The sequence below is a fragment of the Accipiter gentilis genome, chromosome 5 (genome assembly GCF_929443795.1).
Source record: "Accipiter gentilis chromosome 5, bAccGen1.1, whole genome shotgun sequence".
Taxonomy (NCBI): Eukaryota; Metazoa; Chordata; class Aves; order Accipitriformes; family Accipitridae; genus Astur; species Astur gentilis.
The window spans coordinates 46,090,263-46,232,076 of record NC_064884.1 but is presented as its reverse complement, the minus strand read 5'-3'; the positions used below and the strand labels follow the sequence as shown (position 1 = coordinate 46,232,076).

At 40.2% G+C, this 141,814-nt stretch overlaps 9 protein-coding genes across 14 annotated transcripts; all 9 read left to right on the top strand.

Annotated features, from left to right (window-relative positions):
* The first annotated feature begins 977 nt into the window (after positions 1-977).
* On the top strand, positions 978-4,643 carry LOC126038579 (keratin, type I cytoskeletal 13-like). Its single transcript, XM_049800466.1, has 8 exons — positions 978-1,516; positions 2,295-2,377; positions 2,568-2,724; positions 2,910-3,071; positions 3,437-3,562; positions 3,658-3,884; positions 4,040-4,128; positions 4,538-4,643. Exons 1-8 carry the CDS (start codon positions 1,022-1,024, stop codon positions 4,555-4,557), a joined length of 1,359 nt encoding a protein of 452 aa, XP_049656423.1. The 5' UTR covers positions 978-1,021; the 3' UTR covers positions 4,558-4,643.
* A 5,450-nt stretch (positions 4,644-10,093) lies between these two features.
* On the top strand, positions 10,094-14,215 carry LOC126038577 (keratin, type I cytoskeletal 16-like). The gene is made up of 8 exons (XM_049800464.1): positions 10,094-10,624; positions 11,403-11,485; positions 11,639-11,795; positions 11,981-12,142; positions 12,508-12,633; positions 12,729-12,955; positions 13,519-13,610; positions 13,932-14,215. Exons 1-8 carry the CDS (start codon positions 10,130-10,132, stop codon positions 13,949-13,951), a joined length of 1,362 nt encoding a protein of 453 aa, XP_049656421.1. The 5' UTR covers positions 10,094-10,129; the 3' UTR covers positions 13,952-14,215.
* A 9,270-nt stretch (positions 14,216-23,485) lies between these two features.
* LOC126038583 (keratin, type I cytoskeletal 19) lies at positions 23,486-29,122 on the top strand. The gene is made up of 8 exons (XM_049800471.1): positions 23,486-24,040; positions 25,767-25,849; positions 26,193-26,349; positions 26,609-26,770; positions 26,924-27,049; positions 27,186-27,406; positions 28,268-28,296; positions 28,827-29,122. The coding sequence occupies exons 1-8, from the start codon at positions 23,591-23,593 to the stop codon at positions 28,856-28,858; spliced, it is 1,260 nt and encodes a 419-aa protein (XP_049656428.1). The 5' UTR covers positions 23,486-23,590; the 3' UTR covers positions 28,859-29,122.
* Positions 29,123-34,806: 5,684 nt separating this feature from the next.
* On the top strand, positions 34,807-54,511 carry LOC126038580 (keratin, type I cytoskeletal 15-like). 3 transcript variants are annotated; one of them, XM_049800468.1, is made up of 9 exons: positions 34,807-35,346; positions 36,048-36,130; positions 37,081-37,237; positions 37,730-37,891; positions 38,037-38,162; positions 38,306-38,526; positions 44,032-44,070; positions 44,306-44,335; positions 54,068-54,511. In XM_049800468.1, the coding sequence occupies exons 1-9, from the start codon at positions 34,807-34,809 to the stop codon at positions 54,150-54,152; spliced, it is 1,443 nt and encodes a 480-aa protein (XP_049656425.1). In that variant the 3' UTR covers positions 54,153-54,511. The 3 variants fall into 3 exon arrangements, with proteins under 3 accessions (XP_049656425.1, XP_049656424.1, XP_049656426.1); XM_049800467.1 differs by lacking the exons at positions 44,032-44,070; positions 44,306-44,335; positions 54,068-54,511 and adding exons at positions 39,363-39,388; positions 39,890-39,994; XM_049800469.1 differs by lacking the exons at positions 34,807-35,346; positions 36,048-36,130; positions 37,081-37,237; ... (1 more) ...; positions 38,037-38,162; positions 38,306-38,526 and adding exons at positions 47,842-47,924; positions 49,333-49,489; positions 51,092-51,253; ... (1 more) ...; positions 52,221-52,441; positions 53,379-53,410 and having other exon boundaries at positions 43,925-44,356; positions 54,049-54,511.
* Positions 54,512-65,315: 10,804 nt separating this feature from the next.
* On the top strand, positions 65,316-70,588 carry KRT20 (keratin 20). 2 transcript variants are annotated; one of them, XM_049800472.1, is made up of 8 exons: positions 65,316-65,738; positions 66,499-66,581; positions 66,791-66,947; positions 68,075-68,236; positions 68,319-68,444; positions 68,600-68,820; positions 69,789-69,829; positions 70,491-70,588. In XM_049800472.1, exons 1-8 carry the CDS (start codon positions 65,316-65,318, stop codon positions 70,586-70,588), a joined length of 1,311 nt encoding a protein of 436 aa, XP_049656429.1. The 2 variants fall into 2 exon arrangements, with proteins under 2 accessions (XP_049656429.1, XP_049656430.1); XM_049800473.1 differs by lacking the exon at positions 69,789-69,829 and having other exon boundaries at positions 68,600-68,816; positions 70,488-70,588.
* Positions 70,589-73,093: 2,505 nt separating this feature from the next.
* Positions 73,094-76,681, top strand: LOC126038574 (keratin, type I cytoskeletal 12-like). Of its 2 annotated transcripts, none has more exons than XM_049800455.1 (8): positions 73,094-73,750; positions 74,294-74,376; positions 74,605-74,761; positions 75,040-75,201; positions 75,300-75,425; positions 75,799-76,010; positions 76,294-76,376; positions 76,584-76,681. In XM_049800455.1, exons 1-8 carry the CDS (start codon positions 73,094-73,096, stop codon positions 76,679-76,681), a joined length of 1,578 nt encoding a protein of 525 aa, XP_049656412.1. The 2 variants fall into 2 exon arrangements, with proteins under 2 accessions (XP_049656412.1, XP_049656411.1); XM_049800454.1 differs by having other exon boundaries at positions 75,799-76,016.
* A 4,167-nt stretch (positions 76,682-80,848) lies between these two features.
* Positions 80,849-87,539, top strand: KRT222 (keratin 222). Its single transcript, XM_049800179.1, has 6 exons — positions 80,849-80,964; positions 83,061-83,189; positions 83,962-84,182; positions 85,249-85,325; positions 85,506-85,611; positions 86,985-87,539. The coding sequence occupies exons 1-6, from the start codon at positions 80,869-80,871 to the stop codon at positions 87,196-87,198; spliced, it is 843 nt and encodes a 280-aa protein (XP_049656136.1). The 5' UTR covers positions 80,849-80,868; the 3' UTR covers positions 87,199-87,539.
* Positions 87,540-92,774: 5,235 nt separating this feature from the next.
* SMARCE1 (SWI/SNF related, matrix associated, actin dependent regulator of chromatin, subfamily e, member 1) lies at positions 92,775-110,429 on the top strand. Of its 2 annotated transcripts, XM_049800334.1 has the most exons (11): positions 92,775-92,873; positions 93,980-94,030; positions 94,556-94,599; positions 97,707-97,811; positions 100,151-100,231; positions 101,368-101,499; positions 103,079-103,250; positions 105,833-106,005; positions 107,020-107,121; positions 107,676-107,886; positions 108,727-110,429. In XM_049800334.1, exons 2-11 carry the CDS (start codon positions 94,024-94,026, stop codon positions 108,936-108,938), a joined length of 1,239 nt encoding a protein of 412 aa, XP_049656291.1. In that variant the 5' UTR covers positions 92,775-92,873; positions 93,980-94,023; the 3' UTR covers positions 108,939-110,429. The 2 variants fall into 2 exon arrangements, with proteins under 2 accessions (XP_049656291.1, XP_049656292.1); XM_049800335.1 differs by lacking the exon at positions 97,707-97,811.
* Positions 110,430-123,113: 12,684 nt separating this feature from the next.
* On the top strand, positions 123,114-135,465 carry CCR7 (C-C motif chemokine receptor 7). The gene is made up of 3 exons (XM_049801101.1): positions 123,114-123,181; positions 129,652-129,701; positions 131,450-135,465. The coding sequence occupies exons 1-3, from the start codon at positions 123,172-123,174 to the stop codon at positions 132,512-132,514; spliced, it is 1,125 nt and encodes a 374-aa protein (XP_049657058.1). The 5' UTR covers positions 123,114-123,171; the 3' UTR covers positions 132,515-135,465.
* The last annotated feature ends 6,349 nt before the right edge of the window (positions 135,466-141,814 follow it).

Below are 141,814 nucleotides of genomic sequence, written 5' to 3'. Positions count from 1 at the left end.
ACAATTCACGGTAACAACTTCAGATGATGACTGTATTTTTTCAGGTCTAATCTTTGGCACTGTAACTTTTCATCAAACTTATTTTTTACAGCATTATATAATTCAAGGACATGTTCTGAGAAATGGCTATTTTTAATATGATTATCAAAATATGAAATATCAAACATTTCTCCCCTCAATTTCCTCTGAGTCCATTTCAAACAGCTAAAATAAAATTAATAGCTGTTTGATAGGACAAGACTGAATATGTTTTCCTTTGCAAAATACTACATTTGTGGCTGTCACCCAGTTTTCTTCAACAAGAAAAAAGACTGCAATCACCATCCTGCACTTTCAGAAAAAGTTAAATACCAGAAGGACCTTCCTCCATATAAGTAGTGACAAGAGAGTAAAAAATTCATTGTAAAGTTCTCTGTATAACAGACATGGGAATGCAGTTTTAAAAGATAATAATTTATGTCAGTAAATTAAAGTAGATTTCTAAATAGCTAATATAAATTTTGAATAAATTAATGAATGAAGAGTCACTTGGAGGCTGCTGGTCTTACGAATCATTGTCTGTGATCACAGGAGGAAGATGAAAGCTGAAATACTGAATTTCGCCACACAGAAGACTGAAGGAGACAGACAACCAAGGCGGAGCCTTCATTAACTCCTATTACTAGTGATATATTGCCAGATTAATAGAAGCTATGAGATACTGTATTATCCAACAAAATATCCAACAAAGAGCCACCCACATAAAATTATAGTGCATGCTTTGGGTGAATCAACACAGACATACTTGAACAGAATGGTAATGTGATTTACTTACCTCAGACAAAATTTCCTTAGCACATCACTTTTGGCATGAGCACTAAGGCTGGCAAACTTCATGGGAAGCTGGACTGCCTTACAGGTGACACCCACCCAACAAGGTATAAATAGCCATCACTGAGGACAGAAGACTGCAGTCTGATTTTCCGCATCAAGCTGTGCACCAAGCTTTGCATTTGGGGCTGGATATCTGATTACTTCCACCATGAGCTGCAGCATCAAGAGAACATCTAGTACCTCTTACAGGAGCGGTGGAGGTGGAGGCGTCTGCGGCGGCGGTAGTGGCAGGAGTTCCTCTGTCTCCTGCAGGCGATATGCCTCCTCTGTGATAGGCGGTGGAAGCTATGGTGGGGGAGCATGCAGCATTGGCTATGGAGGGGGCATGAGCGCTGGCAGCCTTGCTGGTGGCTTTGGTGGAGGCTTGGGAGGAGGCTTTGGTGGTGGCCTGGGGGGAGGCTTTGGTGGTGGTTTTGCAGGAGGCTTTGGTGCTGGGGGAGACATCCTTCTGAGCGGCAATGAGAAGGTCACCATGCAGAACCTCAATGACCGCCTGGCTGCTTACCTGGACAAAGTACGAAGGCTGGAGGAAGAAAATGCTGAGCTTGAGCACCACATCCGGGAGTGGTACAGGAAACAAGCTCCCAGTGTTTCAAAGGACTACTCCTCCTACTACCAGACCATCGAACAGCTCCAAAATCAGGTAGGATAGCCCCGACTAACATGGCTCCATCTCCTGCCTGCTCTTCTCCTTTGTAAGGACTTCCTCCTTCCCTCTGGCACTGGCTCTAAAGGGGTGGGAGGGAGCTACTGGATGGCTCTGCTGGTGGTACCGCAGGCAGAAAACTGCTGAGCTGCGCTTCCCATCTCTTGGGGAAGCAAACCCCCACACCACCCCACAAGTGAAAGGGCTGTGCTGTGGGGGCACAGCCTGAGGCGTCAAGGAGTGCTCCACCAGGCCCAAACATGCTGGCGCAAGTAACTGAAATCCCACATTGTACAGGTGGCTCCAAACCAGGCATGTGTGGTTTCCAGTCCTTCCCTCTCCTCCCACCCAGTCCAGCTGGATGGAGTGCAAAGCCAAAGCACCTGGACTGCAAGATCTGAACTCCCTTTGTCTCTGCACACTTCTACATATAACAGCTGGAAGGACCAAGGCCTTCCCTTACAATTGGCTTTTCTTATAATGAGACGAATTACAGCATCAGGGACAAAGACTACACTTCCTTACACACCCAGAGTGCAGAAACCCATAGGTGTTGGTGATCTCCCAGCATAAATGTTCTTCTGTTCTTTCCCTCATCAATACTTTCTTTCATCAGAATGTCTGGGGAAGCCAGAATCTTGCACACACCAGTTCTTGTGGCATGGCATTTCAACAACTTCTGTAACAATGCCCTACCAAAGCTTTAGGTCTTCTTTCTTCTTGTCCTGGATGTCTAGAACACAGAAAGACTCCTCTCCAACTTCCCCTTTTGCAGATCATTTCTGCCACTGTGGACAATAACAAGCTGCTTCTCGACATTGATAACAGCAAGATGACTGCTGATGACTTCCGAATGAAGTGAGTACCTCTCTGTAAACCTTACATGTCTTTCAAATCCAGCTCATAGTCTCAGGAGACAAGGCAGCTCTGCCCTGAGTGGTGTTACTGAGTCTTCTTGTTTTATTGGGATACTGACCGTGGAAAGATGTGTGCTATTGACTGCCATCATCTCATTTCCTCATTTTTGTGTCTCTTGTCTGTGTTAAAGGTATGAGAATGAGCTGGTCATCCGTCAGACTGTGGAGGCTGATATTAATGGCTTGAGAAATCTCCTGGATGACCTGACTCTGGTTAGATCTTCACTGGAATCCGAGCTAGAGTCCTTGAAGGATGAGCTGATTGCTCTTAAGAGAAACCATGAGGAGGTACGATCCAATGATATATAGTGTGTCCAAGACATAGTCCTTCGTCTCTTCATGGTTCCCAAAGTTACATATCAAGTCAATTCAGCCTTATGTCATGTGATTTTCATTCCTTTGTACCTTGATACTGCTTTGTCCACTGTCCCCAACACAAGAAATGACCTGTGCTCTTTTGTTTCTCTCTGCAGGAAATGAGACAGCTGCAGTCTCAGACCGGTGGTGACGTGAGCGTGGAGGTCAATGCTGCCCCTGGTGAAGACTTGACAAAGATACTGAATGACCTGAGAAACGAATACGAGCAGATCATCGAGAGGAACCGCAGAGAGGTTGAGCAGTGGTATGAAGTCAAGGTACGTAGCAAAGCACAAAGTGGAGTCTCCTTCTGTGGCAAAACCCAGACACCCTGGTACTGGCCATGCAATGCCTTTGGCTAAAAGGAGGTGGCTGCTCACCTGCATCTCACTTGCACAGCTGGAGGAATGGGAAGGAAAAAGCGGTTGGGGAAAGACTGCAGTGGCAGAGAGGGAGCAGGCCAGGGTGATGTGCAAAGGGGGGTCAAACGTCAGGGTGTACGGAGCAATGACTAGGCTGTCCTCGATGAGGACAGGATGAAAGGCAGAGGCTCCCTGGCTATCTTAGTTCTCAGGCAGCAAATCTGCTCCCTGAGGGGATTTTTTCTCACTCAGAAAGTGTGTTTGGGGTTTGACTCCTGCAGATTGAAGAAGTCAACCGGCAGGTCACTTCTAGCAGCCAGGACATCCAGACAAGCAGCCACCAGCTCACTGAATTGAGACGCGAAATGCAGAACCTGGAGATCGAACTGCAGGCGCAGCTCAGCACGGTACGTGGGGCAGGATCGCTGAGGGCCCTTCCCTCCTCAGAATGGGCAGGGAGGGGTAGAGCTCTGGTCCTAAACTCCTGCATTTCCCCTTTCAGAAAAACTCTCTGGAAAACTCCTTGGCAGAAACTGAATCTCGCTATGGCTGCCTGCTGCAACAAATCCAAGGGCAGATTAACTCTGTAGAGGAGGAGCTGGCCAACATCCGCTGTGAGATGGAGAGTCAGAACCAGGAGTACAAGATGCTCCTGGGCATCAAGACCCGCCTGGAGCAGGAGATTGCTCAGTACCGGGCACTGCTGCAGGAAGGACAGCAAGACATTGTGTACGTATTCCATACTATAGCAAGGAAATAAAAAGAAATCCTGTGTACTTTATTGCTACTAGATACTTCTTGTCCATGGAGCTATAACATCTTTTTTTGACCAAATATCCAGTGGTTAGATGTCTTTTGGTGAATTAATTACTCTCCTTTTACAGTGCCTCCCAAGGAGCTTTCCAAGGGGGTGGTAAATCCTCCCATTCATATTCTACTTCCTACTCTCATTCTCAGTGTGGTGACATGACAGGTAAGACAACACTTTGTAAGAATATGTTTATTAGTGGGTTACACCTGCCCCAAAGACTACAGTGTATTTTGTCAGAAAAAAGTTTTGTATTTTTGGCTGGGCAAGATTCCTAGGTGCAGTAGTGAGAGAACCTCACTGACTCTGCCACAGAGGAATGAGGTTAAAATACAGTCTCGCCCTTCCCTCTACCTAAATATAAAATACAGATTATAGACTTTACAGAATGAGATATGCTTTTTTGCTTATTGGAATGAAAAAAAATACAGTTCTGAGAAAGCGCCTAGGGTATTGCTGGGCTTGGAGCCTCTGAGCTTCTCTTGCTAACGCAGCATGTTAGGTGAAAGAATTCAGTTCAGCAGGAAAGATTAGATTTCCCCTTAAGGCAATGATTTGCTCTGTCTTTACACAGGACAGTCAAGAGTGTGCTAGAGTAATAGCAGCGATGCTGGCAACCTCCAGCTGAGAGGCATTGAACCTGGACCAAGAGAGACTGAAGCACTTCTGCAGTACAGCTGATGCAACTGGAACAATTGGGAAGGAGTGCCTGGTCACCCGCCTCATCACCCCTTCTTTCATTCTGCAATGCTTGTCTTGCTCAACTTGTCTTTGTCAATTGGTTCTTTGTTTAAGGGCTTAAATTCTGCTGATAATACTGCCTCTAATAAAACTTTACTTCTGCAATGCAAATAAAAACAGCGTGTCTGAGAAATTTAATTTAACAAACTTTGAACAGGTATTTATCAAGCTAACCAATCAAATACAGGTTGCCCTATCATACTTTGTAACATAGTCTCAGGAAAATCTGGTTTGTACTAAGAAAATGGACACCATGCCGAGATAATATCACTGAGTAAAAGGAAATTCACTAATTCTGAGCATGGCTGTATGAAGGCTGTATGAAGTGTGATGTCTTCCCAGCTCTGCCTATGGGAACTGTCAGTCAGGTGAGACTGTCAGAACTCTCTGCTCAAAAACAAGGGGTATTAGGTTGAAAACAGAAATCCATTCTTGACACAATTTTTCTCCTTCCTGTGAAATTACAAACCATTTACCATTTTGTTTTCTAATGGCCACTAACAGATTACTTTCTGGCCCCTTGCCTTGCTGCTTTTTACTGAAGACACTCTGAATGATGTGAGTGAAAGGAGAAGGAAAATACCAATGATGGGTAATGCTCTGAAGATTATTTAATTAACTGTTAATGTACTAAACTGTGTTCAGCCACTACTATGACTCATCTGAGTCCATTCAGCTTTGGCTTTACTCAGCTTATCATAGCTAGAGTTCCTGTGAGAAGGTGTGACTCAGTATAGGTTGTTCCAGTACATATGGGTTTCCTGACATCAAGTATTTCTACACCTTTGACTACGCAGAGAATTACATATTGCTAACTTCTGTTAGGAAATACAGCCAACAAGGCAATGTCCCTGTTTCCTTCAGTGTCATGCACCAAAAACATTCCCATGTTTTATGATAGAAATTTCAATTCAAACACAAATATAATACCAAGAACCCAATTTTTGTCGGTACACTCAATTGGCTGATACTATGCCTTAAGAGGAATGAGAGAGAGACATATTTCATCCACTGAAAGTATTTTCTATACTTTATTTTTCTGCTTAAGAAGACAAAATATGCAATAAAATTGGAGATGAGAGGGCAATACTATATTAGAACAGCTATTTTATAATATTTTGCTTTCTGAAGATGACAGTGAAGCCCCTTTTCAATCTCTGTGTGCATCAGATGCACAAAATCAGCCAGGTTTCATTCAAATGTAAGTGCCTGTTGTTCCCTTCTCCACCTATCAAATCTGGTCTCTAGTATTTGCTGTTTCATTTAAGAGTGAGGGTATTCTGTTAGGGTAATTGAATGAAAGGTTTTGTCATCATAAACAACTTACAAGAGTATTATTTAGGTTAGGTCTTCCTTCACTAATCATGTGGCTTGGCTCTGCTATCACACTATTGTAATTGCAGTCTGCAGTTAAGTATCCACAAGGAAGAGATACTTTCTATTCATGTCAAAAAAACAGGTTTCCAAACTGACGTTTTTCAGGCCAGCATCAGGAATTTGTATGAACAAAAGCACTCCTCCAAAGAAAAAAAAGGGTCATTTCAGGTTTTAACAGTATAGAAAGTGACATAAAGCAAATGCAGACAGGACTTTCATCTCCAAAGGCTGCCAGAATTCACATCTCAGCTGTACTTAACATAGCCAAAACAGCTTAAGAAGACATCTTTTTTGAGGCAGTATTATGGAAACTTGAACTACAGTTAGTGTATATAAATAAATACTGAAAGGTTATTTTGCTTTCTTCTAATCTTCCAGAAGTACAGAGAAGCATTAGAATGATCAAAAATACAGTCTTGCACATCCAGAGAACTCAAGGGAACACCAGAGCTGCAGTATGTTTTTCCCCATTTCTGAACTAATTTGTAAGAATGCAATGTCTTTGTGAAATAGGCAGCACTATGAAGAGTCTTAAGTTAAATCTGCAAAACGAAAGCTATGCAAAATCTTCAGACTGAAAGGAGTGGATGCACTGCAAGATTACCAGTCACTGCAGCAGGATTAGGTCACTGGTGGAGTCCTCCTGCTGCTGACAGTACAACACCTTTTGCATATCACCACTGATTCATGAGGCACTAACCTCCATCTAAGAATGAGGCAAGGGCTGTCCTGGGGAAAATGCATGGAACATGCCAGAGCTGTGCCAAAAGCACAGCATGTCTCACTGCCTCCATCTAAGGCTGGCAGATGCTCCAGTCACCTTGTATATGTTCAGTCAGGTATCTCGATATCACTGTCTGCTCCTGGCACTCACTTCACTTCATCCATGGTTCTCAGAAAAAGCGATACGGTTGCTTAACATTCTGAAAAGACCTACAGGAAAGACAAAAAAGGGCTTTGACAGGGAGGAATTTAGAATTCAATTGGTTAACATCATTGATAATAACAGCATATTCTAGCAGGTAGAGAGAAAGAGAATAGGAAAGGATTGCTACACTGGAAGAACTTAATTTCTCTTGGGAATTACTTTTAAACTTTTCCTTTTTCAGTGGTAGAAAGGGCTACTGAACTAATAATTTAGATAGACTGTAGAATTAAAATAGCTCCCATTTAATAGGATTTTCTTTAGGTCTCCATGTGTGCAAGATATAAGGGTCCAACCCAGGGAGTCACATAAGAGAAAAGTAAGAAAAGTATCTGGGGCTATGGAAATCATTCATCTCTGAACAAACTGAAGAAATGCACAGGTAAGTGATGCTGAAAGTTGATGGGTGATGGATGAGGAATGCACAATGGAGTTCCTGATGAGACTCACGGGCGTAGCACTTGTCTTACCAAGACCACAGTTGACTCATTTGTTGTAGAACAATTAATTACCAGTAATTGTTTCTGAGGCTGTCCTCTCCTTCTTGTGTGACTAAAGACATATACCCAGTAATAGCATCATAGCTTCTGTGAAAACCACTGACTAGTTTGGGTTTTTTTGCCCATTCGGAGTATCTGTTTGTGGCTCTGCATCCAGTTTCACCAGTGAGCAAACAGCACTTGGAAAGGCTTCATAACACTGTTACTTCAAACAAACTTTTCTGATTTACAGCGGTTCATGGGGTGCATTATGAGCAAGAAGTCTTCCAGGGCAAGATACGATTTCAAAGCTCTAACAGTCTCTTCAAACGGCTGAGGAGCCTTTATACCCTCTACAACAGAAAATGTCTGACCTTTTTCTGTCATCGCAGGGATTACAACTGTTAATGGACCTTAAGAGACCTGGCTCTTTTAGCTTGTGAAGTAAATTGGTATGTCCACATTGACTCACAACAGCCATCTCAGGCCAGAGAGCTGTGTCCACAGGATGGTGGACCAAAAATGCATAGGAGACATGGAAATACCCGTGAGTTATGGAATAGAAAGTCTAAAGTTTAAGTATTTGTGACACAGTTAGAGCAGGAAGAGTAGTTAGATCAGCTATTCAAAAAAAAAAAAAAAAAAAGAAAGAAAAGAGGGACAGAGAGACAGAGAAAAGGCATCTGTTGATGGTATGAAATTACAGCATTGGGAAATGTTTGAAATTGTTGGGTCAGATGTTATGATGCAACAATGCCGAGAAGGAGATATAAAATCAACACCTCTGGCATTAATGCCAATCAGCAATAAACATCTCATAGGGAAGAATAAAGGTGCATTTCAACAATCTAATGAGGAAAATATGACTAAGGAATCACACCCTGTGAGAAAATAATTTTTATTTTTTAATAATGATGACTCAGTCTCAATAACATATGCAAAGCAACTGGTTCTGACGTGCAGATAATTAGAGACCTACCAATAAAAGAACAATCATAATTATGAAGATCAAAGTATTACATTATCTTCAGCATATCTATGAAAATCTGTGTAGGGGTATCAAGAAAGAGGGTAAATGGCTTTCTATGATTCTTCAGTCAGCCATAACACGCATTAGTAACTTTTATGGGTCTCATAATTGTTACGGCTAAGAGAGAAAATGTTGCTCCAGCCACAACTGCAAGCTGTGTATAAGTAAGATCGTAAATGAAGAAACCAACAATGAAATGAAATGAACTAGTAATTTTTAACTTCCAAACAGAGATGAATTCCCATCAATGTTTAACTCCTACATAAAGAGGCCCCTTGTCTTTCAGGCTTAAAATGTATGTTTTCCAGAAGTTATTTAAAGGCAAAATTTCATTTCCAAAGGAGGGTTCATCATATCCTGTTCTCTTACAGAAATGCTGCGATTGTGCAGCAGTGTTAGAGACCTCTGCAGTGTTAGAGAGACAAAAGATAGAAGGCAAGGGGAACTAAAGGGTCATCATAGCTGTCTCTAATATATGAGGATAAAACCCCTACCATCAACTGGTCAAGGTCAATCTCAAAACTGTTTCTCTTTTCCATCCAAAGCTCCCTCAACAGAAGCACCTTCCAGACCCCTATGCCTCCCATAGATAAAAAGCTCCCCTTAGTTTCCAGCCCAAATACACTCAAACCCAGATTATGCCCTTTCTTATGTGGACAACAGGATTGTCCTTTATTTTAAATAGCCATGGTATCTCCTTTCTCGAGAGCAAGCTGATAATCATCTTAGCCTCCATTTTGCTGAGTTGAAAAGCTGAATCCTTTTGCTCTCCTCTCCCAAGACAGAGTCAGTGATACCTTATAGATACTACACATCTATTTCAGTTTAAAATAATCTTTGCGTGACTGGAAATTTGCACAAAATATAAAAAAATAATAACTTTAAAATTACATCTCTGCATGTCCATTGCTCTGTGCAAGACATAAGATTATTTCCTGGAAGTGATACTACAAGAGTTTGGTGAAAACAGAAATATCACTGCTTCTTTAAAGGATATTCTATTGAGAATCACCACTAAACATTCTGAAAGACAGTACCCATGATGAGCTTTCTTTGTAGGGAAGGACCTAAATTCTTAGAGATTCAGTTTCCAGAAGTGTCAGTTACTGGCAGTTCTGCAGGCAAATTGAAAAAAGAATCACACACAGTGTGCCTGACTTTCTATTTCTCCAACTCTGAAATCACAGCAGTGTAACTAGATGGTGCTTTCACCACCTGTTTTCAGGACAAAAAAATTACTACAAAGAACAAAGAAGAACTATTAAAATGAGTCTCACTCACTAAGTAGCCAGCAGCATACTATCTGAAACAAAATCTAACACACAGCCACCCACCTGAAATTATAGTGCATGCTTTGGGTGAATCAGCATGCAAACACAATACCAATGGGGAGGGCTGTCCCAAGCCCCAAAAGAAATTCCCCTTAGCACATCACTTTTGGCATGAGCACTAAGGCTGGCAAACTTCATGGGAAGCTGGACTGCCTTACAGGTGACACCCACCCAACAAGGTATAAATAGCCATCACTGAGGACAGAAGACTGCAGTCTGATTTTCCGCATCAAGCTGTGCACCAAGCTTTGCATTTGGGGCTGGATATCTGATTACTTCCACCATGAGCTGCAGCATCAAGAGAACATCTAGTACCTCTTACAGGAGCGGTGGAGGTGGAGGCGTCTGCGGCGGCGGTAGTGGCAGGAGTTCCTCTGTCTCCTGCAGGCGATATGCCTCCTCTGTGATAGGCGGTGGAAGCTATGGTGGGGGAGCATGCAGCATTGGCTATGGAGGGGGCATGAGCGCTGGCAGCCTTGCTGGTGGCTTTGGTGGAGGCTTGGGAGGAGGCTTTGGTGGTGGCCTGGGGGGAGGCTTTGGTGGTGGTTTTGCAGGAGGCTTTGGTGCTGGGGGAGACATCCTTCTGAGCGGCAATGAGAAGGTCACCATGCAGAACCTCAATGACCGCCTGGCTGCTTACCTGGACAAAGTACGAAGGCTGGAGGAAGAAAATGCTGAGCTTGAGCACCACATCCGGGAGTGGTACAGGAAACAAGCTCCCAGTGTTTCAAAGGACTACTCCTCCTACTACCAGACCATCGAACAGCTCCAAAATCAGGTAGGATAGCCCCGACTAACATGGCTCCATCTCCTGCCTGCTCTTCTCCTTTGTAAGGACTTCCTCCTTCCCTCTGGCACTGGCTCTAAAGGGGTGGGAGGGAGCTACTGGATGGCTCTGCTGGTGGTACCGCAGGCAGAAAACTGCTGAGCTGCGCTTCCCATCTCTTGGGGAAGCAAACCCCCACACCACCCCACAAGTGAAAGGGCTGTGCTGTGGGGGCACAGCCTGAGGCGTCAAGGAGTGCTCCACCAGGCCCAAACATGCTGGCGCAAGTAACTGAAATCCCACATTGTACAGGTGGCTCCAAACCAGGCATGTGTGGTTTCCAGTCCTTCCCTCTCCTCCCACCCAGTCCAGCTGGATGGAGTGCAAAGCCAAAGCACCTGGACTGCAAGATCTGAACTCCCTTTGTCTCTGCACACTTCTACATATAACAGCTGGAAGGACCAAGGCCTTCCCTTACAATTGGCTTTTCTTATAATGAGACGAATTACAGCATCAGGGACAAAGACTACACTTCCTTACACACCCAGAGTGCAGAAACCCATAGGTGTTGGTGATCTCCCAGCATAAATGTTCTTCTGTTCTTTCCCTCATCAATACTTTCTTTCATCAGAATGTCTGGGGAAGCCAGAATCTTGCACACACCAGTTCTTGTGGCATGGCATTTCAACAACTTCTGTAACAATGCCCTACCAAAGCTTTAGGTCTTCTTTCTTCTTGTCCTGGATGTCTAGAACACAGAAAGACTCCTCTCCAACTTCCCCTTTTGCAGATCATTTCTGCCACTGTGGACAATAACAAGCTGCTTCTCGACATTGATAACAGCAAGATGACTGCTGATGACTTCCGAATGAAGTGAGTACCTCTCTGTAAACCTTACATGTCTTTCATGTCATCAATTTTACGATATTCATGAATGCAGGTTATGACACCCTGTTCCAAGTGGTATGACCAAGCCTACACATTGTAATGAAAAGAATGTGTAATGTTTTTTTGTCTTTGGTGAAGGTATGAAAATGAGCTGGTCATCCGTCAGACTGTGGAGGCTGATATTAATGGCTTGAGAAATCTCCTGGATGATCTCACTCGCACTCGGTCTTCACTGGAATCTGAGCTAGAGTCCTTGAAGGATGAGCTGATTGCTCTTAAGAGAAACCATGAGGAGGTACGATCCAATGATATATAGTGTGTCCAAGACATAGTCCTTCGTCTCTTCATGGTTCCCAAAGTTACATATCAAGTCAATTCAGCCTTATGTCATGTGATTTTCATTCCTTTGTACCTTGATACTGCTTTGTCCACTGTCCCCAACACAAGAAATGACCTGTGCTCTTTTGTTTCTCTCTGCAGGAAATGAGACAGCTGCAGTCTCAGACCGGTGGCGACGTGAGCGTGGAGGTCAATGCTGCCCCTGGTGAAGACTTGACAAAGATACTGAATGACCTGAGAAACGAATACGAGCAGATCATCGAGAGGAACCGCAGAGAGGTTGAGCAGTGGTATGAAGTCAAGGTACGTAGCAAAGCACAAAGTGGAGTCTCCTTCTGTGGCAAAACCCAGACACCCTGGTACTGGCCATGCAATGCCTTTGGCTAAAAGGAGGTGGCTGCTCACCTGCATCTCACTTGCACAGCTGGGGGAATGGGAAGGAAAAAGCGGTTGGGGAAAGACTGCAGTGGCAGAGAGGGAGCAGGCCAGGGTGATGTGCAAAGGGGGGTCAAACGTCAGGGTGTACGGAGCAATGACTAGGCTGTCCTCGATGAGGACAGGATGAAAGGCAGAGGCTCCCTGGCTATCTTAGTTCTCAGGCAGCAAATCTGCTCCCTGAGGGGATTTTTTCTCACTCAGAAAGTGTGTTTGGGGTTTGACTCCTGCAGATTGAAGAAGTCAACCGGCAGGTCACTTCTAGCAGCCAGGACATCCAGACAAGCAGCCACCAGCTCACTGAATTGAGACGCGAAATGCAGAACCTGGAGATCGAACTGCAGGCGCAGCTCAGCACGGTACGTGGGGCAGGATCGCTGAGGGCCCTTCCCTCCTCAGAATGGGCAGGGAGGGGTAGAGCTCTGGTCCTAAACTCCTGCATTTCCCCTTTCAGAAAAACTCTCTGGAAAACTCCTTGGCAGAAACTGAATCTCGCTATGGCTGCCTGCTGCAACAAATCCAAGGGCAGATTAACTCTGTAGAGGAGGAGCTGGCCAACATCCGCTGTGAGATGGAGAGTCAGAACCAGGAGTACAAGATGCTCCTGGGCATCAAGACCCGCCTGGAGCAGGAGATTGCTCAGTACCGGGCACTGCTGCAGGAAGGACAGCAAGACATTGTGTATGTATTCTGTTTGCAAATAAGGGTATAAATTCTATCACAATCTTCTCTCTGTTGGGACTCACAGAAGACAGAGTTGAATGTTTCACCCACCAGTCTGTAGGTGAAATCTAAATACACAGGGGTTTTTACAGTATCTGCACTGAAATGTATACATCATAAACTTAATAAGCACATCAAACACAGAGGGAAACACAGAGCATATAGTTACTGACGTATTTTCAATTAATCAGTTCCTCTTGGCCTGTTTGTGCAGAGTGAATTCCATGAGAGGAATCACCATACAAAACCAAACTGTAATCTATTGCCTTCTGTCAGCAGATGAGCAAGCACAGCTGGACTGTGAGAATATAAGAATTATACTTCTACAGCCATTTGTTATTTCTGCTTCTACAGCTTTCTAGGGAAATATAGCTGAAGGGTATGAAACAAAATAATATAAAGAAATACTTGCAAAGTCCAGGAAAAGCTGACCTGTTACATGCACTGCACATTATGTCACAGTATGTCTGTTTATGAATGTATTTATCATTCCCTTCATTAAAGCTCTTTTTCTTACACAGAACGTCTCAAGGAGCTCTCCAAGGAGGGGGAATATCCTCCCACTCTTATTCTTCTACTTCCTATTCTCATGGTCAATCCAGTGACAAGACAGGTAAGAAACATCTTCCAAAGAGGATCCTAATTTATCCTGTCCCCATGGCCTTCATATTTTGTTTCATCTCTTTTCTTCTTAATACTATCCCTTGTGATATGACTTCCACATTTGCAATTGCAAGAGGGATTAAACCATTCACAATCAAATCTCTTAATTTCAAGGTGCCTTAGCTTCAGTTACAGAAACAGGGTAAGCTGCTTTCCCATGCTTTTGCTAACACAGATGGACATTTAAACAATGGATACATCTGAAATGCCAGTGCTGCAAGAGACTCTTGATTTCCCTACCAGGGTAATGGTTTCTTCTTTCATTCCACAGGGCAGTCAAGAGTGTGTTAAGATACTACCGATGCGTTGGTCTTCCCTGAACTACCTAATGCCATCTGAGCAGCCCAGCCTACAACGTGATAATACACACAGCACATGCACTGTGTACCTACCCAATGCACAGATTGCTTTACAAATATTATTCATGAAGTCGAGATGAATAATTTCTAGGACTTTCCTAAAATTATCTACTTTTTCTTTTTTATACTGTTCTTCATATGCAATCACTGTATCTATGTACACTTACCTGCAGTGCAATTGCTGATCTACTTTCTGCTGATAACAATGTCTCTAATAAAACTTTACTTTTCTGCAATGCAAAGAAAACTGTGTCCCCAACAATCTATTTGGTATATTAATATTGTATTTAAATTTAGGTGGAACAATGAGATATATCTTCACAGAGAAATTAAGTTTGGGTGTATTATGTAATATGGCCCCAAAGAAAATTGTGTATCCTAACTTAATCAGATGATGTCTGGATAAAATATTGGAGATGAATGAATACATTCACATTAAACTCAAGAGTGACACCTATAGGGAAGAAATAAGGATGGGTGAACCCTTTTTCATAGCGTACATTGCAAAGGATGTGCAAGCAGTTGATTTGCCAGTTCAGCAGCTGCACTGAAACAATCAGAATTAATTAACCCCAAAATTTCATGAAAATTTTGTCAAATCAAAAACATTTTCCTTTGGGTCACTGAACGAGAAATCAACCATATTCAGGCAGCCCTCTCTCCCAGCTTTTAGATGAGGGGTCTATCTAATCTTGTTCAATAAAAGCAAAGGATTAGATCAGGAAATGAGTGATGAGTATGCAAATAAGTTCTCCTTAAAACACAAAATTCAATTGTTAGGATTATTCCTTCTGACATGCTGGAAGATCTGGGCTCAGGTCTTTTATCTGGTGGTTCAAAATAAAGGAAGTGTGTTCTCTTATTTCATAAGACAGTATTCCTAGCTCCATGGTTGTACAGTGTTCTGGATGGATGGGTGGAGGATGGCAAGGTGGAGGCAAAGTTCAATCTTTCTTACTAAAACTGCTCCACTTCATGTAACGCACATTACTTGGGCTTGCCAGAGGAAGAAAAAGTAGTGAAATATCTCACTCATTTAAAACCTGCAAAGCTGTATTTCAGTCTTTGATTTGCAGTGGGCTGAGAAAGCAGCTGAACAGGGTCTACCACATATCAGGTGAGTGAGTCAACTGCCTCCCTGTACAAATAAGGGTGGGTCTCACAAGCCTTCATTGTTCTCTGAGTAAATCACTAACATTTTTTATTCTGTCAAACAGCTTTGCACTTGCACTTTGGTTTGCAAACAGATTCAGGTCAGGTAAAATACCATCTTTTTGGATAACAATATTATTTTATAAGGCATCCAACTGTCTACATGTTACAATACAACGCTGAATTCTCAGCACAGCAGAAAAAAGAGATGAGCCAGAGAAACTATTTCCCTAGAAAACAAAGGAGATTTGTAAAGTCAAAGCAAAAATACCTCTCCCTTGAGCCACAACGGGACTCTCATGCTCCTGTACAAGCTAACACAGACTCATGTTCTGCCTTATGCTCCATTTTACTTCTCATATCAACCACTGCTGACTACCTCAAAAAAAAAAAAAAAAAGGTCCAAACGTCAGCATTAGCCAGCTATAATGGACTTTGTGATGAAATACCTTATTTGACCACAGTTTAAATAGAAAGAATGTTTCTGATCCCAGAAAGGAGCCCATTGTGTTCTAGGCTGTCTGTCAGGAACATTGTCGAGTCTCCTGCTTCCCTTCTGCTCTCTCTCTTAAGCGGGAAAGGGGAGAAACCTCTGTGCTGGGTGTGCTGCCCTCAGCCTCTGCCGAGCATTTTAAGGGTAATGAACTGAGGGTGCGTCCACCGCTGAGCTGAGCCGAGCCAGGCACACCCAGGTCTGGCTTCCCTTTGACTTTGCTGGATGGACTTTTTAGGCAGGACTTACCAGAGCATAATTTGCCCATCAAAATATCAAAGCCCATCAAAACAAGACGGAGTGAGCTGAAATCAGTCTACATTTGCAGTGTCAACACAAGGGAATATTGTACTCTGCTCTTTTGTGGTTCAGTACAGTGCTGGTCCTCTGGCTAACCACACAGCAGAAATATGTCCTACAGTTTGGTACAAGGGATAGGCTTATTTTGAAGCTGACAATGCAGCATGTCAGACCATACAGCCTGCCACTTCGCACAGCATCCTCTAGTGGCAAATTCAGAAAATACACAATAGGATTTGTGGCAGAAACTGTTCAATATATTCTCAAAATTAAATTCAAGCCTCAGACCTTGGAAACGGTTAGGCCAAGGAAAGAACAGCGCAAATAATAATAAAATTGATACGTTTTTCACAGGGGTAACATTGTGATACCAGGGGGTGTAATAAACCAGATTAATAGATTGACAGTAAAAAGGTTAGAAATCAATTCATTATGAAGGAGAGGGAAGAGAAAGAGAGGAAATATCTGTTTTGCATAATTTTGCTTGAAGGTTTTGAGGTAATTCCATATGAAATCAGCAAATTCAGATTAAGTCAAAACTTCCTGGATTGTTCTTGCATGTGTTTAATTAGCATTGAAGTTGTTTGGTTTCTGTTTTCAACTCATTTAGTAGCAACAGTGGCTGTCACAGACAGACAGGGAGCCTGGTATTACCAAGCAAAGAGAAGAATTTTATTAAGAATGAGGTTCAATTAAATGGTGCTGTGTTTAAAAAAATAGGCCTGTAGGGGGGACTGTGGAGATACTGACATTTTGTACTGTTACTATTTCCAAAGGCAACCAAAGTTATTGTGCATTATAATCTTTGGGTGTGTTTGAGTTTCTTAGTTCTGGAAATTAATCATCTCCACCTGCATAATATCACATTTTCAGGAGGCTAGATGAAGATGAGAGGGGGAAATAGCTGGATAGAGAAGAACCCAAAACAAGAACCAGAAATTAGCGGACTGAATTCTCTGAGGGGCTTCATGCTGGATTAGAACTATCATGTACCTGCAGGATCTAGACCCGCAGCAGATGTTTTCATTTGCAAAAGCAGCTGTCAAGTATGGACAGGTACAACAGCCCATTGCTTCTAAGTCTTGCAGCTTTGTGCACACTCTTTCCAGTCTCTTGCACTCTTGGCTACAAGGAAATGGTATCACTGAGGCAGCACCTGCTGCCTGCAGCCTGGCCAGGCCCTTTCACTTCAGACAACCTTTTGCAAGATAGACTTCCCTCTTGGGCCACCCCTCCCCCAGTCTCAAGTAATCAAAAAAAAAAAATAAAATCTGTGATTCACTGTGCCTCTGATAAAAAATCAGATGAAAGGCAGCTACTTTTGTGATACTTCTCACATTTACCAGCCTACCATAATAACGAAAATAATAGCAGTCAAGTTAAGCAAATACAGAAATTCTTGTAGGAAAATCCATTCTTTCTGTATTCCAAGTACCATATTTCTATTAAGTTTCATGTAATACATAACATTTTGGAGTGCTAATCCCAATAAACTTCTGAATTTCTTCAAGTATTCTCACACTATGGCAGACATTAAGGGCAAATGGTCTCTAATGGTTGATACAGTGAACATGTAATTTCACATGCACTGGAGCTTACTTTCATAACTAACATTACTGCCTAAAGAGAAGTTTATGCACACTGCAATTACTGCTAATAACCCACTATTAATAAGCCCACGCTCAGAGATGCATTGCAAAGACTGGCTGGAGGGAACACCTTTCCACTGGCATGCACTCCTGTGCTTAACTAGTCCTGGCAGCAGGAGTGCAGCTGTGGATCAAAGGCACTTACAGCCTTATTAATCAATATTTTCTTACAAAGTTTCTAATCTTAGTTCAGTTCTTTCCCACAACCCGATATCAGACTGTCAAAAATTATGGCAGTACCAAAAAGTTCATAGTGATTACACACATGTAAAGATTTTAAACAAATGCTAACAACTGCTCGCTGTTGAAAATGCATATCGCGAGAACCTTACAGTTTTTATTAGTTATTAAAGTTGAATCCATCAGAAAAGAGTGAAAAGGCACTCAGTAAGTATTTCAGTCAACTTAATTTGGTGATGGTGGGCAGCCCAAAATATCTAAACAGCTGGCACAAACCTTAGTGATTAATTGAAAGAAGATTTAAAGCTGAATACAAGTGTCAGAGGCTGGTGGAAAATCATGGTTCTCCGTTACAGTTAATAGCCAGGACTGTCCGGGAAGGTAACCCACCTGATACACACAAATACTGTGAAATTTGCCTATAAACTACTTCTATTTGAAAACAGAGCAAACTGCTAAGAGTAGTTAGAAATACCCTTTTCTTTCCCTAAAGGTGTGCAGTCATTCTGGGCAGACAAAACCAGGGCTGCAGAACAGGTTTCCATGAGCTGATAGTTGCTATGAGAACAAGCTGTTTTAAAAACACCTCCGTGGCAATAGGTTTTCAAACTAGTAGCTACAGGACTTGCCCTCATAGAGCAATACAGTTTCATTTTCTCACTGAGCCTAACAGAGATCTGGAGACTCTGAGAATTTATCTCAAGCCAAAACCAGTATGAAACCACCTGTAGGATCAGGAAAGCCCAAATGCAGTTGACAGGATCCATCAGCAGTGGACGGAGCTCCTTGTTTTCTCCAATTTGATCCAGAACATGTGTTTAACGCTTGCACAGTGAAAGCCCTACCCTTACTGGAAGCCATGGCTTGTCACTGTGATCAGAATATGTTCTTATAAAATTAGCAAGAGAAATAATAATATATCAGTATATAAATACAAATATATAAATCTATGAGCACATAAACATAAACAATATAAATACAAATATGGTCTCCAAATCTTTTACAGACATGAGCAGAATACAATAGCTCATCTCTCTGTGGTATGAAACTCATCTACTCTGTGTTTCTACCTAGCCTGGGATTTTTTTTTCAGTAGGAATTTTCCATGTGGCCTATGGGAAAATGTCCTCTGAATAGCTCTAAGCCTCCTCTTTCAGCATGAATCACTTCAGAACTGCAGCTGACGTGGCGAGCATTCAACATGTACTTGGTTCCTCTCAACCTGGGACAGGTTTAGTCTATTTGGTTTTGGCAGCAGCCTTTAAGTTGCTTATTGCTGCTGCCTGCAGAAACCTGACTTTTGGAACACATTGTCTCGTCAGTTAGACATTTGACTCTTAATAATAGCTTCCAGCCCCATCATACCTTGCTGAGATTTACCAACCAGATAACAGGTTAAAGGAAATGTAAAAATATATCCAGTGACTTGTCTTTCACTCATCAGGGCTTGGTGTCCTAACTCATCCTTTCGTCCCACACAATTTTTAATCATGCTATAAGAAAATCTATTTTATTTTCCTATCTCAGGTACTTTACTCCCTGATGTGCATTATCACTATAGTTCTGGATTGATAGAGAAGTCGAGTTTAAAGCTATTTAAGTTTCTAGGGAAACAGAGACTCTAATGAGGTATTTCCAAAAGCACACACCACATCCAGTTTCAAGTATTTGCCAAGTATTTACATTGCTCCCAGTTATTTAAGTGTTTGAGTTCTTCATGATCTTTTATGTATTTTCCTCACACTAATCTATTCAAATATTATATAAATGACAAACACTGAGAAATTAAATTATGTCCCAATATCACTAAAGCAGCCTGTAGCTGAACAGGAATCCACATCTTTCAAGTTCAGCTCAAATGATTGAATCATCATTTTCTTTTCTGCCATGAAAGAACTAGACCCCCAGATAAAAATGAGTTGTCCTGCATCCTACTCACAATTTCATTTTTAACTGAACCCTTACATGACCTTATTTCTCATTTCTTTCAATGCAGAAATCGGGGCACCCACATGCATTTCCCTTCACATTCCCTCAACTTTGCAAAAATAGTAATTCTGAGAAAGTTAACAGTGTTGCTCTCTGCTCTTATCTACCCTTTTTTATAACTGTTAACAGCTGTGTGTGCATGTGTTAGGACCTGCCTTTTCAGCACATAAACATTCTTGTCTTTGAATCTGTTGGCACATTCAGTAAATATATGGCAATGCAAGGTTTGTGAGGATTAAAAAAAAAAAGATTAACAATGGGATATAAAAGCAAGAAAGCCAAGAATTGTATCTTAGGCACACATTCAACACAGTTATTTTAGTACCAGCTGCAGATCAGTTCTTATTATAATTGGTTCTTCCCACAAGGAAGTTTAAAGAGAAAATAGAAAATTTTGTGTTTGAATTAAAGAGATATAAATGTTTCATGACTATGATCTTCAATAGGAGAGAAAAACTTACAAAGTTGTGATTTTAAGAGGGCATATGACATGGTCAGGAGGGTGGGGCGGCCAAAGTTCTGAGGAGCAAGAGAAGAGATTAAGACTGAAAATTTGCATACAAAAGAGTCAAGAAGCACATTTTCACAGATGGAAGCAGAGGTGGAAAGGAAGAATTATCAGAAGGGTCAAACACTTAAAGATTTAAAAGGTAAATTCAGAATAATAACCTGACTTTGCTCATTCATCCATAGAAACATCCATGGAAATGCAGGCACCAATAAAGTAGGTTAAAATGTTCACAGAGCTCATTTAATTGTAATTGCATTAGCAATCCCTGGAAGCAAATCGAGCAGGAGAAGAGTAAAGTATATGCCAGTGTCACTCAAGGGCAATAAAAAATGGTTTACAGGAGAATTAATAAAAATAACCTGAAACTATATGAACAATTTTATAAAGCAGTAGTGACTAGTAAAGCAGAGTAGATAAAGGTAAAGCAGAATGAGGTCTCAGCCAGGAGCTTGGGCGTGGACTGTTTGCACCAGGCTACAGGATGACTTCACTTTTAGAAATGTGTCTCCTTTACCCTCAGATAAGTTGCAGATAAAGGAAATTCCCTTTGTTGACCATTCCTTATATTTCCTTTAGGGAAAAGTTGACCCTACAATAAATTAGGTTTATTGTAGTAGGAGAAAAAAAGGCCTATGCAGAATGATGAAAGCACCTTCTTTCTTGAGCAAATACTTTGCCATACTAAAGGCTTTTCCAAGTATTTAAGCACATGTTATCACCTTAAGGGAGTTCCAACAAAAACAGATATGTGCAGCCACTGAAGTAGAAGAGAGATGGAAAGTTAAAAGGAAAACAAAACCTTACTGGAAACTCAGAATGCAGTTTTAGTAAAAATGCTGCGTGAGGGACTGATTTGATAGTAGAAGCTTATGATATATTTGGTGGTATAACTAAGATTAGTTACTCTAATTGACAGTGTCTCTTCAGCTTTTCCTCTCCTGACACTTTCAGATATACTTCCAAACTGCCATGAAGAATTGCAGTTCATTCTTTGGGGATTTTTTCCCAGTATGTTGAAGCAAACCTAACCTGCTTGCAGTACATCATCAATATTCTAACAGTACAATATATGATGATTGCTGCTTTTACTCAAGGGGTTTCACAGGGAATGCAGAGGCCTTCCAGGCTCCAATTTTCATAAGCTGGATCATAAAATATTATGCAGCATCATAAATGTGCATTTTATTTTGCAAAACCCCCAAATTCACTGCTTTGAGGTCCTGACATGGGAGTCTAGGGAATGATGAAGGAGTACCTAGAGAGAAGGATGTTCCCCTCTCCTTGCAGTAGGAGACAAATCAGAATACACTAGTATTTGTTAAGCTTCTTACATTTCTGTTCAGTGAAAAAAAGCACATGGACTTAGGTTCTTTATGCTCTAACTATGGACTTTAATATTTAACAATAAAATAACTGTTCTTCTGTAGCTTTCTTTTGGTCTACAGGCAGACTGTAACTTTCTGATACTATTATTTCACCTGTTCACAGGACTTGGAACAGTTACCTGCTGGGCAGGTTTTTCTGACCCAGGGCTGAACAGGACATTCAGATCTATAGAAAGAATGACCAGCACGTCTTTGGCAGACAGAAGTGCCCTCTGTATCTCTTAGGAAAGGCTGTACAGTTTCACTGTGCAAGTTGGAGAGTTGTTTGAATGCAGCAGTCTCTACAGAAAGAAAAGAACTCAGCTGTGATGTCCCTAGGCTACAGCATCACAGTCAGCTGAAGCATGGTACATATATGTCAAGTGATATATTCTGTACCTGAGTCACTGCAGAATTCCTCTTTCTGATAGAGCCTCATAATTAGATATAGACCAATGGGGCTGTTGATACAGGTGCCTTGGCCAGCTTCCAATTTGTATATTTGTTCTTTTATCCTCCCTATATTTGCCCTGCAGTTTGACATTTCTCCCTGTACAAAGTGAGTACAGCCCTAATGTGTGGTCTAAAATAACTGATGCATTTTTTATGGGTATAGAAAGACTAGACAGGCCCTTGCACAGAGTATGCATTTCATTTGGCTTATCTTTAATTCTTTATTTTAGTATTAAATGGATTTCTCATTGACACATCACAGCATGCATCTTGTGCTCTCAAGGTTCTGTTTAGTGGAAGCACTTGTAGAATTTCTGCCCAGGCCTCGTTGTTCCCAGAAAGCTGCAAATGCTGGTAGGCCAGCTTACTCCTTTTTTCTTTAAAGCAGTTCTCCTGAGGAGTCCCAGAGGTTTGGAGGAAGTGAGGGGTGGCAAGTGAAAGAAAGAGAATGGAAGAAAAGATGTGAATATCCACTTGTATGTTAGGGATGCTCATGGAGGAGCTTGCAGTAACAAAAGCAACATTGCTTTTAAAAATTTGTCTTGGATAACAGAGGACTTGAACATTTTAGAAATAACATTTTCATGAATCTCGAAGACCAGAAGAGTGATTATGTTTCTTCTGTTTACTTCTCCTTTTCAGTAGCAATGAAAAGACTAAATGTATAATCAGGTACTTTTTTCTGTTGTTGCTTACTCCCCAGGTACTCAGGGAAGTTCAATGCTTATCTCTGCTACAATTATAGCTATGGTTTTTCTGTAGAAAACAAGACTCTTTCAGACAAGGCATGTTCTCTGTCAGACCCTCTCTTCTACTGTCAGCCCAAAAGGAACTGAGAACAAAGAAAGAAACAGTTAAAATCTTAACTTCTGAAATAATTTTTCCCAACGGAAATAAGGAAAACAAGAGGGGTGGGAACCTGTTTTGTCACGGTCCACACATACTGTTCACCACTTGGGCTCCTTTCAAGCCCTGTTATGAGTCTACCAATTCACTATCTTAATCACTCTGTATTAAAACTCTTTCCTGAGATCACATGAAGAAAGTCATTGTGTGACTTTGCTATGGACGCAGCGTTGGCTGTAGCAGGGCTGTGCGCTCCCAGTCCTTTTGCTTCCATATAGGTAAACTATAACTAGATTTATGAATGCTCCCCTCAGCAGGGTGACACCTTCTCTGAATCCCACCTTTTCCTTCAAGAGGCAAGGGTCGGGGGGAGGGAATCAGCTCCTGTGCATGAAGGTATTTGGGAAAGAAACACAGCCCACTTCATAGCAACTGACCAATAAGAGGAATTGCCGTGTTGGCAGAAGGCTTAAGGCTGATAAATTCCACGGGTCTCAGATAACACATTCTGGAGACAACTCCCATTGTCACAGGCATAAAAGAGGTAGGGTGGGGGAACGGAGCACACACTCCTGCCTCTGGATCACAAACTGTGTGAGCTGCAGCTTGGGTTAGGTCCTTGGTATTTCTTACCATGGCCAGTTACAGCTACAGGCAAACTAGCTCTTCTGTGGCGGGGGGACCTGGTGGCTCCTCGGTCCGTTTTGGTGGAGGTTGCTTTAGGGCTCCAAGCATCCATGGGGGATCTGGTGGCATGGGTGTGTCAGTCTCTTCTGCTAGATTTGTCTCTTCTGGCCTAGGAAGCAGCCTGGGTGGTAGATATGGAAGTAGTTTTAGCAGCAGCTTTAGTGGTGGTTACGGTGGTGGTTTGGGTGGTGGTGATGGCCTCCTCTCAGGAAATGAAAAGGCAACTATGCAAAGCCTGAATGAACGCCTCGCATCTTACCTGGAGAAAGTGCGTGCACTGGAAGAGGCAAACTCTGATCTTGAAACTAAAATCCGAGACTGGTACCAAAAACAAGGACCAGGCCCAGCTCGGGATTACAGTCCTTATTACAAGACTATTGAAGACCTTCGAGACAAGGTAGGTGTTAATATTTATTAAAAATCATCCTAGATTTGCACTTAAGAAGGAAGCATAAAAACCCAAAGAGAAAAACTTCACCAGGAAAATACCCAGAAGACATTGCAGTTTATGAAAAGGAGAGGCAGATGAAATGAATATGCAATGATTGGGCGGGGTGGATAAAGAAAATTATCAGTTTGGAATTATCTACTGTTTTAAATGTTAGCTAAGAGAATGTACAAAACAGTCAGTCTGAGATGCCTTAGTACTTAATTCTCTGATAACGTTTGCTTTTAACAAAGCAGATATATATACATACACACATATATACACACACATACTGGTCGTATACACCTATATGACCAGTCAATATATATATGACCATATGTATACACTAATAAATATAAAGAGAGACAAACACTGACAGCAACCTGCCTATCTCTGTAATCTGTTACCTGCCATATAGCTTGAAAAGCTTCAGAAGCACATACACACTGCTTTAACAGTAAAAATAAGAATTGGTTAAGTACAATTTTGTAAATGTGAAGATAGCAGCTCAAGATTTCATCACCATATGTTTATTTTTCTTTCACATTTCACTTACTTAAGCTTGGAATTGAAATAAGAGTGCTGAAACATTTGGCTTATGGAAAAAGGAAGTAGCAGACATGAAGTAATAAATCCCATACATAAATGCAGGATTTGCCTCAATAGCCCATGGGTACCTGATAACAGATTGCTTTGAGATGATACACACCCTGGAAAACATAGGTAGTAGCTGATTAAACTATGTAAATAAATGAGAGAAAACTTGAGGTTTAGTTTTCACAGTTCAGCTTGGAGTTCATGATCGCTCCCACGCAGTTTACTTTCTCTTTGCTTCAACCCATTCACCTTCTCTCCTGATTTCAAAAACTGAGCTCCAGTAAAGACAGAAATGGCAATTACATTTTATCTTTTTAGTATTCTTTTCCCTCCTATCTGTTACTCCCCTTAGTTAGGGGAGAGAAAATGTTGCTCCAGCTGGTTTTGTGGATGACCTTTTGAGTTTTAAAAGTGGCAGGCAAAAAAGACATGTTTTCTAGGTAAAAATTAACAGGCATTACTTCTAAACAAACAAAATTTCCTTTGCAGGCTTTCATGAAGCATTAGAAGAATCAATAAACACTATCCTGGATACTCCAGGAAATAAAAATGTGTTCAAAGACTACACAAATGCAATATGAACCCATATTGTTTACGAAACACAAACATGTCATTTATTTTAAAATCATACAGACCTCGTAATCACTTCCTACTATTAAGGAAATGTGTAATGAGAACAAATTTTGCCAAGAGGGGTCTGCAGACTTTGTTTCCTTTGCATCTCTCCAGGAAATAAGTTTCTTGCCTCCATCCTAAAACATCACCTACCCCCAGGCTCACCAAAGTCCTCTCCCTCTAAGACAGCATGCAGTTTTGTCTCACTGTGGGACTTCTAGCTAAAAGCCACTTCATATGCCAGACAAGAATAAGAGGACCTATCCATAATGGACAATGATGGCATAAATCTGTGCCATCACAGATAAATCTGTGCTACGTATTTGCTATAGATCATTGATACTTTCCTACTGAGACCAAATAAAATACACTCCTATGTGGTGTAGGTACAGATGAAATAGAATCTTAACTCTTTTATCTTCAGATCAAGAAAGAAGATAACATAGTTGTTTCAGCCTCAGCAATGAACTCTCATTGTTTGTAGATCCTTGATGCCACTATTGACAACTCGAAGATTGTCTTGCAGATTGACAATGCCAGGCTGGCTGCTGACGACTTCAAAACCAAGTGAGTAATTTCTGAAAGGAAAAAGGTCTCTTGAGCAGGCAAAAATCCTTGTTGAGCCAAAGGGCAGCAGCTGTGAAAAAAGAAAGGAATGCCTATAAAATCTCTATATGAACACTAGTTTGATCCTGTTGTTGCATTTCAGCCCTTTATGTATTTCCTGAAAGCACCATCTGTACCACAGAAAATTTTATATCATGTAAAATATGTGGAGAAAAGTCTAATGCTGGACAACATTTGCTACATCATAAAATCCTACAAAACGAGACACATTTATAGCAAATAATGTTTCATGGTTGGCTGGCTTAATCAGCTAACCTGAATAGTTTTGTTTTGCTTTTTTAAGGTTTGAAACAGAGCAAGCTCTTCGCATGAGTGTGGAGGCCGACATCAATGGCTTGCGCAGGGTCCTGGATGAGCTGACCCTGGCTAGAACAGACCTGGAGCTCCAGATTGAAAACTTAAAGGAGGAGCTGGCCTACTTAAAGAAAAACCATGAGGAGGTAAAAAAAACCCAAGAAACACTTTTGAAAGTGACATCAGAAAAACAGTGTGTGGAAATGTGGAGTCCCTCAGGATTGCCCTGAGCTCTCCAACAGTGAAGAAAAGATTTCTGTGTAGACTGGGAGACTAAAAATACCCCCTGCAAGTATTTAAAGGGAGTCAGTCCGACCTTAGCCCTTGAAGAAAGAATGGAAGGTTCATAATGTTTTCAGTTTATGATTGTATTCTCTTTTGTCTTCCTCTGCCATGTCCACATAGGAAATGAGTGCCCTGGGAGGGCAAGTTGCTGGCCGAGTCAGTGTTGAACTGGACTCTGCTCCAGGTATTGACCTGTCCAAGATCCTGGCTGATATGAGAGACCAGTATGAACATATGGCTGAGAAGAACAGGAAGGATGCTGAGGCCTGGTTCCACAGCAAGGTAGAAAAAACTCCATACTATATAAATACTACCCCAAAAATCCATGAAAGAAACAAAATAATTATTAAGATACATAGAACACTGCTATGAAAGCCTTATGACCTCTACTTATAAAGGCCCCATAATTCTCATGTAATGTTTTTCCTGTTTCAGACTGAAGAGCTGAACCGTGAAGTAGCTGTCAATACTGAACAACTGCAGAGCAGCAAGTCCGAAGTCACTGACCTGAGACGCACACTCCAAGGGCTGGAAATAGAACTTCAGTCCCAGCTCAGCATGGTACATTAAAATTTGCACTGCATGACACCCCCCATCCCACCCCAAGTGAAATGGGTACATATCCCCCTCCCTACAAGGAGTCTTGCATCTGGCGGCAACCTTTTTGTGGTTTCCCCTTCAACCTCTCTGCTCTCAGAAAGCTGCGCTGGAAAGCACCTTGGCAGACACGGAAGGGCGTTACAGTGCCCAGCTGGCGCAGATCCAGGGCCTGATTGGAAGCATCGAGGTGCAGCTGGCTGAGCTCCGAGCTGATATGGAGCGCCAGAACAGCGAATACAAGATCCTCATGGATATCAAGACTCGACTGGAGCAAGAGATCACTACTTACCGACAACTCCTGGAAGGCCAGGAGTCCCAGTAAGTAACTCTGCTTGCTGCAGAAACCTTTTTGCTTAGCCTCATAAAGTTTGACCATGCCATCATGCTCATTTGCCACAGCATCACAGTAAATACAACTTCAAATACTCCTGGGGTTCTAAAATTTTAACAAATTAATTTTTCTGGACCATGGTGGAGCTAGAAATGTTACAATTTCCATTTACATTAAGTGAGTTCCTCAATGAGTTTCTAAACAAAAAGGCAAACTGACAAACAGTACAAGAGATTAAATGCAACTAACAGTTAAAGTGATAACTAATCAATAGCTGCTTCACCTGCAGGAAACATAGTGCAGTTAGTAATGTTTTACAGAATATTAATATTTACAGAATTTACAGAATATTAATATTTTACAGAATATTAACACCAAATTCCCATAAACTTCCTGTTACCAGTTAAATAGCTCTTGCCTCATAGGAATCAGTGCAGAAGAAAATATTCTGAAGAGAAGTGAAGGCAGACAAGCTAGCTATTTTCAGACAGCCATTAAGTGACCTCCCACATGGGAGCACAGCTATCTGTCATTTCACATATAGCCTCAAGGACAAAAATATCTCATAGCCTGGAACAAAAAAAAATGAGGTGTGAGTTGAAATGTTTTGATTTCCTCTATTCCTTCTTTTCCATAATTTACTTTTCCCACTGCAGTTGTTTAAAAATATACTTCCTACAACAATTCCCTCTCCTGAGGTGAGAGGGAGAGCAAGGAGATGACCATCTCTTCTCTGACTACATACAAAATGTACCTGATTAATAGAGAATTTGCTTTCATACATCCTCATCTCACACAGCATTTGATGTGTTACCTCTCCTTTCAACTGTTATCTCTTTGTTTTACAGGATGTTTGGCTCCCTTTCTGGAACTGGTGGTAAGGATTCTTTCTCTTTCAGGAAACCTGAAAGAAGTTTTATTTTCTAAAAGGAAATATACATATATTATGGTAGTTGTGTCCATACTAGAGACTGGGCTGCTGCACTGATTTGTGTCACAGAAAAAAATCTAATAAGTAACAAATGATGACTCTGGCTAGAATTTAACAAATTTCAGTCATTAAAGGACATTAAGACATCAGAAAAAAAATCTCAGAATATGCTACAGTAAAGGCTAAGTAAAGCACAAAATGCTTAATCATTCCCCCAGATGAAAGGATACAATAAATTTAAGTTTGGCCAGCTCAGGGGAATTGTATGAACATGTAAGTAAAACTTGCCTTGAGCTTTTAAAGGTCAGCTGTATTGTAAAAGTGATGTATGATTCAAATCAATGCTATGAAGAAGAAAACTTCTGAGAGAATGGAATGAGAGACAAGGCATAAACGAAGCTCAGCACCCACTGCAGAGTGGTCTCATGTGTATTATACTTAAGTAATTGCTGTTCTTTCTCTCCATATTACTGTAGACAAAAGAGACAAGGTGGCAGGTGGAAAGTAGTACTGAAAGTCCTCCAAACGTCATCTTCAAAATGAGAAAAAGCAGACAACACACAGGAATTGAAACAGAGAGGAATCACTCTAAACTGCTGGAAATTACTATCTTAAAGCACAGAAAATCCTTGGCCACACAAAGTTTAGGTAGATTCATCCATTTAGTGGTGATTAATTTGCAAATTGGGTTAGCTTTTCCATTATTTCTAGTTCTTTCATGTACTGAATTGCTTTATCTACTCTAATAAAGATGATCATCTTGCAGTCTTAACTTCTTTTGAGTTACTGTGATACTGTTACTGAAGTTTGGGTTTAATTAGGCAGGACATAGCTAGCCTCTTCAGCCTCCCTGACAGGTTAATATTCACAATGTCTGTTGGTGGCTTGAGCTCCAACTCTGATTTCTCTAGCTCCTCTTGCTGGCAGGAGCTCTGAATATGGAGGCAACAGCATCCTCAGCCCCTCAGAGTGGGAATACAGGAATGACTTCTGTTTCTGACTACTACGGCTGTGCACTCTGAAGAGCAGTGGCAGTGAGATGTTAAGTGACTCCAGTAAGAAGCAAGAGCTAGGAGACATTTTGTTAGGGTAACATATAAAGCTGTTAAAATGGCTTTAAGGTAACTCCTACAGAAACAAAGAGGAGTGAGAAACTGTTGTGAGATTTCTTCACTTACTTTCCCAGTTCATAAGGAGGTAACAAAGCTTTAGCACCACTTTTAGCCACCTACATTCTCATGCCATTGAAAGGATATTATCCTAGCTGAAATTCTACATGTAATCAGTAATTTCATTTCCAACTATCCTGCTGCAAGCCCACAGCCAAGGAAACTTTTCAGGGTTTGTGCTAAAACAAAATCATGGCTATAGCCTATCACATTCCCACCTCTCACTATTACAAAAGGCACATAGTTATCTCATCAACTGAGGGTGAAATTGAAACAACAGTATGCCCAGACTAAAAGTAGCCCAATACTGCAGACCTCCAGAGTGGATCATCTTGCAGCCTGTGCTTCAGGAAGACATCATCAAATTCCTCAGCACTTGTCGCCTTGGACTTGGGAGGGAATAATTATTTCACCCATGTTCACAACTCTATGTTCATAACAGATTAACGGAGTGTTCACATAGCAAGAGGCATACCAAAGCTATGGACCTCCTCTATCAAGGTTGGGCAATCCTCTTCAATCAAGAGGCTCTGGTGCTTGATTTGGTTCAGCAGTGACTCAGGTGACCTGTCAACATCAGTTGTCAGGTACTGACACAGACAATCCCAGCTCAGCCTCTGGAAATCTAGCATGATAACATTAGGCAGTGGCTCCACTATGACAGGGAAAAACTGTGACAGTAAAGAAAAACAGTCACAACAAGTAAGAATCAGCAAAGGGATACAGAAAACAGGATGAGATGGGAAGAACAGGGGGATTAAGGTGCTCTGGTGGAAACAAGTACAGAACTGAAAGGGAGCAGTGGCATGAAAAGCACTGGCATACACGAGATGCAAGTGGTCCTTCAGAAGCTCACCCATTTATATGGTGTCTGCTTTTGGAAAAGAAGAAGAAAGCTTTTGTGCATTAAATGCTTCAGTACAGTCTGTTACTCAGTCCTGACACATTTTCTAATAAATGTTTTATACCAAAATTATTCCCTACAACAGTTAGACATGGAATCCCTCCCAGATAAAAGAACAAACAACTCCAGGTGTCTTTTTTAATTTTAACAAATCCCACTCCCTGAGAGTGAGTTCTTGTGACAAAATTAGTCAGAGTATGAGATTACTGGTGCGGATTTCTTGTGTTGTATAGCCACAAATGCAAAAGTCTGACAAGAAATTATCGTGCTCAAAGAATGCAAACTATAAGTTATAAGGACACTTTGCAAATGTATATTTTGACCAAAGAGTTATTTTCAAAGACCGAATTAAATGCATGGTTAGAAAAAAGATGTTTAAAAGGTTAACAGCTTAACAGTGTTTAAGAGGTTAAAAGTGCCAAGAATTTAATGAATTCATAAACCCTGCTAAAAAAATTGGGGGCTTCAGTGACTTGAAAGAATCTTGAAAAGGCTGGAATTCTTGTTTTTATAGTCTGATTTTAATTTTAGTTTATAATTTTATTGATTTTGTCCACTATTTGTAGGGTAATGAAGGATTTCTGCTGAAATGTTAAATATAAAATCACTCAGAGACTATAGTTCTAGAGTTTGGTTCAGAAAAAAAGTGTTTTCTAAAGGTATGTAATGTCTGCATGACGGTTTTATCAGCAAAGACTGAGATGATAAACAAGCTGCTTCGTGAATGGAACTCTCTGTCCTCCTGAAAGGAGGGGCTAAAGAGTGTCAACTCCGTTAATCCCGTAACAGAAGTAATAAAAGAGTTTGTAAAGCATAGACATGTCAGGGGATGTCTTCCAGGAAAGATCTGTGGAAGCATGACAAACCAAGGAGCTTATGCACCACAAGTTCAATGCTGAGTACTGTGCAAATGATGAAACTGTGTGTCAAGGCATTGGATAAGAAATCTTAGAGTGAAGCTAGTAAGAACAGAATAAAGACATAAGCTTGAAATACCTTTTTTTTTTTTTTTTTTTTACTTCAGCAGGCTTCAGTTTCCTTGTATAGACTATAAGAAGAAAATTTTGTAGGCTGAAGTTCACGTTCCAGCTGCAGAAAAGAGCTAAATGAAGAATTAACAGAGCAACACAGATCTCCACCAGTACAGAGATAGCACTGATTTTAGATGTTCATTTAAAGTCCTAAGAGGTTTTGAATCTGGAAGCATTCCAAACCTCATGAATTTAGAGAAATGTAACTGCCTTTTTTTTTAAATGACAGATAGAACATAGCTAAAATGCAGAAAAAATAATTGAAAAGAGGAATATGACTGTATGTAGAATTATACCTAGATCTAGAACTCAGATAAAGACAGATGATTTTCACATACTTGTTCAAGTTCAGATATGAAATTAGATTCATCAAAACACTTTTGATTTCTAAACTTTTAGTAATGTAAATACCAAATTGTATCTAATTTTCACCAAAGGAAGCTTTGCCTTACATAGTCTATTATAAAATGTGATAATGCATGTGGGTTTTGATATAGAAGTCTTCAATGTGGAGACAGTAATAAAACAACAAAATCTATATAAATAAATAGCATGAATGAGTGAATTCTGAACACACACTCACGTGTGCACACACACACACACACACGCCAGCAGTCTGCTCTCAGTGTACAGGTACGGACATATTTACCATTTCTCTTTCACCAGAAGAGCCAATGTTCATAAGTAAACTCTCAAAAGTGAAGTTTTTTTTCTCTTTAGGAAAATATCTGTGAAACACAGCAACTGAAGCAAGCTGCAAATAAATGATCCATAACCGACCACCTCCAAATTTCACAGTGCTTCATTGAGGCACCTTTCCTTGGATTCTCCTTTGGTTTGAAAATACTACTGACAATTTCTAGTAAAATATTAGGAACTATTTAGAAGTAGTTGTTTAATATGAAAGAACAAATAGCGAAGACAATGAAGGCAGGGATAAGCCTCAGGTCTGCAAGGGCTGCACATTTACAAGCTTTTGATCATGGGGGACACACCCTAGGATCTGAGTTTGATGGTTTACAGAAAATTGAAAAGGCCACAGAATCCCCACCACTATGGTATTCTGAATTATGTTATTGGGCATAATCTGTATTGTCTGCTTGATTTATTTTAATTTTTCCCAATGGTAAATATTCTACAGGAAAGAAACAGCTTTATATCTGCTACCTGTTTTTTATAAGTGTTCATCTGATAACAATCTAGAATAACACACAAGGCATTTTAAAAAGCAGCAAAGTGTGTTTCACCAGCAAGCTTCCAAAGAAATTATAAAGACTTAATGAAAGAAGACTGAATGAAAAATCCCCAGAGTTTCCTGTTAAAGTTTATGGTGTTTCCTATAAGTGATTTTGCTAATTAATTTTTTTTAATGGAATTTGATCTTGCTTATTGTGGGATCACTCAGAGTTAAACAGACCCTAGCAGCTTGCACACCTTAGGATATTTAAATTACAAGGGTCTTAAAGAAACTTTTTTATCTTTAGGAAAGTTTGCCTAAACTTGTTTCCTGAGATACTAACTCTTGGATATACACAGATTTGGCAAGCTACACAGAACCATCAATCTGCCCAACAGCAAAACTGAACTGTGGTGGCAGAGGTCCAGGTTCAGTTTGAAACATGTTTCCACAACTGTGAAACACCCTGTCTTTTCTAATCAGCTGAAGAATGAGTGGACATTCTCAGAAGCAGTCTGTTAAGCTGCGTACCACAGTTAGATTTTGGATGTTTCTTTTTTCCCAAGTACACATCTTCCCCTATTAAAAAGGCTGCACATTTCCCTGAGGCTGCATTAAAGTCTCAACTGTAAATTTCAGAAAACCCCTCAGTATTCCAACAACTGGTATGAGCCTCAGTTTATCTGCAATCACCCATCCTGAATTCTAAGCTCATTTTCTGTTGATACGTACCATCAAAAACTGTGCTAAAACCAACGTTCTCCTTATTATGTTGTTAGCAAACATATAATTTTTCTTCTTTATTTCAAAGTTTTATTTAAAAATAATTTTAGTGGTTCCAAACTAGAGACCAGAGAAAGTTCCTCCCACCTTCCCTTTGTCCCTGCTTTTCTCCCTCCCTTCAACCCCCTGTTTCCTTAAACAATTATGTGCCTCAGTACCAATTTATTGTCTTCCCATACCCCTACTTCTTCAACTGCAACTTGTGGTTTTCATTTGAAGAATGTCACCTTGTCGTGCAAAGAGAATGGGGCTCTTTCTTCAAACTCCACACTATTGCCAAACTCTCCACACACACATTATCCCCAGTGACACACCCCACCAGGGTAAACAAGCAGTTAATATTTCCTTAAAAATCTCCCAAATATGTTTTCCCATAATTATGCACTATTGAACAGAGCTGTATTATCGAATCACTGCCTTTTGAATTTCACTAGCAAATTATTACATCTGAAATATACTGGTGCTTCAGACTTCCACTTTAAATGAGGCATTAAGATGACTCTTCTAAGTGCTTCTCAAATCTTATTTTCAAAAATTGCTTCATTTCATAGTGCATATTGGCATCAAACACAGTTATTGCTATCTGAACAGTTTCATCTTAAACCCAATTTGTTTACATTTTCCAAAAGTAACAGGAACTTAGTCCTCCCACATTTCTTCTTTTAATTGAATTATTTCCATCTTGTATTACCCTTCTTGACTATTTCACAAGCATTAGTAAATTAACTGTGCCCACTCTTCCTTGTACATTGATGGATGCTAATGTTCCTCAAGAAATGCTATGATTATATGCTTTTTGTACTAAAAATTCAGCCTCCAAAATCTAAATACTAGTTTCAAGCAAAGAACAGGAACAAGGACACATAAAATCCAATTCCAAATTTTCAGTGGAGAAAAAAATGGATAAAAAAGAAGAAATAATGGTGAGATGAACTGATGATTGTACATTTTTCCATGAAAGGAGAGTCTTACTTAAACTTCATTTTGAAAAAGTTAATTTTCTTAAAATAGCCATGGTGATTGCTGTAAATGGGTAAGTGGGTGTGGTTGGACTCACTTTGTTTTTCCATTCTTAAATGTCAGAGAAGTAAACTCCAAGTTTCAAAACTATAGCCTGAAGAAAAAACACTCATCTGAATCATCCCTTTTGTTTAATTAAAAAGAAAACCCAAGCCCTAGCCCCTGAGATGTACAGCCAGCTCTGTGAGGAATGTCATCATAATTGGCCTCACCTCTAGGGAGGAGAAATTTTGGAGGGAGGGCTACAGGTTGGGTTTCTCCCAACACCCTATCTTGAGGATATAAAAGAAGCACCAGGGCAGTGAAGACATATACTTTCCTCTTCTACACCAAGCTGAATAACTGACCTTAGCACCTTCTTGTGCTGCAGCTATGGCTACTTCCTTCGTGCAGAGCTCTTCTTCTACCTATGGTGGTGGCTTTGGGGGTGGTGGAAGCAGCAGCTCTCGCCTTTCCTCAGTCCGAACAGGAGGAACCTGCCGAGCTCCAAGCATACATGGGGGATCTGGTGGCAGGGGTGTCTCCATCTCTTCAGCTAGATATGTCTCCTCTGTAGGAGGTGGGTATGGTGGTGGATTGTGTTCTGGTTTTGGCAGTGGTTATGGAGGAGGCTACTCTGGCTTTGGTGGTGGTGTAGCCTATCGCTTTAGTGGAGGAGCTGGCTTTGGTGGAGGTTTTGAAGTTGGTGGTGGCTTTGGTGGTGGTGATGGCCTTCTCTCTGGCAATGAAAAGATAACTATGCAAAATCTGAATGACCGTCTGGCTTCATACCTGGACAAGGTACGAGCACTGGAAGCGGCAAATTCCGATTTAGAAATTAAAATCCGAGACTGGTATCAGAAGCAAGCTCCCACCAGCCCAGCCCGGGACTACAGTAATTATTACAAGATAATTGAAGATCTCCGAGACAAGGTATGACATTGATATGTAGAGGAGTTATAAGAATGCATTAGAATTGTGGAACTGCATATTCCACTTCTTCAAAATAAGCTAAAATAATTACAAAATAAATATTGAATTCCCCAACCCCAAATATATTGTGGTTATGAGCATTCTAGCAGAAAAGAGTAGCTTTTTCTCAATTTAAAAATAAAATATGTTATCCTGAAAATGTGACATTTGTTGATATTAAAATTATTGCACTAAAAGTTAGCAGAACACAGCAAAATGTGTTTAGAATTATCAATATATTTATTCAGTAATCAAGTAGTAAAGAATGTGAAAGGTAGGCCTCAAAGGCTGAAAAAATAATTCTCCTAGTTACAGATAAGATCAAGTGTTGTACAAATGTATTTTCTAATCATGCTTCTAATATTACACAAGGGTATCTCAGCTCTCTTATTTGCATATGGACTGTGGAAAAGAGCTTAGCATTTTTGTTTTTTCTCTATAAAAGCTGTAAGAATTACAGTGTGGCCAAAGAGCAACATAATAAATTGAAATGGCTCTTGCAATCCAAAAAGCATGCTTAACCAGTGACATCACAATAGAGGTCCATTTTTTTCTACCTTCTTTGATGGTTTACAGCCTCAATAACTTCCTACTATGTACTCAGGACCATGATATTTCACCATTACTCACAGGAACCTTTTTCTGTGTTTCTTAACTGCCAGATCCTTGCAGCTACGATTGACAATTCCAGAGTGATTCTGGAGATTGACAATGCCAGGCTGGCTGCAGATGACTTCAGACTGAAGTAAGTTTACCTGCAGCACATTTGTCTTCTCTCTCCTTGTCTCTCTCTTAAAACAGTTTTCTGAAGTTTAGTATTACTTTTTATGTAGAAAATAAAGTTCTTCAGTCACTGAAGGACACATTTCAAAATTATGGATAAGTAAGTATTTTTCCTCAATAACTTCTCATGAAAAAAACCCTGGCAAACAGAATCAATGTGATAAAGGATCAATTCAGAATATAAACCTGATAGAACACAGTATCCAGATCACTGAGCTGTTTACATAATAAATTATAGTTCATGTCTGAGTTTTTTAGTGATGCTCTTAACTATTTTTACTAGCCTAAATCACAGGGGAAAAGATGACAGGAGTAGGTTGGGATTTTCACTTAAAAAGAACCGAGTGGCGTGAAGAGATCGCTGTTCAGTTGCAGTAGTTGTCTCTCAAAGAGTCTGAAATTTAGAAAAGAAAGACAAAGAGTAATTTGGGGCTTATCCAGCTCATGGACTCAGCAGTACATCAGACAATGCTGAAAAGATGGTAAAGATACTTGCACAACTGATTTATCTTGCAGTGATGTACCTGCAGGTTTGTATTTTCTCCTCTATTGTCTTAGGCAGAGCTGGGCAATCTGTGCTTTCCTTCACGCCAAATTTGAGAGGACACTGCAAATGGACTGTTCTGTGTGACAACTTTTCTATTGATGCTGATAATCATTATTAGGTTCTGCAAAGTGAAATGTCAGGTACTCCTCAAGAAAAAAATCAGATGGCAATGCATGTAGTTTCACATGGCATAGTTGGACATTGGAAAAAACATCTTTACTCCCTTTACACTTCTTTTCAATATAGATGTTTTCATTTATAGCCCACTGTTCCTCCTACATTCAAGATAAAATTTCACAGTATTATAGCTCTACTGAATGCAAACTTGTACATATTCCAGTGCTTGTTTCTTGTTTAAACTGCAGATATGAGAATGAGTTGTTCCTGCGCCAGAGTGTAGAGTCTGACATCAACGGCCTGCGCAGAGTCCTGGATGAGCTGACTCTCTCCAGAGCTGACCTGGAGATGCAGATTGAAACACTGAAGGAGGAGCTGGCTTATCTAAAGAAGAACCACGAGGAGGTGAGAGTCCGTATCAGTACACTGAGAGGAAATTACTTGTCTTTGGAATTTATGCCTCTCCTGTGGGGAGGAGGAAATCCAAACAAAAAAACCCAGAATGACAACATTGCAGCTTAATAAGAAGAAAATTGATATTAAAAGAATCCAAAGTGTGCCCTGAGAAGCTTTTATCTGATTCCAAACTGTTCAGACCTATTCGTTTCAGTTCGACATTCATAAGCACATGACAGGTCACTGAGATAGATAAGCTGAGTAAAAGAAACATACATATAAGTCACATGTAAATATGTGTGTGTTGTGTGTGAGTATACAGAGAGTAGAAAAGCATGTGTGATGAGAGATAAAATTTGATAAACGTTTTTTATGTGTGTTCCACCTATGACACTTGATAATAAAAGTACCGTGTACCACTGCATGGATTGCTCATGGCAGAAAGTATATGAGAAGAGAAAGCCTAATCTTTTTTGTGTCCTCTGCCTTCTGCCCATCCAGGAAATGAAAGAGTATTCAAATCAGCTAAGTGGAACAGTCAATGTGGAAATGGATGCGGCTCCTGGCATCGACCTGACCAGAATTCTGTCTGAGATGAGGGAACAGTATGAAGCTCTGGCTGAGAAGAACCGTAAAGATGCTGAGGCCTGGTTCTTCACTCAGGTATAGTTACACCAATAAACAGCAAACTGATTCATTGCCCCATTATTACTGCCCCAGCAGATAGGATGGGCCCTCCCTTGCTCAAAATAATTTAAATTTTTTTATAGACTATGTACCTGATTTTACAGTTGTTTTTTTCTTCCAGACTGATGAGCTGAACCGTGAAGTAGCCACCCACACACAACAGATACAGACCGGCAAATCAGAGATCACAGAACTGAGACGCACGGTCCAGGGCCTGGAGATTGAGCTCCAGTCGCAGCTCAGCATGGTATGGAGCTATCCCAAGCACATCAAAAGTCACTACTACTACTACACTCTCCCCTTCCTCCCTCCCTATCTTGCCTCTCCTTAGACTCCCCCTCTGTGGGAAAAATCTGCATGCTAACCTATTCTGACGTTATTCCACTTTAGAAAGCTGGACTGGAAGCCAACCTGAGAGATACAGAAGGACGATACTGTGCACAGCTGGCACAGATTCAGGCCCTTATCACCAGTGTTGAGGAACAATTGAGTGAACTTCGATGCGACATGGAGCGTCAGAACCAGGAGTACAGAATGCTCATGGACATCAAAAGTCGCCTGGAGCAGGAAATCGCCACATACCGCCAATTGCTGGAGGGCCAGGACTCTCAGTACGTTGCTATATACAAATCCTATGATGATTAGATAAGGTTAATAACATGATGCATTGTAAAGCAGTAATTTGTGGTTGCTAAGCTGACTCCAGATTACTAAATTACCTTCACTGCACACGCAGCCTTTAGAGTACTGGCAAAACAGATGCCCAGCAAAATCCCAGGTGTTGCTATAACTCAAGCTGAATCTTCAGAACAATTGTGCTGATGATTTGAAAATATAAATGCAACCATTTTGACTACAATGAATCACAGAAGGCACCAGGCACCATATGTATGTCTTACATAATCCTCTTGTTGCACTGGAATAATAGCCTTCAGCCTGAAATAACCTATAAAAACCTGTTCTCAGTATTTCTTTAGCTCTTGGTTTTCTACAGTTGTGCACAGAGGTGAAAATATTCATCATCATACACCAGTACTCCCAACTAGAAAAGAACTTGGTACGGACCACAGCTTACTTTAGTGAAGTCTACGTTTTAGTGCCCATTTCCCATATCTGATCTGAATTACTTTTGATTTCTGAGGAGGAATCAGCTCCTTATACTGTTTCTAGATGATGCCACTTTGAGAAGAGAAGTATATAGAGCCATATCAGGACCAAGAACAGGTCTGACTGCTGTTCATATTTCCTATTGAGTAGATAGGAGTGACCTTCAAAGCAGAAAGCACCTTAACAATAACACTAGTAACCACACACCTGAGAAACAACCCATTGAAAGAAGCAGTGTGAAATCATGGCTATTCACACACAGTGGTTCCTAAATAGATCAATGGTTTCAGTGGACAGGGTTGGTGATGGTCATTAATCAAATATTTCTTCTTTTCTACAGGATGTCAGGAGTGAACCCTAAGGATGGTAAGAAAATTTTGATTTAAAGAGGGGTTGAAATTAATTGAAAAATAGGATTAAATAAACCTATCTTTTTTGCTTTGGATTTCCTCTTACTAACATAGATTGCATTCTCTCTGCAATGACCACATTCTTCATCATTTAGAGACAAAAATATAATACTTTATCTTATTTCATGTGCACTTTTGAAACCAGTAGCTTGCCAAAATGATTGCATGAACTCATGGGATTCTAAAATACAAAAATCTCCCAAAGATTCCTAAGCTGCTCTGCTGATTCACACAACATACAAGATACATCCAACACCAACATGTGATGTGCACTCTGAAGATTTACTGGATGAGGACCAGTAGGGAAAGAAGATAAGATGTCAAGGCAGTTCCCCCTTTGATATGAGAAAAAGATCTTGTGAGGAAACAAACAAAAAAAACCCCATCACACAGCTCTTCAGTGTGTTAGCAGTGCATTTTTTTTCCCTAGTTGAATTTTTTTTTTCTCCTTTAACAGCACCTCTGAGCAGTGGAAGAGTTCGCATGGGCATGGAAGATGGTGGAAAACCTGTTTCTACTCATGAAAGGAGATTCCAGTAAAGAAATACTGAATCCCTTCTTGCATATGATAAAACCAGTGCAGACTACACATTCACTAATGCTAGGAGAAATATCCTTTCACTTTCACCAACTCACAAGAATGTAATCCAAGAATGTGCAACAGCTTGATGTCTTTCCTTAAATTTGCTCTCCCTTTTAACACAATCATTTGGCTCTATGGGTCAGAGATGGCAACCTTGTTTTCTGCCAGTAGCTATATAGTTTCCTTATGAAAGAACCTACATAATAAAGTTTCTGTTCTGCTTGTGCAAATATGTCCAGTCTAATGTTGTTTTTTTGAAGTCAGTATGGCATTGCCATACACATGACCATACACCCGCCCTAACACAGTGCTTCCTATAACCCAAAACAAGAGGTGCTCAATGTATAACAACAATAGCAGTAATAACTTTAATAATAACAATAAAGATGATGATGAACAGATATAAAGTGCCATTAGATTCTCCCAGGAATCTGAAGCTAATATCAGTAAAAAACCTGAGAAGATAATGCAAAAAACCCTTAAGCTCTTTGTTCTGGGTTCAAAGTGCACAACATGACTACAATTCATGCACGAATAAAATGCACCTCTGAAAAACATTAGTATTTTTCCATATATCTATTTATGTTTCTGCACTTCCTTCAACAAAAAGGCAAATTCCCTTAGCTCTCAAGGAAGCACTAGGCAAGGTCCAGGTGAAATGAACTGTTCAAGCAGAGTTTGCTGTGACTATTTTGGTTTTCATACATAAGGAAGAAACTCACCAGCCTGTGTCATTACTGTAGCTGTTGTATTAGCAATACTGCCTTTTCTCAGCAATAAGTTAGTCTGCAAATTTACACCAGTGTAATTGGAGTTGCTTAATAAAGATTTAAGAGGCTACTAAATCCCAACTTCAGAAGCATATAAATCATTTACATAAATGCTGTATTTTGCTAATATAACCTGTTTGGAAAATTTGTTGTTAGCCTCATCATTGGGTATTTCAATCCACATAGTAGTATCTACAAAACCAGTATGATTTCTAGAATTACGTATTTTATTTTCCTTCCAACCTCCTTGGAGCCACTATTTTTCTGTGTTCTATTTACTGACATTTAAAAAAAAATAATCTACACTGCTGGCACCAGCTGCACAGTTTAGCCATGGACGAGGCTGCAGGATCATTTGTATACCACTGTTAAGAAACATACATAGCGCTGGTATTCTCACTGGAAAGAACTGAGAAGAGCTTCTCGCAAACTTCAGCAAAGCAACATCACAATCTACCAGAAAAGAAAAACTGAACACTACAAATTATATTCCTTCCTCATCCAGAAATCAGGTGACTATTATATGTTATCACTCAGCAAGAGAGAAATTCTACAGCCAAAGGCTGCTATCCATTTGTATTTCAGAAGGAGGAGTTGAAGCAACAAGTGAGGTCACAGGATATTTATCTGTACAACATAGGTGTCAAAATATTCTGCCTATACTTAACCTGCAGTCTATAAATTCAGTTCAGTTTGCTTTTCATGTTCCAATTCCCAAATAAAGTAACTCAGGACTTTGCATTCCTCAGTTACCCTACCTTGGGCCTGCCAATGAAACAAAGAACAGCCACCATCCAATGGTGCCATCTGCTGACAAGGTTTTATTTTCTTACTCTGATCCTTTCATTCTGTACTCTGTGGATTAAATAGTTGACTAAAACCAAGTCCCATAGTGCCAGCCTGACAATGGAGAGCCGTGTCTGGTTTTGAAGTAAGTTTTTTTGTCTTTTCCATGGATCATCAGCATGTGTTGATGAAAACTGTGTGGCATGTTTTCCAGTTTGAAAAGGCTGAACTTCAGAGGAAACACTTCCTATATGCCAGATCATCTTTGTTTTGTATTACTTGCCAGAAAAAATACAATTCTGTTTTTCATGATGGTATGATATTCCATGAAACTATCAGGGAGTAAATCAGAAGCTATTCTGTCTCACAAACTGTCAGCCTCGCTGCCAGGCAAGTTGTGAATCTCACAAAGTAATTTCATGGGCAACAAAAGATTCATTTTATTTCACGTAATATTATGTACATATGTATGTACTTATATTTCCATTTAATATTTCATAGAACATTAGCTGTCTGAACTGCCACGCTAGAAAATTCAGACTGCAATTAATCTCTGGTGAGATGAACTGAACAGCAGGATATCATTGGTTCTATTATAATTTGGGGTTTTGTTCAAGTTAAGCCTTCATTTTTTGTCTGGTGCTTCAAGCTCTTCTCACTCTTAAGCAGCAGAGCTGACACCAAACTGTAGCTATTAATAATAGCTGTTATCAGAATATTTTGTGATAGCCACACCTTGTACTTACTGGAAAACCATATCTTCAATGATTAATTTCCCCAAACAATTAAAAATGTTAGCATTTCTATTCAATGAAGTGCATGAGGAATAAGAAGTAATATGTACTCAATGGAAATGTAACCGGTAAAAAGAAAATCAGCAGGTGCTGAGTAGGGCTGACACAGAGCCACAAGGAGGAGCTCAAAACCTGCCCTGGGCCGAAAAAGAGGCTGAGGAGGCATCCCAGGAAAGGATGAAGTGCAGCAATTCATTATTACTGAATTTTTTCAAATGAAACAGAGAAAAAAAGATTCCTTCAGGTTTCTTCCAGGATAGTGTGATGCTGGTTTGTACAGTCTCTCTGCCCCCACATTCAGAATGAGTAACAGTGCTAAGTAAGATCTTGTTAAAGAGCTGAGCCTTCAACTGCTGTAAGGCAAAACAGCTACACCATTTCTGAGAGAGCCCATGCCCTCTCAGCTTTCCACCTCTTCCCAAGTCTTCTTCCTCTATCCTATCCATTAGTCGCAGCCTAGCGCTACTCTGAAAGACAAGGTAAACCCAATGACCCCCGCTGTTGCCATGGGAATGCTTCACAATTTACCACCTACTTATCAGCATGAGGAATAAGAAAATCTTTGCAGAAGCCAGACTTGCCCATTCTATATTTGATGGAAGAAATTCGACAGAAGGTTACTGCAACTTTTCAGAAAGACTATTTTTGCATGATTGCCAGGTCAATTTTTAGGGCTGGTAGCTTTAAATAATCACCTGAATTTTTCAAGTGTTGTTACAAACTCATATTCTAAATACTTTCTGTAGCTAAACATATAAATATCTTAATAGTATTAATACTAGTAACAGCAAGAAATTCCTGTATTACTATCTATTTCAACAAGACTATTGAAATATGACTGCACCTCATGAAATCATGAAAAAATCAGTAGAAAAGATTGTTAAGTACCTAATTCTCATGTATTCACCTGGAAATGAGCAGCTGCAGGGAACAGGTAGGCCTTACTCACTTTGGACTAGAGTTTTAGTCAAATGACAGAGGTTAGATAACTTCATTAAAGCCTCATGTCTCATACAGGCTGAAGCTGTTTGGTACGTTAATGACAGCTTGATAGGGCATGCTGCATTTCAGGATTCACAGACTGCTGTAATTCTAAAGCCTGAGAATTACAACAGAAAGAAAGAATCTTGAGAGACCCATTCCTGTCCCAGCTCTCCATTTATTCTCTAATGGGCAATACTCTTCCCCTCATAAGCAGGAAAATACAACATATTAACTACAGGGTTAGAAAAAAGTCTGAGGCAGAGCTGATCCTGTTCCACACCTACTGATTTTAGCCACACCTCAGTATTATAATATGAAAAGAAAAAGAAAAAAATCCCAGAACAATCAAAAGGAAAGCAATCTGGTATGTGGCTGTGATTCCAAATAACAACAACGGTGTGTGCAGGCTCATAAATGCTTCAGAATTGACCAAGAGGAAGCGCATTTCATGATGACACAATCTTGTTGCTGTAGTCATTCATCGAAGGGAAACTCCCACAGGAAAAGGCATAAAGCTGCTTAGGGAAGGCTAAGAAGCTGCTCAGTGCTAGTCAGTCAAACATTGGGTTAGATTCACAACAGAGCTAAACATGAGTACCAGCCAAGGCCCTATTCAATTTTTTTCTGGGTCCCTCAGGGGTAGTTCAGGGTGTGGTTTGGCCCAGCAAGGAACTTCTTACAGACCTTCAAGTGCAGATGGTGGTGCCAGCAGCACACATACGTCTTTCTCCTCTGCCAGACCCCTCTGGCTGGCTACTAGAGGAGAGGCACCTTGGGGAGGCTTCGGCGAGCACCATGGGGAAAGCATCTTCCTGGGTGGGAAAGAGAAACAGACTATGCAAAACCTGAATGACCGTTTGGCTGCCTATCTGGACAAGGTCCGCTCCTTAGAAGCAGCTAACGCTCAGCTGGAAAGCTGCATCCTAGAGTGGCACAAGACAAAGTCTCACGGAAAGAGGCATGACTTCAACCAATACGAGCAAAACGTCACTGACATGCAAAGACAGGTAAGTCAGAGCTATAAGTGACTATGTCATTCTATGCTCTTTTAAGGAATCTAGGTACTCATTTATGCTGATGGCTTTCCTTTAAAGAAAGTTAAATAAAACCTTTTAAATGTTAGAAATACTAATGAAAGTGGTTAGAGGACCTGGGCATAAACGGTCTTTGTGTTCACAAGGAGGAGAATGGGCTACAAGAAAGAAAAGCTGGAAGGAGACAAGGGGGATTCTGCAAAGACTGGTAGTATAAAAAGATTTGTCTGGTGCCAAGTGTTCGTTTCTGTACATGAAAGTGTGGTTTGAGTAACTATGTCTGGCAGAATTTGGTCTTTTTGACTGCACTTGTATTCAAGCAAATTACAAAGCAGGCAAACTGAAGAGACTGCCTTCTTTCATGCATGCTGGTTTTAGACATACTGTTGCATTTCATTGCTTTGATTCTTATGGTAGCAGTCAATGAAACTACAGGAGGTTTGGGTCCAATGAGCTTATGTAATCAGATGGAAAAATACTTCATTGTAATTAAGAAAATAGCAGTGACAAATTCCTTGTGGATGTTTTCACTATAATTAAAAGGAGAATTTCTGGTTCCTGCCAGTAGTTAATATTAACGTTCAACAGTAACTCTTTCAATCTCCCAGACTCACGTGTCTTCAAATTTAAGCATAATATTAATCTGTATTCATAATGAACATACTTAGCACTGTAACCATCTGTGTGACTAATCAGTGTAATTAACTTTACATAGCCATATGGGGCAAAACCCAAAGCTATTCCAAATGCCATGTTGTAGTTTTCCCTCCACTTTTTATAATATCGTTACTTGACATTCTCAAGACCCTGAAAAATTTTTTTCAAAAGGGCTTGGAAATGGTATTAGCCAACATCTTTGCTGAGTGAGGCCAGGGACTTAATCAAACTCCCTGCTCACTGTTAAATGTGTTGCCTCCAGGCAGAAGATGAGGCACTCTGACCACAGACTGCATAAGGAGAGCCAGAATTGTCATCACCTATTTCTGTTTTAAGGATAAAGAAAGGTCATCCATCTCCAGACCTATCACTTGAGCACTTATTTTTTTTAACTGATCCAGAGATAAAAACTTGTTCATCAAGAATATAAATGTGTTCACATTGATTTGGAATTAATAAATCAGAAAGATTTAGGAAGACAGTAAGACTAAAAACATAATGCTGATTGGGGTAAAGCCCTCACTTAGGAATAGGTTGTACCCAAACCACTTATTTTTAACATTCACCACTTAAATAGCTATCACTGGCTACAGGCACCTGTTAGACTAATGACTGTCTCAGCCAGTATGTACTGCATGTGGTGGTCATACTGGGGAGGAAGGGCTGTTAAAGGATTATTTACAGGTGACAAATCAGTGATTTAACCCAGAATTTTTACTTTCTCTATAAATTATTGCAATTAGCACCATGACTGCCAGTAAAATGAGTGAAAATATAGCATCTAATTATTAACCATAATTAAACTAATTAACCATTAATTAAAAAGGTGAAACTAATTTAGCACCTAAAATGAAATTTAGACAAAATTTAGGCTCCTATATCCACTAACCCAGACAGTCTATGATATAGGCTGTCTAAACTTGGAGGCATATAACCGTTTGGGTCCTACATTTTGGACCACACTCTTCCCCAGATACCTGAATTCTGGATGAACATGCCAGATGGAGCAACAAGTTGCCTTGCTCCAGCCTGACTCCATTCTAACCCAGATACAAAGAAAATAGCACCAATTCTTCAGGTAAATGTCTCATTCAAACATCTTGTACCGCTAAATAAGCAAACTGATTTACAGAGCATTCAAGGAGCCAGGATCAATGCTGTTGGACAAAGGACACAAGGCATGCTGAGGAAGAAGTCAGTGCAGAAAGCCTTCTTGAAAAAAAATCTGTTTTGAGAATGAATTTGAGTGTATTTCATGTATAAAATGTATGAGTTCTTAATTAAGGTATCTGTAAGTTTGCAGGTTGATATTAGTGATGCACCCATATTCATGATGGATGTAGTCAAGAATTCTGTATAATTATAAACAGATAAATGCCCGATTTGAAATACACTGCTAACTGGCATAGCAATCAATATCGTACAGCAGTTGGCAAAACACTGAAAATTGTATAGATTGCACAGAAGGAGTCATAAAGCATTTATATAAATGTGTTGCTGTGTTGCATGATTATGAAATGGCAAAGTTGAAGAACTCGTATGTTGCTTTCTCACTGCCTTATTACTTTCTATAGTAAAATTTACCATTCTCTAAGGATGGATTCAAGAACGGCTGCTTCTCTGACAACAAATTCCAGGCAGCCACACATTTAGGGTATTGTTATACTTCTGCAGCTGGCCTTGGTCATGTCCCAGGGCAGTATCTGAGGTGTGCTGCTAATTGCTCAAGAATGTATAGTCTGTTAATAGATTAGTTAAAACACTCCACAGGCATCTTCTTTTTTGCTATGAGAGGTAAACTTTTGACACTTCAGGACAATTTTGTCATTTCCTTGTTTCTTTGTGATTCATTTAGGTGTGGGAAGTTTTACTTCAAGGTGCTGAGAGCTCTGTAAATGGCTAATGATTTCTGTGCAGCCATAATGCACCTTGTTTTGCTATTTAAGTGTTGAGTGAAGGCAGCTGTTGGAATTGCAATGATGCTTCCCTTTCCTCTTTGTTAGAAAAGGACATGGAGTCCCACAATGATTAGTTCCTGCTAATCATGTATGAGTCCCTGCTAAAATTCTTTCAAAGATTTTGAAATACTTTTGAAATACTGAGCTTTTCATATTCAGATCTATAGTTCAAAACTATTTCATGTTAACAGGGACTTACCAGTCTTTTCAGTACATGCTGAGTATACTAAAAGAATGATGTGGTGCACTTTCTTCTGCACCTTTTAGAGCAATTTTCAATATCCCAAAGGAAAATCTGAAACATGAATTAGTCACTCCATGCTGCTGGACAATTCAGTACAGTTATAGCTGAATAACTGAATGGACCATGACAACTAGATGCCAGTGTTATTCTCAAAATGACAATCCATGCAACTGTAGACTGAAGCACATGATGGACTCAAGGGGTCCTGCTCAACCACGACAGCTGCTTTTCTAGCAATGCTAAACTGATTCAAAACCAGTTCACAAGAAAAGAGGAAGACAGTGATTGTTATTCTGTAATATACCATGAGGTTTGTGTAATATTATTCATATCCTCTACCTGGCCAGGAATAAGACGACTCTCCTCCTGCTTCATATCCAGAAAAGTAAGACAAAGAAAAAAGTAAGATTATGGACAAAAATTGAAGAAACATCTAAGTGAATCAGGAAACTAAGCTTCTTTTATTCATGTACTCTCCTTAACATGGGAATTCTACTATTTAGATGCTTCCTAAAAGCAGCAGGGAGTCTAAAACAGCACAGGTTATTCACCATCACCATATGGCAACACTGAGTCTCCTGTTGGATTCTGTTTTCCAGATTGAGGATGGCAAGATCACCAATGCCAGTATCCTTTTACAAATTGATAACGCTAACATGGCATCTGAAGACTTCAGGCTCAAGTAAGCTCTTCTTTGGTTTCCTGATTAAGTTTGAAAGAGGATTAAGAAAATACTGCTTTTTCTTGATAATCCAATATAAAACCGATTTTACTGAGGTTTTCTGTTGATACTAGATAAATAAAACCGATGTAGAACAGAAGAAAAAACAAGCCAGAAAGGATAAAAAGGATGTAAAAATCACAAATGATTGCTGAACAATCTTGAGTCACCCTGTTTATGATACTTAGTTCAGGTCCTGAAGAGCAGGTTTTACAGCAGACACCTGATACTTGTGACAAAAGGCATTTAAAACTGTCATCTGGGAATACAAATTAACCCTTCTCTGCACTATGCTTCCCCAGTCCAGCCCAAATCTACTTCCCGTACTTATCACCTCTTCTGTCCAGCTCCGCAGGAAATACCCGTCTTTCAGTATCTTCTGCTTTGGAGTCTCCTAAGTTTTGCCATAGTAAATGGGCCAGCACTTCCTTGGTTACCAGTACGCAGTTTGATTTTTCAGTACATTGTTGAAAGGTAGTTCTCAGACCCAATAAAAAGCCAAAATGTTTGGACACAAAACTTCCAGGCAGATCTTTGCAAAGGAAAGGATTTTACATTTCTGTAAGTTAGACCTCTTAGGAATCATGAAGATTTGTCTTATTTTCAACAGATTATCATCAGCTATTAAAAAAAATATCAGCTTTTCGTAATATTGTAATAAACTTAAAGATTCTGAACACTGTAGGCCTTATCTAGCCTTGCCTTCCTTTATCATTCAATAGTGTCATAAAAGGAAACAGTGGAACTACTTTGAGAGAATGGAATCATAGCATGAGTCTGATGGATTGAATGTAGAAACATCAATAGAGCCCACAAAAAATGAAGTAAAGGGAGAGATTCGGAGGAGCAAAGGTGCTTCATATGCCCAAGGGAAGACACAGCAGTGTCTTTCTGACTCTAGCTCACTACAGATGGCAAACTGCAAGAGGTTAGAGAGGAATGTTAAAACCTGGCTTCTGTGACATTTTTCCTGTTTTCTGAAGGACTGAAAAGTTATCATTTTGGAAAAACTACAGAAAGCATTGATTGTTGATACTGTTTTCCCACCTTTATTGGCAAATTTTTGAGAATCATACTCTCAAAGCTTTCTCGAACTGGTGAATGTTAAGATGTGAAAAAGGAAAATGAAAGAAAGAGCAATTATTTCATACCATATAGGAGGAGGAGTGAAAATTGTGAAAAACAATAATGAAACCCATCTTATTTTTAAGACCATTCAAGAATATTCAAAGAACATATTTTAGAAACATAATTTGTTTCCTTGTTTTTTTGTTCTCTCTAGTTCCCTACATAGAGGACTTAAGTATACTTCTCTCTAGAAGCAGTCTGTTCTCAACAAGCATCCTTTATCTTCTTTTTCCTCATAAAGGTATGAAGCAGAGAAGTCTCGCAGGCAGGGAGTGCAGCTTGATGTTGAGAACCTGCGTAAGGAGCTCGACGGCCTGACCATTGTTACAACAGATCTGGAAATGGAAATTGAAGGCTTGAGAGAAGAGCACATCCTCAGGAGGAAAGACCATGAGGAGGTAGAAAAAGTTCCACTTGGTAAAATCCTATCACACAAATCTTCGCTACCATGTAATTAACTCTAGTAAGAGCCACAATCTATAAATGGGATTGATGATTCAGAACCTAATCATGTTGCTAAACAAGCCAATGAGAGTCAGATGAGGCACAAAGTTTGTGTACTACTTTACCAATTAAGTTGGGATTTCAGAAAGGATAACAAATTGTTGTATTTTCTCCCACTCTTTTCTAGTCACCTACCCATCTGTCATACGTAGCGAATAGTAACTTACATATTCAACAGAAATATTCTCAGAAATACTTAGATACAAATACACAGAGACAAGTAAACAGGAAACGTTACTGTTTGCTGTTGAGTTTTACTCATCACAGACTTTTCCCTCAACTCTGGCTATATCATTTCACAGAATCACAGAAGCACAGAGTGGTTGAGGTTGGAAGGGAACTCTCAAGGTCACCTTGTCCACCCCCGCAGCTCCAACAGGGTCACCTGGAGCAGGCTAACCTGAACTGAACAACCCTTGAATTCTTGAAGCATCAAAATTAAAAAGAATGGTTGGTGCAGTCAAGTAAAGTTACTTATTCTTGCAAAATCCTAAGCACAATAATTAGATAATACTTAATAATTGTCAAAAAAACATGCTGCTCTGAATTCTTCCCGAGCTATACCACAGTGGTCTCTGTTATTGCCACATATATAATACCACTGCTTGACAATTTACTGTTTTCATTTTGCTTGATCTGATGTTTTCAGTCATGACCTAATGCAGAACCAAACATCCTACTCAGTATCTGTCAACTATTAAAAGGGAGAATAGAAACACAAGGGTTACACTGCAGTAGGTGAAGCTGTCTTTGGCTGATCCCCTTACAGCCAAGGATACTACTGAGCAGCTATAATAAAACAGTTCTTGGAAGCAGGGCAACCAACAGAGACATCAGTAAGTCCAGTTGATCTGCATTTTGGAGGTCGTGATGTCATACCCTGAAATGCTACTTTGCCTGGGCACTTTTGAAAATGGTACCTAGCACATAAGATTGTGCTACACCAAAAGGAATGTTACCATACCTGCTTGACTTGTCCTGTAATTATGTTGTTTACACAGTAATTATACGCTTTAATCCAATTATTCCTTTACCAATTACATAGAACTTTTACATTACTCTCCTGTAAACTTAGTTATAGTTCCATAAATATTAACATACAGTGTAAGAAAGATGAAATTACTGTTAGATTTTCATCAAAGGTTTTGGGTTCCTAATAGATAAATAAATAAAAAATGTCAGTGCTTCTTCATTAAGTATATATCTTCCAGAAACATTATATGAAAAGATCTTCTCACATGTTTTTCATTGAGTTCTCTACCACAGTTCTGCCACAGAAATAGATACAAGTCACTGGTTTAAGTCACACCATAGTATTATCCATATATAGATTTTCCAAAGAGTGTTAACTGAATGTATATAAGAATTAACCTACCATAATGAAAAACATACTGTGGGTATTGTGAGAGGATAGAACTGAGGAAGACAAGACAGGGATGAAAACTTTCTACTTTCATAAACAAGTTTGCTTGTTTCCTCTACTAATATATGAACAGGATATGGAAGCAAATCGCTCATCGCAAGACTTCAAAGTCAATGTAAAAGTAAATGCAGCACCTCCTGAAGACTTAGCCAAGATTCTAGCAGAAATAAGAGAAGATTATGAAGACATAATTGAAAAGAATCGTCAAAGCCTGGACAATTGGTACAAAGAACAGGTAACAGCTATTTTCTGCTCATTTCAAAGAGCCTGTTACTGTACATGACTGACCAGAATCAGTAAGCTTTTCTCTTGCTTTTGCTCCATAGACTGCAGCTATGTCTCTGGCAGCAACCCCTAATCCAGAGCAGATACAGCGCAATGAGAACGAGATCAAGGATCTAACACGTACTTTACAGTCCCTGGACATCGAACTGCAGGCACAGATGAGTAAGGTATCTATTGTAGACACCTCTGGCTGGTCACTGTTGCTTCATATATTCGCAGAAACTGTCATGGACCAATTCTTCATTTAAATCCATAGCTTAGCATGACTTTATTGTAGTTACTGAAGTATCAGTGAAATTGGAATTTGGACCATGCTTGACTTTGCCAGACTATGCAAAATAGATTCAGCAACCATCACCAAGAAGTGAAAAATTTATGTCTCTCCTTAGAACAAAGTATGGGGAGAAGAAAAAGAAGAGATGGGATAGCTGACTCCGTGATCTAGAAAGAAAAAATGTCCAAGAAGACAGATAGTAATACAAACTTCATATTTACAACCCCTAATATAATGCATGAAATACATGAACTGTGAAAAATGTTGGTGGGGAATCTTCAAAAACATTACTCAGCTCTTGTACAGGTTAAAGCTCATGTAACCATGATGTGGAGACTTTAGAGCAATTCTGGACAGTAAATGCAGAACTGAAAAAAGAGTCAAGAGCTACAGGAGCACAGCTTTTGAGCAGAAAGAATATGGCAGGGATAAATTACTCACTTTTTGCCTCTCATTATGCACACACAACACAGCTTCATGATTCTGCTGTCTTCACATGAATAGTCATGCAAATTCATAGGTGTTTAAATTACCACAGTCTTAATTTGCAATCTTCTAGCCAGAGACCAAATTTGCTGGCATTTCAGCATTATATCTTCCACATGAATAATAATCATAGTATTGGTATTATCTGCTCTGTCAGAAACACATGCTGGAAGACACCTTGGCTGACACTCGGAATTACTATGCTGTTGCGCTTCAAAACATGCAGCAGATCATCTCCAAATGTGAGGAAGAGCTAAGCCAGGTTCGTCATGACATTAAGCAGCAAAATAACCAATACAAGGTTCTTCTTGGGATCAAAACCCGCCTGGAGAAGGAAATTTCCACTTACCGCCTGCTGCTGGAAGGGAATGTTGACGGGTAAGGCAAAGCCGCCCTGACTGGAATAGATGAGAAGAGAGTTCTCATATTTGGGTTATTTATTTGTTTGTTTATGCTTAATCAAAGCTTGTGAGTTCCATACTACATCAAGGGTTGGTATTTTAATGTGATGGATCATAATAAAAAGCTTGAGCCACTTAGTATACAGAGAAACTTGTATCCATGTAATTTGGATTACCTAAATTAATATAACTATTTAAAAAAAAAATAATTCTACATTCCTATAGCATGTCTACCTCAGCATAGGAAAAAATGCCAATTTCAGTAAAATTCATATTCATTTCCTATCTTCAAAACAAGTTCTAGATCAAAAAGAAGCCCGGAGACAAGTTTAGATCTTTTTTGGTCAGCCATCTGCAGTTACAAATACCAACACACAAAATCTGTACCGTATGCCCCTCTGCTGATGGGTTGTTTGGTTTCCCCATCTCTGCCTTGTCTGAAATCCCTCCATTCAGAAATCTTTGGGCCTCTATTCTTCATTCTCTCATCTTATATAGAGGGTATGTCTTATTTATACAAAATCAGAAAAAGCAAGATTAGCAGTCTTTATAACTGAAAATCTCAGGGAGGCAGGACAGTATGGCACCAAGTATGGGGTTATTTGTCAAAAGCCAAAATGGGATCAACTTGAGCAACTCAGAACACATGAGAAACAATGCAACTGTCCACGGTAGAAGCAATAATGAATGTACACACAAACAGTTTCAGGTGAGAGTTATCTGTATCTAAGACTACCAAAGAGGAAAAGTTCTTGTGGTATAAAAGCATCATTCTTTTTTATTTAATTTTTTAAAATTTTATCTTTTTTTCATAGTGGTATGAGGTCTCCTTAGAATCAGTGAAAAGAAGGGGATGAATAACTTCTTGAAATTAGTAAAATAATTATTTTTTCTCTGTTTTATTATCTTTACAGGATAGCAAGAAAATCTGAATCAAAAGCTAAAGGTAAAAGTCCCTTATTTTGTTGTCTATAGTCAGAATAATTTTAACCTTACATGAATGAACTATGAAAGGTTTGCATGGCAGTTAATTCTCGTGTAGGCCATATTTGAGACTAATTTCAGTGATTCATCAGTCTTGAGAAAGGCTGCACTTGAGAGCACATTCTGCTGTGTCTGCCCACTCATGGACTATCTTCAGACTGACCTCTGTTAGTCAAACACGTTGTCCAAAGCTCAGACTCAAGACTAAAGCTTTCATGGTATATGAGGAGGCACAGAGACTCCATTTGGTGACTAAAACAGTGTTAGGGCTTGAGAGCAAACAGAAAATCTGCATGTCTGGAAACTCATATTCTGGCATGAGCATGACCTACAGACATTTAGGATAATCTGCTCTGAAGTTAGATTTGCATTGGCTGGGATGTAGCTGTATTATTCATTTGCCCTGACCTGGGCAAGACTCAGGGTGACTTTCTGGCAGTACATTTCACAAAGAGCAATAATAAGTATTGGCTTAAAGGGAAACATGTAAAGATAATTCAGTTGAGGAGGTAGCTGGTAAATTACTGTAAATGAAGCTTTCCCTGCATCATCTTGTCTCAGCATTGTTTCTTGTCTAATTAACCTTTCTTTTTGTTTCAGAACACGCTGGGCTGACCAGTCGAAAGATCAAAGCAATTGTCCATGACAGTGTGAATGGGCAGGTGGTATCCTCCACCATCAATGAGATCCACCAGCAAGCATGAAATAAAAAGTTCTGCTAACTACTGGCTTTCCCAGCAGACTAAGCTCTGGCAACCCTTCTGTGTAATTGTGCTGTATGTTGGTCTCCCTGTGTGTAAAATAGGGATACTACAGTGAACTCTCTCCTAAAATGATTTGCAGCCTAATAATGAAAACTGCCATACAGAGCTAGGTATAGCTGATATTGTTAGTTTAAAGAGCTTTTAGTTATGAAACCGCCAAAAAAAAGCTATTCAATGAAAACGACCAGCTGAGCTGGTAATATATGTACTATGCACATCTCACTGGGGCATGAATCTCCATCTGTGATTCATTTATTGCTCTGCAAATTAACTATAATTTAAAGTGAATAATCTCTCAACTTTTCTCCTGGTCTTATGTCTCTCATCATATACCTCACTGCAGCCAATAAATTCTTTTCCATTACTTGTTCTGGTCATTTGAATTTCCGATTTTGCTTTTTCTTACATATGCACCAGCCTAAAGTGGCAGTGTTACTGACATAGGTCAAATTGTTTCAGGAGGTATAAAACTGGAAGGACACAAAAAAGAAGAAAAGAGGTGACACAAGTTACAGGTGATGTTTACATAAGCAAAACTATTAGACTTCCCTGTATACAACTTTTCAATGTCACCGTTTAAAACAGCATTATTAGTAGGATTGTTGTAAAGTACACTTTACTAAGATAGTTACCCTAGAAACATTTCTTTATTCTTCAGCTTTAGAGAAATTTTCTTTAACTGCCTTTACATGCTTTCCTTCAAAGATTTTAAGTCCTTTTCCAGATACTCTCATTCTTTCTCAGTGACCCATTTAATTCAAAAAGCCATTTCAGTTATTTGCTTTCATATTAATGTTCACTGTTTTTGTTGATGGGTTCTGTAGTCAGCATAGACTGGTATATGCAATGCATACTAACGTAAGGGGAGAGGCCCAAGTTCTTTACCCAAATCCAAGCTTCTTCCCCTTTCTCACATCAGTCCAATCACTGACTCAGCAGGAGACCCTAATAGCAATAGGAAAATGTCTAGTGATATTCAAAGCTAAAAACTGAATGAGAAAACGAGAAATATTATTAGGATCATTTAGACAAGAAAGACTGTAAAGCAGAACGAAGAGAGACAAAATGGAGCATAATCAGTGTCTGTACAGATTTGCATTCCAAAGTCAATGTCTGCATATAAAACAGTGTGTTCAGGGCAGTCTCATATTCATGTGTGAAATTGTCATGGTACTCTTTCATACCTACTCAGAAGGGACTTTCATAAAGGATTCCTGTTACCTGCTTTGCTTTGAAACAAGGCTCATAAAAGAATGTGAAATTTTCAAAGAAAATGCAGATTTAAAATAAACAAAGTCCATCTCTATAATACAGTGTTTTCTTATTGGCATGTTAGGACCAGTTCATGATTCCCCTTTGCCCCCCACCCCCCAACTCTCCACCCTTGTTGCATAAAGAGATCCCAAATGCATTGAACGGATTACCTAATGGTTTCTTTAAATTGGGTAAAACTTGAAATACAGGATTAGTAACTCTTGGATAATTAACAATGTCCTTCCTTATGGCTTACCAGATCCAGCAAGCCAGACCTGGTGTTCATAGCATCTGGACAAAATGTGCCTAGGTTTTCTTGAACAATTTTCTTTGTTATTTAAAGTTATATTCATTTCTCAAATTTACAGAGCAGAACCACATTGCTGTGATACAAATAATTATAAAAACTTCTAAGTATCTATGCTTTGTGCCAGGTTTTGATTGTGCTAAACTACAAGGAAAGAAGAAAGAAAAATGAATAATTGAAGTACTTTATAGAACACGCCTGTCCTTATTTCACATTCTTGAGCAATGCCTTGGCTTTACTCGTGTCCTAGTGTCCTCTCATGCACAGGTGAGAGATGCACTGCCTGCATTGCTGTGTTATGCGCAGCTATGGTCCAAATGAGACTAAGACGTAGCAGAATTCCCATTCCTCTCCACCACTCTGATGATTTTAACCTTCTTTTAACAACTGTGTCATTGCATTCTGTAATGGTCAGACGAGTACAGCTCAGAACACTGACCTCATAGTTCACTCTGTTTACTAACATCACCACACATCGATGGCTCTAACACATCCATTCAAGTTGCTGTCTTTTAGTAAGTGAAGTAAACCAATTAGTCCTTAAGCGTAGAATCATAGAAAGGTTTGGGTTGGAAGGGACCTTAAAGACCATCTAGTTTCCACCCCTCTGCCATGGGCAGGGACATCTTCCACTAGACCAGGTTGCTCAAAGCCCCATCCAACCTGGCCTTGAACACTGCCGGGGATGAGGCATCCACAACCTCCCTGGGCAACCTGTTTCAGTGTCTCACCACTGTCACAGTAAAGAATTTCTTCCTCATATCTAATGTAAATCTACCCTCTTTCAGTTTAAAATGTATAAGTATTAGTTACACTACATTCTGTTTTCTAAATGAAAGCAAGTATTCTATGGCAAAAATTGCTTATTTCTGGAGAATTTTTCATGGCTTTAGACTACTATGTATAATTGCAGATTTCATCTTTGTTGAACATCTTGATATTGTGTCACTGGCCATATGTTGCCCTATATCTAGTGTTTATTCATTATTTCTGAATTTGTGTTCTGGTAGATAAGCTATGCATTTCTAAATATATTTAGGGTAGGTCTGCACCTTAAATAATAAATAATGATACTAATATTTACCACTTGCATGCACTGTTAACATTATATTCTCACAACACACTGAGAGATGAAGTTAGGGAGATAATGAATGGGGGTAGTAGTATCATTCCCATTTTACTGCTAGAGAAATTGGAAAAAAAGAGATGACACAACTTGCTCAAGGCTGCAGAGAAAGTCACTGATAGCGACTAAATTAGAGTTCATCATTTCACAGCTTCTACTTACCCCAGTTATTAGATAATAGAATTTCCGCAAAGAGCCATTCTCTAGTTACAGCAATACTTTCTGTATCTGATCACACTGAAGAGATAATTCAATTGATTCATTTCAAGTGTGTACTGCCAGTCAAGACCTTGCACATACTTTGATGATGTTCGTCAATTTATGTGTGCTAATAGCCCTACTACAATTAGTCCTGTACAGAACACTATGCCTGGGTGTCTTTGGTGATTTTGTAGTATTTGGGAAACTTTAAAAAGAGATGGCATATGTGCTTCTTTCTCTTAATCTCAGATCAGTGTCTTGAAGGAAAGGAAATGTTCAGGAGTGTGACACTGTATTGCTTGAAAAATTACTTTATTAAAACTGATTGAACTCTCTAGATGGTATTTATTCTACTTCAGTATTAATTATACACAGAAGTGCTGTTTCAACATGAAGGAAGTGACTGACCCAGGCCCAAAGAAACTGCAATTTTAAAAATTTGAAGTATCATAAAAAATAACACACTCAAAGTGATTATATTCTATTTCCCATAAATGGAATCGGATAGTAAACAGCATGTAATTTCTAAGTCTAAGTGAATGATGTAACAATACTTTTGCAAACTAACAAGACACAGGAACTCACAGAGTCTATAAAAGGAGGCTGAAACCATCAGCATTCACAAATCACTTCTTGCAGTTTCACCTGCCATTTAAGGAAGTCCTGCACTAAATAATCCTCCAACGTGATTTATAACAGACTTGAATGCACTCCAGAATGTGTATGAGTCATAGCTCATTTCACTTGTAGAAATGTTAAAACTTATTAAGGTGTATTACAATACGCAGCTTTGGTTAAGTGAATTGTTGATCCTCTGGAAGAAGTTTGCAATGAGGTAATACAGTAGTGGTTTGTGCTATTAATCACACATTCTTTCGGGTGATTTGGGCACACATTGGCAGGTTTCTTTCTTATTTATGAACAAACCATTTCTGTAGAATGCAAAATTTTGCTTTCTGCCTACCTTGTTAATACAGATGCAAAATTAATGAAGTAATTTCAGAAAGAGAAGAAAAGAAAATCTAGCATTTATAACACTGCTAAAAACACTGTTTGCATGCTATTACCGAAGCAGAGAGAATAGGTAGAAGAGCCAGTAAAACATTTCACAATGTCCACACCCTGACCTATAAAGGTTTCTAAGATTTTGCTGGGAGATGCTTGTTTCTGTGTATGAATCATTTAGAAAAGGAAGGATCTATAAACTGGGAAGCAAGGAAACAATAATGCCTGAGAGGCCTGCACCCCGCCATCCTTCCCCCATCCTGAATTATACAGCAAAAGCATCTTAATTATTGACTCTACTTGTACATTTGGCTTCGTGAAATCACAAGTAATTTTTTACTTCATAATTCCTTCCTCAGTAAAATTTTTCATTTCTTTTCAAGTTGTATTTTTGAGGTATTTTTAATTGTATGACTATATTGAAATGACCTACTTGAGCCACACATCTAGGGGTTGCCATAAAAGAACTGTTTGCAAAAGTATCACATTAAACATAAGCAACAGTTCGGACTGCGCTTATGATAGAAGCTTATAGCTGACAAAGTACCAGCCATGACCTAATGGTGAAACAGGTGCATGGCTGCTTCTTCTGGACATACTAATTTGCCTTTTGAAAGTCTGAATATGCATCAGAAGCTTAAAGGCATAAAACCATAACATCAGCTGTGGTAAAGACACTTCCAATAACTATCTACACTTCAGGGGTAAATTTTTCTGCTTTCCAACATCCTAAGGACAGTCAAAAGGAGTTAATTTGATAGGCTGTTATTAGGCTCTACAGAAAGCAACAAAAATGTGGAATATTTTTTGAGAAAAATGTAGTTCAATTTAGAGGAATAATTATTTGCAGCAGGCAGGGAAAAGGAGAAACAAACAAGCTGAAGTATCTGAGAAACTATACAGTACTTATTTAGAGTAGAAGTTAATATTCTGCTACTTTTAGAGAAAAAGTACTAGCTTTGCCCCAGATGTACAGCCCTGAATCATGCTTACAAGAAATTAAAGCATAAAATGCATAGAACAAATACACTGCAGGCAACTCTTGCCAGAGCAGTTTCAAAGAAGGAAATATGTAATGTTGCTGCAAATAGACAGAAATTGTGGTTTTTAAAGTTAACAGTGCAGGAAAAAAAACACTTTTTCATTCCTTATTACTGAGACAAATTATCAATTTTTGGAGGCCATTTAAGTGCCCAGGTTCTGTTTCTTAGTTAATCTCACCACAGAACAGTCTCAAGCCAGTTACCAAGACATTTTGTGAATGGACATGTTCCACTGGAAATAACATTGCTGCTATGCAGAAAAAAAAAAAAAAAGTAAAAACAAAGAAACCTTCTTTAATGTCTAGAGTTTATTGCTGTCTAAAAATTAAAATACTCAAGCATCAGTCACAAAGGGGCATAATTCAAAGGGATAATGAATATTCCTGCCCTCAAAAATTCAGCTTTCAAGATTTAGAAAGATAGATAATACTTGTTGCCATTGCTTACAAACTCAGTGCCATACACAACGCTAAACTCCTGTAATTACAGCTTGTGGCTGTGAAGATAAAAATTACTTTAAACATTTGGCCACAAAAGTTATGCAAAAAAATTTTCTTCTGGATATAGGACCAGAAAAGTGGGTAATATGTGAAATTTTGTTATGTAATATGTGAATTTCATTAACCATGTTCAGGTTCCAGTATGGGTTCTCCCGTTGCAGCAAATTATACGTACGTTTCTACACATAACTCTTTTAAGAAGGCATGTGGTGGCCTCTAGTGACAAACAGCTATATACACATCATGTTTCTGCTCCAAATGGCATGCAAATGGGACTACTATGACTAAGCATTACCACAGGAACCACTCCTTTTGATATCTGTGCCTTCTGTGAGACTCTTAAGGCTAGTGAACAATTTTTAACTGGAAATTTCTGTTGAAGTATTTGTGTAATGGACATTCCTAAAAATGCACAACTTTCTTAAGGGAGTACTGAGATATATTTTTGTCCTGTTTTCATTCTTGGGTTTGTTTTTTTTTGAAACCTGATTGCCTGACAGATCCTGAGGCTTGGATAGTATCTCAGGTTGCTTCTCTTTACAAAGCAAGCAACCCATAATTTGCTTCTGGTTATACAAATACTGGGAGAGGAGATGCCATGTGGTCACTACAATGTACTGGACCAGAGTGGTCCCCAAAGAAAAAGCTGCAGTCACGGAACTGCCCAGGCAACTCCTTAGAGTTATGAGTGCAATTATACCCTTGAAAAAAATTTAAGTTTTTCTCCTGGTTTGGGGGTTCCAAGCATGATACAAGTCAAGTCCCTGAAACCACAAGGATTTTTTTTTTTAAAAGCTAGTGAAAAAAATCTACACAAATGTGAATACATGCAACACAGTGTGTTTGTACGTATCTTTTACGGCATACTATCAGTGTGTGCATATATTTGCACAGGGCCATGAAAATCGTATTTGCTCACTGAATCATATAAATAGATAATATTTTCTCATGGATACTGAACTATTCCAGCATTATGGAACTAAGAAAACCAGTAAGCTGAAATATTCTCCAGCTTACTGGTTTTCTCATTCCACCGACACCTCAGTTGCACATAATTTTTACAAGGGAAAAAGATCCACCTGGTAGTCTTTTAGATTATATTAGAGTTGATATTAATGACACTTTTAGGGGAGAAAAAAGAGAAGGTTCATTTGTATGGCCTGGAGCTGTTATTGCTGGCACTGAAATCTGATTTGATTCAAGAAGAGCAGCTAAGACAGGAAAGGCAGCTCCTGACTTTCATTTTCAACCTGTTGTTGGGGAAGGATATAACCAACACAGTCTTATGCACTATTCCACAATCTGGAACACCTCTTTAAGTATCATACGATTTAAAGTAATGTTTTAAATTTACCTCTCTGGTCAAAAGCCCAAAGCAGAAAAAAATAAGGTGTAGTGATTTGATGATTAAGATATTTTCATGGGACAAAAGATAAACAGAGAGGGAAATGAGGAAAAAATATGTATGTGAGGAAGACAGTGTAAAATCTTGTGCTGCAAATATTCAGGGCTTAAGTGAATCCAGTTGAGTTAGTGACATCATCTGGACCTTTCTCTCATCCGATCACATTCAGCAAAACACAAAACATCTTTCTTTTCTCTTTGGAGAGAGCAGTCTTCAAGGGTGCAGCCTTTGCATTAACAAATGGCACAAAGATAGTTTGTTTTCAGGGTGGAGAATTGACCTGAGTACTTTTTTTTCACTCATTCAGAAAAATCTTAATTTAAAACTTGATTTTGGCTCACAACTACATTAAAAATTTACTCAGATTTTCCCCTGAAAGCTCATCTTACAACCGTTCCTTTGGTTGTAAACCAGCTGTATGGCATAAATCAGGAAGTAACTTCTCACAAATAGGTTAACAAGAGAAAGAGGGGGGTTTGTCAGACACAGAAATATTGAATACTGGAATATGGCTGGAATATTGAACATGGAGATCCTCTTCCTTGAATGCACTTTGCACAGTGGAAGTGGACTGTATTGTAAGAGATCTTTCATATTCAAATTCTTATGACACAAAATCCAAACTCAGATCAGCAACATAGTTACAGGGACTAATAAACGGGCATTGGATTTCACTACTAGAATGGATCATCACTAAAGACCAAACTAAAAGACTTTATTTGAATCTTTAAGTCAGCCTAAAGAAAAGCATATATTCCACCTAAGGGCAGCATAAATGCAGAACCAAAGCTGGGTGTGTCTTTCTTCCTTGAACTCTGAAGACTGGTTACCCATGACTGGTTAGTAAAGGTGAGTAATACTAAATGGCATGCACATGTTATCATAACCCTGCATGACTTATCTTCATTGCTCTCTAATATACATTAAACTTCTGTCACACAGGTTCGATTTCTTCATGAAATCAAACAATTTATTGGTGTTGTCATGAATGTTTCATTATGACTACACACAAACCATTTTGACTAAGCACGTCGCTGAAAGGAAGTGTTACACGTGAATCCACAGACTGTCCTCTATAGAGTATTCACAACTGAGTCTGGAGTTGGAAATTATACTGCTGAACTAAAGCGTCAGCAAAATGTTAACAGCACTTCTTTAACATTGATCAAAATGGCAGATATCAGATAATGTATTTTTAGATTGCTCAACATCTATTTAGGTAACTTACTGTTCCAACCAATAAAATAAAATAAAATAAAATAAAAAAATAAAATAAGACAGCCCATATTCTTCCAGATAATACCTGGGCATAGTTCAAGAGGTAGTGGAGGCTGATAACCACTCCCAACTGAGAGCTGTACAGCTTTGTAGATGTGAGCCATGACGAGCCACTTGCCCTTCAGCCAGCCTATGGGCCTTACCCTTGTTTCATTTACTGGTATAGGTAGAGTCTTTGGTGTTCACTCTTGCAGTTTCCAGTGACTTGTACAACCATTCAAGATATATTCCATGAAAAAACCTATATTGAACCAAAAAACAGAAGCAAAACCCACCTCTGGTGTGACTGATACCTATCCTGATCTTAGTAAATATTCTTGCAAATATTCCAGCTTATTTTTTGAAACAGAAGCACATATAAAATGATAAGACCAGAGAAATTGTCAGTAAACAATTTGGAGAAGAAAAGAAAAAGAACACTAAGAAAATTCAGCCCAGTATCTTTTCATACTAGGTCTGCATGATGCTACTGCTCTGTGCTTCTAGTTGCATATGCCTTGAACACTTTTGCTTAATAGTCAAGAGGATTCTGGAAGAAAAATAATTGTTGAAAGTTCAGCTTGACCTAAAATAGCAGAGCTAGAACACAAGGCAAATGTCTGACTTAATCCTGGTGTCCACTTTAATTCAGATCATTGTACAAGGTGAAGTTAGAGAAAAGTTTAGAAATTTTTATGTATCAGTGAATTTTATTTCTCTATCAATCTGAAATGTATTTTTATATTATTCTTACGTTTCTAAATAGTATACACGTCTGTAAATTTCAAACACCTGACATTAATTTGACAACACACATAATTAACTTTTGATATTTAAACTATGTAGCTGCTTCTGCCCAGGGAGGTGGGATAGTTGTGAATATGAAGATTAAGAATTTGACCCACAAAAGCCAATCTAGGCTTTCAATGACAGCTTGTTGCATTTAAAGGCAAGCATGAAAGCTAACAAATAACCTTTGTCAGTTGCTCAATAAAAGAAAAAATGGAATCTTCAAGTGATGTTTAGAAAAAATACCATTAAGGTAACATGGAAACTAATTTTAATAAATACTAAGAAAACAAAGCAGAAGGTTTATTCTTAAATAGACTATCATAAAATACTGTCAGAAGTCTAGGCTGTAAATATATAACCAAGAGATGTAACTGTAGAGGATCTCTTGCTGTATTCCTTTTACAGCTTTAAAGGTGTAAGGTCTGCCCTAACAACACCATTGATTCTTACTTAGTCTGAATATTTTTAATGAAAAAAAGACAACCCACCTTGAGTTCCTACAATGACAGTCCAAATTATATGGCTAGTGTACTTTGGTTTCAACTGTCATAAATGTTTTCTATTACCAGTTACACCCAAAGACCAATTCAAGGTCCAAAGACAATTCACAGCATCCTCCTGCAAAAAAGTTATGCCCTGAACACTGATCACTTTGGTTTGGAAGATGCATGTTTTCAGAATATCTAAGTATGACAGCTTAACACTTTGCCTTGATCCGATACTATTTAGACTAAGCTGTAGCACAGTAACTTAAAAAACTTAGCAGTACTTATGATTCCATAATAGCCCAGGTTAGGTGTTCTCAGAAACCTGAAGATGCTTCCAATATATAGTCTAATGCTTCCAATATATAGTTTAATGCCTCCAAAGCTTAGTGTCTCACCAATTTCCTTGCCCCAGAGTTGAAGATCAGTACGTACAGCAGCTGTTTTCACTAATACAAGCAATATGTGTTAATTGTTCTACCTGACTAGCTGTACATTAATAATACACTAAAGTACTGTCAATGCAATGCCCCAAGGAACTACACCTACATCCTGTCTCAATCCACACCTGCTACCTGCTTTCCTGCAGGACTAATAATGCCCTCAGGAAGCAGTTTCTTCCCTAGCTTTCCATTTTACCTCTGCATTTTCTGTACCAAAAGTATACACTATAGTCAGTTTAGGAACCTCAGTACGATTAGAAGTAGGATTGTTGGATTTCTTCATGCGCTGAACAAAGGCAGCTGATTTCCCCTTAATGAACACCCAGGTTTGTGATGGAATGCCCAGCCATGGAACTCATCAGCTGGTAGTCTCTTTGTCTAAAATATTGATGAGGCAGGAGGGATACTTGTTTTGCTTTAACTTCAGCCACACAGTAGGGCTGGAAGCTAGTTAGGCTGGAAGCTTGATCTCAACACCATAGACCTCAGCATCTCATACGTGAAACAAAGAAAGCGGGCAATGAAGATTTCCGGTATTCTTGTTCCTATTACTTTATTTACGGACAAAGCAATACTCTTTCTGCTTAATTTCAACTGCATTGAAAGCTAGAGTTCAACTTGTAACAGTTTTCTAATACTAAATGAATGCATGTTCAATGTAAGCCAACTACAACAACATTCACTTTCCAATTACAGTATGAATATTGTTTTGTGCTTACTATAAAATTAACATGGTAGTTACAGATGCCTCCTTTCTAATAATTTACACACTGTTCTAGACTGTCCTGAGGCCCAAACTATGGCTTACTCAACAGAAATATATACTTGACTGCAAATATAAACATTTTAAGTCTCTTGCCACATATAGTCAACTCTCATTTTTATGTCATACACTGCACATGGGGGTAAGGATGTACTTGTTTGTTCAAAAGGACCATAGAGAGCATGGCTGCAGGTATACTGTTGTAAATGATTCAACAGTTCATTTGTGTTTTATCTATTATTCAAAATAATAACAAAGCAAGCCAAACTACCTGGGGAGTTTTTCTCAAACAGAGGAACACATGAAAACCCCTTTACATAATACAGAGTGTGGGGGCAGTGTGCTATGTGCTATTTGTGCTGACACCAGTTATTATGTGTCAATAGAGGTGAGGTTTATAACTATTGTGCTTCCTCTTTGAAACACAGTATAAAGGTTTACAGAGCACGCACTGCTTTTCACTTCAGCTGCTCTCCATCTGTGTAGGTTTAGCCGTTTCATTTTAGAAGACAAAGAAAACAAATGGCGTTCTCTAACAGAAGCCTTCAGTGGCGTAGAAGAACATCCTTTCAACCTACTGCACTCAGTGTCAATGGTTCAACCTCCAGGAAAATGGCCATCCAAAAGATGCAGGCACCTAGTGTCTATGGGGGAGCTGGTGGCTATGGCACCCGTGTATCTACCAGCACCAACTATGGACAAGGCTTTGGTGGGAACTTCCAGCTTAATATTACTGGTAATGATGTGCTGCTCACTGGCAATGAAAAATCAACTATGCAAAATCTAAATGACCGTTTGGCTTCATATCTGGAGAAGGTGCACTCTCTAGAAAAGGCAAACTCCCTGATTGAAAAGCAGATCAAGGAGTGGTATGAGAAGAATACCACAGTCATAAGGTATGACTATAGCTCATACTTTAAAACAACTGAAGATCTCCAGAAGAAGGTAAGATATCATATAACCATCTATAAATATATGAAATGCAATTATTGGGAAGATAGACAATAATCTATTGTAGAAAATGAACTTTTCTAAATTGCAATTGTCTCAGCTAAGAAAAATTAATGCTTTATTTTGATCAGATACAAATTAGTGACAGATTTTACATAATTTGTGATACTAGATATATGTCTGCAGATGTGAGTAATCTCATACACGAAAACAAAATTAATTAATCCTCCTGTATTTGCCTTAGGTAATTTTAATTAGTGAAAGTACTAATGGTAATTTACATATTCAAATATAGTTTAGCATTTGTCAAAGTGTTTTTTCAGAAAAGAATGTCAAATGCTCAGACAAAATAATAGATCACTACTTGAAATAGTAAACTACCACTATAAACAATAAAATACTCCCACAGCAATCAGCTGATAGATTTGTCAAATTATGTTTCCAGTGAACTTCCTTAAATCTTTCCCCTCTTACTTTTCACCAGTTCAATTTCCCATCCTTTAAAAGCAGTTCCTTTTCAGAAAGCAGTTCATCCCAACTATTTTATATACCTATTTTATGACAGGATAATTTGCCTTTTGGAGAACCCTAATTCCTTCTGTGCACTTCAAAGGGAACTTAGCTTAAACCTAGATGACTAATAGACAGCTAAAGTTAACCGAGATGAAGCCCACATGCAGTATTAATTTCCAGAAATGGAGCAAGTGTGCTTTTATGTTCAAAGATTCATTCCTTTTCAACTATTTCTTTTTAGATTGGTGCTGCACAGTTGGAAAATGCAAGGCTTGCCTTGCAGATTGACAATGCCAGACTGGCTGCTGATGATTTTAGACTGAAGTAAGTTCCATGATGGTTTCATAAATTCTCTTTCCTGCTCCTCTTATTCATGAAAGCTTCTAGTTATTAGTATCAAAGCTGAGAAGTAAACATTTTCTAACATAAAGTTTAATAAAAAGTTTACAGCTAAGGCTATAGTAGTTACTGATTCTAACATTTACATCAAAGAGTTGCATTTTCATGATGACAAAACAAGCTTTATTTTACAGGTATGAGAATGAATACCTGCTCAGGCAAAGTGTCAAGAGTGACATTAATGGACTGCTCCGGGTTTGTGATGACTTGACTTTGATGAAATCTGATTTGGAGTCACAGATTGAAAGTGTGAATGAAGAACTAGCTTTTCTTAAGAAGAACCATGAGGAGGTGAGAGCAGCCAAACACTGTCAGGGAGAGATGTTTTTAAGTGCCATACATAAACTCAGCCTCACTAGGAATAATGAAATCTTCATGGTTAATCTGAAAGAATATTACACTTATGGTGGGATTCAGCTCCAGATTAGCATATCAAAATTTAGGTTCCTATTCATATATTACCTTTGTGAATGTGCCTATAGTTCTATTACAATCAACTGAGAGACAGTCAATAAAACAGACATACCGTAGAGAGTGATTCTGATCACTGTAGAGCAAACACCTATTGGCTGGTCAGCTGGGACACTCTCTGGCCTCTACTGGTTGTAACAGGAACTCTGGCTCATGCAGAGATACGTACAACTTAGATATGTGTACTCGGTATCTCCTGGGAGTCTAAGTTCAAACTGAACCTCACCCTTAGCATTACATTTATAGTTTCAAAGACCTACAAAAGTAAGAATGTTACACAACCATTGTTTATTTCCCCTTTTCAAGTAAAGACACAAACTGAAATCCTAAATTCAAAATTACTCTTAACAAAATCTCAGTTATGGGATATGCCCAAGTTTTCCTCTTAGTGTCATATTATCAACTTCAAAACTGTAAATTCCTCATCACATTGCAGAAAATACATTCTTTAAGCACTGTATTAGAAAGATCCAACCAAGAAAACCAGCCAGCCTAGCCACCCACTTAAAACTGTGCTGTGCAGGACTGAGGCATTTGCATCATTTCTATGTGTGTGGCAGTAACTGACATCCAAGCTATTAGGCATCAAAGATTGAACAGCTCCAGAAACCGAGTGAAGGTTTTCAAGAATAATTTGTGGTTTAGGAGTTGCTACCCCACAAAAGTATACAAATGGGAACCATGACTTCTACACTTATTCCATAGATCTGGTCCTGAGGAAATCATCATTTTATAATGTTTATCTATGATATAGCATTTATTGCTACAAAATAAGTAAAATGTTCTAACATGAGGTGCACTAAACAGTATTTACAAGGTGATTAAGTTATCTTGCCCTGAGGTGCTGTTTAAGAATTACTCCTATGTCGGTAGATTTTGATTTGCTTCCAATATTCAGGATTGAAAGTTCCCTTTAGTTGATGCTAATACAGTCCTCATTGCTGTAGGACGTCGACAGACTGCGCAAACAGGTGAGCAGCTCAGTTAATGTAGAGGTGGATGCTGCTCCAAGTACTAATCTTGCAGCTATTATGGAAAACATGAGACAGCAATATGAAGAAATGGCAGAAAAGAACCGTCAAGAAGCCAAAGAACGATTTGAAAAGCAGGTAAGGTCAATTACTTAAACATCAGCAAGAACCTCAGTCATGTCTAGTTGCAGTTTACAGCCCCTCCATTTTTGCATTTCAGACAGAAGAACTGAACCAGAAAGTAGCAATCGACACTGAACAGCTGCAAGGCCAAAGGAGAGAGATCACCAACCGGAAACAGATCTTTCAGGGTCTGAAGCTACAACTACAGACCCAGCTTAACATGGTAAATAATAAAGAGTACTTGAAGTAAGGACTGCGTTTAGTACACAGTTACATGCATAAATATAGAAACTGAGAGGCTTTTCAATCAAAATTCTATTTTAACACAAAAAGGTACCCTCTTGAATAATGTACCTCTCTTCTTTTCATTGGCTGTAGAAAAAGCCTTTAGAAGATACTCTGGCTGAAACTGAAGCACGTTATAGATACCAGCTAACCCAAATACAGGAAGCAGTTGTCAGTTTAGAAGCTCAACTGAGGCAACTCCGAGCTGACATGGAGGGTCAGAATAAAGAGTACAGTATACTACTGGATATCAAAACTCGCTTGGAAATGGAGATTGCCACGTACCGCCGTCTGCTGGAAGGAGAGGACAGTGGGTGAGGAAATACACGCACTTTGCTTGTCAGTTTAGTTTGGTATGACAGCAAACAATGTTGCAAATACTATCTATATTCACAAAGGCAAAAGTGTAAAATCTGCCACTTTCCAACTGGGTGGGGGGAAGAAGCCTGTTGCCCAGTTCTCAACTGTAGATTCACAGGAGGCTGCAGTTCGTGCTGGGTTTCAGAATCTGCTGTGGAACTCGGTTGAGTTTGTCTCTCTCAGCCTCTGCACAGGTGTATACTGTTACTCTTTGTAAGCACAGGTGTATACTGTTACTCTTCGTAAGATGAGTACCTGGATAGATGTTCACGCTCCAGAAGCATCAGTAATTCAATGTGGGATTGACTTGTCCATAACTGTAATGACTGTAGCTTCTGCAGACCTGGACTAACCTGGGCTAGATTATTTTTAACATGCTTTAGACACCACAGCACCTAGTCATACCAGAGCAGGCACTCAGCAAAAGCATATCGATCTTCTCTTGCAGTCCATGCCAAGTTTTGCAGCCTGCACTGGCTTATGCTCTGCTCTACCTGTGTCACTAGTAGTCAAGCTATTTAAAAATTTAAAGAGGTCCAAGTGAATTGACACTAAAATGTTCAGTTAGTCCAGTATCCCATATTCTGAAGTGAAAAGAACAGACATCTATGAAAGCGGGGCAAGCAGAGAGTGGTATTTCCCCCCAAGATTCTGCCTGTTCAGCTATTCTGGAACTAGATTGGGCATATCTGCATGAGCTGAAGTCATAGCATTGTAGAAATGAGTCTGCAGATTAATTTCACCTATAGCTTATGCTCAGCAAGTTTTACTTTAACAGAGAAAACTCATTTAAATACCTGGTTATATGTCTTGATGAAAGGACATTACCTGTCTTGATGAAATGTACAGGAAACATACAACAATGTTTCTTCAATATGTTAGGTGTCATATATTTATATTTTTTAATTTATAATTTAAACAGACATTTCCAAGTGGATGTACCTACAGCAGAGCTTGAAAAAGGTATGTCATACCAACTTCCTTATTTTTTGATGGCTGCCTGTTGAAATGTTACGGAACTAAGTAGCCTGATAGAAGACAACACAGTTTGAGAGCAAATAACCAGTGGAATCTTACATCAAGAAAGCAATCAACTGTATGAATAGATAACCTATAGGGATTATACAAAGCCTGTTTTTATGTATGTAATTCAGACGCCCAAAGTAAAATCACAGACTCCTCAAAGAGCCAAGAGAATGACAGAGAATTATTGAATTACCCTCTGGAGGACTTCAGAAGCATCTGCTTCTCTCCACTGACTACACAGGGAGACTAGGCTCCTAAATAAAGTATCTAGTTTAATAGCAAAAATATCCATTTCAGTGTAAGACTTTTCCTAGGTTTTAGGTCTACATGTTTGTGCTAAACTGAAGCAAAACTATCCGTAGGGATAGGGAGTTATTCAACACGATGTCCGCTGTAATATTATGGGTAACATACAGGATGTTCAAAGGAAGAGAAACCATATCCTGTATACCCCAAAAGCTTACTTCACAGTAACTGTATATTGAAAAGATGCCTTTATCTATTTTCTCATTGGTGGAATTTCTGCTAGTACTACAGTAATATTACTCTGTCAATATACATTGCATTTAATTAATTCTCTGTTCAATTTCATTAGCAGAATCAAGTAAAGTTAAGAAGATCAAGACAATTGTTGAAGAGGTGGTTGATGGCAAGGTTGTCTCCTCTAAGGTGGAAGAGATTGAAGAGAAGCTGTAAATGGCACCAGCAGAGAGGAGACGGCCTCTGAGCTTCTTGGAGCTGATGCCAAAACTGAAAGATTAAACTTTATAAAGTATCCAATCTAATTCTCTCTAAAACCCGGAGGGGTTGAAAAATGCCAAACTATCAAATCTCAAACAATTTTTTTCTTTTTTTTTTTTGTGTGTGTGTGAGTGTTAATAGAAATAGTAAGTTGCAAAGTACAAGATTTTGGGTTTACTCATATTGTGACTAAATACCTTGATGAATAAAACACAAATCAGCCTGTTATAAATGTATAATTGTTTCCAAGGCAGATAAAAACTCAGTATTATTTTTACTTACATCATAGTCTTAAAATTACATTAAAATCTTACTCAGTAAAAATTAGGAAGTCAAATTACTTATAGCATGAATTTACTATAGCTTTTAAAATAGTCTAAATTACATTTAGAAAAATACTGAAACAATGTTTACTGTTGAAGTTTCAAAGCACTAAGCTGGTGAAAGTCATTAGATGAAGACAAAATGGGACAAAATTTGCTCATGTGCTTAACAAGCTCTGGATAGTAATGGACTTTTCTGAAAGCACTATGAGAATTTTTGCTTCATTTTTTCAGACAGTTAACTTCAACAGCTGGTGCCCTAAGTTTTCTCACACTTTCAACATATTAATAAATGAAAAGTTTTTAGAAGAGAGCTGCTATTTCTGAGACCTTGATGGACACCTCATCAAAACTTTACAAAAAAAGAATTTACCAGATACAGATGATACACTCTCTATCAAATATGTTAGTTTCATTGCAATCCAGAGTTTAGCAATCTATTTTTTCTCTTATGTAGTAGCACATTTAGAGTATTTGTTTTTAAAAATGCATTTAAATATTGATTCAATGCACCTTTTCTGAACTTGAACTACCATTCAAATGTAACGCAGCTTCATTTTAGTAAAAGCTGATTTTCAAATAAATAAGAAGTGTCAATTTGCATTTCGTAATAAATTAAAGTGAACAAATAAATTGAAGAGGCCTGTTTATTATTTTTCACTCTCTGTGAATGTTTATATCACCAGGGACCTCTCTGTGAATGTTTATATCACCAGGGACCACAGAAAGCAAAGATATTTTATCAATAAGAATGTATTTTGCCTTTCAGTTCAGAAATAAAAAGACCACCATCTCTATTAAACCTTTTTCTACCAATAACTGCACGTACCCTTCCTCATACAGTGTTGTCTCCTATACCACACCCAGATCTTCAGTCCAAGAAGCCTACATTTTCCTCTTGACGACATAAACACAAAAAACTCTTCCTTTTGAAATCTCACCTGTCCAGTGTGTTATTTACTGTATATAAACAGCTGCCAAATAAAATAATCCTCTGCTTTCACTATCATGAGTCACTGATACCAGGCTATCAATTAATTTCTACACAAATGCTTTACTTAAACCTTTGATCTACTGCTCACAATACATTTCTGCCCAAAGAAGCACCTATGCTCCTAGATGTAGATAAATTAAAAACTAATACATTTCAGTTGACAAATCCAATGTTATAACTAAGCCAGAACAAAGAAAAAACAATTTTCTGTTTACCAAAATAACTTCGAAAGAGAAGTATATTGGTTTTGAAGTGTGTCCATGCCTAAACCTGCAACAAGAAGAGCTATATTCAATCTTTAGATTTATATTATAAAAAGCACAAAATACAGAAATAATTTTCCTTATTTTGAGATAATAGCAAACTATTTAGAAGAAACAATGGTTAGTTTTCAGCTCAAAAGTATAAACTGTTGGTATAGGCTACGCATATTACACAGAGATACTTCAATGATGAAAGGTTTAGGGCAGAAAACACAATATATTCAGTATAATCAAGTATATTCATGTTTTCATATTAATGATCAACCTGCAGATCACTGAATGTCCATATGCCTCTTCATAACTATTGTTGATCACTTTTCTTACTTCTTAATAAACATACAAGGAGCACTAATCTGGCAGACATTCATGCCAGAAAAGTATTATGAAAAGAAACACATTTTTGACACGCACACTGGGAAGTATGATATGAAAGGGATCACTCCACTGACTTAAGCATACTCCTATAATAATAGCCCCAAACCCAGAAAGCAATGAGTATGTAATGACAAAAAAATTACTTAGGAAGGATTTAAATGCGAAAAGAAATTTTTGTGCTCTGTTGCACATGGCAAAACATTATCGTGATGTCTTAGCTCTACTCCACCCATTTCCCCTCATACAGCAAATACCTGGAGGGCACCAGATTTCCACTCCCATTGGCAATTTAGATTGACACATATAATTTAGTTTGGTTAGGACATGCTAAACTGACTTCCCCTCCAAACAAGAAAGAGAGAGAAAGAATTAAAGAACTTCCTAGGAGGTGGGGACCACTACTGCAACACCCACTGCCTTCCCTATATAAAGGTTAAACTGTTCTCTGATCGGCCTTGCTCTGTGTTTTATGCTTCGCATAACAGATCAGGGCACCTTGAGCACCATGGCCCTTTCTGTGCGCACAAGTGGTGGATCCCGGCAATTCTCTTCTCGGAGTGGAATTGGTGGAGGATCTCTGAGAATGTCCAGTTCTAGTGGTGGAGGAGGCTTTGGTAGCAGTGGACTTGGGTTTGGCAGTGGATCTGGTGGAGGTTTTGGTGCTGCTTCTATGTTTGGTTCAGGCTCTGGCTTCAGTGGGGGGTTTGGGAGTAGCTCAGGTGGAGGCTTTGGTGCAGGCTTTGGTAGTGGTTTAGGTGGTAGCTATGGAAGTGGCTTAGGCAGTGCTTTTGGTGGAGGTTTAGGCAGTGGTTTTGGCAGCAGCTCAGGCACTGGTTTTGGAGGTGGCTTTGGTAGTGGCTCAGGTTCTGGTTTTGGAGGTGGCTTTGGTAGTGGCTCAGGTTCTGGTTTTGGAGGTAGTTTTGGCACTGCTGGTGCTGGGGATGGTGGCCTTCTTTCTGGCTCAAAAAAAGAAACTATGCAGAACCTCAATGACCGTCTGGCTGCTTATCTGGACAAAGTACGATCTCTGGAGGATGCCAATACTGAGTTGGAGCACAAAATCCGTGAGTGGTATGAGAAAAATGGCCCTGGCGCTGGTATCCCTGGATCTGGGAACGACTATAGTAAATACTATCCTATAATTGAAGATCTTCGAAACAAGGTAGCAAAGCAATGTACTTAAAAGTATCTTTACATTTGTAATTCACCTGATAATATTTTGGATAAAAATATTTTCCTTTCAGAAATCAAGAGCAAATTTATTCTACAGTACCAACGCTTGTAATAACCTGCCACATTGCACTAGTATCTTGTGTTGAATTTTTCTTGTATATTAACAGCAGTTCTGTAGCTATATCACACAATGCTGTGTGACTTGGTCTAATTCGAATAAAGGAGAATGCAGTTATGGAATCCAGTTCTACAAAATCCTGTAGATTACAAAGTTTAAGTTTTAATAAGTTTCATATTTCTTACATCAAGAATTCAATTCCTGAAATAGACAGACTACCTGGCAAGGTCTTCAGAGATTATAAACTATCTACTCATAGAATCTGAACTGGTATTCTACCATTAAGTGAAGCATGCTGATTTGCAGAAGCTGAAAATCTGTCCTATATATTTTCATAGTAAATTGTACAAGAGTCTAACAGCTGCAAAGCCATTGAGCTATAAAATAATTCTCTGAACTTTGTTTGTATTCCAGATCATTAATGCAACTATCGACAATGCAAGAATCATTTTGCAGGTCGATAATGCCAGACTGGCTGCTGATGATTTCAGACTGAAGTAAGTACATCTTTGTATTACAAAAACTTACCAATATTTTAAGGAAAAAATTATTTTGTATTTAAAAATCTCTTTCGTTGTAGAATACTTTAATATAATTATTAATCAATATTATAATAATTATGTGTATTAAGATTTCATATCAAAAGATATATAAGTACATAGTAATAGTTTGCATTTGACCTCATTAACCATGTAAAACATCATATTTAATTACTTTATTTACAGATATGAGAATGAAATGGCTCTTCACCAGAGTGTGGAAGCTGACATCAATGGTCTGCGCAGAGTTCTTGATGAGCTGACCTTGACAAGAGCAGATCTGGAGATGCAGATTGAAAGCCTGAATGAAGAACTGGCTTATCTCAAGAAGAATCATGAAGAGGTACTTTTTTTTCCTTTGTGAATTCATAACAAGGCAGATGGAATTGTGAAATATCAAGTTATTCCCTTATTTATGCCAGTGGGAGTTCCTTGGTTTCATTATTTGTTTTGTTTGCTCTTCTTTTTTGAGTTTACTAAGTGAAAGAGTGAAAGAAATAGGCATGCAAGCTACAGATTCTCGTTGAAACAGAATTTATATCACATATATTTCTTTACATATATTTTTGGTAGAACTATTTTGCCTTTTATTAACGGAAACTTTACTTTAAATCTCTCCAGGAGCTTCAGGGAATCCAAAGCAGTGCACTTGGCCAAGTCAGCGTTGAAATGGATGCTGCTCCAGGAACTGACCTGACCAAGCTTTTGAATGACATGAGGGGACAGTATGAAGTCATTGCTGATCAAAATCGTAAAGAGGCTGAAGCATGGTTCAATGAAAAAGTAACAACCAGAGACAGCAAATCCAGCTAAATGCATGTAAAAATGAGTTAAATGTTTGGAACAGTAAAATTACACTCTATTCTTCCTTGCTATTTCAGAGTGGGGAGCTGAAAAGGGAAATCTCCACCAATACTGAGCAGCTTCAGTCAGGGAAGAGTGAGATCACAGACTTAAAACGGACTCTCCAGAGCTTGGAAATAGAACTACAATCTCAGCTTGCCATGGTATGTTCTAAGGAAGCTGCTAACTAGTCAGAGTAAATTTTCCAAGTTCAAAAGTGTTCTTAGATCTTATACTATTATATAGGATTTAAGACTTGCATTTATTTTCTATTAAATCTTGCATTCTTTTAGTTCCTAAATAGCAGTAAAATATATATAATTGGATTGCAGGTAGTGTGTTACAAAGCAGATGAACTTTTATGTTCACATTCAGTGAAGCAGCAAAGGCCAGTTTTCAAACCGGTATTTCAAGAAAAAAATAATCTCTAAGTAATGAGGCTATACTTACTCCCATTAAACTATTTCTGTTGGTTTTGTCTTTGCAAAAAATTTGTTTTTCCTTAATCAGAGATTATTTAATATCCTTCTTACACAGAAAAAATCCCTTGAAGACACTTTAGCAGAAACAGAAGGAGGTTACTGTGCTCAGCTTTCACAAATGCAACTTCAGATTGGGAATCTGGAGTCTCAGCTGTTTCAGGTCAGGGCTGATATGGAGCGCCAGAATGCAGAGTATCAACAACTTCTAGACATCAAGACTCGCCTAGAAATGGAGATTGAAACCTATCGTCGTTTGCTGGATGGCGAGTTTGTGTAAGTAACTAATTTACATTAAATATCTCCTTTGTTTTATTTTCTGTAGCAATATCCTTTCCAGTAAAAAAAAAGAGGTAAAAACAAGTGGTACATTCACCGAAAGACAGTAAGGCACATACAAGGATTCTGAAATAATACAGATAGACTCTAACTGAGGAGAATGAATGATTTTGCTCCATATTTAAAATAATCTATCAATGCCAACATGAAAAGGGTATTTCTACTGATCTTGACAAACATTCTGCCATATTGCATGTCTCTGATTCACTTTTAGGAGTGCAGGACAGGGAGTAACATTTGAGAGCTCATCCTTGACAGGGTCCAAATCACAAACACAATCATTGGATTCTTCTCAGGGTATGTAGAACTTGATTGAATAAAACTTTGTTTCTAAAGTCATTCTTATAAATAAAATAATGCATGCTATTCTGTTTAACTACATCCTAGAGTTCATTATAACAAGAAGCCAATTTGAAAGGAAAAGGATGTAACTGTTCATGTACACATACTGCTCTGTTTTATAATTTTTAACACTTTGATAAATGTTTTGTTTATGATGTTTAGATCCTACCAAAACTAGAAAGATCAAGACAATTGTCGAAGAAGTGGTAGATGGAAAAGTTGTTGCATCCCATGTTAAGGAAGTTGAAGAGCAGATATAAGGCACAATCTGATGTTGCAAAGGAACCATTCACTCCATGTTTTTTCAAAGCCAAAATGGATAAATAATTTTGTTCTTTTGTGTGAAGTGATAAAAATAGATTGGCTTTTTACTAAGATTCTTTTACATAAAACAAAGCCTGCATTTTCATTCTTAGCAGCCATGCAATATATTTTCTGCTTCTGTCTACTGGTATTGCCTGTATTACTTTCACAGTGTTCTTCAAATGTATCACCAATTCTTTGTTCAATAACTAGAAATATGATGTACACATTAGCCATTTTATTAGATATGCCTTTTTATAATTTTTAGAAATTAATAGATAAAATAATTTTGCTATTCTAACCTCATTTTCCAGTTTTCTTAAGTAATAAAAAGGACTCAACAAGCTTTAAGATATTAGTCTCCCTTTATTCTTCATTTAGGACTGCTGCTTCTGATCCATATTTGCATTTTATTGGGTATCTTGCTTTACCATATACTATGTGTGGGGTATCGTACTCCCCATTAATTTAAAGAAATTAATCCAATGCTAGGAGACGTACATGTTAAAAAACCCACCTGTTTAAATATAAGATTAAAGGAATACTTGCTAACTTAAAATTTACAGCTATCAATTTAAGAGAGACGTTTTTGCAAACAGAACAACCTATTGTAGAGACTGCAACTGTAGCAGAAAAGGAGGGGTACCCTGGTTTGGAAGCACACAGCTACCCACAGCCATGAAGCGGTGGGTCCATGTCCCTGAGTGCCATCTGCTGGGAGCACCATGTGATCTTTAGAATCCTGAATTTGGCTTCCAGATGACCAATTCAAATGAACTGTTTAAAGGAATCTCATCCAAAACCAAATAATGAACAAAAATACAATCCCCTTATGCTTTACACCTTTGCTCGAGCCAAAATGTTGACAATTTTTGTGTGATTCTCAGATAAGACAAGGAAGTTACTGTGACCTCTTACATGTATATTACTGCATCTCTAGAATACAAACATTCTGCACATTTTATCACATCCCTTAAATGCTTGACTCAAACCAGACATTTAATGGGAGCACAGATTTCATACTGTGTTTCCATTCTGCCTTTTGTAAAACCCACTACTAGCATTTTTTCTGCTTCCTGCTTTGAACCAATAAAGGCCAGGGTAATTAAAACAATAGTCAAAGAACTAAATCAGCATAGTAGAATTGCCACATCTAAAATCCAGTCAGCTAAAGAAAAAGCACTGTGATAAATAACCCAAAGCAGTGAAATGGAAGAATCTTCCACGTATGCCAGTACAAAGAGGGAAGAACTTGAAAACCCCTTGAGTAAACGCACCATCTTCAGCAGTTTAAAGAAGTAATGTCTTTTCTAAAAGCATGGAACACAAGTGTACCTCTTTTTTTTCACCCTTTAAAAGCAGTGCTGATAAATAAATTAAAAGAATCTTACTACATGTGATGTATTTCGATATATTTTACTGTTGCAGACTACATTTCTTTAATTAAAATAATTACAGTATAAATTAGAATAATGATATCAGAAATAGACAAATTGAGGTTGTTTATGTAGTTGTGTATGATTACCAAGAGTACCATTATAGAGAAACTTTAAGATTATAGACTGAAGGAAATTTTTTCTCTAGCTAAGACAGGACAGCATTCATCATCTTTCTTTCCTATCCATAATTTTCTTCTCATATGTGGAAAACCTGAAACCGTACCATCTTCCCCATTATTGACAGCATCTCCAATCCGAAAAGAAAACCATGTCTCTTTTGTCTTCTTCTTCCAAAGACATATATACTTTCATAATAATTGCATACAAAGAAATATGAAATAATGTACATACCTCAAGGACCGCAACTGTGATTGCTACAAAATCATTACTCCCTACATAATTCAGTGTAGATTTCCACTCCAAAACCATGTAGTTTACCTACATACACATTAATCCTGAATTTAACATTATGATCTAAAATATGACTTAGAATTGCCTAGGGTGCAGTTTAGATGTATATAAAAATCTGGAATCCACTCTAGCTATTGTCTTGTGAGAAAGCAACAGTGGTAATCCAAAGCAGTTTGCTATCACTATAGCATTATTACCCTGTATCACAGAATCCAAATAATTGTTGCACAGTATCTGAACTATAAAGTTAAATAAAATCCAATAACTGTAATAGAATATGAACATTGAAAGTAGCTACAATTCAAAATTACATAAATCCTAGTGAAGATACAATTGCTTACACCTACCTACCTTTAGCCTTCAGGGATCTTGTAGCCAGATGTTCCCTTTACACCTGAAAAAAAGACAGAAGAAGAAAGCATTATTGCTAATTTCTTTTTTAAAAGCTTTTAAAAATTGTATCAACTGACAAATGTTTAGCTCCTGGTAATGTGAAGATTCATCCATAGATGCTTGTTGATGCAAAAAGTTTGGTCTGTGCAACCAAATCCAATATCCCTGCAAACCTCTATATTGTATTTCAAACATATACATTTCTGGATTCATTTCTGGATGCTAGACAGCCTTGACTTCACCTGATGTAAACAGAAGATGTTCTGAGTCCCAGGGAACTGAAAGCAAACTGTAAACAATCGGTATTGCAATGCAAAGTAAAAGGAAGATTTTAAATTACATTTCAAGTTCTTATTTGCTTAGATACATAGACTTTTCCTGCTAATGTTTATACTGTCCTAAGGTATAATATCTTATGTTTGTTTGATGGATTCTTAATGTTTTTATTATGTGATTGTTCCCATACCATCAATGAAAAACACTGCCAAGATTTTGGTTTTAGAACTACATAAAGCTAGAATAATTAAGACACTTGTAGAAAAGATACTGGACAACAAAACATTCTCATCTCAGTCCAGGTCAGCTGAAAAACAGCCAGCTAAGAAAAATAAAATCAGAACACAGGATCCTTTTACATGTGCCAGCGGACGGAGCCAAGAACAAGGAAGCTTTATGCATACAAGGAGACTCTTAAGTGGTATAATACTTTGACTTCTAAAAAGACGAGTGTCTTGTAAAAGTTTACTGCCTTTTTTCTCATTTTACTGAGGTATATTCTTATTTGGAGCCTAAAAATGCATTCTATCTAGCGAATTTTTATTTTTTACTGAAATCTTGAATTTTTTTCCTAAATATCTGGCATTGCGCATTACTGAAAAAACTTTGAAAAATTAGGTAAGAGCCGTTTTTAGCAGACAAGATCATTGGGATCATATAGTAACTACAGTGAGCCAGGAAATTAAGAATTCTTTGCAGAAAATACAGCACAGCACACAACCTATACTTCCTACCTCCCTGGTAGCTGTCAAGAAAGGTAAAAGAAAACTTACATAATCTGCATATTCTGTGAACTGAGCACACTGACACATGGCAGAGGTACTGTAAACACCTTCAGAGCCAAACCAGACACTTTTTCTGACAGCAGCTAGCTATGTTTGAAGTGTTAATTCACCAGAACTTTGCACCCTGCAGAAGAGGAGCCAAACCCTTTGCCACAAGGAGCACAAGCATTCTTTACCACTAGTAGTGCTGGTTCCTCTCCCTCTTTTTGTGTTTCTGCCCGTAAAAAACAGCAAAATGTAGGGTGAGAGGATGTCCAGGAGCCCAGCTCTTTTTCCAGATCAGGTCAGCCACCTGAGGCTTTGCCTCACTGACTCTCAAAAACCTTCAAGAATGGATATTCTGTAACATCCCTAAATAACCTGCTCCAGTGCTGCACAACTGCCTGGTGAAGGCCCATTCCAGCAGCCCTGCCACCAATACAGGTGTACTGCTGTGAAGCTGTTCCTCTCCCTTCCTCTCTGCAATTGCACTCTCATGCTGTGCAGCTGTAATTTTGTCCTTTGCTTTGTCTCTCTTAACCTCACATTTCTAAGGTTATAAAACCCCACAGTTATAGTGTAACAAAAACGTAAAGACATTGTATATGTTCATTTCAGCACATAACTTAGGAATCATCATTTTAATCGCTGCAAAAGTGACAGACCCTTGCTTTATTAACTTGCTTTTAGAAACGACTGGAGGCCTCTGACCTTCCAGTGCTTCCTCAAAAATAAAGCTCTGCAGCTTTAAAATCTGGCTGTACGCTCTCTCTCCTCTCACTGCAGGCAGGGAAGGCTCTGCAGCAGCCGGCTCATCCTATCAATAAGGCTCGGTTAGCCAAGGTGGAGGATGGGAGGAGAATGGAACTGTCCCAGCTCCTCAATGAGATCAGGGCAAAGTATGAAACGCTCACCACCAGAAATCAGATAAAGACCATCATCTCAGCAAGGACCCAGGTAATGACTTCATACAGACATACACCTTCCAGAGTAAGGAGACAATCCCTGTCTATACAATTCCTCCCTCAGCCTCTATGAGGTACAGTATTTCCTTTTCAATGCAGCATATTATTGGGGAAGGGATTTTGATTTTACTGCAGTAAGATGTGAGCTAGACGATACGGAAATAGATTTTGTTTAGGGTATGAATTCACACTAAACAAATGCTGTGTAATTCATCTGGATGTTTTTCTGTACCTGCAACACTGATATTGTTGTGATTTTTAAAATGATGACATATGCTGTAACATGGTAACCTCTAGCACCATTTAGTTATCCCAGAGGAAAAGAGAATCTGGAAAATCAAAGGCAATGTAAAGAATCCATTTATATACAGTAAGCTTTACCATTTTTAGCACCTATATTAAAGAAAACTGTACCTTTTCAGGAACTATTTTATATTGTTCACAGTAAAACTATGTTATACTCTTCAGCAAATATAGTTTTTTCTTTCATACAGATTGATTAACTGTTATCAATACACAATGCTACTATTTTAGATTTACATATAAAACATCTCCAAAACCCAACTGAACTTTGAAATAAAATGGCAAAACACTTTTCGGACATCAAACATGAAGAAATTCAGGGTGAAAATTAGGTATTGTATCACCTTGTTGTACTTCTTAGGCATTGCAGAAATTCTGGAGGTTTATTTTAACCACAGGCCAGACTACTGCTGCAATCTGGGTGATCTACACAGTAATCCAATGACACACAGCAGCTATAAACTAGATAGTTAAGCTAAGTTTGTATTTGAGTTTGGCACAAAGCAGCCAATGTATATTGATATAATCTTGTCACATAAATTCTGCAGTACCCTGGCAAAAATAGGGTAAGCAAAGAATAGAGTGTTCACTTGTGGATTAGCCAAATCTAGATTTTTCACCAAAACAATGGCATGGTAAAATTACAATAGGTCAGTATGTTGGGGGGGGGGGGGGGGGGGGAGAAGCTTATTTTACTTGCTTCATAAGACCTGAATTAAAGACTTTATTTTCTTAGAGTTGATGGCATCATAAGAACCTACATAAAGCAGTAAAATATGCAAAAGAGCATGTATTGTTTCAAGTGCTTATGGCATCTTCACCACTTGCAGTAAAACTCAGAATCCAAAAGGAAAATAACATTCATAAGCAAAACAATTATTTTGGAAGTTAAATGCATGAACATATTATCTAAATCAAAGACGAGCCTAAATCTAAAATGACCCAACACATGCTCAAGATTGGCCTAAAAACCCTACATTTTCTTGCAAACACAATACAGTGCTTGTGTGACTATTTACTTTTTTCTAAGAATAAGCTTCAGCCTTAAGGATGGCAAATTATCTCAAATAGTATTTTAGATCAGGATTAAGCTTAGAACAGGCACTTCACTTCTGAATTGTCACATTTAACATGGGTGACAGCATACAATCAGAAAACATGCCAATTTTTTCCTTCCTGTGATAGGTAAATCTTAAATAACCTGTCCTTACAGGACAAGGAAAAGTTGTAGATTTGGATAAAGATGCTACTCATGTTTAAATGAATGGAGGTACTTGCCCTCAGATGAGAATCTGAAATCCAGACAATGACTAGATCAGGCAAAAACATAATTACAGCAATTGTCAATTGTGATATATTCATGCAACCACTCAAAAGGGCTCCCTCTCTATAAAGCTGTTCTTAGAAATAAAAAATACATTAAAAACAAAGAACTTTATTCAAACCTGGAAGCTTGAACTGGCTGCAATTCCCCTTATTTCCATGAAGTTAAGCCCATTTACTCTAGAAGTGAATACGGTCTCAATACAACTGCTTAATTTGTATGGGAATTCCTCCACAACAAATATGTTAGACATAAAGATGTGGCCAACTACTTGCCATCAAACATAGCAGTATAAGGGCTTCCCATCTAAATGGTACATAAAATATTTACTCATCACTGTTAGCTTTAACAAATTTATATGACTCTCAAAAAATTCTAACTAGGTATTTTTATGTATCTACTTTATTTTCATTATTTGAATATTTTTTTAATATTGTTATCTTTTTTTTTATCCCCGGTAGCTAGAAGAAGCTACAATTAAAAGAATGGACAAAGATGCAGAAGCATTAAAGGCAGCCAGAGCAGAACTCTGTGAAGCGAGACGGCAGTGGCACCACATGCAGATTGAAATTGAATCTCTCCATGCTGTGGTAAGCATCATGAAATGAAACTTGAAATCTTCTGGGAAAAAAAATATCTTTTTCCTGATGTAAACTATTCCACAATTCTGTTTATGAACAATCACATCCACTATACAGCAGAAATACAACACACAGAGAAATGCATAGCTTTGCGGTGGACTTTCAGCTCATCACACAGAGCACTAACCAACAAGCAATAACCCAGTCATTGGTCACATTTAAGAGTATTACATGTTTTGATTCAGGATCTGCCATTCAATATACATGTGTTTTCATGTTTTCACACCTGCCAGACAAATACTTGCATAATACTCCCCCATCAAGTTCCCAGTCATTCTGCCTAACCAATTCACATCAGGTTTATAACTTTTTTTGAATCTGTGGACCCAATTTATCAATTCATTCATGAAAAAATATGTCAGCAATTTACTGAATTCAATAATATAGATAAGCTACAAGAGAACACAGACCACTCAGTTTTCATACAGTACTAAGCTGGATATCATTTCAACCATACAGGTAAAAGCAGAAATCTGTAAAATTAATGGTAGTGGATTTCTGGTACAACAGAAGGCTACATTTTTTTACCCTGTCTTAAATTATTACAGATTTTACTGGAAAATTTCTCAGCAAAAGTATTATCTTGAAAGCTTTACTCCTGTTCCTAAAGAATATTCTTAAAAGAACTGATGTAAAAATACACAGGTTGTTAATGAAAAGTACGTATAACATCTTTATGCATATACTTTCCAAATCTTAAAATATGAGTTAAATTTCACAGGAAAAGGGTTTGGAACGTTCATTGCGTGCCACAGAGCAGCAGTACCACATGCAACTACAAAATTTAGAAGCTGAGATTGAATGCTTAGAGAAAGAGCTACTGGAAGTGAGAAGAGGTATTGAGAAACAGCTTCAAGAGCATGAAATTCTCCTGAACACCAGGATGAAACTGGAGGAGGAGATAGCAACATATCGCAGTCTGCTTGAGCAAGAAGAGAACAGGTACTCGTTGTTTAGACAAAAAGTATCCAAATTTATCTTCCATTTCAGAACATCTCATTGAAATACTCATCAGAATTGTAAATACATGAATGAATCACTAAAAAAATCACAGTATAATAATATCCTTAGAAAAGGTTTCATGGTAAATGAACTTCACTGATTTCACACTTCCTGGAGCTCAGAGTGTCTCCACAATCCATTGCAGATAATTGCATGCTTGCTGCATCCTCACTTGAGGCAGCACATGTTGACGTAGACTTCGTATCCCATTAGCTGCCTGCCGTGGGTTCTGTTTGTCTCAGACCATTGGTGAAGCAAGTCCACACACGTGAAGTTCTGGGAGAGAAGTTCACGTCTCATCACATGACAGATGGCCATCTGCATGTGGAGTTCATACTACTCGCTATAATTCAGAGTGTTTTAAGGCACACGTTAGGATGCTATTTCAGAATACACCTTCCAGTGACATTTTGCCTTGGTTGTAACTCTTCATGTCTGCCCTTTCCCGGGTATACAAACACCAGTAGTTTGAAACGTAGACATGAGAGAGGCAGCTATACAAATGTAAACAACAAGGAGGATAAGGAAAAGGCAAAATATCACATCTTGCACTCAGCACTGGTATCTTAACGAAACCAGGCATGCGATTCTGAAATCTTTCACTAGAACACTGCCTCCCTCAGTCCTTTCTACAGAAAATGGAGTTTCGGTCCTGGAACTTCACACTTTTGCGTAAGAAGATTCCAGACAGGAGAGTCAGTTTCAAATTTAATGCTTCTAGCTCTGAAAATACACACAATTCAGTATCAATAAAATTAAATAACTCTTCCTAGCACACAGCAAACTGACGAAAAACTGTCCAAAAGTAATTAAGAAATTGCACAGATATTTTCAGTAACTTTCTTCAGTTCTATACTCAGAATGAGAAATCCAAACAAATGGTTGCTACAATCAAACAGAACTTCTCATGGTTCTCTTTTTTTTTTTCATAGCTATTCATAAGACAAGTTTTAGATTAAAGTAATTCAGTATTACTAGATGACTGTAATAATTTTTATTTTTGCAGGTTTCGTTGCTCTATACCTGACCAGAAGGATGACAAAAAGCCTACCACTAGCAAGATTGCCTTTACACTGCCTTCAAGTGAGTTTTTAGACACTTTCCCTTTAGGGGATTATGGCCCTAAAGGAGGTTCCTAACTACTGACAAATTACTGGTTATTACAAAAGGATCTTCTTCCAATGCAGCAGGAGGAAAAAATATCTCTAGGTCCTGTATCCTGACCTCGCTCTTCTGCATACTTATCTGGATTTTCTTTTACAGATGGTGTAAAGAAGCATGAAACTGAGAAGATGGAACTGGTGACAAAACAAGGAATCCTAGATGGAAATATTATGAAGGAAAGTGCTGAAGCTCATGGCACTGTACAGTAAGAGAAACATGAATTAAAAAAAATAACAATTGAAAGTAAATGGTGGGCATTACATTTCAGTAGCTTTGAGTTTTCCTTTATATAGTATCTGTTATATCATGCCCATGCAGTCAAGAAGCTCCAGAATAACAGTGATAGTTCTTGAAGGTATATTGAATGGCATGTTTTAACAATACATTAAATTTTAAAGTTCTTTTTATCAGCATTTACTTCATAAGCTAACAATATCATGGTAATGCTTCTGATTTGTAATTTGTATTTCTGTTAAGAATGAAACTATGAATAATTCATCTAGTTAAGGTTGAAAGCAAAAGAGCCCATACCATGTTTGCAAAGTCCCTCTGGGGCATATTTATGCATATAAATCCAGGCTTGGCTGCTCTACCTTGCTATTTGGAAACTCCTACGTTTCACCAATTACCAAACAGGGAACGGAGAGCTTGGCTCCTAAATGGACTTATGAAAGTCTGTTAGTATGCATTATGCACCTCAAATTACTTTAATAGTATTGGATTGCCCCACTCTTCTTTTTTTCCTGCTGCGTTTTAAGCTCTTTTGTAGACTAGCATTTAACGTTACGTTTAAAACAAACTGTAGTGTAGCATGTCACTAATACTTAACTGTAATCAGCTGTAGAAAACATGCAGAAATTTGGATTAAAAATTAATGCCATTATATGGTCCACCATATACACTCCATACCTGAAGCTTATTTTCATACATGAGAGTTGTTCATCTTACACAGTCTGACAGATTTGCACGGGCCTGCTTGGCTGGGTAGTTTACTCTACCTGAGTAAGGCCCCCAGAGTCAGACTTTTAGGTCTGGATCCTAACACATACTTAGAGGATGAAATCAGCTGGATTTGGGTGCCTAAATATTACAGAATCAGATAGAGATTTAATTCTCTGTATTTTACTTCTGCCCTTTTTTTATTTTTTAAGTTAATGTAGATCTACATTCTGAAGTTTAGATCTGAACTAGATTTTTCTCCTCCCTATTTTGAAGGCTTTCAGATGCAGGAATTCTGTCCTGCCCACTATAGTACACGGATTTCTTGCAAAGTTTTTGAACTTGGATTCCAAACTTTCTCCTTGGAAACAAACTGCCTGATGTGTTTGGAGCAGTGGTTTTGTAACCATGCCCACTTAAAAGTACAAAACCAAGAATATAATGAACCCTCACCCTTTATTTAGCTTTTCTGGAGAATGAACCTGTAAAAAAAAAAGAAAAATTCTAGTTTCTCAGTACCCATCTAAACTAACTTGATGCTTTGTTATGCAACTTATCTGTACATTTAAAAAGCAGTCCTGAAGACAGATAAGTCATATTGCCTAAAGGATCATAAATACATTTGCTTTATTGTTTCAGGACAGAAAAAGTGGATGAAGTCATTAAAGAATGGGAAGGTTCTTTCTTTAAAGACAACCCTCGCTTAAGGAAAAAATCAGTTTCATTGCGCTTTGATCTTCACCTAGCAGCAACGGATGAAGGATGTTTACACACTAAAAAGAAAACTCTTCCCGACATTGAAGTCAGGCTGGTAATGAGGAGATCTTGCAGTATTCCTTCTATCAAACCTTAACCTACAGCAAATTAACCCAAAGTTCATCTCCAATGGGCTCTGGAAATAAACTGTAGATGGACTTACACAGCCTGCTATCTTGCTACAACTACAAAATCTTACTAAGTACTTTGATTAATACAATAAAAACATACAAGTCTTTCAAAAGAAAGGGAGAAGAGCAAGGGAGTTAAGATTCCAAGAAACCTAACTTCTACTAGTTTTATACTCTGGGTGCAGCCCTTTAATTTTCTCATTATTGTTGTTTTGTAGAATTTCACCAAATATTACAAAAATTAAACTATAACTTTATACTTTGACATATTCTGCCTTTGTAAAAGAGAAGTTGTTTTCTCTTTCTGGAAATGAGAAATGCGTATTTCATTCTCTTAATTATTCAATATTACATACATATAATGACTGATGAATCCTTGTAATAATTTATATCACAACTGTCATACTTCTTGAAATATATTTTAAAATAACACTTTCTAAAAATTACATACAAAGATGCTCTTAAAATACATAAACTATTAACAAAGAATTTTCTTTTAAAAGTGGCTGGTATTTTTAAATTATTTTTTTTAGGCAACAACTGAGCAAAAATGTCTTTCCCTCACATAATTATACGCACATTTTTAAAAGTGTTGTTACAAACCAGTAATATTTTAGCCATATTGTTCCACTGATTTTGAAGCAGTAATTTCCACTGAAAATCAATCATTTTTTAATGTGTCCACACATACCTGTGCTACAACTTTCTTAGCCATAGTAAGTAAAATTATACTCCTTAATTGTTCAAAAGTAAGGAGTCAGCCAACCATTTTAATGCTGGGGTTTAATTAATTTTGCTTATTGTAACAATGTGAATTAAAATACCTTCAACAAATTCCTCTTCTGACAAATACTATAGCTAAGTTATGCTCTTGATCTAGTACATATAACAAGTCACTATCACGCCAGAGTACAACTACTATAGCCTCAAATCAAATGGACAAAGTAAGGGCTACATATTCAAAGTAAATTCTACTACATCCCTTAAGTATCCCCCACTACTACTGAAAGTAGCTATGGGCAAATACAAAGTACAGTAGGTGACCTTGCATCTGTACACAAAAAAACCAGAAATACAAACTCAGACATACTTCTTTATAACGTTGAGACAAATTTCAAACAAAAATTCAAACAAAATTTTATTAAGATAAGAATTATGGTTTACGCAGATTTAAAAGAGGCTTGGATGTCAGAAACTCTCACCAAAATCACTGGGATTGCAGGGGCTCAGGATCTAGAAAAACCAGATACCATATTTGCTGGTTTCACAGCAGCATGTCAAAGATTAATTTAAGTGTCAGTATTCACCTTATTACTTACAGCATGTGTTACAAAACCCGATACTACAAATTCTTTCAGTGTTAATTTATGCTTCTATCTTTTGTTAATGGTAAGAACAATGCATTTATATTGCCCACAGTTCTATATCTACTGTATGAAGCTGGCTAATTATCATTAACCTTAATACTGATCTGGTGTTGTTAATACTTGAGTATTTGGCGTCCTGAATGTATTAGCCTGCTCTAGTATTTTCACTATGCAGCTTTTTTTGTGTGCTTATACTCTGTACATTTTACAATACTTGAATTTAAACTAAGTTTTAATTGCTTTAAGGCACTTTAAACAGGGATAAGAATTTACCAAAGTAAATGATAGTACTACAATAAAAAAAGTATTAAAACTGAGTTTGCCCATGCATATTTTGTGAGTTTTAATGTGTATACCTTAAAAGGAAAGAAGTAACAAATACAAAATAAAAGTTGTAGATAAGAAAATCTGTAGCGCTGCAACCAAGTGTTTTCTAAGCTCTCCTCTACAATTAGAAAGACACAAATTCCCTAAGAATCTTTATCATAACATGTAAGGTGAGCGTCCTCCTGCTACAAAAATTACTCTTTTTCTGGTAAATTCAGTAACCCTGTCTAGATCTAAAGTCCCTTGTTCTGAGTAGCGCACAAGAAAGAACAGAAGACAGCATCTGGCATACATAGTTTACAATCTAAAAGATAAGCTGACAGGCAAAGATAAATAGCAAGCAAATATGTAACAGAAACATAGCTTAACGCACATACCTTCAAAACTGCTTAGGCAGACTTCCTCATGCAGGAAGAGCTTGCATAGGCATATAAAAATTACTATACAAATGCATGGAAGGTACTGCCATCTCTACAGTAAACAATAATGGAATACTCTTACTCATAGAGACTTTTTTTCTTTAACCAGGGGGTGTTTGGCTTATTCTCTCACCTACGGTACTTCTTGGGGTATTATCTTCTCTAGCGTAACTCTAGATTTTTTTGTTTCCCTAATGACAGAAACCTCATCCAGCATAGTACGGAACACATACCTGACTTTGCCTTGCAATACAACCTCCATGTTATTTTAGAAGAGAAAAATAACTGTGTTACCTATAGTAAACATTGTCTGGAACACTACGTAACTAGAAAAAAATGTTGACCTTCTTCGTATATGTTATTTCATCCATATAACAGCCTGACCTCATGGTTTCTGAAGCCATCTCCCTGACCCCAGCGACAGCACAAGTACACCCTGAGCTGTCCTGTGATGAGAAATTTATTCTACCCACAGACTTTGCTGTTGTTCAACACTGGACTCAACTGCTCATGAAATATACAGCTTCTGTTTGAAGTTTGAAACAACTGGCATAAACCCAGCTATACTGTTTTATGATCATGAAACCTGATGCTCTAAGGAAAAAAAAAAAGACTGCAGTTTAATGGCTGTTTTTGCTAACACACGACATTCTGCAGGCAGCCCACTCTTGCCTGTTCAAGGCCATTTTCTTCATGTGCAACTTCCCAATCCTGACTTCAATTAGCTGCATTAAGAATTGCTGCTACTCTGGACCTGGTTCAAGTGTGCATCCTGGTTTTAACTACATTTCCTCCCCTTATGGTACATATGTATCTTTTGTATTATTCATAAATTCCATCTCTTCAAATGTAAAGAGCTTACTCTTTTGTCATCAACTACTTGAACTTCCACTAGTATCAGTGTGAACTCCATGTGGGCATAGGAAAAAAGAAGTATTCACAATAACATCTCACCCTGATGTTAGGTCACTTTAAAGCTGAATTAAGAATATAACACTGAAGCTTGAAAATATGGCAAAGAATTCTCCACTTCTGTGCTAATTAAATTCAGACCAGCTGAGCTAGTGGCATCTAATACCTGCAAACGTCTGATGTAAAAATGAGTTTCATTGTCCCAACCTACTTTCCAATGAATATATATCATTACAAATCTTATGAAAGTGTTGCTAATTAAACAGTTGGATAAAAGCCAACTATTTAGAGCCCCCTGGTTAGTACGATGCAGTGTAAACAATCCTATTAAACCAGTAAAACTACTTATGTCATACGGCGTATTAAAAAGTGTACACAGGCAAAACCTTTCACTATCAAAACATGGAAATCAGGCAAATAGCAAAGTAAAAAAACAAAAACAACATAAAACAAAGAAAGGAATACATTGCTGGCTTTGAAAACACATATAGTAATTCAGAACTATTAGCATGGCAAGTGAGTATCAGTAAAGGTACTTGAAGACCATATTTCAATAAGCTGCAAAAATTTAGGATTTACTTTAATGTTATCAACATTAAATGCATTCTAACACTATCAACAAAACCACGTTATTAATAAACTAGAGATGAACGCACAAAGCAGTCAAAACCAGGGGAAAAAACAGGTTATTTTTTCACCTCTTAACAAGTATTTTCTCACCTTTTCTTTAAAAATACTCTGCCCAGGTGAAACTGGTAGACTAAAAAGGCGTATTTGGTTGGCTGACTGAGGAATCTTTTCAATTCTTACTTTCTTTTAATTACGAAATTGAAGTCACATATCATTCTGCTGCTTCTCAACAAATTTCTATTGTGGCCACAGGCAGCACACTGTAAGCAGATGAGGGCAGAGTTTTTGTCTTTTTACTTGTTCATATTCTTATTTAAGAACAAAAGCAAACTGGGCTAGACAAAGTGTAGGCATCAAGAAGAAATGGGCCTAACTTGCAACAACCTGGTATCATACTCAGTTTTTCTTCTTTTCACCTTCTACCGTTCTTTTGGGTTAGGTAGGTATCATCTGTTTGGCTTTCCTTCAGCTGCCACATTCACCAGATCCACCAAAATCCTCCTTTATGGATGTCTAGAAATTTATCTTGTTAGCCATATGACAGCATTTCAATGCCAAACTTTAAGTTTTCATACTGAATCCAGCCACTTTTACACAATTTTCACTATATAAAAGACTCCTATGCTGAATGCTGAGGTCTGAAATTCTTCATCTTTCTCACTCAGAGCCACATGCTTTATCGTGGTTTACATTTGCCAGCTTTTTACCTCCGTGTGTGATACCTTCACAATTTTCTGCAAGAAAATTTTCTGGATAATCCCTCTGCTCCCAGTCTACTCTCTAATTCATAGTCCTCTGTGATTCAGCAGCTAAGTGTTTGAGTTGGTCAGTCTGATTTGGTTCAAAATTATAACCTACAGAGATTTGTAACCTAGGGTCTTCCCTGCAGCCCATATGACGGGTCTTCCTTCGCGCCACTCTGCAGGCTGACCTGCTTCCTCTGGGCCTTCTTCTGTGCACGCCCTTGCATCGACACACTGCCATCTTCCCCACTTTCCTCACAGCACGGTAAGCACAACCAGACCGAGGGCCACATCCCGCTCCCGCTCAACCTCTTTTCGAAGAGATGCCATTCCTAAACCATCGTTTTGGCACTGTGCACGCTACACAGCCAAAAGGTTCCCCAGCACTGCCAGGACTGTTCACCTGACTTTATCGCCTGCCTTTGGGGGATTTATTCGGGCCCGGGAACTACACTGCAGCGTTTTTCCAGACGCCTCCCGAGCAGCCCGGGGAACCAGAGCGCCTCAGGGCGCCGCCGCGCGCTCCCTCTGAGAGGAAAAAGGCGCCAAACGGCAGCGGGCGCGAGGCGCCAACGGCCTCCCCCGGCCCCCCCCCTCCCCCCCGCCTGCTTGTTGTCCGCCGCAGATTCGCCACCGGGAGAGACAGCGCTGCCTCTCCTCCCGGCCGAGCCCCTGCGGGTCCGATAACACCGACCGGGGCTGCCCAGCGGGGAGCCGGCTCGGCGGAAGGGCGGGAAGCGGGTTAGCCTCTCTGTGGAAAGTGCTGACAGGAACGTGAAGGCGGGTAGTTTCCCGCCCGCACCTTCCCCTTGTTGTCGCGGGGTGAAGGGGACAAGCCCGGTGCTGGAGACTGCCCGGCCAGCACGGTGCCTCGGGAGCACCGGTAACACCAACCCCGCGCCGGGCGAGGCGGCGCCTCCTTCCCGGTAATGGCGGGACCGCGCCCCCGCACGCAGCGCCCGGATCGCCTTTGCCCCCTGCGTCCCACAGATTCGCCACAACCCCGTCCGGCCTCCGCCGTCCATTGCCGGGCTGCGGGGAAAGCCTCAGCCCGGTGAGGGCTCCGGGCCGAGCAGGGCAGCCAAACCGCCTTCCCCTTAAAAACCAGCCCAGCCGCTGGCAGCCTGGAGGAGGCTGGGGGCGGTGTGTCGAAAGTGCGGAGCCGGAACGCGCAGGCGCCCTCCTCCTCGCCGCCGCCTCGGCCTGGTGGGGAACAAAGGGAGCGCGGCCGCCGCCGGAGCGGGTGAGTCGGCCCGGCCCGGCTCGGCTCGGCTCGGCAGCTGTGGGGCGGGCAGGCCCAGGGGCACGCCGCGGCCCAGGGAACAGGTTACCTGGAGGAAGAGGAGGAGGGGAGAGGGGGAGGGTGAGGGGGCAGGCCTCGGCCCCGGCCCCCTCCCCGTTCGCGGCCGCTGGGGCCGAGGGGGGCTGCGCCCTCCGCGGGCGGTCACGGCGGGGCGAGGGGCTGCCGCGCCCGGGGAGCGGGGGTTTTGTGTGGGTGGGGGGTCTCCAGCAGCCGGCTGGGAGCTGCAGCGGCTGCCGGGCCGGGGTGCTCGGCCCTCCGCGCGGGCTCACCGGCGTCGGGAGCGCGGTGCTGCCGTGCAGCACGGGGAGGGGACGACCCCGGGGGACCCCCCCGGCAGCCGGCGGTGTTTTTGTGGCGGGGGGGTGGGGGGGAAACGGCGGTGCTGGAGCCGCCCTTGGTCCGCGCACCCCCGGGCCCGCCTCCGTTCAAGCTCCTCTTGGACTTCACGAGCGGTCCCGTGTCGAAGAGTTTGTGCGAGTCCAAAAGCCAAGCGCGTTGTTAATCAGGAATTTCAAAAGGAGGTCCGGCTTCTGCTGCCGCTTCGGTGGAGTCACTTGAAGAGAAAGGCCGGAAAAAATACTGCTTTGTTATAGCGCTTTTTCCCTACACGCTGATGGGCTTGTTGCTAAAAAGGTTAAATGTGCTCGCATCCCGTGGCCTAGGATGGTGCTTCTGTTGTGTTTGGTGATTATTTATTTTTTTTGTACCGTGTAGAGGAGACACTATTTAGTTTGGTCATTTATACATGAATGCTAGTTTTCTGAAACAGACTAAAATAATGGGGTATATTCGTATTTCTTCAGGGGAAAAATATATATACTTAAAGCCTTTAATATGAAGATGGCATAAACCTGAGTGTTATTTCACAGCTATTTAAGGCCGGATTCCATGGAAAGTATATTCATTTTTCAAAGAGACACTTTTCTGTCTTTATTTTAAAATTGGCAAGCTTTTTGGTAATCAATGGTAACTAATAATTGAAGTTAAAAAAATTTGGGGAAGCAAAGGCATAATACTTAATAGCATGATATTCTTTTGTCTTTCAGAAGTACAAATATAATGTCAGGTGGCTGAAAAATTGCCTATCAAAATGTCAAGTAAGTTTTCAGTTTCTTCTTTCTTTAACTTGGTGAATTAAAGATCTGGTTCAGCAGAACCTGTTTGTGAGATAATCCTATTATTCCTTACATTAAAAGGAATGATATGAAGCGTAGTCATTTCTGACCAACGTCTTGGCCTTAAATCTTGCTGTGGCTGATTTCTGGCATGTTGTTTTCTTAGGAAATCCAGATATCACAGCTTCTCCTAAATACTGTTTTGCTGCATTTTTGCTTACCCTCTTTTTAATTGATGTGCACATAAACGGATTTCATATTCTTCAGTCTTATGCCTGAATAAAAGGCTAGCAATATAGCAATGGTGTGGTCTTAAATTTTTTCTTTCTTTTTTCTCTTGTGTTCTTTGCTTTATGCTTTTCAGTGGCAATATGCAGTCTTTGAGAGTAGGATTTCTGTCTTGGTTTTGTAAATCACTTAAAAATGTTTGCCACAGCAGATGCCTTGTAAATAATTTGTTCAAATTTACAAGAAAAAAAAAATTTGCTTACATTTATATCTTAACAGAAAGGCCATCTTATGCCCCACCTCCTACCCCAGCTCCTGCAACCGTAAGTATAGTGATTTTTCTCATTAACACAGAGCTGGTAATACAGCCTTTAATAACTTACCAGAGCAATAATTACTGACTCACATCACTTTCCTCTATTGGAAACACAAACTAGTTGTATTTCATTATTAACGTGATATGCATTGTTTAAATGAATTATTTATTTTTTTTAAGCAGTTTGTGAAAGAGAAGCTGAGTAAACTTATTTCATCTTTAAGGCTAGATCCTGCAGATACTTTTCTGTAAGCAGTCAGTTGGTCTAAAATTATTCACAGTGGGTTCCAACAGTATACTGGAATATTTAAGAACAAACTGATACATTTAATTCTAAAACTTCCCACTCAACTTGTGCCCAAATCGTGGGGAAACAGTGCATTTTTTTTTCATGTTTCTGTTGTACCTAGCTGATTCTCAGTGGCATGCAGGAGTACGCAAAATACTGTTATATTGGGTCAGAATAATGAAACGCTCATGATGCCAGTCTTATTCGAATTTCTTGAAATCACTGGTATTTTGGAGTCTATGGCATGAGAAATACACTTTCTAGTAAAATGGTATGGAATGACACTGAGGAAAACAGGAACAGTAGCTTTGAATCATGCTGAGTTACATTCCTGCATGTATACAAAGGTACTGAAATACCAGTATGCTGTGGTCAGGAAAGCATTTGAAAGCAAATGCACCTCTTTTGCGGCATTCACATTTCTAAATAGCTGGTATTTTAGGAGTAACATATTCACATGAGAAAATACAAATCTTTTGTGCAGAAGAAAGAGCAAAGATGCTACAGTGAAATTTTTTTACCAAAGAAAATTTGAAAACTGTTATCCAATAGAGTGTCCCTGATCTCTGCATCTGGGATGAAAACTGCAGATGGCATTTATGCAGATGAAATGTGATGTTTCAAATTTATTGTGCCATACTTTCCATTTAAAGAGGTTTGAAAATTTTAATGTATAAATATAAGTTATGTTCTTATAAATTTACATAAATAAAACTTTATTTGCATAGTTTGTTCAGAGTTTTCATTTTGCACAGAACTTAATAGATTTGTGCCAGTGTTAGAAGGAACATGATGGCATCTGCTCTTACAACTGGATTCCTGCATCAAGACCTGTGCACGTGTGTGTGATTCCCTTGGGATGTAGCATGAATACAGATGTTGTTAAGTCATGTATACTGATGTGGTACATTCTTTAGTCAAGTTAGAAGTCTTCAGAAGGGTAACTGAAACAAACTTCAAAACCACAACTAGTGACATGCATTACCTCTCTTTCAAGCATCTTCTGTATTATATTTTATACAGTCCTTGAGATGATAGTCTGTGCTCCGTTAATGCAAGTCATAAAAGTAGACAAATAACCTTGCTTGTTCTTCCGCAGCCAGTTCCAGTTACTACAGTCAACAAAATACCAGTAGTTCTCGTAACTACAGTATTATAGCTGAAGTAAAAATTCTCCATGTAATGCAAGGTAGTTCCCTTGTAACATTTAAATCCTGTCTTGCAGAAATAAAGAATTAAGCAGATGGAGATTACAATTGTCATCCGATTTTATTGAAGATATGTAGTTCAACATATTCAAAACCTGTTGTTATGGTAATACAGAAAACTATAGTAAAATGGCGTCTTATTAAATAGTGAATGTGTATGTCATGATCACAGGCATACAGATTGAGTAAATGTCAACTGCTGGGACTGAGCTTAAAGTTTGGTAATAATATATATATTTGAAGGCTGACTGTTAAAGCATAATTTTACTTTGTATGTTTAGAAATAAACTAACTACAGTGTGTCTACATATACTTGAAAGCTTCACAAGTTAATGTAGTTTAGCTTATAAGTTATTTTTGTTCAGTGTCTGTATTTGTCATACCTTGGTTCTTAGAGTCCTGAACCTATCTGTAGAATTTTTGTAACTGTAATCTAGGATGGGTCCAGTCAGCAAATCACTTTAAAAGACTATCCGAATATGTGTTTCTTATTAGGGCCGAAGTGCTACTGAAGAGTGGGATGCTGTGCAGATAACACTTGAATGTCTAGATATATCCTGTAGTGTAATGAATCCTAGTGGAATGATAGGATCACCCCAGTCAGGGCTTGGTCATAATTACTGTTAAATAGTTGATCAATTTTTTCCCCAAAAAATTTGATTGGGAAGTGGGGGATAATGGAAAAAGGCAGGAGAGACATTTATGTGAGGAGGGGAATACAGTGAACCTTCTGATACTTGATTGTATGTAGATGATAGGTAAGAGGGGGTTGTAAAGAAACTGGATTTTTTTTCTACGATACTGAGGTGAGAACAAATCAATCCACTTTCAACAATGAATGAAGATGTATTGGTTAACTTCTTAAATTGTCTTGGATTTAAGTGATCTGTTAAGGCTTGTTTGTAGTTTCTAACCCGTAGATCTTACTGCAGTTGTTCCTCAACTCTGTCAGTCTGCAGCCTACCTCATAACAGAAGGATATCTCTGTGAATTGTCTTCTCTTCCAGTTCTCTAATCCCAGTACCCCAACGTATTTAGATTTTTGCAAACCACCAGAAAAGTCTTCAGATACTGGTAGTGGTGCACAGATGGTGCTTTGAGAGATTTCCCACCACCCACCCCATCCCCATTTATTGACAGTATAAATGTTTGTTGGGAAGGCAGAATGATGGGAAGAAAAGCAGCCAGGGGGTTTCATTGGTATAGTAAATGTTGATACTGGTGATTCCTGCCAGATTACTGTGTGCTATGTTGCCTTGTAAGCTTAACACTTTGGATATGAGAGTCTGAATTACTTGGTGCCTTATGTTGGAAAATTTTATTAGCCATGAGCTGGATTTAGAGAATACTTGTTTAAATGAGTTACACAACAGAAATAAAATCACCAACTTCAGGCAGAAATTTGTAGTGACACATTTGCTTAAAAATCCTGTTTCCTTAATAGGCTTATACTGGAGTAAGTTTTGTGTGTTGAGAAGATACCAACTGCTACACCTCATTTGCTTGTTTAAATTCTGGTTGCTTTTGCATGCCATATTGCAGTTCATTTTCATTTCTGTGTTTTCCTCGTTTGAGCTCATTTCTCATTCGTGTTTTTGTCTCATTTGTTTCCATCAGCAAATGCCCAGCACACCAGGGTTTGTGGGATACAATCCATACAGCCATCTGGCCTACAACAACTACAGGCTGGGAGGGAACCCGGGCACCAACAGCCGGGTCACGGTAGGAGAATCAACTATTACATCATCCGGCAAACAACAGGAATTGACCAGAAATGGCTTTAGAGTTAGGTTCTTCTGAGTCTTGGCTGCTGCCACTTCTTTATAAAAACAAAAAAATTACTTCTGATTCTTATTCCCCACCCCTACCCCCCTTCCCTTTCACTCTGAAACCTTTTGCAGGAAAATGGACTGCTACTCAGCAGAGAAAAAAATGTGGTAATCACATACGATGCAGAACTCCAAAAAGACAGACTTTGTGGTCTTCAGTGACCACTGCATGCTTAGGGAAAAGTTCTATACCGTGGGTACAAATTCTTGGAGGGAGGGAACTGCACATTTTTGAGGTTTATTGGCACAAAAATAAGGAAGAACATTTTGCAAACTGGAGATCGTCGATAGTAGTTGCATCATACTGTTGAGCCATACAAGAGATGCAAGCCTTTATTTTTCTTTCCAGTCTTAGTCTGGTAATATCTGCAAACTCCCTAGTTCAGAAATTATTTTTTCAACAAAAGTGTGATTATAGTAAAATAGAATCCTTTCATATCTTATGTACTCTGTCACTGTGTGGAAAATGGATGTTACATTCATTTTTCATGGAGTTAACAAAGTGAGATGGAGTCAAGCAATGAGCAAGGTGACAGCTTCTTTCAAATGCAGATAAAGTCGTGAGCACTGGATGCAGTTAAACAAAAATAGACTGTGGAAGTGTAACATTTTCATAACTAACACAACAGAAATAGAATAAATCCCTGATTTTTTTTAAGTTTCTGTAATTCTCATAACTTTAAGGTTTTTCATGTAAAACTTTCTGCCTCAAAACATCTGATTAGTTTGGAACGTGATATAAAGATTTCTCAAGGAATAAATACATGGTACTTTTAATGAAGTGTACTCTTTTTATGCCTCTCATAAACCTTCTTTCAAGCTTCATCTATGAAGTTCATCTGGTTTGTTAAAATGTTTAGAGAAAAGACCTTCCCCATACAAGCTGGAACTTGACTGAACGTACTGTCTGAACATACACTTTTTTCCTTATACAAGAATAAATTAGGTTTTGTCTGAGAACTTTCATTGTTTCTGTATGTCATAAGCATACACAGCCTTCTTTGCCATGCATATATCAATATATGTATGGTGTCTTTAAATTCGTGTTAATTTAAAAGCATTAAACAATTTCCGTTAATGTTTTTCAAATCCATCTGTATGTGTATATATGTATACATTTTGGTAATGCATATACCTCATGTACATTATTTATACACAATTCTGTATGCATTGTTTCATAGAGCTCCATAAATTCAGCAAAACAAAAAATATCAAGAGGAAAAATTTGAAAGCTGAATACTGAATGTGAGCCTTCTTGGCCAAATACAAGTATTTGCTTATCTATGGCCGTAGTCCTGAAAAATCTTTAAACTGCTTTATATTTTTATTAAAATGTTCCCAGTTTATGTTATAGAACTCCTCACATGTATAAATGCTTGAAGAGTGGAGGTTTTCAGAACCTGCTGTTGACAGGGTCTGTAATGTTACTGCACTATTTTAGGAGAAAACCCTGTCAGGTGTTTTGTAGACTGAGGGGATAAGATGGGATGCAGCAACCTTCCATCAGCAACAGTTAGTGCTCAGTGACCTTTTGTTTAGTGCAAGCAATGTGCTTGGCAGCATGCAAACCTAAAGGAAGATGAGAGCACAGAAGGGTTATTACAAGCTAATTTAGACAATTGAGTATAGCTGGGATACAAATAATGCACACATTTACAGCCCAGTTGCATAGAGTTGCTTTCTTTTTATGATAAGTAGTTTACATGGCTCCAAATTACCACTGACAAATTTTTCAGACAAATATGTTGCTAAAATGATTTGAAAATGAAAATATATCTCTAACTTCATGATCTTAAACTTTCTCCTTATCTTTTTTTCACCTGTACAAGTAGCCACATTAAATTTGTCAAAACAGGTAAAATTGCTCATCAGAAGTGAGAAAAACAGCCTGCTGGGATTGGTGTTCCCATGTAAATTTCTAAGCTGTGTGTTTCAGTTTTAAAAATATGGAGTGCTTTTGAAGATTTACCTAGTTACTACTCTGTAAACTTACAGATAAAGGGATAAACTTAACTTGGAAAAATATTACTGTAATGAGGACTAGCTCTAGTTAGTACCTGTTCACAGTTTGGGTAATTTTTTTGGTGATGTTGTTTGCTTCTCTTGGGGGGGACGGTGCGTGTGTGGTTTGTTTCTGTTAACTGCACAAGAATGAGTGTTTTCCAAAACTAGCGTATATAGAAACCGTCCAGAGTTCACATTAATGAATGGATTTATTCGGTTCTTTTATAGGCTTCCTCTGGTATTACCATTCCAAAGCCCCCCAAACCCCCAGACAAGCCCCTGATGCCCTACATGAGGTACAGCCGGAAGGTGGGTATACAGTGTCAAACAAGTAATAAAAGTTAGTGTTCATATGTGCTAACAATTAATTGCTATTATCTTAGTTTCAGCTTCTAAACTTTTACTTCTAACAGCCTGCACATTCTTTAAGGGAATTGTAAAGTACAGATGCATTGCCCTTCAGAATAAAGGCAGCAGTAGTCTGTTCATACAGTTGCCAATTTCTGGGGGGAAAAGTTTTCTCTAAAATGATAATTACTACCACTGTCTCTGCTGACAAGGATCCACCCTGCCACATTCAGCAAGTGCCTGTGACTTACTGACAGAACTTTTTTATATAAAGGAAGTATTCCTTGCGGTATACTGGGCTTGGTACAGTGCTGTAGCTGGACTGAAGAGTAGCAATGAGTGGACTTTGCATGTTCTCCTTCACCAACCTAGCCTGTGGCAACGTTTACTTCGCTATTCTATGAACTGTTTGACAGAAAGTAGGAGAGAGACTCTTGTGGAGTCTGAAATCTGATGGGGCATGGGGAGGGCATGTCAGCCTGTCTGAAGCGGGTGAGCCAGAAGGAAATTCTTCCACTTCTGGTAAAGTATCTTTACCAGCATGTCTGTCTTAGGCAAAAAACCATCAACAAAAATAAAAAAGTCAAGTGGCGCAGCAAGAAATAACACTGGCAGCTCTCTCTCTTTTTTTTTTTTTTTTTTTTTTTTTCTCTCCCTATAAAGTTAGAAACTTTTTTGGTGGAGTCAGAACTTGTTGGAACTCAAATTGATCAGCAAGACTGAAAAATATTTTGAAATATTACTTTCTGATCTGAAAAGCTCAGTGCTCTTTATCATAATCTACTGCTGGATGTGTTTACTCAGTAGCATTTTTTTTTCCCAGAGATGCAGCGATGTGCATTTAAGAAGAGAATTAAGAGGGTTAAAGGCAATATTCTCATGAAACCAAAGCCATTTCAGCAATTGCCTGTTTCAGTAGATGGCTTCCTACTGACTTCCTGCCCCAGAAAATAATCGAGATAGTTTAGCCAGACTCATTCCTAACTTAATCCTGTTTTTCATGGTGATTCCAGAAAGAACACTGAGATGACAATATAAAATGTTTAATTTGGAAGTATTTAGATATCATTAGTAAAGCTCCAGCTGTTTCTGTTAAGGTCTGGGACCAAGTGAAGGCGTCCAATCCTGATTTGAAGTTATGGGAAATTGGCAAGATTATTGGAGGAATGTGGCGAGATCTCACTGATGAAGAGAAGCAAGAGTATTTGAATGAATATGAAGCTGAAAAGGTAAATGGAAGAAATCTGGGATGTTTATTACAGCTGATTCTTCTAGGAACTGGTCTGAGAAGAAAAATTCATCTTACCCATGCAGTGGTGTATAAGGCATTCACGAGACCCCTGTATGTAACTTAAATGGAAGTATGTCCTGACACGTCTTTTAGATTTTTTTTTTTTAAAATAACTGTACATCAACTGTGACTGGTCAGTTTTTAGACCTAATTCAAAATGAAGTATTTATAATTGTCGATTTTAACTGTTTAATGAATGGATTTGATTGTACAACATCAGTATTGAAAAGATTGTCTCAACACCAAAATCCTCTTTCAAAACTGGTGCTCTGCAACTACTGCTGTTGTCATGAACGTGTTCATAAAAGACTTCCAGTCACGGAGGGTTTGGTTTTCATGGTGTAATCTGGTGTAACTCCACACTATGGCATAGTATTTTGTTTCTTAATAGAAAAATACTACCACTTTTAGGGTTTTCTTGTGGCTTTGTTTTGTTTTTATTGATCTTCATGACAAAAGATGACAACTACCTCGTGTCTAGGTTGGTAAGTGTTGAGGACCTTTACAAGACTGTTACTGTGATATTAAGGTACAAAGGGAAAATTGTCCAGCTGCTGTGTTGTGCTTAAACCTGGTAGGCATCTGAGGCTGTGTATAACCTGCTCAAATCTAAGCTGTTCTTATTCTAAGTCAATAGAGAAGTATTCCAAAGCTGGATGCTCTTAGTTGAAAAAAAAAAATAATAAAAAAATCAAGGAATTCTTTTTTTTAACTTGGTAATTATGTTTAGATTGTAAGCTCCTTGGGGCAGGGGCCATCTTGTTTATATTTTTACAGTGCTTAGATAGAAGGATTCCAGTCCTAATCATAAAGAAAACAAGATGTTTAGGTACTCTTAACAATATTGTAGATTATATCTCATTGCTCATTGGAAATCTCTCAAGTCACTGTACAAAATCTAGACTTGGAAAATTTTAAAAGCGAGATTAAAGAAAGTAATTCAAAGGGAAAAACACTTCAAAGAATGTGAAAATAGTGATGCAGTCCTGCTACCAGGAGGAGACAGTAGTCTGGCTGCAGCATTCTGTATCGTCCCAGTGCAGGGATGGATCAAAGAACGGAAAAATCATAAGTTATTTTGAAAACTGATTCATGACATACTGCAATAAGGAAAGAGAAGAAATCAGAATCAAAGATCTAGTTAGAACTCCAGAGAATTATTGATAATATTTTAAGTTAACTCTTTTTTTTTTATCTTCTCAGAGTTCATCTGATCATAAATGCCTTGTTCTGAGGTGTTTGATTTTTAAATTTCAAAAAACAAAGCTATTGTAAGACTTACCAGGTATTGAAACTGAAATGTACCTAAAAGCCCAGCTAGTGTTTTTAAAACATGAATGACTGTGGAAGAAGTCCTGATTTGTAAAAAGAAAGGCTGAGATAATATGGTCATTTGTGTATCAGCCAGATGATGCAAAATAGCTTTGTGTAACTACAATTTGGGTTATACAGGCTGCAGTTATGTCAAGTCTGAAATCATCCAATGGTGCAATCAAACAATATTGGTCACATTTCAGATAGAGTACAATGAGTCCATGAAGGCCTACCATAACTCTCCTGCATACCTTGCCTACATCAATGCAAAAAGTCGTGCTGAGGCTGCATTGGAAGAAGAAAGCCGACAAAGGCAGTCACGCATGGAGAAGGGTGAACCTTACATGAGTATACAGCCAGCAGAAGATCCAGATGGTAAGCAGAAAGGAATTTGTATGCACGTCCAGTAAGACAGTCTCATTACAGGACTGACAGTATAGAGAAACAGACACCAGATACGGAAAACTACCAGTGTACAACTTGCACAATGCTTAACGTGACTTCCTTTCTATTTTGGTACCTTTAGTACTGATTTTCATTACTACATTTTATTTCATACAGCTAACAGCTGACTTTGTCTTGTTTCCAAAAACTAAGGTGGCAAGCCAGTGGCAAAAGTTATTCCAACCCTTAATTATGTGTGAAGTAATGCTTACAGTTCAAAACAAATAAGTCTGCTTAAAGGTCTGTAATGGCTTTAACATACGCATTATAAAAGGCTTAGATGAGTGATTTAATCTAGTTTGAATGGAATTTTGTGCTTTATTACCAGAAGCACATAATTCTGACGGGTAGAGTTCTGGTATGATTAAGAGCACCTGAACTTTGAACGTGTTCAACAGCTGTCATTTGAGATTGTTTAGAAAGTAAGTTACCCTTGCTGTTGACAAGTTGATGAGAAAATTCTGAAAGTTTACTTGACTGCAAGGAAATGCACCCCACCCAGTGGGAAAACTCAGATGCATGCACCTAATGTCTACTTTAAATTCAGACCAAATACTTGTTGAAACCTGAGGGTGAAAAATGTACTCAGTTACACCCTTCTTTTTTTTTCTTCCGCCTTGTAAAAGCACACCCTTGAGATAAAGCTCATGACAAACAGCACTTTGCCCAGTGTGGGATAACTGCAAAATTTATGTAAATATATTTAGAGTTCCAATAGCTGGCATTTTGGGACTTCAAATTCTGTTCTGTGCTACCTGGGCCAAATGAACTCAGCCAGAACCAGCTGCCCTAGGCCCTGAGTTGCATTGGTTTACATACATCTGGGACAAAACAGCAAGTTATTTTCTGTGACAGGAATGTTGCTTCTGTCCAATCCTGCATGTCATTAAGATCAAGAACTTTTAGCATAAAAGGAATCTTACTAAGAGGACAAAGGCACAACTTTAAGGATACAAATGTGCTTAATACTTTTGTCTCTTGCAAATCTTGCACCATTTTTCTCTTTGCTTCATTTAATCTGAATGAGAAATTGAACATAACGCTTTTAAATAAAGGAGACAGCAACTTTCATTAAACTAGTTATCTTCTTTGGTAATATTTTCTGGCATGATATGTTGGGACTCTCCTTAAGATTTCTGTGAATAGTTAGAAAGTAATCTCCATTAAGAAGACTTGATGTAAAATTAATTCAACTTGTGGACTTTTCTTCATGACATCATTCTGCAATATCAGTCATACTTGTTGCTTAACTGATTTTAATACTCAGCTAAATATGAAATATACTCATGGAAGTTTCTTCTAAGTTTGTTTCCTCACCAATACTTCATGCTATTTAATTACTGTGCTTTAAATTCTAATTAGTTTGAGTTGAATTTTTTTTAGTCTGTTTTGCAAGTAGGTGCTTGATACCAAAAGTGCAGACCGTGTCTTGATTTTTATGTTGAAAGGCTTTGCCTGCTTTCTTTGAAGAAATACAGAAAAAATAGGAAGACTTCTGTCTTCTGCGGGCTGGAAGCTTTTTGAGTGCTGCTAGCTATGGGAAAGAAAACGTTATTTAGTCCTGCTTTGTAGCATCAAACTGAATTTTACTTCTAAAATGAGTACCTAGTACAGTCCATAATGCTGTAGTTCATGTTATATTCTGTGACTAGACTAAAATTGTCAAAGTTCAGCATCTTGCCATAAATTGGAAGCTCTTTTAATTTGATTGGAGAGAATAAAAAATCCTTGACCTGAAATATTCTTAGATCTTTGTAGTTAATCCTCTACATGCATGTCAGACAAGACAGTTTAGTTCCTTTTCAGCTTCCTTTAATTTCTTTTCTCTGCAAGAAGCTTATAAGGAGACCAGCACTTGACCTGTGTGCCTAAGTACTTTTTCTCTTGAAGTGGTTTGGTTTTTTTTTCAGTAATTGTTCTTTAGAGAACTGCACTTACTAAAAAAAAAAAAAAAAAAAAAAATATTAAAAAAATTGAATACTCTTAGTACATTACTGTGAATTTTCAGTGATGAGTAAACATGTATCACTGCTTCATGCTTTCATTCCTCAGTGTTTAAAAAAAATAAGGCTTTTTGATCTGTGCTACAAAGCTTATTTATAAAGGAGTCACTCTCCTGTTGGTATTTTGCACTAGATATTGTTCTGGTAACATGATTAATCAGAAATGTTTGGAGTTTTTTATTCAGTGTATTAATAGTCACTCTTACTCTGGAAACGTGTAAAGCAACACAGTAAATAACTAGGTCAATCCAAATTTCGGATGTGGGAAATGCATGGGAAATCATAGCTGTTACAGCTATGCCAGGGTAAATGGTGTTCTATTGTCATATTGTCTCTTTCTTCTGATCACCTGATGTTCTGTATTTGTTAGTATGAACTTTGTGACATGACAGCAACTGGGGTTAGGGTTTTTATTTTGGTTTTAACTAGCAGTAATGTGGGTACAGTGTCCTTAGACTTGGTATTCATTTTGTGGAATTAAAGCAGTTACACTTAAAACTCTTGTTTCAGATTACGACGATGGATTTTCTATGAAGCACACAGCCACAGCTCGTTTCCAAAGAAACCATCGTCTCATCAGTGAGATACTGAGTGAAAGTGTGGTGCCCGACGTCCGCTCTGTTGTCACTACAGCTAGAATGCAAGTTCTTAAACGCCAGGTTCAGTCTTTAATGGTTCATCAGGTAAAGATAAATGATATGAAGGCAGCTAAAACATAATGGTGTTGGGCTGTACTCCAAGTCTCGGATCATTTGATCATCTACATGATTATTCTTGTTGGGTGTCAATGTTCTGTACGCTCAAATAAGCTGATCTCTGGGTTTTCTTGGGAGTTGCAATATGCGAGGCTTCACCTTCCGTGCTGTTTTGTTATTGAGAATGTTAAACTGTATTTTGTTCTTTAGGATATCTTAAGTATTAATTCCATAGCTCTTCATTATTATACATAACCCTTCTGTATGTAGTGTCAGTAAGTCTTTTGTTTAATAGGTACTGGTAGAGTTGTGACTTTTGGCTAGCTTATGACTTAATCTTGTTTGTAATGATTCTTTATTATAGTAAATTGTGTTGTAACATTTTTCATTGGAAGTTAAATGCATACAGGGAAATCTAGTGAGGTCACACTTGCACATTTCACCTAGCTTTGACTGGGCACATGCCTGTATTTTCCAAACTTGCATGTTAACAAAAGAACCCTGTGAGTATAGTCAGTGTACATGTAGGTGAAGAAAACTGAGACACCAGAATTAGAGATTTGTTGCTTTTTTTAATTAACAAAAGAAATTAACAAGAGGGTGGACATGGGTGGTGTCCCTTCTTTCCTTTGAATTGTAGTCTTTCTGCATTAGAGAATGTAATTGATGTGTTGTGTGTGTATATATACCTATGGGGTGTATAACATGAAAGAAAATGTGTAGATTTTATGCTGGAAGGTTCACCTCAAGTACATACTGTTCTTCATTTACAATATGCCTAGCCAATCCTGAATTACTGCATAGACCCATTTATTGTTCATACTTTTCAATATGAACTTCTTGGCTATGGGGTATTGGATCAAGGCAGGCATAAGGATGTTTATATATTATATGGGTACATTTTAAAATATTGGTCTAAATATTTTTGTACATAGCTGTAAACGTTGTCCAGTTCTTCAGATGACTGCATAGTAAAGTTCTTTCCATTTATTTCATTTCCAGCGTAAACTAGAAGCTGAGCTTCTGCAAATTGAAGAGCGTCACCAGGAAAAGAAGAGGAAGTTTTTGGAAAGCACAGAATCCTTTAACAACGAGCTTAAAAGGGTACAACTCTCGCTCTTCTCCACTTATTCTGAGGAATCTGCTAGTTACCTGTTTGTACAAATGCTCTACCTGCTTCTGTTTAGTTCTGTATTCAATTATACATAATTACACAACTGATTGTGGCAGCGTCCTAGCGTGTGGGTGTTAGAAAGCACACGGTATTTGTATTATTTCCTGCTCCTTCAGTGACCTTTAGTGGTGACATTCAGCCAGTACAGTTTAAAAGTGCCTTCAGGCTTGACTGGTTGAGCTCACTAGAGAGCAGCACAAGGCAGTTGGCCTAAAGCCACTATGGAGACCATACTGCTCTGTCCTTGACTGTGTTCAAATAACAAAGTTTAGGTTATTTATTTATCCCTCCCCTTTTTTGTGTATGTGTAATATGCTTCTGTCTCCCTCCCTAGTTACTGAAGCTTTTAATACAAACTTTGTCAAATCAAAAGAATTATGCTGCATGTAGAAATACTGAACTCATAATTGGGTTTTACTGATATTTTGTTTTTCAATGTAACTGAGGTAGTAAAAGAGCTTTCTTTTCTGTTCATTTTTGCTAGTTATGCGGTTTGAAGGTGGAAGTGGACATGGAAAAAATTGCAGCTGAAATTGCTCAAGCTGAGGAACAGGCTCGCAAGAGGCAGGAGGAAAGGGAAAAAGAAGCAGCTGAGCAAGCTGAACGCAGTCAAAATAATATAGCAGCTGAGGAAGAACAGGCAGCTAACAAGATAGAGGAGAAGAAAGAAGAGGAGAGTGCTCCAATGGAGACAGGTAACTGTATTCGAAGACCAGCTTCAGAATCCTCGAAGGATCAGCATTAAAGTACCTCTGTAGACGCTCAGCCTTAGCCAGGAGTGCCCTGTATTTTTGCTGTTAGTAGGAAGGAAGGCTTCAGAAGAACAATATTCAGAATAGTTCTGAATTAACTTCATCTTGGTGACCACAGGTGTTTTCTGCCTTCTCATTAAGTTGCTCCTTTTTAAAAGGGGAGAGGGTAAGATACCACAAAGCCCTATGTAATGCTTTGTGTGTAATGTGCCCAAGGGGAGGAAAAAAAAAAGCTTTCTAAACCTAACTCACCTTTTAGACATTGGTTAGCTAGGAGCAACTGAGAGTGTTTCCTTGTCCCAGTGTCAGCATCTAGCAAGGATGATAGAACAGCACTTCCTTCTATGCTGTTCTTATGAGTTGATTTGCAGGCTTTTGGTATTCTGTACAGTCACATTAGAAAATACTGTTGTGTTTAAAAGAATCAGTGGCTAATATCTCAGTGAGTCATTGGCATAGCAGCATGAGCATAAGGGAAAGGGGACCAAGGAGTTTGAATTCGAGTGCTTCTGGTTTAACAAGGCACATAGCTTTCTTGTGGCTAGAGTTCTGAGGACAGGCAGCTGCAGGTGACTTTCAAGGATGCCGTGTGGCAGGACCATGTACATCCAGAGCACTGAGAGGTCTTTCAGAGCTATGCCTGTTACTGCATATGCTAAGTGACAGAAATAACTGCTGTGGAGTACTTGGATTTATTACAGATTGTTTTTTCCTAAATTCTAATTGCACAACCTAAATAAATGTATTGGCATGTAAATGACACTGAGACATATCTTATTACAGAAGAGCCTCACCCAGAAGAGAGCACAGAAAACCAGCAGAATGGTGAAGAAGGAACATCTACCCCAGATGATAAGGAGAGCGGCCAAGAAGGGGTCGATAGCACTGCAGAGGAGGGAACCAGTGATAGCAACACTGGTTCAGAGAGCAATAGCGCAACAGTTGAAGAGCCTCCTGCAGACCCTATCACTGAGGATAGCGAGAAGAAAGAATAAATAATGACTCATTTCATGTGTCTCTTTTTAATGAAGTACTGTTTTGATTTCAAAATGTGCTACACGGCTTTTGTATCTTCCTTGCTTGTATCGCTTGTCTCCAAAGGATACTGGGTTTTAATAATGTCAGATTATCAGCACAGCAACATAAAGGGGCCTTTAGAGACAAAGGGGATCTTGCAACAGACAGAAAAGAAAACCTCATGTGTCTAAACACAACTGTTACAATATGGAGAGGTACTTACTATTGCTTGGGATTTCTTCCCTAGAAAGATAAGCATTGGTTTTGGGTTTTGTATTAGAAATCAGGCCTTCTCCCTTTCTTCTAGTTACATGACAACAGTGAAAATGTGGTTGTTCTCAAAGGCCCTTCTTGTTCATTTGTGGCTGAGGTGAGATGCGGATGCGAGTCACCTCTCTGCCGTAGCCCTCCTGACCTGGCTTTACTGAGGGGCTGCCTCTGCCCCAACATCTGGTTAGTGCAGCATGAGGTCTGCAGCCGGGACACTAGTGCTGTGGCCATGGAGGCTGATGAAGTAGCACAGTTGAGAACTGTGGTTAATGGCACTCGCTTTCTAGAGAGGTCAGAGTGTTACTGAGGCATCTTAAAGTTGACATTAGCAATTAAGCAAAGACATGATGTCTGTACTGGTATCACCTAGAGCATCTCCTTCATCTAACAGATCCAAAAAAACCCACAGCAGTCTAGCATGTGTTGCCACCACTGCTTCAGTTCTTGCCACTGAGGATGTTTACTGCAGCTGCCCATTCTTTGCTTTTACAGAAAGCGTTCAGTACTCGAAGAGTGGTGCTCCTAAATAAGGCTGAAAGACTTGATCTTAGTGGGGGGGGGGGTTGGTGTAATCTTTTATCTTTTACAGAGTGGCTGTTCTACAGCAATGAAAACTTGCTCATGTTCTGCATGCAGCATTTCAGGAGATATATTTCCAAAGGACTGAGTATAGTCATCTTGAGGTAAACCACATATCTTAGGGTTTTTTCTGTGATGCAGGATTCTTTTCAACAACAGTCCTTGCTTTTCTTTACCCTTTAACTCCTGTATTTGCTACTATGATATCCTGGTATGATCTCAGCCAGAGATATGGCAAACTACGAAGCAGGAGAGCATTTAAACACATACATGTTCTCTGAGCAGGCAGTCACTAATGTGCCACAAATGGTAAAAAATAGTAGTTTTGCTTGCCATGAGCTTTCAAAACCTCTGGGAACTCTACAAATGTACTGAAAAGGCCACATTTTGCCCTATATAAGCAGAAGCCCTGCTGAAAAGAACACACTTGATTGCAACAAGAGATACAAGCCGTTCCATGACTTTACAAGAGAACACATGATGGATATGCTTCAGTAAAGTAGTATGTTTTTACAGAATAGTGGGTATATCAGATGATAATGTTTTTTAAATCCTTTTGGTCTTTTTTTTAAATGGTTTAAAAATAATAAAATCCAACATGTTTGGTTTTTTTAAACTTACAGTGGTCTGGTTCTTGTCTTTTAAGGTAATGCCTGTATTTGATTTAGGGCTTTCATCAGCTGTTCTCCATTTTAAGCCCAAAGGAGGATAAAACCGAGGAATTCATTACTGAAATACACTACATACAAAAAGTTATGCTGCAAAAGCACTTTGAAAACCAAAGTAAAAATTCCAGAGTTGCCCTAAGCTTTTGCTGAAATGCTGGCTCTGTCTAGAAGGATCTCTGATGATGGCTGTTGACTTTAAAAGCCAATGAATGGGAGAATTTGTAGAGGAAATAGTGCAAGTATTAGTGAGCTTGTAATCCCTTTGCCTGTGAGCTTTTAACTACTTTCCTCCAAACTATCAGAAATAATTTTCATGTTACTTTAAGCCAAGTAAAATTTCCTACCTAAAGGGCTGAGTGGTTGGAACTTACAAAAAGTATTATAGTTGCAAGATACAAAGAGGAAGATGCAATTGTCCAAATACTTAATATCTGAAGCCAACTTTGCTGATCAACTTTTGCATTCTCCCTGATGCAGATTTCATGAGCTGATTTGGGCCTTTATTTCTGCTTGGAAGCAGTTATTAAATCAGGCACTCGTACACACACTAAACAGCTTCACATTCTCTGCCTCATAGTTTACGATTTCATTTCATACTCCAAGTAAACCTTTCAGCAGTTGGTGCTAAGTGGAAGTTCCTTGTTCAAGTGCCTGCTGTTAGAGTTTGCTGTTTTTTCTATGAAATAGTATAATTTAGTGTAATTCTAGAGAATAATTTAAATGCTTACTGTAGATATTAAGACTAACATCCCCCCAAACAAATGTGTGCCAGGCTCTGCACTGCACCTTCTTTTCCCCAGTGGGCAAATCTGAACGTGCCTGTTCAGGTGCTGAAGGAGAACGTAGATGTGGACAATCAAATCAATTCCTACAGACAAGGTTACAGCTTACATCCGCAAATACACGGTCACTTTTATCTGCCAGTGACTGCTGCTGAAGGGATTGCTGCAAAACACAATAGAAATCAGGAAGAAAATCACCAATGGCAGCCTTCCTCTGATGAGCACTGTCACACAATGAGATACGTACGTGGGAAGGCTTGTATTTTCCTCATCTTTAAGTAAAAGTAGGAGTTCCGATACTAACGTGGTTTTTGGCAAAGGTGGACACAAAAAGAACCCTCTTATGAGGAAACAGAAACCATGGCTGCTCCTTAATTTGGGTTTTAAAAAATGGAAGCAGTGAAACCTGCTTAAAAATTAAAGTAATTTTAAATTCAAATTTCAGTTTCTTGGAAGAGTGGGCAAGTTGTTCTTGCTATTATGTTTAAGCACTTGCAGTTGTACTAGTTAAATTGCATTTTAGGAGTTTCCATTTCCAGCAATTAAAAGGATTGCTTTTAGAAAAATACATCTTGAGGAAGCTAATGGAAGTGATGTTCCCATCAGCTGAGCTCCCTTTAACAAAGCATTTTGACAATACAGAGATTGCTTTACATATTGAGCTACACATCTGAAGATCTATTTACTGCATTTTGCTATTTTGAAAAATAATTTTCTTGAGTGATTGTTCCTGCCAACATAAAGCTTTGATTTCTTAAATGATACCAGCTGCTGCCTGGACTGGGGGCCTGACCACACAGGGGCTCGGGTGGAGTCGGTTGGTGCAGGAGCAGGAGGAGACCACACCTCCGGTGCTGCAAACGCTGCTTGTGCAACAGCCTTGGGTTTTGAAGGCCGTCTGTGCTTTTCATCTGCTACCTATTCTCAAGGTGTATGTAAATAACAGTAATTATTGGCAAAGACAGGGTGTGTTGCAGCTAAGGGTGTGCACCCAAGTGAGTAGGTGTCATCTTCAAGGGTAAAATACCTTCTCCGAGCACATGAAAACCTCCTGAACAAATGCCCAGCGGGTACCATTTGAACACTGACCAGCCCCCGTGGTGCCGGCAGAGCTGCCCACAAGGGACACGATCATCAGGGACCAGGTGCAGGAGAGGGACCTCCTCGAGGGACCGGCCTTGCGAGAAACCCGTCTCCTTTGCGTGCTCCTGCCACAGCCCTTTCTCAGCCCCGCTGCTCCTTGGGCTGCGGCCGGGACCAGGAGCCCGATGCCTGCTCGACACCTGCGGCTCGCTGGCTACCAACGCCTGCGACGGAGAACAGCTAACTGGAGCTCCTGATGAGCCAGCACACCCACCTGGAGGTCCTCAGCAGGACCTGAAACCCTCCCACGAGGAAGATGGAGCAGATAAAGCCCACCAGCTTGTTGTGCTATTGCTGCTGGGCTCGCTGGAGTTGGCCGTCTGCTTCCTCCGTTTCTTGTGTGCTTTGTTTGGCAAGTGGGTGGAAGCTCCTGGACCCCTGGGGCTTCTTCTTCCTCCAGCTGTGGTGGGGGTCCCCTGGCTCCTCCTGTGGGGGGGGAGATGTGGGCACAGGCCGGTGATCCGGGGTGGTGTGGGGACCGCTAAGGGTGCCTGTGCTGCTGGAGGCAGAGGCCAGGGGTCCCCTCTGGGGGTGCTGAGCCATCTCCTGTGGGGTGCCTGGGAGCTGGGGAGTCTTCCACACCCACAGGGGACTGAGAAGGAAATGAAGAGGCAAATCCAAAACATTGCATCGTAGCGAGGGAGTTGTTTTCTTCAGTTTGTTTTTCTCCTCAAGAAAAAACAGGCTTTTTTTGAGAGTCTGACTCATGCTTTGTGACCTCTGACATCACCACGGCTCTGCTGTTTGCTGTCTGGTTTGTTCTGCAGGTAAAATCAAGTAGGCAAAGGTTCTCTTCTGTATTGGGTAGTTCTCAAAAATATGCTTTTATCTCACCACAAAAATACACTTAGTAAAAGTTATTAAGAAGCCTGGGTTAAAAAAGATTGCTCTAAAGTTTTTTTGTGTTTTGGGGGTTTTTTTGCATTAATGTAACTGTTAGATTTTTATCATCCCAAAAACCTTCTGACCTACAAAACTAAAATATAACAACAGGTACGTAGCATGGAGCAGGCCCCAAAGGGTAAATATTGAAAGGTATTTAGATGTTAAAATACAAACCAGGCACCTTGTGAGATTGTTCAAAAGCAAATTGACAGGCAAAGTGCTTCACTCCTAGAGGAATCCAGAGGACTTAGCCTCTTAAGAGCTTTATGCACCTAAATACCCTTTCAAAGGACTAACCTACATACATGACTGAGGTTAGCTTCCTGTGAAAGACAAAAGTCTCATGTTTGTGTAGCAGCTAAATTTTAGGGGGTGGGGGAGGGAGCTTCTGGAGGAACTAAACAAGGGTTTAAAAAAAATTAATCACCTGTGCTTCACACAGGATAGTCTTGCAAAGCTAATCTGCTTCAGGCAAAGTGAGGACTTCAACTGTAAAAGCTGTGCTTACATAAAGGATTATTCCTATGATAGACAGAAATAAAACAGATTAATAGAGCTTTAGAGGGATAAAATATCAAAGTAAAACCAAACCCTGGCACAGATGGGAGGCCACGGCAGCTTGCTGTATGTAAAGAAAGAGGAGCTGCCCTTCAAAGCATTGTGTTGCACTGATGCACAGCAGATTTGAGCAGAACTGGGAAAACCGTTTCCCCCTTAACCTCGGGGCAGGTGGTGCAGGTCTAGAGCCCTGCGAGGGGAGGTTAACCCCGAGACACGCACACCTGTGTGGTGATAAACCTGGGAGTGAGGGAGCTTCGGAGAAGGGGGGATGTGTTGATGAGCAGTATGTTTTCCTGGGCTATGGGGAGCCGGGTTCAGACCCTCTCTCTGCTCAGTTCAAAGCAGGCATTTGATGAGCTCTCTCATCTGTCCCGTGGTGTGTTTTCTCATTTCTCACCAGCTGTAAGTGCTCCACTTGCAGACCAGCTTCTGTGCCTACCCTGTCTCAAGGAGTCAGTGATGGTTTATTTCTCCTTTTTTTCCTCCCAGGCTTTGTCCTAAACTCCCAGCTAGGCAGGCTTTGCTTTTCATTTAAAAAGAAAAAAAAAAGCTATTTTGGATTTTTTTCTCAATTTAGTAAAGGCTACTTAAAGAAAATGCCTTCAGATCGGCCATCAGTCTAAAAACCCTGTGCTGACACAGGGCTGTTAAGACTGCACTGTCCTTGCTCTGCTCCTTTGCTTACCTCTCCTTCCATCCTTGGAACTGGCAAGCGTTCCCAGCAGTCCTAACTGCTGCAATATTGAGAAAAATACTCCTCATCACCGATTCAAGATGAGGATTGGTGCAGGTTATGTGCTTGCCGAGATGGATGAGCTGGAACGAACGCTGCCACCAGGAGTCCCTCTTGCCCTCCCTGCCACCACCTGCCTGCAGACACATTGAAAAACACAGTCTTACCCTTGGTTGCAAATTGCTAGCAGTTCTTACTCTTTTTTTGTATCTAGTAAGTGCCAGCCAGCAGCAGCAGTATTTGTTGTAGCACGTTTTTTATGACTGTGATAAGGGCTTCAAACTACGCAATTATCCAGGCTGTGAATTCAGCTCCCCCCACCTTGTAAGGCTGCTGGTTATACCAACGCATCATGCAATGCATGCAAACTGACTTACTTGCATGTCTCCGTTTACGACTGTGAATGGCAGTTATGGGTTTCTAGCTTCACATTATGGCAAATAGAAATTAAAAGCATTAAAAAGAACTTGGAATCTATCTTTTCTTTTTCCAACTTTCTAACAAGAAAAAGTGGTAGCAAAAAATGCTTCATCTGTGACAAAGGGATCCCTTGGAAGAATCCTGTGCATGGGGCACTGAAAAAGGTTGTTTACGGACAAGATACCTTGTAAGGAAATGGGGAGAAGTGCTTTCCTGGAGTGTAGGTGAAGCTTTAGATGGTATATGCCATGGGGAAGGCTCAGGCTTCTAGCACTGTCTTCATGAAAGCACTGCTGGATGGTGGTTTGAATAAGTCTCTCCATGCCTTGTACCAGAAGATGGAACCAATCTGAAGCCACATCCCTCCACAAAGGGCAGAAATTAAAATATTAGCCCTAGATTTTATGTTTAAGTTGCTCTTGGATAAATGTGACCAAAGAGAAGAGTGTAAAACCACTTTTGCACCAGCAAAGGTTTGTATGGGCTGATCATAGGAAAAGCTCCAGGAAGAATCTTCCAGCCCAGCACATGTTTTCTCCTGCTTGAAAAAAGAAAACTGTCAGTCTCTCACTGCAGGTATGACTTGTTTTTCCAGGCAAACTGATGTAATTTCCACTTTGCTCTTGGATAACTTGACGTGACCCTGCTCAGTAATCCTGCCACAGTTGATTCAATTAGTCAATAAGGGTAATTTATAGGTACGCTAATTTAACTTTCAATGTGAATTAAGCTACAGTGACTTAAGATCACATTAATTCTGAATAAGCGTGTCTTTGTGTAGGTTTAATGCAATTTAACTAATCCACTTTTGTCCATGCATGTTAATTTATCAGTATATCCTTGTACACTTAAGGAAAAAAAAAATAATCCAGAGTGCAAAGTTTGTTAGTAATAGTTTCTGGGATTTTTGAGTGTAAGTGTTGAATAACTTTCATTTATGTCAATGCTTTGTACCACAAACTGTCTCCTCTGCTGAGGAAGGGCAGGATTTCATAGCAAAGTAACAAGGATGCACTAGTGTTTTGGCTCAAGCAGTGCTGTGGAGATAAGATGTGGGTGCAATAGTTAGCACAAACAATCCAGGTTTTTTTGTCTCTGAACTGTATTGCATTAAAAACTACAGAGCTGGGCCCTTCCCGGATTTTACTGCAAGATAGCTGCTGTGCGCCAGTGACCTGCAGCACCTCTTCAGTAGCAGGTAAAGCTTACTGCAGTCATTAGGCTTTGGTATCTCCCTTTGGAAACCTATTGCACTTGGAGGCACGAGATTGCAAACTGCTCTCTTCAGTCCATTACAGATTTTGTGCTCACATGTGAACTAGGAATGTGTTTGTTGTTATTGTTTTGGATCTCACCTTGAACAGAAACCATCTTCAGCCTGTTAGCATTGCCTCACGGTAGCATCTCCACCGAATTGGGTATAATGCTCCACATCTTTAATTCAGTACTCGTATAACATACACAGCACTACTTCTGCTAGGTTGCTTCCTGTCGGGAAAGGGGACAGGCGATTGCGGTGTTCAATAAGCCCACTGCTGTCAGGAACGATTCTTCTCGCAGTTAGAGATGGAGGGCAAGGAATTCTGGATTCGAACTGTGGCTTTGCTGTCTGTTCTCGGTGACTCCTACTGCCTACCTAGACAAGAGAAATGCAGGTGTGAGTGCTGTAATAGATGCTTGTACAACTTCAGCAGAGGATGGAAATTGGCTTTAAGCTCTCTGGGCACCTTCGATATAAACTGCCATTGCTGTACTGCAGAAGTGTGGTGTTTAATCATGTTAGACAAACGAGCTGTAATTGCACTCTGTTCTCCCGGGCAGGCACCCAGCGAGTCCCGGTTTCATCTCAGACTGATTGCAGCCGTAACTGTTCATGCCTCGAAGGATCCTGCAACACTTGATCAAGGTTTTGAATACTTAAGTGCTTTGATTCCTGGATTTGAGTCTCCCCTATGTATGCAGAACATTATTGACAGTGATTCTCGCAAATCTCTCCCCAGTCGAATTTGTACTGATAACCAAGTGGAGATCAGCTACTAGACTCTAGGCATGAAAGCATGAATCCTGCTCTGGTTTAGGTCTGTCTCACTGTTTTTGTTCTCGGTTCCCTTCTTTCACTTTGACGCGCTTTTTTTTCCACATCTTCAAGGGGTTTTTTTGAAGTGGTTTTGCAGTTATTGGGCTGGTGTCTTATTTTGTTGTAAATTACCACGTACAGCTTCACTTCTGACTTGTAAAAGTCTACAATTTCTGTAAACAGCTCGTTTCAATTTGCTTTTTTCACTCAATTCTGTTAAAAAGGCAAGAAAAAGCCATTTTAATCCTGGCACCAGGAAGCTAAACCAGAAAGAGTGACAGTAAGGACAGAAAGGGCGTGAAAAATCACAATGTGATTTTTTTATTATTGTTATTTTTTAAGCCCAGGGATGAAGAATGCCACATCTGTGATAGAGAAGACTGGATGGGTTCTTCTTGGAGAAACCACCGATGGGATTATTCCCTGTTTCTATACCCAGTTTTCTTTCAAAGGCCGCAGGGGATTGGTGTTAAATCTTACACCTTTTGAACATGGTAACGTAGGCTCACAGGTAGGATGCTTGCTGTATGGTCAGCAGACACTTTAACCCTCAATTCTTTTTTAGGACACATAATACTATCTCTTTATTTCCCTAAACAATGAATTGCTCATTAGGGTTTGATATCCTGTGGGAACTTCCCAGCAGTTTGCCCACCTGTGTGGGAATGAAGTACAGGGAAGGCTTCAAAACCCTCTCTAGACATAACCAGTGGCCATACACAGTTCCTGCAACATCCCAGGAGTTTTTCTTCTTTTTTTTTTCATCTTCTCTCCTTTCCCCACCTGTCATTCTGGGGTGATCACTGTCTCTTTCATGTTAGTTCAGGCCAGAAAGGATCCGTTTGCTCATCACAGGTCCCTCCGCATACAAACGGACCTGGTAGTGTGGGCAAACAAAATGGAGCAGGTCTCATGGGAAGCCCCCCAGCCCTGACCTGAGGGCTGAGGGGACGGAGGAACCAGCAGCACACGCGGCCAGCGGCCGATGAGCCAGCTTGGCCTCCGCACCTCAGCGGTAGCAAGCAGAGCGTCTGTGTTTCTGCCAGCCTGACTTCTCCCCACTTGTGTCTCTGGGTACGTTTCCCTTGTCACAGCTCAATTCCTGGACTGCAAGTTGAGGAAGCTGCTTTAGTGCAGAGCAGATGTCAATGTGGTGAAACTGCTTTTTTTTTTTTTTTCCTCTCTCCAGAAAAAGAACTGAAGAGAAAGGCCATCACCCGTGACATGACGCAGGCATGAAGAAGGTAAATTCCCAGTGACACCAAGTGTGTGCCCTTCCCTCCTGGGACTGACCAACAGGCAACGTGGGCAACTGCACGTCGCTGACAAAAGCCTGCCTGCTGTGCAGATTAATTCCTCTGTTGGGAGGATAAGGATCTTTTAATAACCTCATGGTGAGATCACAATCATGCGATTTTCAGGGCATCCCCTACAACTGCTCTAAGAACTCCTCTCGGTGAGGAATCCCAGGTCAGTACTGGTCTTAATGTCAGGAATTTACTCACAATTTCACTTCTGCTATTTTGTTTGCTTGAGAAAAGACTGTGTCAAAGCCCCCCCAGAGTAAACCTACTGACTTCAACGCACAAACTTTCCCTGCGTGCCTCCCAAAATGCCAGCTCAGTAGCTTGAGAGCTGAGAGGGGTGTTTGGGCAAGAGGCAAAACTGGAGGTGGGAGATCCCAAGTATCTTGGTTTGGCATTGCCGGGCAAAGCAGGACAGCAGAGGAGCTGTCAGGGTCCCTCCCTGATGTAAGAGGAGGGACATTACTGGGAAGTGGGCAGTTGAGTCAGGTTCACCCTTAACTCACCAATGCTTCTGTCTAGGGACTCTGGCTTCCTACAGCGAAGGGGAGAAACGTTCCCAGTGGTTTAGGTCAACGAAAGAGCAGAACAACAGAGCTGAGAGCTGGGGGATGTAGCTCCTTTGGTGCTTCACGCTGTCTTGTCCTGTGGCAGGAGGCAGGGAAAGAGAAGGACAGGTCAGCAGATTGCAAGGGACCTACAATACCCGGATTTGAACTGTGATGCTTTTGCTTGTAAGCAAAACCTTCTTCAGTGCTCAGCCTGAAGCTGGGCTTCAGTAATGTCAGTTTGCCTACCTGAAACCACTCGTGCCGCTTGCTCAGTCCCACGTGAGCCGATCCCTGAAGCGGTGTGGGGGGCTCTTGCGTAGCCATGGGCAGAGCTGGCTGCAGCTGCGTGGACTCTCCACCTGCTGAGAAAGTGATGTTTCAAAGTCTGCTTTCAACTCAATTCACTTAAAGCAAAATTAGTGGAAAATACAGGAAGGCTTTGAATTCAGGATGTAAAAACATCTTGTGTTGTGTTTTTCTCAGAATGAATTACACCTTGCTGAAGTGCAGTAGAGCCTTATGAGTTCTGCTTTCTAAGATCATACAGCCTGTGCGTCCTGGCCAGGCACCATCTCCTGTGAGGCACCGGGATCCTTTCTGCCTTGGGATGTCCGTGTGACTTAGTTGAAGGAGAGACTGTACGAAGTCCAATTTTACACACAGGACAGAGATGTGAAATACAGTAACTAAATTCCCGTGAGATATTTCATTCCTGAATGAGTTACAATTTAATGTCAGACCAATTCAAGATTACATGTTTCAATTCAGTTCAGCAAATTCAATGTTTCAGTTCAGGTGGAACCAAGCGGAACTGAAATCTTTCTTGCTGAGCTAACTTGCTGTGGAATTTATTAGGAACAGTGTTTTCTTTTGAGAAGTCCCTTTGATGAACAACTGCCATCTAGCTCTAGTATCGTGACCTGGGCAACAAATTTTAATCACTCTTCTTGCAGTCGAGGTCAGCAGAGTAACCTAGGTTCTAACATAAGTTACCAGGTATTTTCAGCCTTGATTTTTTTTTTTTTTTTAATAGTTAATTTAACTTTAGGGTAACAAATGGGTTCCTGTGAGCAAACAGCACAGTGTGGCTTTCTTGGCATATATCGGGCCTGGCACTGTTGAGAAGTGCGCTATGTTTGTTCATGCAGGATCACGCTTTTGTAAAAGATGGCTCATGAGATGCACATGTTAAAGGGAATATGTCAAAGAGACAGAAACACTAAGGCATGAAAGGACTGCAAATATACACAATCAAATTAAGCAAAGCTTTAATAAATGTTTTGAGAACTCCCTAGGTATAAAACATGACTGTACAAGAAGACTCAGTGTTATGAAGGCATAGTAAATTGTTTATTTTAAAATAATTCCCATTCTTTTTTAAGGAAAACTATTTGCTTTAATTGGCTCTGACAATACAGAACGTGGCGTGAACCAAAACTTTGAAGTTAAAGCTTGGGAGTATGTGCAGAAAACAAACTGCAAACTGCCTGCCTCCTTTCTCTTGTTGTCTTTGGCTTCAGCCACCATGGATCTGGAGATGGATTCACTGAGGTCTTACAGTCTCTTCCGCTCGCTTTTAGTAGCAGTGCGAGTACAGAGCAAATCTAGGTGATCATGCCTATCTCTACATACCCACCGCTCCCACAGACAGCACTGTGATTATGTTTAAAGGCTTTACACCCACCATTTCTAAGTATTCTGCCTGTACCTGAGAGAAGTATTTCATCTCTAGTCCTTCTTGGCGGAAGTGGTTAAAAGATAAAACTCTCAAAGGCAGCATACCTGCTTGGATAATTGATGAACAAAAGGAAAACAGAGCAATAAATAGAGTCACAGAGATGTGAACTGCACCTGCCTACTGAGATAAGTCAAAAGCGAGCGTGCCGAAAAGCCGGTGATGTGTGCTTAGAGAGTGCTAAGGAAAGTGTGGGTCACCTTCTGTGAAGTCAGATAAAAATGCTGATAGTCTTCAAGCCTCAGCATCCTATACATGAAATACCCCAGGATGGGATCAGAACCACAGTGGCACTGGCGTACTGAGAGGGAAACACTGAGGTTTTTAATTGACAGTGGGGCTGACACAATGTCTAAGGAAGGCCTGAAACTCTGGATGGGTGTTTACATGGATCTGAGACCACCCACGGGATCCTTCCCTTCAGATATATTCAGTTTGGGCTTGAGAGAGCTAGGGAGTGAAACATGTGGCTTCATGTTGAAGTAGTTGACGTTAAAGCTACTGATCGCTTGCTGCCTTGCCTATAGGATCAGACTTTTACATGTACTCAAATTCTACTGAAGTTCTCTTTTGGCTGTGGTTAGCCATTACGTCATCTTAAAATAATTTGAATAGAAACATCCCACCGTAATGTTGGGTTTTTTAACAACACTGTGCTGGGGGAAACAAATCGGCTCTCTCCAGCAGTTAAAAGTGCTTACTCTTCCCAAGAGCCACGGACTACCAAATATTCACTGCTTGTAGTGTTTTAATGCTTCGGAAAGGCATCATTCCCAAAATTATTTCTGCTAGGATGCTGGCTGAAGCTACTTGCAGTGAGCTGGATTCTGCCTCCGAAGGTTGTATGAGGAGCAGGGCTGAAGTGCTGGTGTTGATGTAACTGATCAACTCATTTAACGCACCTTAACTGCTCCATGTAATACGTATCCCATATAATGGTCAGATAATTAAGACATGGATCAGATTACCCTGAAAAGGACAGCGATTCATGAGCCAGACAGTAGCTGCCTGGCACTTTATAATAGCTATTTAACTACACAGTTACTTCTCTGATACAAAGTAAACAGATTATCTCTAAATTGGCCTAAATACAACACAGGTAGCATAGGTTTTCCTTTATTTCAATTTGCTGAAGCAGAATAGTGCCTCTTTACGTGTTTCCCAGCCACATAAACATTGCCTAAGTTGTGTTCTCTCTCTCTCATGAGACTGGTCTTTCTGGCTGGTTTTGGAAGTTTCCTGCTCAGTGAACTGGCTCATTTGGGTCCATCCTGAGCTGCTTCACCTTCTTCCAGCACTGCGCAGGTGACCTGCATGTGTCACTGCAGGATAAGTGCCAGGTGCTTTTGAACCCATTAGGGATTGTAAACTCTATCTGGGATCCATCCTGTGATGCTTTATTTTTTCATCAGTCCCAGCTGCAGTAACAGCATTGACATATTGTAAGAAGAAGACGCAGAGGACAAGATGCCAAAGCAAATACTTTTGAGTCATCTTGGAAGGACAGCGAGTTCATGAGGAGCTGGTGATGTTTCTACCTGTTAGAGGAGTTTGTTCCAAGAGCAGGGGTCCACCTTGGACAGCAACAAAACAAAAGCCACTGATTTGTATTGAAGCTGATCAATTTAGGAACAGGACTGGATGAAGTGACTCCCTGTCAAGGCAGTGACCAGAGCTGATGGTGCTGCAGGTCCTCCCAGGGCTATGTCCTGAGGTTTGAAACTTCTGCAGTAACGTGACGGTGGGGAAGGCAAGGAACCGCAGAAGCGCAAAAATCTTTTGAGGAAGATGATGCATGCTGATACTCAGCAGATGGTAACACAAAACCACCCAAAAGCAGAAAGCGGGGCGGAAAGTCCACTTACTCACTTGAGCTGCTGATAATCTAGAAAGGATGCCGCAAGCATGTGGGAGAAGGGCACAGGGATGCTCGGCACTAGCAGTCCCGCACACTGAGATTTTTCATGTGGTAGTTGAACACCTTCCCCAGAAAGGGTCTGGCGGAGGAGATGGGAATTGTCCTGTTTCCTACAGCACTGGGTTCTGGTGGATGCTCTGGCAGGTGAAGCAGGATCTGCCGTGGAGAGGAGAGATAACAAGAAAGGAGACTCTTTCCTGTTGCCCTTTCACCACAGACAATTTCTCACGTGTCAGTGCAAAAGCAGAACCCACTTCATTTCACTGAGTCTCAGTAAAAACTGCACGTCCGCAGCCCTTGGCTGCGTGTGCTGAGGAAGCACCTGAACACCCCGAGTGTCTGAAGGCAGCGTGGCACACAGCACAACGTCCCTGTATTAGTGAAAGCACACAGAGGAGGAGGAGGGTCTGGTAAATGTCAGTGACGCCAGGGTGTGTCACGAGCTTCTCGCAGAGGTGCAGGAAGTATAAAAGACAGAGTTTCCCAAAAAGGGTCTCTGGCAGGAGCTGCGGTGCGTTGAGGCTGCGCTGGAGCATACGATGCTCTTGCTAACCTTGTGACTTCGCCTCTGTTTGAAACAAGACCATGGATGGTGGTGAGTACCTGTTCTGCAGCCTCTGGCTTTGTCTTCAGCTTTATTAATAATGCCAAATTCATGCCCTATGACACATAGACGAAGCACTTTTAACAGACTATTTAAACAATATAAAAGACTTTCATCTTCCTCATTTTTTTTTTTTTTTAATAGTAAAGTTCTTTTTACAACTCTACTTCAGAAACACACACATGAAAAAATATGTTTGGAGGCAATTTCAAGGAGCTATTTTGTCCCAAAGCAAATGAGCTCTTCTCACATAATTTGTATCTTTTCTTCTATGTTCTTAATAAAACATAAAAATAAAAATAAAAAAAAAGAGAATGCTATCTCCTTGGCAATATTTTAATTCAGTGAATAAATCAAGGAATTAGGAGCAAGTACATCTAAGTTTATTGTTGGCTAAGTCTGTCCAGTCTTTTGCAAATTGTTTCTATTAATGAATATCTTTACTGCAGCAAGAAAACTTTGCTGCAAAAATTATGGGTTTGCACTTGCTCCAAGCTGGAACAGCCCTGAGTAAGTGCATTTGTTATGGGTCTGTATTACCACAGATTACCCCATCACAAAGCACGCAGAGAGGAGCAAGTAAGCAAGAGAAGCCTCTTTTCTTTGGTACATGACACCCCATTAGCCCAGGAGGCACAAGACAGTCTGTTTTTGTTTCCCGCTGAAAGTTTCACATTTTCTTTTGCCATTCATTATTGTTCTTTCACTCCCAGTACTCTGCAGTCACAAAATTCCAGAAGCTTGAGCAGGTGGGCAGCTCTAGGAGGGCAATGGCACTGTGGGTTGGAGATGTAGCAGATAAGATACAGGCTCTTCTTTCCTCTAAGACTATGATGTATTCCTTTTTTGCTTGGTTTTATTTTTTTATTGCTCAAGTATTTGCAAACACTAATCCCAATGTGACTGAGGGAGTGCAGGGAAGAGGAATAAATGCAATAGCCTAGGTCAGTAAGTTAGTTTATAACCAGATTAACCAAACTGGGTTTATAATACAACCGCTACCTCTTTATGCCAGAGCTCGGTCAGAGCTGTAAGAAGGATTGTGAGAGGGATGAGACAGTAGCCATGGAGTTCATCCCAGTAAAGCCCCGTTCCAGGTAATGAATTAAGCCTTGTAACAGGATGAAATGGAAGGTGTAGCTGCCTTTTCTCTGTGACATTTTCAAATCAGAGCTTTAAATTAACTGGGATGTGAGAAGGTTCCCTGTGCCTCCCCGCACTGCAGCAGGCAGTATGCAGGGAGGTGTAGATGTCCTGTGTGAAGTGCTGCAGACAGAGCTAGAGACAAGTCTGTGAATACACCAAGATTTGAGCACCAAATGCCCTACAGGTGCCTTAGACTGTAGCACAGGAATGGGGACTATCGCGCTCTCCTTTTTTGAAGAAATTAATATGCAAAAACTTAAAGCGACTCATGCAAAATCACACAGCTAGTGTGGTACAGCTAGGAAAATAACCACTTTTTGTCTCTTTGTCCATTCTTTCAGCCCCTAAACTAGTCCTCATTTTCCAGGCAGGGATTTCTCCTCTTGAAAGGTCTGCAGTGATTTCTGGATTAAGCAGATGGGTGTTCCACATAGAGTGCAGCTGGTGCTGTACCCTGTGCTGCCTTGGGAAGGGGGAGCTCAGGGTCTCCCAGCCTCTGAAGTGACACTGGGGAGAAGCAGCTGGGGGATGCAGAATGCTCCAGCGGTACACACTGGAGGTACTGGGTCCCATGGGACCCAGCAGGCAGAAGCAGGGACGGGGCAAAGGGAACTCTTCTCAGGGATGCCTCCTCACAGCTTCTGGCGATCAGTGGCTTAGGAAATCCCTGAATTTTGGAATCCCTGCATCCAAACCAACACATCATAACCCAGTGGGACCTGCTCACCACACATCACTCTTCTCTCATTTAAACTTTTGGCCTCTGCAACACCATGTGGGTGCTTTGGAGGTTTCTTGTTTTAAGGGGTTCAGTATTTGGGGAGTTTTTGTCCTATTATTGTATTTCAGATGAATATTCCAAAAGAAGTATTTCACGGCACTGGAAGATGCACAGCATTATTGCTTGCCTTTTTTTTTTTTTTTTAACAGTTATCTAGGAAACATGATTGGCTCACTTAAAAAATTCATTCTTAACTTGCTTATCTCTGCTTATCTTGTCTTTTGAGTCACAATTTCCCAAAAGGGGTGCAGGCAGATAATTAACTTTCTTCTGTAACAGATCTAGGAACACATGAAATAAAAATATGACTTATGTTTCACTGGGTCTATTCACTCCTGAAATGATGGTATCTTTCCTCTGCTAGTTGTGAGAAGTAGAGGGGAAAGGTGGGGGGAGAACAGGGACTGAACTGTTAACTGCCAATAGTCATTATATCATTTAAGTATGATTAATATTTCTCAGAAATACCCAGTTCTTTCCCCAAAAGTCTACTACGGATGGTGAAGAGGCACCAGAAACCAGTACATGTTTAAAGATATAAACAGTACGTTACTCGCTGCCTACATACGTGCTAAGGTGCTCAAGACTGAAACTTTTGCTTTGCAGTTCTGGCCAACAGAAAAACATTCTTTCACCACAAGGGTTTAGCCAGAGCAGGTTTGCTCAGCTTTGCCAATACTCCCTAAAGCGTTCCCAACTCTTGGTTTTCCACTTCATGCATTCCTCAGCACCAGCAGAGGTGAGCAGCTGCTCCTCCACACTGGGCCTGCTTAGAGCCTGACCTGCTTGGGTAGGAGCTGACCTAGTGCTTCATTCTGCAGGATTTTGTTTGTCCAGTCAGTTTTAACCATCCTACATGGTTGTGTTTCTTCTCCTCTTTCCTCCTCTGGATGGATTTTCTGCTACCAAATATTTCTTACTGTCAGAAGCTTTTCTGGGCATACCTGGGGGGGATTCACTGCTACTACAGCTTCTTTTATTTTGCTTAAGATTGGTTGCTGATGCTGAGGGAGATTCAGATAAATTGGATGGGTTCATCTGTCCAAACTCACCAAGCCTTCTGCCATAACATGGAATGAACTGCACCCCAGATGCCTACCTCATGGCAATTGAGCCATACCTTAAAAACACCCGTTTCTTTCCCTTTACTATCAAGGCAGCCTAAACAACTAACCGCATGTCAAGGGCTACAGTTCAGTGGGATGAATCCCACCTCTTGCGTTTACTCCATGGAGGAGGATTTTCAAAACTGATGGGTCACTGACCCCTGTCCCCCATGCCCTGCCACCAACAGCAGAGAGCAGAGCCCTTCCCTCTTTCATTTGTATGGAGCAAGTCTCCTTTCCACCTTTTCCCAGGTCCTGCAGGACAGGAGCATGCTTTTAAGAACTGCAGCAAACCACTGCATCACCAGCTGAGGGACATGGGGGCTGACATGGGGCTTTATAACACATCTGACTCATTTGCTGTAATGGGGTTTTGTTATCTTTTTATAAAATGAGGTTTCTATTTCAACTGTTTGTGGGGACTTTTGAGAGGGGTTTTTTCTTAATATTTTGAGGAACAAAACTTTAGGAAAATACCCACTGCAGAGAACTGCCAGAGGAAAAAAAAAAAAAAAAAAGAAAGAAAAAGTCAAGAAAGCTACCTAAAATTGCCTATTGAACTCCAGAGTATGTCTCATTTCCTCTCTGCAACTTATTTGCTGCTTCTCCCTCTCCCCCACTGCCCTGGACCCCTAAGAGCACTGCAGGGAGAAGGGAGTCTCATCCAGTCTGTCTGAAACTGGTGACACAGAGACTCATTCAACAAACTCATGCAGGAGGACCACAAGTCTGTGTTGCGTCTCTGGTTATGCCTTTGCAAATGCGTAAGCTGAGGTGGGGGGACAGAATGAGGAGAAGAAACAGTGCAAGCTTTTTTTATATTGAAAAATCATTTGACATTTAAGACACTTGAAACAGCAACTGAGGGAAAAAAAAGAAAATAGCGTGAAGATCTTCAAAGGAATGATACTTAGCTGAACTGTTTCAGGATCCTTAGTTGAGTCACTTTATCAGTTCTATTTCGTTAGTCACTTCACAGTGTGTTAAGAAAAAAAAGAAAAGAACAGCAACTCACCAGGGCTGCGAGCTCATGACTTTTCAGATTAAGTAAAGGCTGGGCTGGTCCTGGGGCTTGAAGGGGAGATGCAAAAAAAGCAGAGGAAGATGGTACCGGGCTTAGGGGGCAATAGTCCTGGGCTGGCCAGCTGGTGCATCAGCCTGGCACTAGGCGGCACCGCGTCCTTTGCATGAGGCGACAGAAAACTGCAAACCAAGAAATGCACTGACAGAGTCGGATTTAGGTTGGTGCCCTTCCCCTGTGGGCTGAGAGTGGCTCTTCTCCTCTGCCTCCTTTTTATACAGCTTCTAGGAAGTTAATTGCCTTTGAGGCCTCAGCCCCTGCCCAATGTGCTTGAGATGGGCCAGCAGAGGTAATTACTACCCAGGCACAGGCAGACATAAGCACCAACTCCAGGAGTCCCCTGGAAACCAGGCTATTAAGAAGGTGGAACCAAAGACTGAAGACTCCAATGGCTGGGCTTTTTTTGCAGAAGTCAGGGACCCCATGCCTGTATCCCAGGCAGGGAGGGCAATTACAGTCTAGGCTTGCTTAAGTTCACCCCTCAGGTGAATTTAAAAATACAACATTATACCAGCTACTGGGAAGAAAATTAACTCTATCCCAGCCAAAACCAGGACACAGGTTTAAGTGGTTAGGCTTTCAGTGTATTTCCTGTGTGTAATATGCAAAAAAGTTAGATTAGCAGTTTGAAGGGTGAGATGGCTACACCATATAGTCACCAAACCTCTTCCTGCAGTCTGGGACTGATCAAAGTGAAAGTCATCAGACACACCGAAAATAGAGACAGAACTTAGTCCCCCTTAATCCTCAAGCCCAACCTTGGCATACTCCATTCCTGACTGTAAACTGCACTATTACACCTTTCAGAGTGCCCCAGGAGGATTCAGAGGTGAGGGCTGTATGAACATAAATGAGCACCCAGCTGCATAAGTATAAAAGATGAAAATACGGGAGAAAGGCAAGGCACAAACTTCTACAAGACATAGTGGGAAGCTCACATACGGCTCTGGGGATCAGAAGTAGGAGGGTTTTTTCACATGTCGCTGAGGATCTCTCACCCACTCAAGCTTCTCCAATCACAGATACCAAAAGTAACTATTTCTGTTATTAATGATGCTATTGCACGTGACAAAGTGGGGATACTGGTGCAACAGTTGCAATTACCTGAAGTAGTGGAAGTTCACCATCCTGGTCCAGTGCAATACCTGAACAGGAGAGTGGCAGAGAAGGGAAGGGTGCAAAGGGGCTCTGCAAAGAAACAGAACAGAGCTGCGTACGATAGACTGCTAAGCACAAGAGCAGCAAAGGAATCAGCCAAATTTATGAACAAACAGGCTTATCCACAGGGACAAAGCCATACTCCCTGAAAGAAACAGGCAGCTGAAGCCAAGGGCATCTCCTGCCTCTGCCCCAGCCTTGCTCAGTGACCCTGGACCAGATAATCAGCATAATCAGCATGGAAGTGAGGGGCTGCAGCGCAGGGAACTAGCCAGTGCCTAGAGAGACATCCTAGGATGAGCAGCATGACAGGCATACTGATGCCAACTGATGACAGCTGATGCCAACTCTCCCTCAAGAAGGACAAATCTTCTGCTTGAGCCAGAGTATCAGAGGTGAGGGCTTTCTCACAGTTGCCACATCACCTTCTAGCTTGAGCAACTTTCAGTCGTAACTGCCCAAGGTGGATGCTGGTACAAGCTTTAAATAGAGCAAAGAGAAAGCTTTCACTGGCTTCTATGCCTCTGCTAACCACAGCAGGAAGAGCTGTTTGTCTGAGATTGCTCTCACCATTATCACATCTGGCTCTGAATTTAATTTTTGCTCCCAGCTGTCAGCATCCTGCGTCTCCACATCCAAAGGCAGCAGAAGCCAACTCTGATATTTAGAGACAAGCAATAAATTTCAGCCAGCTTCAGTCATGTATATCCTGCAGGGAGCAGAGCTTTCCTGTTCTGCAGTCCAGTCACCGCTCTGTCAGGGAACAGCTGGGCCAAATTTATTGCACTCACAGCTGTATGTTTTTATGTGGGTTGAGTATGCTACGCCCTCACAGCTCAGAACAAGGCACAGGAGACAGGCTGCTGACTGTGTAGGAAAAAAAAAAGTATAAAATAAAAATAAGTACACTGTGAATGAGTTAACTGTCCTCAGCTATCAGCCTTTACAGATGAACCTGGAGGGGCCAGACACCTGAGACTTAAATCTGTGCTCTGACAGTAACTTGTTATGTGACCCTGGGTTATCCTGTTAGCATCTTCATCAGGTTTTAGTTTACCCAGCTGTGGGGAGCTTTGCAGGGTTGTAAATGCCACGGTCAAGTATGCTACCACTGCTTTTTCAAAGTGGGCATCATGTGGAAATCCCCACTCAACTATGAACACTAACACAGTGTCTCCTTCTTCTATAGGCAAGCAGTTAAAGGTCACCCTTGTTTTCAGCCTTCCTCTAATTTTTCAGGTAAGATGTTAAAAACATTGTTGAAATCCAGCTGCATTTGTGTTGTGGGTAAAGAGAGATATCGAAAACTCTGACAGGCAAAAAGCAGCCACCCACAGCCCTGTAGAGATGCGTGGGGACATGGCTGCTCACACTAAGGATCCAGCCTGCGTGGAGGTGGGCGGTGAGACAGCAGAGCAGGGCTAGAGGCCAGAGGAAAAACAAACAGGAGGAGCGAAGACAAAGAGAGAACCAAAACAATGACACACACTGCGATTTTAAGATGGCCTGGACTGTTAAAACCCAGTCCCCTTCTAGCACCAAAATGAGCATTTTCAGGAAAGACAAGAGCATCCTACGCTGAGTGCTTGTGAAGAGCCAGCTCGTTGCAAATACCTGGTCAGAGTGCTGGGCTTTAACTGAGGTCAGTGTTGAAGAGCTGGCGTGCCCAAGGAGGAAGGGCTCAGCATCTTCCTCTGCCTGTTCCTCCTAAGAGTAAACCTGAAGCAGGAAGGAGAACCCAAAGTACCTAGCTGTGCTGTGACCAGCTCCTGAACCGCGGACCTGGCCCCGGTGCTCCCACAACCACAGAAGTAGCTCCACCACACCGTGACCCCCAGCTCGGGCTCCGAGAGGCTCAGCAGAGCGGGCAGAGTTTTGCTAGCCCGTTTCTTTTCCCTTTCACTTCTGGTGGCATGCCTTCAGATAGCAGGCAGGATGTGGTGAAAGCCAAGCCTGCCTGAGATGGAGAGCGAGCTAAGATATTCGGTGATAACAGGTAGAGGTATCCAGGGGAAACCTTTCATCTCTGTGCAATGAAGAGAAGGTACTGGAGACTAATAAGTCACAAAAAAAGCAGGGCAGAGATACCACAAGCTCACTCTGCCCTGTAGGTTATGACAGTGTAGGAAGATGAAACGAGAATAATCAGAACTTAAATCAGGGGCAGGGGCCTGAATGAGACACCAGCAACGTGTCCGTGCCAGCACGGTAACAGTTTCCTGCTTCGCTCACTGCATTTCCTCACGGTCTCATTGACACCTCTATTAATTTAGCAGAGAAAACAGCCCAGAGAGGCTCCGGCTTTGTCTTCCCACGGAACCCTTTGCTCGCAGCCCTGCTCAGCGGGCTCAGCCCTGGCTGGGGGGGGCACGGGGCGGCAGCGGGACCAGAAAGTGCGGGAGGACACCGGCACTTGCTTGCCGTGCCAGGTTGCTGCCGGTTACAAAGACAACCGCTGCAGTCCTCTTCTAGCACTGGCACAAGCAAGCAGGGGAGGTAAGCAACAGGGATATCTCAGATGGGAGAAGGGAGGGAATACTGAAGTTAGAGAATGCCTAACGAGTACAGTCCGTCAAGAGGAAACGTTACCCCTGCTGAGAGAAGGAGAACGCTGAAGGATGTATTATTTTCCCCATTTTATTCAACAGCTGACTATGTACATACAGCTGTATGTGGGTCCTGAAACATTCTGGAAAGCAGCCACACGTTTGAGAGTTTGCAGGTGTTACTTCGGCTAAGCACTAAACTAAACAATTCTCACGGAATTCCCGCTTTGAGCCCCAAAAAACCCCACACCCTACTTATGGGAAATGTTTTCAGCCACTAGAGCTTGCCAACTCTGTTCATGATGTTGGCATGAGCCACCCCTTGGGAACTCCCTGGGACTTCTCTGCAGCTGGGTACTCCTGCCTGCTTCACAGCCCAAGACGGCCACGGAGGCGCACAGTACCTGTCCCAATACACTCTTCTTTTCTTCCCTGTTCTAGTTCTGCACCGGGAACAATGTCACCGATGACTATGACTCCAACACAACCATCGACTACACCATGTTCGAGACCCTGTGCGAGAAAGAAGAAGTCCGTAACTTCCGTGCTGCCTTCCTCCCAGCCATGTACTCCCTCATCTGCTTCACGGGGCTTCTGGGGAATGGGCTGGTGATGCTCACCTACATCTACTTCAAAAGGCTCAAGACCATGACGGACATCTATTTGCTAAACCTGGCTCTGGCAGACATCCTTTTCCTGCTGACCCTCCCCTTTTGGGCCACAAGTGCAGCCATGCACTGGCTTTTTGGGGAGTTTGCCTGCAAAGCCGTTTATTGCATCTGCAAAATGAGTTTCTTCAGCGGGATGCTGCTCCTCCTGTCCATCAGCATCGACAGGTACTTTGCCATCGTTCAGGCTGCCTCAGCCCACCGCTTTCGTCCCCGCATGATATTCATTAGCAAGGTCACATGCATCCTCATTTGGCTCCTGGCCTTCATCCTCTCAATCCCCGAGCTGGTTCACAGCGGTGTAAATAACTCGGACAACCATCCCCGTTGTTCCATCATCGCTAATGACTTGCAGACCTTCAACACTGGCATCAAAGTATCCCAGATGGTTTTTGGCTTCTTATTTCCCCTAGTCGTCATGTCCGTCTGCTACCTCATCATCATCAAAACATTACTCCAGGCCCGCAACTTCGAGAAGAATAAAGCCATCAAGGTCATCATTGCTGTGGTAATTGTCTTTGTTGTCTTCCAGCTGCCCTACAATGGTGTCATGCTGGCCAAGACCATCTCAGCCTTCAACCACACCAGCTCGTGTGAGGAGAGCAAGCAGCTGGACATGGCAGATGATGTGACCTACACTCTGGCTTGCTTCCGATGCTGCCTCAATCCTTTCCTCTACGCCTTCATTGGCGTCAAATTCCGCAACGACCTCTTCAAGCTTTTGAAGGAGCTGGGCTGCCTGAGCCAGGAGCGCCTCTGGCAGCTGTCCACCTGCCGTGAGAGCAAGAGGTTTTCCTTTGCCATGGAGACAGAGACAACTACCACCTTCTCCCCATAAGCCAAGCTCCAGGCAGACTTTGACCGAGCTGGAATTGTTTTGTACACTTCCTCTATTCTGAATTACTGGTAGAGCTAGACCTGCCACTACTGTAGGAAAGGCAGCTGTAAGAGGAAAACCCAGGAGCCTCCCCATATTTCAGGCAATGAGCCCTGCTAGCCAACACTCTCGTGGATGGAGAGACTTCAATAAAGCTGCAACTAATAGCAAAGTAAGGAAGAGGGAGACCGGTGAGTCTAGAACACATCACATCATTTCACATTTATTTTAGTCTTTCCTAGTCAAAATGAGTAATGCTCAAAATAGAACATTTTCCCTAAAAGCAACAAATACCAAGACAAACAGACACTTGTGCAACAGACTTGCTTGTTTTATAGCTGAACTTCCAAGAGCATCATCCTTGCTTTGAATGTTGCTTTTACCAAGACTACCTATTGCTCTTCCATACCAACAAAAATGATGCCCATTGCACTGATTCAGTCTTCAGGACAAAACAGCACCAGCAGCCTAAGGCTCCAAGCTTAATCCAATATAATACAAATTAACAGAAGCTGTGAAGTATGCTAGCACACAACTCTCTGCTCTGCCTTCTCCCACGAAAAGTCAGAAATTTCCGTAAGTAATACTAAATCCATACATATGATATACATAATTTCAATAACTTTGTATATAATTGTGGCAACTCATATGTTTGTTAGGAAAAGTACAAATTCTACTTCACTTCTGCATATATCTGGCGTTTCACCTATAAAGAAGGAGCATCCTAAGGACTGCAAGTTATTTCGTCCCAACATTGACTTGAATTCTTTGGAAATGCTGCTCCACTCTGGAAATAAAGTCTCCTTTAGCTTCTAAAAGGGCATCTGCCTGCAGAAGGCTGATGCAGGGTTAGCTAGCACAGTTTAGATTCAAACTTTTTGCAGAAAGACAAGTTAGTTACAAGTTCCAAATATACAAACTTGAACTAAGAAACAGACACTTCTGCACCAATTCAGCCAGGTGCTTAAAATACATTTTTATCACTCAGCCATCCAGCCTGGCCCAATGTCATCCTTACTCCTGACATGCTGAGGGACCGTTTTACTCATTCACTTGATATAAAGCATGTGTTTTAGCGGACTGGTGCCAGAATCCTCAGAATTTTAAAGATTCAAGCCCAGGGCAAATCCATATGCATTTCTTAAGGCAAAACACCCATGGTCCAACCACTTCAGTCCACCAGTATCTGAAGCTTGCTCATACCTAGCTTTATTGGCTGCTGCAGACACAGTCTGCCGATTTTCACATACATGTGGGAGCCTTCTGTGCTATTGCTTGTCAACCTCAAGAGATAAACAAGAATGTGGGTTTTCTTCTCCCTTCTTGATCAACATATCTTTCTAGAAGGACTTCAGCAGCTGGCTTTTAAGTCAGATACGTATTTCACTTATAAGCTATTGAAAATTTGTTTTGCATTCATACTGTCAGTGCTAATAAAGATGCCATTCACTGTGGTTTGATTTAAATGCAAAGGACAGTCACATGTTGAAGATCACTGCCAGGGTCAAGTACTTGAAAGGAACATGGCAGCTGAACAACAGATTATTGTCATGTAAAATAAAACCTTGAAAAGAAGCCCAGAATGTAATGCCAGTTGGTGCATTTACTAGAAGAGAGAAGATTCCTACCGACAGATGAATACCCTGGGAACTGCCGTCCTTGGACATCTGAATGTCAACTGGGGAAGAGCTGCTGCAATTGTTTGTGCATCTGTTACTGACTTGCGTGCTCTAATCCCCATAGTGCGCAGCTCTCCCCAGAGCCAGACGTCGATGGCGAAAGGTCTTGGCCAGGTACTGCTCTTGGTGCTGGGCAGGAGCAGGCTAACTCAGCGGATGTACATAGCCTCACCCTCCAGAGCAGCAGCTGAACAGCTTTGTGGAAACTGTAAGGCATGTTCCAGGGGACATTCAGAGCAAAACACACTGACTAAAAAGCCATTTATACTCTTTTCAATACCACACGTGGATCCGTTAGGAGTGATACAGGGAACTCTCTGGATCATAGGTCAAAAAACATTGCTTTAGAGACATGACAATTGAAATCAACCTTTCAAGGAAAGAATTCCATTAGATGGTTTTGAGACAGTGTTGCCAGTTATATACCTGGCTGCTATCATAATGAAATAAATTCTTCATAAACCACGTGGCTCTGGGGTATGGGATTTTGTCGAGAGCTAGGATTCAGGAAGAAAACACATTCCGCTCCGCATTACCTGTCTATGCTGAAGTACCATCCTATCCAACCGTTTAACACATTTTCTTTTATAATGCCCATGTAAAATGTACAGAAGTGGTGCTTCTGTTATATGAAATGGGGGGTTACAACTGACACTGAATAGTTATTTGTTCTTGGTTTGTTCCTATAGTCCTTACTCAGGAAAGACACTCAGCTAATGAGAACTTTGCCAGAGCAAGGAACACCCATAATACAGGGTCTTTTTAGTTTTCTTCATCAGTAACAATATGTTCTTAATGTATATTCATATATGTAAAGCTGCTTTACACAGAAAAAGTTAAATATGTACATGAATGTACCCTGAAAATACACTGCTTTAACTAAAACTTTTTATGCAAAATACATTCACCTAACTTATTCTAGCAAGGAAATTGCTTCACCAAAACATGTAATTGTACTTGTCTCCTGTTTGATAAAAGCCATTCCCCTTCTACAAACTGAGAAGTCTTAAGGTCTTTATTGACTAGAGGTATTCTAAATATGAAAACATGCAGCTGCTTCCATACAAATGAGATACTAAAAGCATCATCTGGGACAGCTGCATCTGGTGCCTCCTCAACAAGACAGCAGTGACTTCAGACTGCATTGCTTTTTTAAAAGAAATAAATTTAATGGACAGAACAAATTGGCCACTTATTTAGATGAATCATTTTAACATTGGCTTAAGATCCTAACTCAAGATTCCTCACTGAAGTGTGAAAACTGACTGTATTTTGCTATTTGTGGAAAATAAATTATAACAGTTTTTTAAAAAGTACCTTTGTTTTTCCATTGCATTTCCTCCATAGGACGTATCTTGTATGTATCATAATAGTTCATACCGTATCCTTCTGGTCCTGTCAAGAGCTGTTTGTTGATCAGCCTAGCTTCATGTCAGTACTGCCCTGCAGGAAAAAGAGCATGTAAAATAAACTAAGTAGAAAAAAAGTTGGTTTAATTCATCTGTTGAGGAATTATACAGTAAACAAGTCATCAATAGATTAAGTAGTAGCCTTTACTTTAACCGTTAACCCAACTCCCTTAACACTGCTCCACTACTGAATATATCTGATAGCTACTTATCAGTGTTTATGTGAAAAGTCTTTATGTTGTAACATTTTATTGCTGACTTTAAAATTTTAAAAGTCAGTAACGAAATACCATATTACTGTGCAAATTGCACACAGAGGGAGGCAGTGATCACAGCTCTGGTGGCTAGAACACCTACATACAATGCAAGAGCAGTAATTGCCATGCTATTTGAGATGAGCTGCCTATCTAATCCAGCTCTGCAACTCAAACAGGCCAATGTAGCATGATTAACATGCACAGAACATTTCTTCCTGACCTCCCCAGTTAATTTATGCCTCAAGGCACACGGAGATGATCAACAGCCTTTACAAGAAGTGTCTTATAATTGCAACCATGGAATCAAAGAGGAAGGAACCTCAAAGAAAACCCGAATACACGAAGCTTGGCATTTGAGCGCCAAAACTAAGGACCATTTCTGCTTTCACTAAACAATGCATGTCTCATGTTTTCTCCCTAGAAAGAAAGCATTAGGCTAGTTTCAGAATCCGGCCCAGAAGTTCAAGCAGCGATACGGAGCATCTCAAGACCATAGCACCACAATACCATTCTAAATAATGACAGCCTAAACCCAAGGCTCCTTAAATAAACATTAGGTCTTGCTTACCACAACTAGGTCAGATGTCTCAACGGCCCTGAGTCCAAGGGGCTCATTTGTGCAAGAGATGCAGCCTGCTGAAACAGGAACTCTGAACTAGATCATACAAAATATGAAACAGAACCCAGGATTTGCAGAAAGCCACCATGCTTTTAAAAATGGCCTGTGCTTCTCAGACGTGACTGTGAGACAAGCTTTTGAATAGGAAAGTTCCTGAATTTTAAGAAAACAGAGGCTCCAACTTACAACCTTAATTTAAACCAGTAAAACTCAGCCCAAGCAACCACCCCACATCACAACTTAGGCCACAAATATCCCAGCCAAATTACACAGAACCTGTTACAGGAAAAAAAGGTGCATTTCTAGGACAGATTTAACCCATTTTAGTACCTTTTACCAGCAAGACAGAAAAATAAGCTTTCTTTCACAACACCCTAAGAGACTAGGGCCAATCTCCATTTTAAATCTTCTTTAAAATGTCAATTAAAAAAGCCTGGCCCTTGTTACAGAAAGGGGCCACTGGTCTGCAATAAACCACATCAAAAGCAGGAGAGACATCCACCACCTAGTCACAGTCATGCAGATTCCAGGTGGTTCCTGCAAGCCCTTCTCCAAGTCAGTGTGGGAAACCTCTTCATTGCTCAGAAGCCCTGGACTCCTCATTGCTCCAAATAAAGTATCACTGCTCATCATTTCTCATTCCCTGCCAGTTCTTTATCCATGCATGTGTGCTAGTGTGTATTTTTAAGTTACGGTTTAAAAGCCCTCAGTGCCCAATGGATCTGGGCTGGGTGCGAGGTAAACTGGAATTAGGAGGAGGTAAACTGGAATGAGACCTCACTAAATGCAGTTGCTCCCATCCATCTCAGCTCAGACATTGGTTTGTCCTCTCCCTTCTCGTGCTGTCCCAGGCACTGCTTCCCATCACTTGCTAGTGAACAAACTGATTAATGTGACAGTCGAAGGGGAAGCTGCTCCAGGCATGGCTGTGGTTTCTGATGTGCCACCTGGGTAGCTGTGGGAGGGAAGTCTTTGTCACCCTAAGAAAGAATGAGCTGGAGTTAAGCGAGGCAAACAAACCCTAAAAATAATGCATGTGGGTGATGAGGAAGGGTGGTGGCACGCTGCAACCATCAGAATAGCTGAGAGTGGGCTATGGTTTCCTCTCCCCACATCTTCTTCTATATGGAAAAATAACCCAAACTCCTGCTCTGGGGGTGAAAGCGTCAGATCTCGGGGGAGAACTTCTTACGCAGCCAATTCTCCTCCTCCCCAGCTTGTCAGCAGAGCTGCCTTGCCTGGGGGCCACCTCCAGTGGTGGGTTTTCTCTCCAAGGGGAGAGATTTCTCCCCTCCTACCTGAGATGGATCTGGGGAAACTGAAGTCAGCTGAGACCTCAGCTGCTCCTTGTTTCTACCATCACAAGCAGTCCTGACCTCAAAGCAACTAGATCAAAGGGTCTGACCAGACTGAAAAGTAGAGACTTTTGGTGGATTAGAAGGTGGCAGGACCAGCTAGAGCCTACTGTTGGCACAACAGATGGGACAAAAACACACAGTTGGAATATAAGGAAAAATAACTAGAAAAACAGCATCATGCTTCATTTAATGACAGCAGCACAATCCACTGCTAGACCACCTTACAGCCCCCATTGTGGTGAGAGTATGCTTTGGGGGGCTGGAAAACAGAAGAGAATGGACGTGTAACATATCAAATAACTCTTTAGCTTCAAATGTGGCTGACCATAAAAACAGAAGATACACAAAGGGATAGGATCTTAACAGGGGTTTGCTGAATTTTTCTTAGACGCGCTTCCCAAAATGGGCAGTTTATTCCTTGTGGTGATCTGTATTAATAGCCGAATGCACAGTACAAAAAGGTAAGAATGAGAAAGATGGAAGAAGATGAAAAAAAGAAGGTGGCTGACTAGAGGAGAAAAAAAAAAAGATCACCTAGCAGTATTTGCTCTCTATCAGGCCTTTTCCTGCTTGACTGCCCCTTTGTGCTGGCATGAACCTCCAGACTGGCACTGCACAGTTCCACCCAAAGGATGCATGGCCAAGGTAGCTTCAATGTTTGCATGTTGCCAGTAGTGGTACCGCAATGGGGAAGGAAGATCAGTCTGATCCAACGGTTAAAACTTCAGGCATGACTTAGAAAATACTGGTCGTATCCCTAGCTCTGCTCCTCAGTGACCTGAATCAATCCTGCACTTCTTCCCCAAGCACTAAAATAGACATAAAATGTAGTAACAGGAGTGTACCTAGCTCTGTTACTAATACCATGTATGGGAACCTTCCCGCCCTCTCGCTGAAACCAAAAAGACAACCTCACGTGTTTAGATTTTGTAGAAATTGCAAGTTTTCAAGTATGCACACGTACAGCTCTGGGCAGCAGGCTAACCTATCTCCAACCTGCATTGAAAGTTATTTTTCACTTTCATCTTTCAGTAAGACCCCAGTTCTTCACAGAGCTAAGAGTATTACCCAAGCAGGGAGTCGAATCTTCTTGCTATTAAACAAACACCTGTCACTGCTTACAGCTCGTTGCAAAAATCTTATTCAGGTCTTAACAAGTATGAAGACTTTCGGTTCACCTTTACCACATGCATGGCAGATGCAGAGCCAATCTAGGCATGATCTCATATATTTGTCATTGCTGAACCCATGCAAATCTTCAGCTTGCAGGAACCGAAACTCTAACTTCCCTTCCTGCTGCTTTGGTTTTTTTAATTCAATTGTCTAAAATAAGATAGCAAGCAGATATTTACTTTCTTTGCTGATGAGCACTGTTGCACAAAACCCTAATTCTTGAGTGATTATGTGCTTTATTGGGAAATTCCTGTGACTGAAGGACAATTCTAATGTCTAGAATCATCCTGCAGGATAGGAAAAGACCAAATCATTTCCAGTGCAACAGTTCAAAAGGCCTTCCAGGATTCAGACTCTGCGCACACTGCCCTGTACCAAAATCAGAACTTCTCCCATCGACTGTAGTTCCTTCTTCTTTAACTAGGAGCATGAACTAAAACCCACTGAAAGCAAAAGGACCTTTCATGAAAAGCCTCTGCATTACCTTTGGAGCTGGTACGAATTTTTGATGTTATGTAACATGAGAGAGAAGAGGAGGTAAAATCCCAATGGCTATGCACATGCAACCAAGCATACTTCTGAAAAAGCACAGGAAAGAGAAACCACCTAGTATGTTCTCCCCTAGGTGCTGAGAGTTTTACTGGGTTTGCAACAAGAGCAGACGGATTTCATGTAGGTGTCTGTTAAGGCTCGAAGAACGCCAAAACTGCTGCAGAGCCCCACGCAGTGACAGGTCAGTGACAAATGCAGCTACTTTCCAGTCCCTACCTGTCCTGAAGGCTACGCAGCAGTGTAAAACTCAAAAGCTGTGCTCCTCTGGGACTATGTCCTGGTTTATACTCATATAACAACCAAACTCCAAGTGGCTGAATGCTCCAGAGAAGCAAAAAGGTGCTTTTAAAGCGCTCTTAACTAACCAGGTAGTAAAAAATAAAAACTTTGCAAGCAGAAGTGACTCACGAGCCAAAGTGCCTTTTCCAAAGACTCCTTCAAGCCTTCATTTCCAAGAGACACTAGAGCTTTTACATTTCACACACCCAACAAAAGGCAACCTATTTCCCATACAACTGTCTGAAAATGAAGGTGCCAGGTTGAACATCCAGAAAACCTTTGTCTGACCAAGATATCACTGGTGACTCCCTCAGATCCTGATCCCGCAGGCCTTCTTGTGGTCCAGAAATTTAAGCATTCTGGTTTACCAATTTTAATTACAAGAAAAGTAAAGTAAATATTCCCCCCTGCAGCAGGAGCACACTACCCCACCACAGATGGTGACTGGTGGGTACAAAGGCCTCAGCTCTCTCTGGTTTATCAGTGTAACTAGCACAAGTAGTCAGCACAACCTTGCAGGTTTCTGTAGTATACCCACCGCTTTGCATCTTATTTGCAGGGAATCACCCATCTACATGCGAACATTAATGTGGAATGAGGTGTGAATGCACACACGCATGCACTTTTGCATACATCCCCCAGCAGAACTGGTTTCAGACTCCAGGGGCTATCGCAGCAAAATGCAACACCACCGGAGCAAAATCTCGCCACCAGAGCTGCACAAATACAAGCTCATGTTTTTAGGGGAGAGTTGACTGATTCCCTTGGAGATAACATGTTTCTTCTTCTAAGTTTTGGCCACACTATGCAGTGAGAAAGAATCTCTACCCCTGTGCCAGGGCAGGGAGGGAGAGAAGGAAAAACAAGTCTCTTTCTGGATGACTAACACAGCCAGCAGCAATTGCCACTCTGCAGCTCAGCCCTGCTCTTCAACAAGGAGTTGCACAAGACTCCTTTGAAGAGGTTTAACACTTTCGCAGTTAGTACTCATCTGCCTTGCCAGAGGGTCACAGGTAGCTACGGTGCTTCTGCTCCAATGTCATGACCCGACCGCATGCAGCGGATGAGGGTCACTGAACGTCGCAGAGCCGCATCCCAACAGACGTGGCTTCCACCGGGCTTTGGGTGGGATTGCAGCAGACCTGGCAAGTAACCAGATCCTTACAAGACTCATCAAAACGCCTTTATTTGCCAGCAGCTTCTGGCGGGCCTCCACACCCATCTACAAATGAGCAACCCCTCACGTGCCAGCACCGCCTGCACAACCTCACAAACAGCCGAGAGGCGTGCAGCCGGAGACATGGAGACTGTTTTGAAGCGTGCTAACGATAACAAACAACAGAAAAGGTCTCCACGCCATCACAAGCAAAACACAAAACACCGCCGGAGCCTGCCTCCTCAGCTGGGGATCCTGTTTGGGGCTTTACGTGGCCCACGGCCGATGGACGTGCACCCACCACGCCGGCTCGCCCTGCGCCTGAGAAGATGGCGGAGCATCGTCCCGCAGCACCGCAGTCGTGCCGCACAGCTCTCTCCTGCCCCAGCACCGGGGCCACTGCCACTCCTGCACAAGAGGGCACGGAGATGATAAACTAACAAGACACCAGTTCTCCAGAAGAGCTGCTCCTCTCTGGCGATTTAGGGCTTCTGCTACATGCCCACCCCAGGGAGCTGCTCCGAAGCTATGGCGGGGAGCACGCAGGGCATCACAACCTGGTCTGCACCAGCTCAACCCGAGCAGACGGCTCCCTGCTCCACAGCCTGCTGACTGACACCACGGTGGTAACATCTCCCTGGGGAGGTTTAGTCTTTCTCCCTCAGGATCACGGTCTAGCCGGCCCGTTAGGAGCAGTCAAAACCCAGCCGTGTCTCAGATGTGTTGCACGACTGACACTACACCTTCCCTCCAGCCACGCAAGATAGGCGTGGTGGGAG

Bases quoted from the DNA above. Each gene is read 5' to 3' on its own strand.
- LOC126038580 (XM_049800468.1), top strand. From the start codon at position 34,807: ATGGCTACTTCCTTCGTGCAGAGCTCTTCTTCTACCTATGGTGGTGGC. The intron at 36,131-37,080 runs GTAAGTTTACCT...TTTAAACTGCAG, and splicing joins GCAGATGACTTCAGACTGAA to ATATGAGAATGAGTTGTTCC. The intron at 44,071-44,305 runs GTCTTTCTCCTC...TCTCACGGAAAG, and splicing joins GGTGCCAGCAGCACACATAC to AGGCATGACTTCAACCAATA.
- LOC126038574 (XM_049800454.1), top strand. From the start codon at position 73,094: ATGGCCCTTTCTGTGCGCACAAGTGGTGGATCCCGGCAATTCTCTTCT. The intron at 74,762-75,039 runs GTACTTTTTTTT...AAATCTCTCCAG, and splicing joins TCAAGAAGAATCATGAAGAG to GAGCTTCAGGGAATCCAAAG. The intron at 76,377-76,583 runs GTATGTAGAACT...TATGATGTTTAG, and splicing joins ATCATTGGATTCTTCTCAGG to ATCCTACCAAAACTAGAAAG.
- KRT20 (XM_049800472.1), top strand. From the start codon at position 65,316: ATGGCGTTCTCTAACAGAAGCCTTCAGTGGCGTAGAAGAACATCCTTT. The intron at 65,739-66,498 runs GTAAGATATCAT...ATTTCTTTTTAG, and splicing joins CTGAAGATCTCCAGAAGAAG to ATTGGTGCTGCACAGTTGGA. The intron at 66,582-66,790 runs GTAAGTTCCATG...TTTATTTTACAG, and splicing joins GCTGATGATTTTAGACTGAA to GTATGAGAATGAATACCTGC.
- LOC126038579 (XM_049800466.1), top strand. From the start codon at position 1,022: ATGAGCTGCAGCATCAAGAGAACATCTAGTACCTCTTACAGGAGCGGT. The intron at 1,517-2,294 runs GTAGGATAGCCC...CCCCTTTTGCAG, and splicing joins TCGAACAGCTCCAAAATCAG to ATCATTTCTGCCACTGTGGA. The intron at 3,885-4,039 runs GTACGTATTCCA...CTCCTTTTACAG, and splicing joins GAAGGACAGCAAGACATTGT to TGCCTCCCAAGGAGCTTTCC.
- LOC126038577 (XM_049800464.1), top strand. From the start codon at position 10,130: ATGAGCTGCAGCATCAAGAGAACATCTAGTACCTCTTACAGGAGCGGT. The intron at 11,486-11,638 runs GTGAGTACCTCT...TCTTTGGTGAAG, and splicing joins GCTGATGACTTCCGAATGAA to GTATGAAAATGAGCTGGTCA. The intron at 13,611-13,931 runs GTAAGAAACATC...TTCATTCCACAG, and splicing joins TCAATCCAGTGACAAGACAG to GGCAGTCAAGAGTGTGTTAA.
- LOC126038583 (XM_049800471.1), top strand. From the start codon at position 23,591: ATGGCCAGTTACAGCTACAGGCAAACTAGCTCTTCTGTGGCGGGGGGA. The intron at 26,771-26,923 runs GTAGAAAAAACT...TTCCTGTTTCAG, and splicing joins AGGCCTGGTTCCACAGCAAG to ACTGAAGAGCTGAACCGTGA. The intron at 27,050-27,185 runs GTACATTAAAAT...CTCTGCTCTCAG, and splicing joins TTCAGTCCCAGCTCAGCATG to AAAGCTGCGCTGGAAAGCAC.
- KRT222 (XM_049800179.1), top strand. From the start codon at position 80,869: ATGGAACTGTCCCAGCTCCTCAATGAGATCAGGGCAAAGTATGAAACG. The intron at 83,190-83,961 runs GTAAGCATCATG...TAAATTTCACAG, and splicing joins TTGAATCTCTCCATGCTGTG to GAAAAGGGTTTGGAACGTTC. The intron at 85,612-86,984 runs GTAAGAGAAACA...TTATTGTTTCAG, and splicing joins GAAGCTCATGGCACTGTACA to GACAGAAAAAGTGGATGAAG.
- SMARCE1 (XM_049800334.1), top strand. The intron at 100,232-101,367 runs GTGGGTATACAG...GTTTCTGTTAAG, and splicing joins ACATGAGGTACAGCCGGAAG to GTCTGGGACCAAGTGAAGGC. The intron at 107,122-107,675 runs GTACAACTCTCG...CATTTTTGCTAG, and splicing joins TTAACAACGAGCTTAAAAGG to TTATGCGGTTTGAAGGTGGA.
- CCR7 (XM_049801101.1), top strand. The intron at 129,702-131,449 runs GTAAGATGTTAA...TCCCTGTTCTAG, and splicing joins GCCTTCCTCTAATTTTTCAG to TTCTGCACCGGGAACAATGT.